The sequence below is a fragment of the Canis lupus genome, chromosome 8 (assembly GCF_048164855.1).
Source record: "Canis lupus baileyi chromosome 8, mCanLup2.hap1, whole genome shotgun sequence".
Classification (NCBI taxonomy): Eukaryota; Metazoa; Chordata; class Mammalia; order Carnivora; family Canidae; genus Canis; species Canis lupus.
The window spans coordinates 22,850,417-22,983,095 of NC_132845.1; the positions used below are offsets into that span (position 1 = coordinate 22,850,417).

At 46.1% G+C, this 132,679-nt stretch overlaps 1 protein-coding gene, 5 long non-coding RNA genes, 1 other non-coding gene and 1 pseudogene across 11 annotated transcripts; 3 read left to right on the plus strand and 5 right to left on the minus strand.

Annotated features, from left to right (window-relative positions):
* Positions 1 to 14,884: 14,884 nt before the first annotated feature.
* F3 (coagulation factor III, tissue factor) lies at positions 14,885 to 25,840 on the minus strand. 3 transcript variants are annotated; one of them, XM_072834589.1, is made up of 6 exons: positions 25,650 to 25,827; positions 24,565 to 24,676; positions 20,142 to 20,332; positions 17,922 to 18,100; positions 17,219 to 17,366; positions 14,885 to 15,872 (listed from the first exon to the last, which is right to left on the minus strand). In XM_072834589.1, exons 1-6 carry the CDS (start codon positions 25,747 to 25,749, stop codon positions 15,736 to 15,738), a joined length of 867 nt encoding a protein of 288 aa, XP_072690690.1. In that variant the 5' UTR covers positions 25,750 to 25,827; the 3' UTR covers positions 14,885 to 15,735. The 3 variants fall into 3 exon arrangements, with proteins under 3 accessions (XP_072690690.1, XP_072690689.1, XP_072690691.1); XM_072834588.1 differs by having other exon boundaries at positions 17,207 to 17,366; positions 25,650 to 25,826; XM_072834590.1 differs by lacking the exon at positions 17,219 to 17,366 and having other exon boundaries at positions 25,650 to 25,840.
* Positions 21,225 to 24,747, plus strand: LOC140637993 (uncharacterized). Its single transcript, XR_012035107.1, has 2 exons — positions 21,225 to 22,011; positions 23,873 to 24,747. It is a non-coding gene; the product is annotated as an uncharacterized lncRNA (long non-coding RNA).
* Positions 25,841 to 25,990: 150 nt separating the features above from the next.
* Positions 25,991 to 44,160, plus strand: LOC140637991 (uncharacterized). Its single transcript, XR_012035105.1, has 4 exons — positions 25,991 to 26,124; positions 33,906 to 33,983; positions 41,150 to 41,226; positions 43,788 to 44,160. It is a non-coding gene; the product is annotated as an uncharacterized lncRNA (long non-coding RNA).
* LOC140639226 (U6 spliceosomal RNA) lies at positions 39,987 to 40,094 on the minus strand. Its single transcript, XR_012036017.1, has one exon. It is a non-coding gene; the product is annotated as a U6 spliceosomal RNA (small nuclear RNA).
* A 9,155-nt stretch (positions 44,161 to 53,315) lies between the features above and the next one.
* LOC140637994 (uncharacterized) lies at positions 53,316 to 67,724 on the minus strand. Of its 2 annotated transcripts, none has more exons than XR_012035109.1 (4): positions 67,570 to 67,724; positions 65,333 to 65,448; positions 63,961 to 64,056; positions 53,316 to 56,476 (listed from the first exon to the last, which is right to left on the minus strand). It is a non-coding gene; the product is annotated as an uncharacterized lncRNA (long non-coding RNA). The 2 variants fall into 2 exon arrangements; XR_012035108.1 differs by having other exon boundaries at positions 61,539 to 64,056.
* Positions 67,725 to 67,782: 58 nt separating this feature from the next.
* LOC140637990 (uncharacterized) lies at positions 67,783 to 98,269 on the plus strand. 2 transcript variants are annotated; one of them, XR_012035104.1, is made up of 5 exons: positions 67,783 to 68,000; positions 94,739 to 94,941; positions 95,341 to 95,424; positions 95,597 to 95,885; positions 97,663 to 98,269. It is a non-coding gene; the product is annotated as an uncharacterized lncRNA (long non-coding RNA). The 2 variants fall into 2 exon arrangements; XR_012035103.1 differs by lacking the exon at positions 94,739 to 94,941 and having other exon boundaries at positions 67,798 to 68,000; positions 97,663 to 98,204.
* A 15-nt stretch (positions 98,270 to 98,284) lies between these two features.
* On the minus strand, positions 98,285 to 105,697 carry LOC140637992 (uncharacterized). The gene is made up of 4 exons (XR_012035106.1): positions 104,820 to 105,697; positions 104,451 to 104,675; positions 104,050 to 104,159; positions 98,285 to 101,180 (listed from the first exon to the last, which is right to left on the minus strand). It is a non-coding gene; the product is annotated as an uncharacterized lncRNA (long non-coding RNA).
* Positions 105,698 to 108,826: 3,129 nt separating this feature from the next.
* On the minus strand, positions 108,827 to 113,725 carry LOC140637558 (KATNB1-like protein 1 pseudogene; annotated as a pseudogene).
* Positions 113,726 to 132,679: the final 18,954 nt, after the last annotated feature.

A 132,679-nucleotide genomic window follows, 5' to 3' on the forward strand; every position in this document is an offset into this window, starting at 1 on the left:
GCATGGTGCTCCCCAGCATCGTGTAGTTCCCCCCCTTTCTGGGGCCCCCAGTGATCCTGCTATTCTTCTTACTTTTTGGAGACTATATACTCCACTGTTTGGTACAGTTTGTGGCCAAGCGTATAGAGGCCGTGAAACCACAGATGGCGGTACCACAAGGGTATGAACAGCGGGGGGTGGAATGTGGTCGCACGCAGGTGTCAGACGAGCTGGGAAAACAGATTGCCCCCCTCTGAATCCCTGTGACGACACGCATGTGTGGCAGGAAGTAGCTGCAGATGGACCTTTGCCCTGTGCCCCTCAAGAATGAGGAGCGGAATAAAACTAGAGGAGGGATTTTGTCACCAACCTGACTGACCTCCTGAACTCAGAAGCTTCTGCCTGTCAACCTTACCTTTTACAAACTAACAAACTGCTAGAACAGAAAAAAAATTTTTTTGAGGAACACACCTGAGCAGATGAATCAAAGTGCCAGAAAGTGCTTCTGCCTCTTTATAATGTTAAGATGACCCTCTGAAAATTCATCCCAAGTCCTAAAAAAAAGGAACCTGTTTTCCCCTGTTCAGGGAGTCACAGCTTTGGGAATTATTCCCTGTGATCTCCTTTTTTGTACAAATAAGGTGACTTTGTGAGGCAACTCTACCTGGTAGAGTCTGTAGCTCACCGAGGAGAGGACCCACTTTAGTCCTGCGATGATATTCCTGCCACATCCTCCACATAGAGTTAAATTATTTAAAAGGAATTTTAGACACTCTATTGAAGTATAATACATATGCAAGAAAGTCCATAAATCGTAAGCTCGATGAGTTTTTAGAAAGTGTGCACACTCATTACTACCCTCCAAATCAAGAAATAGAACATTGTCACACCTCCGAGCCGCCCTCATGCCATCTAACTGTTAGCCTCCAAAAGCCACTCTTCTCTCTTCTATCACATAAATTGCTTTGCCTCTTTTTGAACTTCATATACATTAGATACCCTTTTGTGTATGGCTTTTTCCCTCACCCTTGTGAGACCGATCCATTGTTGATGTGGCAAGAGTTCCCTCATTTTTATTGCTGTATAATATTTAATTATACGAATAGACCATACTTTGTTCATCTTACCATGGATGGGCATTGGTTCTTCTGTGTGAAGCTGTTCCACGTAGTCCTTATAAACATTCTTATGCGGGACGCCTGGGTGGCTCAGTGGTTGAGCGTCTGCCTTTGGCTCAAGGTGTGATCCCGGAGTCCCAGGATCGAGTCCCGCATCGGGCTCCCTGTGTGGACCCTGCTCCTCCCTCTGCCTATGTCTCTGTCTCTCTGTGTCTCTCATGAATAAATAAATAAAATCTTTAAAAAAAAATTCTTATGCAAATCTTTGGGTGCACATATGTACGAGTTTCAGGAATGGAATGTGTCCAGCTTTGTTATGTATTGCAGACTGTTCTCCAAAGTAGTACCATTTTTATGCTCCCAGCATCAAGTGTATGAGAATTCCAGTTTTCCCAGTCCTTGCCAATATTTATATTGCTAGTGGTTTTTTCTTTTTTCTTTTTTCTGTGTACTTTAGCCATCAACAGCAAATTACTGTGGCTTCACTCTGCAGCTCCCTGACCAGTAATGAGGCTGAACTTTTGCGTGTTTATCTCCCATTGGAACATCCTCTTTTTTGAAGTGGCCGTTTAAATCTTTGGGCCCCCTTTTACAAGTTGTCCTAGTGCTATTACAGATTTTTATGTATTCTGGGTATGAGTCTTTTATTGGATAAATGTTCTAATATCAGACAGTGTAGACCTTAGGCTAATGAGCATTTCAAAAAATTCAGAGGCATATTTCATAACGAGAAAAAGATTGAACCAACAATAATAAACAAAACTCCACATAAATACTTGAACGCAATAAACCAACTTGACCCCTCCCCTCTATGTACGTGGCAACTGCAGAATTCTTACAATCCCTGAATATGTTTGATCTGTCCATTTATTTAAGACTTCCTTAGTGTCTGTCGGTAATGTTTGGTAGCTTTCTCTTTCATTAGCTCTATGTCTAGGCATTTGATGTTTGTAGTGTCCTGGTGCAAATTGTATCCATTTAACATTTCTTTTTCTAATTGTTGCTACTGAGTAGAAATGCAGTTGATTTTTGTATATGGATCTTAGTGGACCATAATTTTGTATATGGGCCATCCTTGTATCTTCCAAAGATGGTCCCATGAATAGATCTCCCATCCCATGCGCTCTGGACAGTGTAGTGTCAGCATCCTCCATGGAGAGGTGAGGTCTATATTCCCTCCCCTTGGACCTGGAGACCTTTGTAATTTGTTACAAATAATAAATGATAAGTTGGGAGATTTGAGGGTTGACCAAGAAGGAGATGGGATCAGGAGAGGCAGTAACACACAAACTTCATATGGGTGGCACTTAGATAGTATTGCCTGGGAGGGGAAGTTCCTCCCAGTAACAGGGTCAAAACACATAAAAACTGACCGAACTAAGGAAAAATTAGTTCCAGAGATGGTGGTGTGGGACCACCACCCATGAGTGGAATAGGACAAGGGGACTCCTGGAGGGAAAGCGGAAATCAGGACTCATGTGCGTAGGTAATGGTGTTCAGCAGCAACTGCTCTGAAGGGCAGTGGTTTGGGCCTCATAGCTATAGGCTGGTCTTATCTATGCTTGGCAGATGTTCGAGGCAGTTTCACGGCGCAGGGGGGCTGGGGTTGTACATCAAGTAGGCTCTAGCTGGCTACAGATTTGGGAGGAGGTTTGGACTATATTTAAAACAAATAGATATGTGAGGATTTGAGTTCGGCACTGGTGGGCTTTGGGCTGATGGTCCTGGTCTGCTGTGAAGAAGTAAACAGGCCATTGGAGGCTAATTTAGAGGGACCATCTCGGGCCTGTTTATAGAATATTTCTGTGACCAATAAAATACAGCAGAAGTTCAAGTTAAATCCTTTTAAATTAACAATCGGTGTTTGTTTTCTGATGAATGTATGATATGGTTCATTGCAGAGTCAAGTAGAGAACAGGGCTCCTTTCTTACTGTCTTTTCTCTCTAGTCTGATAGACTTCATTTTTTTTAACCTTGCGCCATCTGCCGTAATGATCATAACAGGTACTCCTTTATTATTTCTAGTTGTGCCACCATATTAATGTCTTCTTACTTTCCAGAAAGTAAGGCTTTCAGAGGCATATTTCAATGGGGTCTTCCTGGGGTCTTCTGTGTTCTTGCTTCCCTCTAGTTTTGGAGGCCGGCCAAGCTGCCAGCCCGACACGGAGCTCTCTTGCACTGGATCCTTCTGTTTTGGATTTATTCCTTTATTTAGTGGAACATGTCCTACAGTGGCTTCCTGGACAGGGTGCATGGGAGGAAAATTCTTTGAAGTCTTGTATATCTGAAAATATCCTTACTCTGTTATACTGGTGGGAAGTCAGCTGGAATGCCAAATTTATTATTTTTAAAAATTTTTTCTGAAGACTTTATTTATTCATTCATGAGAGATACATAGAGAGACACAGGCAGAGGGAGAAGCAGGCTTCCTGCCAGGAGCCCAATGCGGGACTCGATCCCTAGACTCCAGGACCACGTCCTGAGCCAAAAGCAGACAGACGCTCAATCACTGAGCCACCCAGGCATCCCCGGCATGCCAAATTTAAATTTTAGATAATTTTTCCTTAAAATTTTTCTTATAGTCATTGGCCTCTTATATTTATTTTCTGAATATCAGATTTGCTGTGGAGACTTTTTCTCCCACCCCTGTCTCTCTCAGGATTCTCCTCTGCCATATCTGGCAAGTCCTAGAGATCTCTAGAAAGGCAATTAATCTTTCTCCCCTTTCCAATGCACATGCAGATAGAGTATGGCTCCCTCGTCCATGTACAAACATTTTCTAAGCCTTTGTCCATTATTTACTGAAATCATTACTCCATTAATTTCCTCTTGTCTTTTCTCATTGTTCCTATGGATTTAAATCTTTTAAGTTCACTTAGTATGGTGTTAGGGGGGTCTTGGGAAGGAGAGGAGAGACACATGTTTCATTTCTAACTGGAAAACCATGAAGACTTTTTTATGTCCCTCTGTATATACTTTCCCTCCAAAAGCTTATTTTAGCAATAAAGAGAGTAATATATTTAAGAAAACTCAAAGTGAATAATTGGACCATGATTTTAGGATGTTCTCTACAGCACATTATTTCACAGGGATTATGACCAGATTCATGATGCCTCATGGAACTTTCTGTTACTGCAGGTAAAGCTCCATTTGCTTTCCATTCTTGGAATGGAAGAGCAGGCTCCATGATCTGGTCATTCTGGTTTTCTGAAAATGCTTTTTAAAAAAAATTCACAGTCATCCTCAACTTAAAAATACCTTTAACCAATACTTTAAAAGCTGTCTTTTCTTAAAAAGATATGTTTTTAAAGATAAATTAACTCTAGCCATTTTGCCAAATTGCTTTCTCTTTGAGATGTTTGAGGCAACACAAACACCAAACATTGTCAAATACACTTTATTTGGGGTGGTATCTGATGCCCCAGTTGTGGCTTTAGTGATGCGAGCATTCCCTCTTCCTGGAGCGCTCCTCCCAATTACCCCTCCCCATCTCCCCCTTTGACTGATTAACTGTGTCCTTTAGCTGAGATTTTAAATAGCCCTTCTGAGTCTAAGTTAGATGGCCCCATATGAGTTCCCCCAAATACCCTATACTTTCCCTATCGTATTATTATCAATTGTTCTGTTACCATTACCTGTTTGACATTTTACCCTACAAACGTAATGAGCTCTGAAAATGCTGGGATTGTGCTCGTTGTGTTTCGATCAAACCCACAATGCCTGGCACATAGTAGGTGCTTAGTATTAAAATAAATTAATGAATAAGTGAGTGAATTCAAATTCATGGTTTTTTCAAAGGCAGTTATGATCTGGAAAAGGAGCCAAGACGGGTAAAGAACTATTTTGTACAACATTAAGGGTCCTAAGAAGGAGTGTAAGGTTGTACAACGAGGTGGTGGGGAGAGTGCTGGGAATCCAGGAGAGGAAAGCTTCTGGCTGAGACCCAGGGAACACTATGAACTGCCTTGAAGGGGGGAGGGGTAGGTAGAAGCAAGGCATGTGAATCAATGGAATAGAGGCAGGAAAGCTTTTGGGGTTCAGAGAGCTGCAGATAAGGCAGGGGTCCTCGAAGTCTCGTCTCTGGAAAATGGCAAAGTCCATCTTTGGAAAGTGTAATCTTTGCAATATGATCGTGGCTCTGCTTTTACCTTTGGCATGGATTAATAACTTGCAGATATTTAAGTTTAATAAATGACATATTTTATCAAGTCTGTGTAATTCTATCCATCAGTGAGGTGTCTGTCTTCCTTTTTCATCCTGTATCCCCTGCCCTGCATTCGTGAACTCAGGCAGAGGGGACTGAATGGTTAGGAAAGCACATAGAACAGAGCTTCTCAGACTGCGGGGAGTGTACACGTCGCCCGGAAAATGCAGATTCTGATTCAGTAAGTCTGGATTGGGGCCTGAGAATTTCCATCTCTCACTAGCTCTCAAATGGTGCCAAAGCTGCTGAACCCGGAGTCCACGGGAAGGAGCAAGAGCTGGAGTGGAACTCTAGCTCTGGACTCGAGAGACCACCGCAGGTAGAGTTGCAGCAGGTTGGGGAAGGTGCTCTGGTCTAGTGATTCGGGCCCACCCTCCCGCCAGATGCCTTCATTCTTCATCACTTACCGGTGTTGGGTTTGGGGACTCCTTTCTTTTAGAACCCGGTCTAGAAACATTCTAGAAGTTACCAATCCAGAAGATGGCGCCACAATCTTAGTTATAAACCACACTTCCCTCTCCTGCTGTGACGGAAGGGAAAGCACTTCCTGCCTCTCTGAAAGCTACATTTCTAATTCTCTGGCTTGACACATGCTCAGGAAACAGGAGTTGCTTTGCAGATGGAGCATAGTTCTCTTGGTGGTTTCTGAAAATCACGTTGGAGAGAGAATGTCATGTCAAGACCCTTTCCTTAAAGCTTTTTTTCAGAACCCTCCTTAAAGTTTATTACATTTCGCATGTTCAAGATGAGTTGCAATTTCTCAGCTTCAAAATTCTTGGATTTTTTTTTTTTTTTTTTAGTATTTTTATTTCCCCACAGGAAGAGTGTTATTTTTAATTGTTCATTATTGATGCTCTAATAACGTATAATCACGTAATTGAGGCTAAAAGGAACCGAAGAGCTTCAGGCCAATTAGTGCACTTGACAAGAGAGAAGACAGGCTTCCTGATTTCATTTAAGTCCTCTTGAAAGAGTTTCTGTTCCTGGCAAGTGGGAAAATGCTAACAGACTCCTATGTGACAAACGCTCACCTAGGCAGTGCACAGTCTACACATGGAGAATTTTATCTGGGCTTTATATAGTACTTTGATTTTGGCCTCACAGCAAGCTGCATTCTGACCTCTACAAGAGCTGGAAATACCCCATGTAGGGCTATAGCTCTACTCTTACTGCAGTAAAAATTAGATTAAGCCAGTGGTTCTCAAAATTTATTGGGTATTAAAATTACTTGGAGGGCTTCTTGTTACAGCACAGATTGCTGATCCCCCTATCTTATACTGAGTAAGGGACAGGCAGCGCTAGGCAAGTAGAGACAGAGGGCCATGGAATTAGGCTCATAGAAATCCCAAAATGCTGAGATGTAAGGAAACCGGAGATAAGGGATTAGATCAGACCACCTGGCCCTGGATGCTAGGGAGCATTTTCCTTTGAGGGCTACAATATATTTTTATTTATTTAATTATTATTATTTTTTATCAATGAGAGACACAGAGAGGGGCAGAGACACAGGCACAGGGAGAAGCAGGCTCCATGCAAGAGCTTGATGCAGAACTCGATCCCAGGACCCCGGGATCACAACCTGAGCCAAAGGCAGACGCTCAACCACTGAGCCACCCAGATGTCCCTTTTTTTCATTTTTATTTTATTTTATTTTATTTTATTTTATTTTATTTATGTATGTTTATTTTTTGGGGGGGTGGAGTCTACAATATAATCACAGAAAATGACCAGACCACAAAGAAGTAAGTCATTAAGGGTGTTATCAATAGTCCTTGCTCAAACTAAGATGGCATAAGAATTTCAAGGCCATAATTATGCTCCCTGGTCAAGTTTGCAATAAGAGACCAGCCTAAAAGCCTTTGGTAGCAACTCTCTCGGGACCCCTCTCACTACTGAGAGCTCCCTCTGCATCCTTGCTTAGTAAACTTCTATTGCTTTACTCTCCTTCATCCAAGAGATTCATTCTTTGACTCTGACACAGAACCTAGCTCTCCCACTCCAGTACTACTCACAAAAATTACTTCAGGATGCATTAAAAACTTAAATATAAGACCTGTACATGTAATGAAACTCCTAGAAGAAAACATAGGAACAAAGCTCCTTAGTCATGTTTGGAAATCATAGCTAAAGCACAAGCAACGAAATAAAAAATAAATAAGTGGGACTACATTAAAATATAAAGTTTCTCCACAGCAAAGAAAACCACCAACAAAATGAAAAGACAACCTACCAAATGGGAAAAGAAAATATTTGCAAGCCATGTACCAGATGAGGGGTTAATATCCAAAATATATACGGGACTCATATAGTGCAACATCAAAAACAAACCAAAAACCAAAAAATGGACAAAGGACCTGAATAGACATTTTTCCAAAGAAGCTATACAGATGGCCAACAAGTACAAGAAAAGGTGCACAGTGTGGCTAGTCATTAGGGAAATGCAAGTTAAAACCATGATGAGACATCACCTCACACCTGTTAAAATGGCCATTCTCAAGAAGAGAAGAGATAACAAATGCTGGGGTGCAAGTGGAAAAGGAAAGGGAGCCCTTGTGCACTGTTGGTGGAAATATAAATTGGTGCAACCACTGTAGGAAGCAGTATGGAGGATTCTCAAAATATCTAAAAAAATAGAAATATCATCTGATCCAGCAATTCCACTGCTGGGAATGTATCTAAAGGAAAGAAAATCACTAACTCGAGAAAGATGTCTGCACCCCATGTTCATAGCATTATTTACAACAGCCAAGACATGGAAACAACATAAGGACATGGAAACAGCATAAGTGTCCATTGATGGATGGATGAATATAGAGGTTGTGGCACAATGAAATATTTACTCAGCCATAAAAAACCCCCCAAGAACATTCTACCGTTTGCAACAACATGGGTCTACCTTGAAGGCATTATGCTCAGTGGAATAAGTCAGAGAAACACAAATACTGTATGAGCTCATATACACGTGTAATCTCACACCACCGCTGCCGCATCCTAGAGAAAGAGGTCAGACCTGCGGTTGGGTGAGAATTGTTGGCAGGGGAGAGCGGATTGGCAGGAGGTGGCCAAAGGGCACCAAGTCCCAGTGAGGAGACAGACGCAGCCCTGGGGGAGGTGGGACCCTGCACGCCAGGCTGACCAGCTAGCACCGCTGTGAGATGCACAGAAACGCTCTTAGGAGGGTCGGTCCTCAGAGTTCTCAACACAAGGAGAAAACTTTTTTTTATTTTTAAGATTTTATTTATTTATTCATGGGAGACACACACACACAGAGAGAGAGAGAGAGAGGCAGAGACACAGGCAGAGGGAGAAGCAGGCTCGATGCAGGGAGCCCGACGTGGGACTCGATCCCGGGTCTCCAGGATCACTCCCTGGGCCTAAGGCGACGCTAAACCACTGAGCCACCCAGGCTGCCCAGAAATTTTTTTTAATTGCATCAGTATGAGATGATGGATAGTAACTAAACCCATGGCGATAATCATTTCCCAACATAAGAAAATCAAACCAGCATGCTGCACGCCCTAAACTTATACAGCGACGTATATAAATGATTTCTCAATAAAATTGGGTGGTGGGGGGGCAGCCCTGGTGGCCCAGTGGTTTAGCGCGGCCTTCAGCCCAGGGCCTGATCCTGGGGACCCGGGATTGAGTCCTGCGTCGGGCTCCCTGCATGGAGCCTGCTTCTCCCTCTGCCTGCGTCTCTCTCCTTCTCTCTCTCTCTGTCTTTCATGAATAAATAAAATCTTAAAAATAAATTGAGGGGGAAGCAGCACAGATTTCTAATTCAGTAAGCCTGAGGTCAGGGCTATAGATTTGCTTTTCTCACGGGTTCTCAGGTGATGCTAATGCTGCCGGCTTGGGGATCCCCGCCTGTTGAGAGCCATTGGCTTAAGCTAACATTGGAGCAAAGCGAGGGCGGGGGTGGGGGGGGGGTGGGGGTGGTGGGGGGGGCGGGGCACTGGGTGGCTCAGACGGTGGCCTGTCTGCCTTTGGCTCGGGTCACGACCCCGTAGGCTCAGGATGGAGGCCCCGTGGCGGGGAGTCTGCTTCTCCTCGCCCTCTGCCCCTATTCATGTGCTCTCTCACTCACCCTGTGTCTTAAATAAATAAGTTACCTTAAAAAAAAAAAAAAAAAAAGGACAAAGCGCTGGTTTAGAAGTATCCAGCAAGAACACATTTCCCCAGGGGATCAGCTGTGCACACGCGGCTTCCCTTTAGAAGGAAATCGTGGGGCCCGGCTGTTGGGGGGGCGGATCTGGAGAAGGGCAGAGCAAGCGGTATGGGTGGGGCTGGGGCGCCCGGGGAGGCCGGGCCAGCCCTGCGGACCCCGACCTGCTGCGGCCGGACTTAGGGCCGAGCAAGCCCCCTCTGCCTCCGCAGCAGCTGGTGAGGGAAGAGGGGGACTCCTGGTAAAACATTAAGACGCCGCACTGACACTTTGACTAAGTGAGCTTTAGGGTCCTGTTTGCAGCGGGAATGGTGGGATGGTGTCCTCTGGACGAGCCACCTGTGCTGCTTCTGCGGGGTGCCCCCCCCCCCCCGGCCTGCGGTCGTAGCTGATGCCCCGATGCCGGGCAGCGCGCCCTTCCTGGGTGCACAGGGCTGGCGCTCAGACAGCAGGTGCAAGGGGCTCCCTCAGCAACTGGGGGGGGGGGAAGGGCCCGCATCCTCCTCGCCCCCGGCTAGAGAGAGGGGACCTGGGGCCCGGGGGCGGCCCAGGGCATCGCCAGATCGCCCAGGAAGGTTCCTACCGGCCGGTGGAAAGGGAAACTCCATTAAAATGAAATCCAAGTGTTAGATGAAAATCACAACCGCAGCTGCACGGGCTGCGGAGGCCGTTAATGGGGGTGGGGGGGCAGGTGCCCCCGGGAGAAGGCGGCCGCGGGGGAGACCCCCGTGGGCGGAGACAGCGGGTGAGCATCCCCTGCCTCTTCCTTGGAACTTCCGTGGATCCCCACGAAAGACGTGCCATCTCTGTTAGGACTCCCCGAGAGACCCGAGGGAGACCGATGGCACAGAGTCCCCCCTCTGCGGGTGCTTCAGGCCTGCAGCAGGGCAGCCGCCGGGGAGCTGCAGGGGAGCGCGGGGAGGGCAGGCCGGCGGGACCGCGGCACCGACCCCCCCACCCCCACCCCCGCCGTGCACCTGCTCGCTTGCACCCCCGCCGCACCTTCACCTTCTCCCTTAACTCAGCTCGGGAATCATTCTGGGGAAAGTTCTCTGCTAAGCCTGGTTCCGGATTAGCCAAAGTGACACAGTCGCCCTCCGGCCCAGGCCTTCTTGGAGGGTTGAGAACAGTACCCCTAAAAACATAATCTATGTTTTTACAAGGATAGCTATGCCCGCTGTGAGGACCATAGACTGCAGGGACCAGACAGCAAGGCCAGCGGGGAGGCTGCTGAAATAATCCAGTAGGAGATGAGAATGACCAGAATTAGTGCGATAGCCAAAGAGGAGGTAACTTTTGGAACTGGGGTCTTTTCTTAAAGATTTATTTATTTAGTCCAGAGAGAGAGTGAGAGCTAGTGTGAGCTGGAGTGGGCGAGGGTGTGTGTGTATGTGTGTGTGTGTGTGTTTGAGGCAGAGGGAGGGAGAAGTAGACTCCCCGCTGAGCACAGAGCCAGACTCAGGGCTTGATCCCAAGGCCCGGAGGTCAAGACCTGATCTGGATGCTTAACTCTCTGGACCACCCTGGCATCCCTGGAACTGGGGTACTTTAAAGGTAGAGCTGACCCCTTTGCCGATGGATTGAATGGGAGAAAAAGAGAAGTCAGTGATGACACCAAGGGTTTTGGCTTGAGCCAGTGGTGGTTCTACTCACTGAAATGGGAAAGACCAGGGGGTGGGAGAAACAGGTTTTGGGATTGGGAGAAATTATAGATTCTTTTTGGCCAGATTAAGATTGAGATGCCAATTAGACAGCCAGGTGGAGACGTTGTGTAAGTAGTTTGGTCTGCAGTGCAACTCGTTGGGAAGAGGCTGGGGGCTAAGATACACACTGGGAGTCATCTGTATACGGGCGATATGGGCATAGTGCATAATAGAGCGAGATGATTGACAGAGCGAGATGGTAAGAGCCATGGGCCTAGCTATCGTACCTGGGGAGTGATTATTGATAGGTGATAGATTGGGGCACTAAGGTAATCCAATATTTACAAGTTGATGGGGTCTAAGGAGTAGGAAGTGAGGAAGAAATCCAGATGAGGGCTTCTACAAGGTCAAAGGAAGATTATTATTATTTTTAAAGATTTATTTATTTATTTATGATAGACAGAGAGAGAGAGAGAGAGAGAGAGAGTCAGAAACATAGGAGGAGAGAGAAGCAGGCTCCATGCCGGGAGCCTGATGCGGGACTCAATCCCGGGACTCCAGGATCGCGCCCTGGGCCAAAGGCAGGCACCAAACCGTTGAGCCACCCAGGGATCCCCGGAAGATTATTTTTTTAAGATAGAAAATAATACAGTGTGTTTGTGTTGTGATAGGAATAATTGAATAGAAAAGAAAAACTAAACAGTGCCGGCAAGCAGGGATAATTTCAGAGCAAAATCACTTAGTAACTGAGAGAGCACGAATGTGGAAGTTACTTTACGATGGAAGCATTTCCTATTATAAGCTCACATTGCAGGCGCCTTCCTCCTCTATGTTTATATTCCATGGTCAGTGCTTGCACTGCATCCGTGAGGGTACTTTTGACAGCAAGTTGAAAAAGTCAAGAAAGCCTGAGTCAAAGACAATCCAGTGGCTTATATCCTGTGGAAAGTCGATGGGTAGGGAGAACTTCACACAAGGTTTGATCCAGTAGCTTGGTGACTTAGTTTCCTTCCCTCACTCTGCACTGCTCTCCAGTATGTTAGCTCCAGTTGAGGTTGGCTCCATCTGTGGTTTCGAGATAACTGCCGGCAGCTCTGGGGGCCAGATGATCCTTCACTATATTCATCAAGAAAGAGCATCCCAACATTCCCAGAAAGAGCCCTGAGACTCACCTTTCCTAGATGAGGTTAGGTCATGTGCCTAAACCAACTTCTGCAGTCACGAGGAAGGAATGTACTGATTGGCAAAGCCAGAAACACCTAGATTCCCAGGTGAAAAGCAGGGGCTATGGGTAGGGGAACAAGTGTCCACTATAAGCTTCTGAATGAAAGTCACATGGCAACAGTAACAAACCTCAGGCAACCACTGGAGAAGAAAGAACACCTGCTAAATACACATGTTCTGGAACAGGGAAGAATTACATTTGGGAGTGAATTTATTTCCTATTTCGTGGACAGGGATGATTGTGCCTTCGTTTATTTAAGAGGCAGGAACTTAGATTATAAGCCGTCAGCTGTAACTAGGGTAAAACGTCTTTGGATTTCACAAGTATTAATTTCTTGTATGTAAGTCAAAGTGCATCAATAATTTAGGATGGTAAAAACCTATTTTCAAAGCCTGAAAGTTTGTTTACTGACAGTTGGCCTGATGATACTTTAAGGGCCTGGATAAGTAATGAAGTACGACTTGGCCCTCCGGAGGGCAGCCAGCAATTACCAGTAGCCTTTTCTGCTCCCAGTGCCGAGGATGGCATTGGTTTGGGCAGTGGATGTTCTGTTTCAGCGATAAGGACAGGTGGGGAAACCTGGTGGTGGGGGGTGGGGGTGGGGGTGGTGGAGGTGAAGGGGTGGTGTTGAGGGGGTGGGGAGTGGGGGAGGTGGGGGGGTGGTGGTGGGGTCAACATGTGCAGTCCGAAGCCTCCGATGAGTGCACGTGGCCTCATTTGGACCTGCCAGGAATTCCTTGCCCGTGAACCCCCAGATCCCGGCTGCTACCCAGATCAGCTCTCACTTGGCCACTACCGCCTTTAGGGGGTCCCCTCCAATTCCTCCCATTGAGAGGCCCGGAGCCACGAAACCCTGGAATCATTCCCGGCAGGGCAAGAGCAGCCTGGTGGAAGGAAACACGCAGTCAGATGCCCTCCTGGGACCTGTGGCCCCCCTGCCCCAGATCCTGGTCCCCCGGGGGTCAGGGACTGGGGGGAGCCCAGAGCTCACTTAGCGCAGGCTGTGGCCGACTCTGCCGCAGAGGGAAGCCTCCGTTGGGCGCGGCCTCTCGGGCGCCGGTGCAGCTGCCTCGGGCCAGCAACCCAGCAAACTAACCCGGCAAACCTCGGTCTGCTTTCCTTTAGGTCTCCAAAGTTTCTGCCGTTTTTCTCCTTTCTGGCTCCCGTTTTTCCAGGGACGGCAAAGGATTGTTTTCCCTGTTCTTCCAGAGAACGTGATGTTCTATCAAATAAAACATGCTTTAGAGTTTTAGTGGGAATGCTTCGAGTTCTCGGAGCAAAGGAATAGATGGACTTGAAATGTATGAACAGCTGGACAGTGAACTCATTCTTCCCTTATTTTAAGTGCTTGGTCCGTGTGTCCATGGGGTGGGGTGGGGTGGTGAGGGGTGGGGGGCACTTCCAGGTGGCTGAGCTGTCTGGATGCTCTTCCTAGACTGCACGGGCCCAGCCTTTCCCAGTAGGAGGCAAGCACGGTTGTGGCCCGACTAGGTGCCAGGAGCCTCATTTCTCTCTAGTTAGAATCCTCTTTCAATACTTTTGTGAGATCAAGACGGTTCTGCTGTATTTTATTCGTATTTGAATGGTGGACTATGTCTATGCTCTAGAGGGAAGTAATATAGTCAACTGGGACTCGGCCATGAGCAGGAGCCTACTGGTCGGGTCTTCAAAGGGCCATAAACATGAGCCAGACCCAGTCCTACCCATGAGTTGCTCTCAATTTAGTTTGCTTTTTTCATTTTAAAGATGGATAGATTTTTATTTATTTATTTATTTATTTATTTATTTATTTATTTATTTATTTATGAGACACACACACACACACACACACACAGAGGCAGAGACATAGGCAGGGGGAGAATCAGGGCTCCATCCGGGGACTTTGGGATCATGCCCTGAGCTGAGCCTCAACTGCTGAGCCACCCAGGCGTCCCAATCTAGTTTGCTTTTAATGAATTCTAGGGAGCCTCCACTTCTCTCTCTCTCTCTTATATTGCTCTTTTATCTGATTTTCTTTCAAGATGATAGTCCAAAGAATCTTTCCTTTCTCCTTTCCAGTCTTCATCTGCAACTCAAACTAATGCCAATAGGAAATAGTTGCCCCCTCTAAAACTGCAATAGACTGTATAATTTTCTCCCGACCTGGGGTACCATGTAGCCCTGCCATTGCTGTGTGACTGGTGGTGCCTCCCTGTAGGCAGAATATTGTCACGCGTGGTCGGGTGTCTTGCCCAGGACAGTGGCATGTGAGCAGAAGTTTTAAGAGATGTCTCAAAGCTTGAAGGCATGGCTGCCGTTGTGACTAGTTATTTGCTTTTCCCTCTGCCCTGACCCAAAGAGTCTTCCCCTTTGGTTTGGGTCCTAGAATGAGAACATAATTAAGAAGACTTGCAGTCAACTCGCAGTCATCAAACTAATGTAAGTGAGAATTCAAGATAATGTGGTGGGGAGCCACTGAGAGTTTTTGGGTCATTTGTTCCTGCAGCAGGGCCAACTAATACAAAGACCAAACCATAAATAACAAAATGGAAGATATAATAAATACGATAGTCACAATTCCCAGTCACCTTTATTTATATATAAAAGTATATTAAATAAATTATCTCAATATATACAAACAGAACAATATTACTTCTATAAATAGAAAATCCCCACGTATAAAACCTTTTATAAAATTATATAAATATATACAATATGGACCATAAAAGCTTGTAGTACCGTAAATCATCACCTCTATATGGTGTGTGTATAGTAGTCTTATAAAAATAGAGTTAGCTGTCAAGTGCTTAATCCACAGCATCTGAGTCAGTTAAAGTGCTAAACTGTAAGGCACTTTAGGAAATGTGCCTCAAAACAGAAGTCTTCTGCATTGAACACATTCAAAGTTTGCCAATTGTTTTGAACCTCCAAAAGAACTCAAAAAAGAAGAACCTAAATACCATATATCACAAAACAATGTTATATGTTAGAAGAGTCCACCCAATTTCCATTTTACTCTCCCACATGATTTGAAGTCACCTCAAAAGTTTTCCAAACACCTACCCAGGATTTCTTAAACCTTTTGTTCATTTGTTTTTGATTAGACAACCTGGTTTCATTTGGGGTGCAGAATATACATTCTAAAACATGGTATGTGCAAAAAGTACCATAGTGTTAAAATAGAAATTTTAAAAACTTGGACTGGGTTGTACGTTCATTACATTCCAAAGTGTCTAATGCTGCTGCCGAAACCAGAATGCTAATCATGAGAACAGGTCCCATAAAGAGCTTTCTGTGAGCCCAAGCTGTCTCCGGGCTCCAAAATACTCATTTGTGTTTCTATATATTCTATTCTCTAAAAAGTTCTTGGTCACAGTGCAACATAAACTTTGTCGCAGTTGGCAGCTCCAAGGGCACCTTCTTTATGCAGCATTGAGTGGGGTGCTCTCCTTCCCGCTTTGCCTTGCTCGCACCTTCCTGCACTTGTACAGAGACACAGACAGGATGATGGTGAAGATGATGACCACGAGCACCACAATTCCAATGACGAGGAACATTTCTGAAAAACAAAAGGTAGAGTCAACTTCAACTTTGAGAGCTTCCCCTTTATCAGTGGGCAAAACTGAGAGCACAACCCCAAATTACACTAGCCTGCTTTAGCTTAATTTAAAATTTCCCTCCTTCCACTCTTTCCAACACAACAGACTTTGATTAGGAAAGAATTGGCCAAAGCCTAGATGTTTAAGGGCAGTTGACAGTGGTGAAAATCATTTAATGGGCTATTTAATAAACTGGATAATGTTCACAGCCTGGAAATGGTACACGTAAATGGGAGCAGGAACAGCTGTTAGAGCAAGTGGCTAAAAATAATGCTGCGTTTGGTGGCCAGGATGATAATACGGTAGAAGACCAAGGATCAGTGCAAACAGCGAGGCACTGAGTGCTAGCAGGGTTCAGGTGAAGGAGAGATGATGGTTGGTTGGGGTGCCAAGAAGGCTTCCTGGTGGAGGTGGCATTTGAAATGGTTCTCAAGGACACATTTCAGTAGATGGTGAAGAGGCAGGGAGGCAGTGATCTGGGTGTGTGTGGAGACAGGCAGTGGAGCTCCAGTTGGCTTGAGGGAGACGGCTGTGAGGACTGTGGCTCCGATGGCCCAAAGGGGTGCAGGACCAGAAGTAGAGCCATCACAGTCAACCAATAGGAGAGAATTTATCTAAAAGTGTTTTTAAATTTTCAAATCTTGTCTCAGCATGGAGTTATCCGGGGACTCTTTTTTCCCTGGATGTCCTCAGAGTACTTTGCTTATAAAGCCCGGAGGGAGACTCAGGCTTTCAGCTTCACTGGATGAATCTGAGCCCCTGCAGCATTTCCAGGTAGGAATCACTCCTCACAAGGGGCCAGGGCCCCGAGTGTGCACACATGTGGGTGAGGGTATATCTGATACACTCAATCTCTTCCCTTCAGGGGTTAGACTTTCTGTCTTCTGTGACAACAGCCCATGGTGGATCCCCCAAATGTCTATTCGGTGCTGCTACAGCTGGTCCAGAAACTCCCCCATAACTCCCAGGATCAGAATTTAAGTATGAAAAAATATCCAGAGAAATCTGTGATTTAATGCTAAATCCTGAACATGCACCATGTGTCCAGTGCTCAGCTGAGGGCTTGGCCCAGGATAGGTGCTCAAGAAAACACTAGCTAAGACAAGGGAATGACACAGAAACATTTCCAAATGCCTAAAATTGTAAGAGTACCCCCCAACAACACAACACAAACAACAACAACAAAAATAAGGCTGTTTCTCCCTGAACAAAAGTACACCCTGGTTCTGAGGGTGGAGCCAGTGTTCCGGAAGGTATCCATGCCTCCCAGATGAATGATGGTAGAGCCACTCACCTCTGAACATACCTTTCTCGTGGCTGGTGCACTCAATGGGACTTTCTGGACTCTTTTGGTTAGCTTTCCGTGATGGAATCCCTGCTTGAACACTGAAACAGTAGTTTTGTCCTTCATCCACATCAATCAAAAACTCATTAGTGTTTGTCTTGGCTGTTTTCTGTTAAAAGACGAAGAGTTCTTAATTCACCTGGGCTCAGAGTGAATTCCTTCCCCTTTGCTAAGTCATTGTGAAGGTAAAAGCCTGCAGGGACACACCTGACATATAAAGGATTAGAAGTGACTTGGCTGATCTGTTCCCCCTGCTAACTGCTACGGATGCTTCTTCCAAGACCAAAAATATCCAATTTAGGCACATCCAACCCAATTTAGCTCCTAAATTGGAAGAAGATATTTGCAATAAAGGAAAAAAGGAAAGAAACATTTCATCATTGAATGGAAAACCGATTTTTTCTCCAGGACCCTCCAGAGAGGAAGGAATGGGAGAGCCGGCAGGAGCCTTAGAGATGACCCAGTTCAGTCCTTGGCGGAGGAGCCTGAGTATCGGAGGGGCCGCACCCCGTCACAGGTAGTGCCCCCCGCCCCCCGCCCCACCACCACGCTGCCCTCTCACCCACCCCATTCTGGCATTTTTGAATTGAGGGAGGAAGTGGGCTGTAAAGTCAGAGATCCACAATTTAAAACAAGTCATAAAAGCAAATGAAAGAATCCTCACCTTTCCTGTACTTGAAGCTTTCCAGTAATAAAGTGTGTAACTTAAGTCCTTGCCGAAAACATCCCGGAGGCTTAGAAATGTGCCGTTCACCTTGACCAAAGTGCGTGCATCTTGTACGATCACATTCAGTTCTGTGCCAACTTGTTTGAAACTCTGAATTGTTGGCTGTCCGAGCTTTGCTACAACATAGAAAATGAGCTCTGATGGAACCAAAAATTCTATGCCAAGTAGAATTCCATTAGTTCCCGAGACAACCCGGTCATCCCTCGTGAACCTCTGCATCGAATCAGCTCACTTAGCAGTAGTAAGCTAAGTGGCTCCCGAGCCAAACCCCGAGGCTTCCCAGGGCACATAAAACAGAGCCATAGACGGAATTTTAAATTTCCTTGTAGTCACGTTAGAAAATGTAAAGAGGAACAGCTGAAATTACTTTTATATTATTTATTTTATTTTATTTTTATTTTTAAAAATATTTTATTTATTTATTCATGAGAATACACAGAGAGAGAGAGAGAGAGAGAGAGAGGGAGAGAGGCAGAGACAAAGGCAGAGGGAGAAGCAGGCTCCATGCAGGGAGCCCGATGTGGGACTCTAGGATCACACCCTGGGCTGAAGGTGGCGCTAAACCGCTGAGGTACCCAGGCTGCCCTGAAATTACTTTTAATAATACATTTTGTTTAACCTCAAATAGCAAAATATTATCATTTAACATGTAATCCATATAAAAATTTTTGGAGATATTTTTCAAAATCCACTATATATTTTATACGTATATAGCCTCAGCCATAGTTCAAGTGCTCCAGAGCCACATGTGGTTAGTGGCTGTCATATTAAACAATACAGTTGTATGAGATTCCATATTTTAGATACAATAAATTAGGGGATGTGGGAAAGACTGGGCTGTGCCCTTGGTACCTCAAGAACCACTGGGTCTCTGCAATGGCTCAGTCATCTGCTGAGCTTAGGCCGCATGACAGTAGATTAAATCCCAGTAGCTCAACATGAATTACACACAAATGTGTGTGTGTGTGTGTGTGTGATGAGAGCACATGCAAAATTACTATATAAAATATTTTGTCTTACACCACGAAAGGATTTGAAATGGCTTACAAAAACCTCAAGAACTATAAAAGGAACTCCTGAGGATACGACCAAAGCGGGTGTGAGTATCACCAATCCTGCACGGTCCCTGAGGGTGGCTGAGTGCCACGGGAGACACACAAGTGAAGGCCACAGAGGAGTGTGAAGACAGGCTCTGGCCCACAGGGGCTCAGGGAAGGCAGACGGATTTACATGGGGTTAGGCTGCTTCCTATTTCCACCCCTCAAAGTAGACGGTGGAGGGGAAAGGTGGCGGACGGCGCCGGGCCTCTCCCCCCTGCCCGGAGAAAGGTGCTCTCTCAGTGGCCCCCAGAGGGTAAGGACTAAGCACTGATCAAACTTTCATTCACACACTTTCATTCCAACCTTTCGTTCTCTTCTGAAAAGAGCAGCTGATTTCACTCTTCTTAACGTGCTACATTTGTTAAAAATACCTAGTTCAGAACCATTGTCCAGGCCAGAAAAAAACCTCACATTTAAATCCACTTGGCAGGAGTCCTCTGCATTCCCTTTCTAGATGCTAAAGTCAGCTTACTGGGGCGAAGGTTAGGGAGGGAAGCATTCCTCATTTTCAAAGCCAGCATGAAGGAGGCAGGCCGGGGGCTGGCCAGGCAAGTGTGGGCACATCACGGCGTCACGGGACTCCGAGCGTGGTCAGGTGATTTGAAGAGGCCGGCAAGCCTGATCGTGGACTTAGAGGGAGACTGGACCTACCCCACAGATTTGTGACTGTGGAAACCCTAACCTGGGACTTCTGGGCTCACGATGGAAGAGAATATTCAGGAGATTTATGTGCGTCTGTAATACAGAAGCTCCTAGATATCCGTGGGGGCAATGCTGACTCTCCGGCTTTGGTGGATTCCTACCCCCCTGCCCCTCATGCAGCCAGTTCCTGGGAGGGCCTGGGGACAGATGGCTGGAGAAGGTTACTCCGGGTCACCGTTAGCAACTGCACAGTTTACGTTCTGTGAACCTCCTACCATGCAGTAGGAATGAGCCAAGAGGGCTGTGGCATTTACCAATTTCTGAGAAAGAGCATGTGTTTTCTTTATGTAATAGGCCCTAAGAGTCACAAAAATATTCAGACCAAGAATGCAAGGTTATTACAAAGAGTACTTACTCTCTATGTAAGGTATGAACTCTGGGGAGTTTGTAAATGGAGGCTCCCCAGAGTAGTCAGTGGCATCGGCTGGGTAGGAAAAGACCCGTGCCTGGTATGTCTGATGCACGTCATTCACAATTTCATCGGTGAGGTCACACTCCGTGTCTGTGGTGTAGAAGCATTTGCTTTTCCAATTTCCTAGTCTAGGGCTAAAGGAAGGAAGGAAGAGGCATGAAACATCATGATTTGCATCGGAGGCAGATTGCTCTCTGGCTGTGGCACTGTGTTATGCTAACAGCACCCACACGCAGTCTGCACGGGCATTTGCTATGCTGAGCACTCTGGGGGTGTCTGAGTCTTCACAGCAAGCCGGGAATGGCTCTGTAATTACTCGGTTTTCATAGATAAGGCAAGGTGACAATGGGTGACCAGCTCAAAGTCACACAGCAGGACTCTGAGCCAGCCAGCAGTTTGCCTGCTTGGGTCTGTGCTCTCGACCATTTGTTAAATACCTTTTTTTTAAGATGTTACTGATTTCAGAGAGAGAAAGAACAAGCAGGGGAAGGGGCAGAAGGAGAGGGAGAGGTAGCCTCCCTGCTGAGCAGGAAGACCCCAAGACTGTGACCTGAGCCCAAGGCAGAAGCGCAACTGACTGAGCCCCCCAGACCCCCCAGATATCTTTCTTAAAATGTAAACAATTCGTTATGGTTACATGGGAGAGAGAGCAATTTTCCATCAAGACCCAATTATTTGCTATAGTCTACTTATTATAACACTCTTACACACTTATTTTTTTTAAGATTTTACTTAGAGGGACAGAGAGTATGAGTATGATTCGGGGTAGGGGCAGAGGGAAAGGGAGAGAATCCCAAACAGACTCCACACCAAGCGAGGAGCCCGATGTGGGGCACGATCTCATGTCCTGGAGATCATGACCTGAGCTAAAATTAAGCGTTGGATGCTCAACTGACTGAGCCACCCAAGAGCCCCTATTTCAACATGTTTTTATCACATTCTATATTCTATGTGGAACATAGTCAATGTAGTAATAATGGAATCTACATAAATAATACATTCCATATATTACATTTGATAATCGTGATTAGTGATCGTGATTAGTGTGGTTATTTATCACTGAATCTACTATATGCTGGCTACTATACAGAGCCCTTTACACAGGTTACTTCATTTGCTATAATCCTTCCAAGAAGTTATTGGATCTTTTTCACACAGGCTCAGAACCACTAAGTAACTTGTACAAGGTCACGGAGCTAATGAGGTGAGAGCTGAGTCTGTCTGTCTCATTATGCTGCCTGCCTCCCTCACTTCTGCTGGATGCGAATACAGCCCACCAAAGATGATCACGTAACAATACAGGTGGGATCTAACAGTCCGAGAGACAAAGAGGCTAAGGCAGATCTTTCTTTTGAGAGACATCATTGAAGAAGAAACAGTTTAAGGAACCGCTAACCATGAAACTAAAGGACCAAAACGTCTGTAGATGAGTGTCCCTGCCACTGAATCCATACGTTTCTGTCCCACATAAATTGACAGCCACACTGCTCTTTCCTTCAGCATCGCAGACCACCAGAGAGCCCTGCCCATCATTCAAGACCATGCTCCAATCCCACTTTCTCCAGGAATCTCCAGATCTTCTTTCTCAGAATTGGCCTCTCCTTTCCCTGTGCCCATAGCTCCACTGAAGCACTTACTTCGAACTTGGTACCGGGGTCCATCCCTTGTGTGCTCCCCCCTTAAGCAGCAGGGCTTAACAGGGGGCCCACATAGCCAGACCTTGCTGATTGCTGGGTGGTTTGCACTTTCGGGTTGAATTGGGGAAAATGAGCTGCCATATGGATTCAACTGTCTCAGTTCACACGTAAGAGCCGTAAGTACATATTGTAGAAAATCTGAACTAAATTATCGTGGGTGAGGGTGTATAGGCAACTATACTCTTTGTTCTAAAATTCACAAACTGAGACTGATAGAGAAATACCTTGCTTTCTTAGATTTCTCTGACTTTCTGTGATAAGAGAGGCTTTCTTAATCCCAGAATGACCAAAATGCATCTTTAATATTTATATCACTTCTATTCTAAAAAGTGAGTGAGAACATGACGCGTCTTCTCTATCGCTATGGCACACATGTTGTTCAGATTAACAGGGGAAAGCCTGCTGGGCTCTGTGGCCGCATTCCATCTGAGATAGGTATTCGGTTCCTCCCAGCTCACACATAGAAATCACAGCTAACTTTCACAAAGTTAGCACAAGCACCTAGGTCCCCTCAAGTAGTCAAGTCCTGTGAACAGGTAATGAAGGGGGCAGTTCTGTACCAAATTCCTCTAAATGCAATTGTCAGCATCAACATTTTAAAAGGCTTCAAGCTTCCTCTAGGTACTGCAAAACCTCCTAATTTGGAAATAATAAATGTGCCACTTGAATTACTAAGAAATTCCAGCAGAAGCCAGATTCACCAATTTAGGAGCAGGTTGTTTTCTAGAAGCTTTGGAAGTTTACTTAAAGAATTCAGAACATTTCCATAGAATCTGTGTTACAGGTGATGTTTGGGTGCTAAGAGCCAATAGCACTTCCCAACTACCACTGAAAACTTTCCACGGGGGAAAAAGGCAGTTGGCGCTCCAAGCAGGGGCTCCAGGCAGAGCAGTGGCGCCCTGTGGGTGGAGACAGGCTGGTAGTGAGTGTGGATGTGTGAAGAAGAGCAGCAGGTTAAAAAGGTTTCTCTAGGGTCGGAAAACCAGGAGGGAAGAAGCCCACAGAGGAGACGCAGTGGGGATGGCCTTCCTTCCTCCTCCCAGCTTTGGGGCCTCACATCAGACTGGGGCAGACCCACCAAAGCAGGTGATGGGAAGACCCTAGTTCCAGACCTGGCTGGGCACTCACTACCAGGGCAGTCACGAATAAATCCCTCACCTTCCCCGGGCAAGTTTCCTCTTCCCTAATAAGATTGCCATGGTCCTTTTCACCCAAGAATTGTATTTACCCATAGGGAGGCTGAAGAAGAGTGCCAGTTTCCTGCAGGGCAGGGGTGCAGAACTGCCCACAGGTTCTCTAGTGCAGGAGGTAGGAGTGTGGGAGGTCAGGCTCTTGGCAGGAACCCCTCATCCCCATCTGCAGGCCCCTCCAAACTGCAGCTCTGCTAGGATGTGTGCACATCAGGGCACGTGTTCACTGTAATAGCGGCAGCCTTGGAAAGTCTGAGAACTTAGAGTTCACAGAGGCTTATGTTTAAAAATCAGATCGGTCATAAATGTTGCCACGTATTCACCAAACATAAGATTGCGTATATTTAGGAATAAGCATTCCTCCGGAAGTCATATTTTCATTATCCAGAAGGAAGATGTTTTACTAAGGTAAATTTCAGTTCTGCATCAGAGGAATTAATTACTAATTCTCAATTAGTGGAATCTGAATGGACAAGTTTGACAATAAGCATAATTATTACCTGGGGGTTATGAAACTCCTGTGTGAAACTCTATCTATACATGAATGCACACAAACACACAAATTCTCCTCCCCGTTTATCAAGAGTCGTCATGAAGTTCGTTTTGAAAAACAAGGACATGCACCTAAAAGACCCACTCGTACTTAGGAGTTATGTTCCTAATAGTATATAAAAGGCTTGACACAAGCTGAAACAAAACAGCAAAACACCTTGAATTTTTAGCCAGTGACTCTACTGTGCCTTTAATTAGTGTTCATTTCCACAGCAGCTCTTCTCTGTTTTATAAGGTCTCTAGCAAGCCTCCTAGAACATCGCAGAAACCAGAAACTCACCAAGACTATGGGGAAAACCGTCAAGGAAGACAGGTGGCACACGACTGACATTCAGACCGAAAATGCCCAATCACCAGCTCCTGGGAGAGCTGTCAGTCGGAGAGGAGGATGGATGAGGAGTATTTCTTCGGGGCTTAGTGAGTCACAAATTTGATCTCCTCCGAGATCATGTATGCAACTGAATTGGACTCCGGGTCCAAAGATTAGTGAATCAAACACTGCTTTAGGGCAATGTATACATTTGTACTCCTCCCTGCTCCCTCCGCAACATGTTAGATCTGGCTCACTGTCTAGACAGTTAACCAGGAAAAAGACATGGGGTTGGTTAGCATCGATTAAGAACACGATCTTCCAATGCTGCCACAGACTGCTCTAGAAGGTTCACCGACACCCAGCTGGGACTCCACTTACAAATTTTCCCATCACCTCTAAAAACCAAGTAAAACATTCTATCAGTTTGTTGTGGCAATGTTGTAGGCTTCCTAGAGTATGGCTCTGGCCAGCAAATTACCACGAATGCCCTCTTTGTCACCTGTTAAATACTCTCATCTATTAATCCGTTTTAAAGACATTTGTATTCAGCACAGGGAAGTGGAAACATCAAAAACCTGATTTTTCTTTTTTTTTTTTTTTTGTACCTAGCTTACCTTATCTGAACAGTGTAGACATGATTGATGGGTTTGGGTTCCCACTCCAAAATTGTCTTGAAATTAGTTGATTTCCAAGTTAAATTATATGCTACGACTACATCTGCAGTGCCTTTAAACAATAGAGAAACAACTATTATTAAATGAACTCAGCACATGATTACATGTTGATGGTATAAAACATCTCACTCCCCCAACATCACCATAAACCTCATTTTTTTTTCTAACTGCAAAACTACATTTTTCTTAATTTTCGGAATTAAATTCTCTGAATTTCCTCATGGCAAGATCGACCTTGCAATCTAAAAAAAAACCAACAGAAAACAAAACAAACAAAAAACAGGCAAGGATCTCCATCCAAGTCCTTGTTTGAAATCATCCATAGGCGGGAAGCCCTGATGTAATCCGACCTAGAAGCACAGCTCAGGAGCCGGCAGCCTCCGGGAAAGTCTAAGGCCAGCCCAGTGAGTGTGGCCTCACCGGGGAAGGCCGGGGAAGGAGGGCTGGGGTAAGTTCTGGAAAAAGGCAGACCCTACACGTGTGAGAGAGGTTAGGGCTGCAAACCGTAAGCCAGCCAAATCTTGACTTTGTCCATTTTCTTTGTAACACGTCGCTCTACGGAAGCTTTCGGGCAGCCAAGCCGCAGCGAGGCCTGTCGCACGGCCGGCTGGTCCCTGGGTCCCGGTGGGATGCTGTGCGGCTCGGCCCCGCCGGTCACAGTCCCCGCGGTGCCCGCGGGCCGAGCCGGCCTAGGAGCCTGCACCACCTGCGCTGCGCCCCGGCCCGAGCGCGCACTTTTGCAACAGGGGTCGCCTCTAACCCGCTCTAAAACAAAGACGTTCTAGAAGAGCCCACGAGGGCCGCTCCTCATCACGGAAGGTGCACGTGCAGCGAAGGGCCACAGCAGCACGGCGCGCTGCCCCGGGCGGGGCAGGTCTCCGTCCATCACCTCCAAGGTCGCGGTCACCTTCCCCGCCCGTAACGCGAGCCCGGGGGCTGAGAGCGCCGCGGCGGGCACCTGCGGGCACCTGCGGGCACCTGCGGGCAGCTCGCGCGCCCCCTGCCCCGGGCGGGGCGCCACTCACCTGAGGCCCCGGCCACCTGCAGGAGGGCCCAGGCGAGCAGGAGCAGCCGAGCGGCGGCAGCCTCGGCGCGCGGCCCCCGGGGGCGGGCGCGGGTCTTCATGGCCCGGCGGGCGCTCGCTCGCTCGCTGGCAGGACGGCGTCGCGCCCCGAGGCCTGCGGAGGTCGGGCTGGAGCGCCGCGGGGCAGCGGGTGTCGGCGGGAGGGGCGCGGGGAGCCCCGAGTCTGGGGGAGCCCGCGCCCGGCGCGCTTTAAGGAGCCTCGGGCCGCCCGCCGCTCCGCCGGCCCCCGCCCGCCCCGCCCCCGCGCTCCGCCCCGCCCCCGCCCCCCGCCCCCTGCCGGGTCACTGGCCCTCGCGGTGGGCGGCCCCGCCGGTCCCCACCCCGGCCCCGCCCCCGGGGGAAACTCCGAAGGTGATTCACGCGTGATTCAACCGCGCCGCCGAGGCCAGGCTTCCCTTCGGCTCCCGCGGCTCCAGGTGCGGCGGGGAACCCGGTGGTCCCCGGCCCCCAGGTCCCCAGGTATCCCGGCCCCCAGGTCTCCAGGTCCCCGTCCTCCGGCCCCCCGGCCCCCAGGTCTCCAGGTCCCTGTCCTCTGGCCCCCCGGCCCCCCGGCCCCCAGGTCCCCAGGTCCCCAGGTCTCCAGCCCCCAGGTCTCCAGGTCCCCAGGTCTCCAGCCCCCAGGTCCCCAGGTCCCCAGGTCTCCGGCCCCCAGGTCCCCAGGTCCCCAGGTCCTCCGGCCCCCAGGTTCCCCATGGCCCCCCAGGTCCCCCAGCCCCCAGGTCCCCAGGTCTCCAGCCCCCCCGCCCCCCAGGTCCCCCAGGCCGGTGGGAGGGGCGGGAGGGGCGGGTGGGGGGGAAGACAGCAGGGTGCTCTGGGAGGAGTTCCCGAAGAGGAGGGCGGGCATTCTCCTCCCCCAGCGCTGGTTAGGTGCCGTGGGCCGCCCCCCCCCCCCCCCCCCGCCCCCGCACTCCCCAGGGGAAGGGCAGCTGGGGCTCTGGGCTGGCTGCGGCGCGGGGGGGGGGTGGGGGGCATCGTCCTGGCCTCGGAATCTGCAGGCGGGGGCGGGGGCCGGGGCGGGGGGGGGGGGCGGTGAGGTCAGAGGTACTTGGCCTCCCACCTGGCGGGGCCCTCGGCAGGTGTCTGAAGGTCGGTAGCCCAGGCTCAGCCCTGCCCAACTCCAGGTAGTGACCGAGGAAGAGCTGCCCCAGTCTGGGCGGTTTGCCCTTGGGAGATTTCCAGCATGACATCTGCAGCCTTGTGGTTCCAGAAAGGATTGTTCTCACACTGAAGAAGACATTCGTGGGATTTGAGTTAGTTCCGCCCAAATGTAGGGAAACCAAAAATGAAATTTAAAAATGTCATCAGACTTTTTGTTGTTGTTAGTCCTATGCATTGGTTTTTTTGGATCTATTTCTGGCTTCCTCTTCTGGGCTTTCCTGTAAAATTGTCAGGCAAGAGAACGTTAACTCTTTATTCTATTAGGTGGCATTGTACAAGGTCTTGTCAGAGCACTTGCCATCATTCCTTTATTATTACCAGGACAGACTGGAGAGATATGGGGACAGGAGTGGAGTCTCCCACCTTTTTCTAGGGAAGTCAGCCTTGCATTCTGGTGCATACTACATATGCATTTCCATATAGCCTGTTGAGCCATAGCAATACCTCATTTTAAAAGAAATAAAACCCTGCAAAATCTTTGTTTTCTCCCTGTGCCTGAGCTGAAATAGCACATCCAGGTTTAGCTCTTGTCCATCTTTCCTGGAAGCTGAAAACTACACTTGCTGGTTTCCTCTTTGAGCTCTCTCCTGGCTCTAAAACCCACAAAATTTCTATTTGCAAAACGAGACCATGCAAACCTCCTTTTTGTAGGCCCCCTGCCTGAGTCATTTTCCCTAACAGATCTTTAGCCCAGCCTGGGATATGATTCTTTGCCCTGGAGTTGAAGGTATGTAGAGAAAATGTTACACTTGCTCTCCAAGACCCAGGGAATTGATTACTCTGTCTACAGGGTAATTGGTTCTATTTAGAGCCACTGACCCTCCTGAAGTCGCAAAGGGCTTTAAGTGATGTCAAGATAAGCAATTCTGTGAGAAAAATATGTTTAATGTTAGATGGTGATACAAAAAGTGCCTTAAACACTGATAAATTAGATATTTTGCATATTCACTAAAATTATCAGACCAGGAAGAGAGGAATTGGTTGGATTTCTGCATAGGGTTTTTGAGTAAATATAGAATTACATCCTTCAAAGTTTGAAAAATGCCAAAAAACATCACTATTTTCAAGAAGATGAGGAAGCAGACTGGCTAGAATAGATAATATTTCTGTGCTATCACCATCTATCACACTGTGGCCAGATGATTTCTAGATCTCCGCTGCTTGGCACTGTTAAGAGTACATCCTAAAGTTTTACTGTTGATAATTATTGCACAGAAACAAATTGATTGTTAAAATTATTCTCTACCTTTAGCTTTTTTTTTTTTTTTAAACTCCTCCAGTAAACCAAAGCTCCCTCCTACCTGATGTATCTTGAAGAGTCTTAGAAGTGGGAAACATTCCTAAGCCATAATGATAATCAGGCTGGCCTGACCAGTCCCTTTATGGTTAGATCTTAGAGTATCAGAGGGCTGGAGGGAACCTCACAGACATCCTTCTAGGGATGAGGAGCCTCACAATGTAGATCTATGTGGTCTTCTGACCTCAGGGACTTTCCTTCCACAACCATGCTTGCTTTCTTCTACTCCCAGTACATGCAAGTAGGATTGGGTCCTAAACCCCAGCTTACTTGATTAATCTACTCATCTATGGGCACTCGACAATGTTCTGTAGTAGGTGTAGAAAAATGCTTGGAGTTTGGAGAATTCACTGCTCTCCAGTGGAAATATCCAGATGGTCATTCCTTGACGCGTGCATGCCTGGAGACATGTAAGGGAGGTCGCCTTGTTTTTGCACAAGTGGTGATGCACTGTGGTTGTTGAGGAGTCTGGAGATGACTGGGCAGTGTTGCAGCCATTTCTCTCTACCCCCGCCAACTGCACTGACTTGGTTTCATCTAGTACTTCACTTGATTTCAACTGTGTTTGTCATCTGTCTTCCCCCCGCTACAGCACCGTGGGGCAATAAGGACTGGATTTTTTTCTTTACATCTCTCAGTCCTCTGCACAATTACCAGCACATTTGAATGAACACTTTTTTTTTTGGAACTGTGCATGCAGCCAAATATTTTCAGTGGTGTTCAAGAGGTGAAATTTGTCATTGAAATTTTTCTGTCTAGTGGCTGGGCAGTGAGTGTTCCAGAATGCTCAGATTGGTAAGAAAATGCAAATCCATGATGGGTTGCATGGTATTCCTTGACAGCAGGCTCCAGCTGTCTAAGTAGTGACTAATGATTCTTGCTACAGCCAGGAAATCTAAGCAGGAGGAGAGGTAGCTGAATGGAAGAAAACAAATGTGGAAGTTTGGGAACTATTTAGCATTTTTCTTACAGGCTGGGTGCTAGGGTGATTCAGAAAATTGTCGGTCATATGATGAGGCTGTTCTTGCATGGAAAGGCTTCATGACTTTTTAGAATAAATTGTACAAAAATCTATATCTCCCCAGGAACGGGTTAGGTTAAGCTTTATGATAGGTAAGATTGAGAGTAATTTATACAATCCATTTTATGCCAAATTCAGGTAAAAGGCAGCATATGAAAAGAGGCCAGAGGGACTTAGGAGTGGGAACATAGAGTTCTGGAAAAAGAAAATATGACTTAGCAGAACTTAAAAAACATCTGGCAGGGTATAGTTAGTCATGGAAAAATTGGCAGTCATGACTGTGCATTTTATGAAAATAATTATATACTAGTTCAACATTTAACATTTAGAACGAAATTAAATAATAGAGAGCCTGTACAATGAAATCTATTATCCTCGTCATCCAAAAATATTTCTATTAGCTGTCTAAAATAGTTTACAGGAAGCTTTACCATATAAGTTATCACAAAGCGCCAGTATTTTAAAAAGCACAATTTTAGAGAAAAAGTTTCCAGTTCAAACCTTAGGCAGAATTAGTATTTTCAGCTCAAAACTCTCTTTATAAACCTAAGGCTTATCAAACAGTCTATCAACTTCCAATTTGATGGACAGTAAATATTATTCTTATTCTGTACATACAATGTTGACAAAATAGATAATCATAAACATAAGTTGTAGATATTGTTTTGGTAACTAAAAGTCATTTAAAATGAAAACTACTGTATGGTCTCATGAATAGAACACATATAATTTTAAAGTTTTAATTTGGTATCATTTTATGTAAGCATCCCTTAATTCCCAATTTCTATAGCTCTTTATACTTGACATATGCACTAACTTGATGGACAGAAGTCCATTCATTCAGTAAATACTTGAATATCTAGAGTTCTCTCTAGACTTTGGATATACAGGATAAAACAAGGAGTCCCTTTGCTCTTAAATATATCAGCACCCTGACTTACTGTCCTGATTTTAATTGCTTGAATGATTTCCTGTCAGTGTTTTGCAATGTTATTTATTAATAAATTTTGTTCCATGCCCCCAAAAATATATATAAGGTTAGGCATATCATGGTCAGTCCATCAAACAGGTATCTTCAACCCAGAAAATTAAGCTTGTGATACATGCACTGTATCAGTTTGAAAGTAGGGGTGATCTTTCAAAGTTCAGCACATGGGAAAAAAGTGAATCCCAATACAGAAAGTCAACTCGAGGGAAAGGCGAAAGATAACTATGTGTGGGTTTCCTCAGATGAAAAGTAACTGCAAATTAGTGAAATAACCAGTTTAAGAGTACTTATACCTGGAGGCCTTATTTCCATTTTGGATGATTCATTTGTCGACATTTTATAAACCGGCTTGGTTCACAGATGCTCTCACATCGCAGCCCCTAAGCACGCCTTTCCCGGCTGATGCTCCATCCTGTGACGCCCGCGCCTCCTTCCAGCAGAGCCTGCAGGCTGGGGAGTGATTGCTGACTAAGGTGGTTGTGTCTGCCCCGGACGCATGTTTGTAACGTTGGCTGGTGGCGATCGCCACCCTGAACCAGCACGCTCCTCTCTGTACTGCGCTATCTCAGATCTGAATCAGCTGCCAACCGACCACGGAATGCCTCGGATTCCCTGGCGTCAGGAGCGCAGCAGGACACACGCTACAGAGGGGGCTTGTGGGACCCTGCCAGGGACTGGGTTTTCCGAGTTTGGTACGCTTCATAGACAGCTGTTGAAATGTCCAGATCGAATTGGTCTCGAGCCTGGTCTTTGATTTTAAGAATAGCATTTGTCTTACACCTCCTTGATGGATTTGTCACCAAGGTCTTGCCTTATACAGGCTAATAAACACGTCCTGAAGGCCAATGCGCCAGGCACTCTCGTAGGAGTCCTTTTGCTAAGATATCTTGCAGCTAGTCGGAGAGCTGAGCCCAGTGTGTCAGCTTCCACCAGAGGAGGCGGGGGTCAGTGAAGTGGGACATGTTGTCATGCGTCTCACTAGTAGTTTGAGAGCTCTGTGCCAGCAGAGGCTGCTTTATCTTTACTAATATCCCAGCCTGGCCCAGTGCCCGGCGCGTAGTGTGTCCTCCGCATCCACAAAGCTTTGTTTAAAGACAGAGAAGGGGGCAGCCCCGGTGGCACAGCGGTTTGGCGCTGCCTGCAGCCCGGGGTGTGATCCTGGGGACCCGGGATCGAGTCCCACATCGGGCTTCCTGCATGGAGCCTGCTTCTCCCTCTGCCTGTGTCTCTGCCTCTCTCTCGCTCTCTCTGAATGAATAAATAAATAAATCTTAAAAAAAAAATAAAGATAGAGAAGGTATTTGGGACCCCCAAAGGGAGAACTTACTTTCCACGGGGGTGATGAGAGAAGGTTCCCTGGAGGAAAGCACTGTCTGAGCTGGACCACAGGGGAATGGCTGAGGAGAGGAAGGATGAGCCAAGGGCTGAGGCCTGTGTGAGCAGAGTGGAGGGTTTAGGGATCCTGCAGGTGACAAGTGTTGTCAGAAGCTAGAACAGTGGCTCATGAGCAGCTCTGTTGGCTCCACCAAGGAGTCTGGATTTGACTCAGCAGACAGTACCCTCAGAAGCTTATTCTTCTGGTCATGGTTCATCAGAAGAATTGAGTCAGGGGGCGCAACAGGAACCTAGGCCCCTCACCCGCAGAGTGGCTGAGGAATAGAAAGGACAGATGGCTGCGGGGAGCAGCGTGAAGGAAGAAGTTGCAGGACTCAGTGACTGACCGTGGGTGGGGGCAGGAAGGATGCAGAGGGCTGAGGTCTTGGGGGCAGAGAAAGGTGGCAGCCATAATGGAGCCTGGAAGAGAAAGTTGGCCATTCAGAAACTGAATTTTACACATGTTGAAGGTGAGGTGGCCATAGACCTCTAGGAAAAATGCCCAGCATGAAGAGTTGGAAACGAGGCGCCAAGGCTTGCCAAGAGATGAGGCTAGAGCGAGAAATTGGGAGATATTGGCCTTGAGGCTTGGTCAAAGATGTCAAAGTAGACAAGGTCTCCAATGGAAGGTCTAGAGTGATGAGAAATCCATAGTGACCTGGTCAGCCTAGCTCCAGTTGGAGGAGCGTGTATATGTTTATGAGTCTGGGAAGCTTGTAGTCCGGTGGAAGGGCCATAGAAACCAGGGCCTCTGAGACCAGCTGTCTCTCTTGCTCTTGCCTGCTCTTTCTCCCATGTCTCATGAAGCTGGTCTCCACTTGCATCTGTTCCTGGACTCTGTTTGCATTGTTTGGTTACAGCCAATGGCACCGAGTGACATTCCCTAGGCTCCATTGCTTTGGGGTCCAGCCATCATGCCGGAGAAGGACTTTGTCTCTGTTTGGGGCACTTGCCCTCTCGTTAGCCAATCCCCGTTGCCAGAGAAATACCAGGTCTGGCTGTGTGTCCGCTCCTGGGGCCAGGGAGTGCGTCTGCTCTTGGAGGGAGCAGATGGATCAAGTTAGCAGTCAGACAGAAACTGTGGCCACCAGTGGCCCTAGGACTGAGACTGGGACATCACTGGAGGAGGAAGATGATGTAGGGGAAAAAGTAGAGGAAGGTTCAGAGAGATGAGGGAGGACAAATGGGACCCTAACACTAAGGAGGAGAGCTTTAGTAAGAAAGAGAGCTTTAGGTCATGGCAGCCAAGAGTGAGCAGAAAACCAGTGATGCATGTCACTTTAATGGGTGCTACAACACCCAACCCCTAAAATTAACGTGGCTACCAATCTTGACAAGTTTCTCACTTCTTTGGTCGAAGCTAGAAAGATCTGTGCCGTTGAATAGGGAAGAGACACATTAGGTTTTCTCAGTCATGCAGATCAATCGAGCAAACATTTGTTGCTGCTCACTGCCTCCCTATCCCCGAATGTGCGAGGCATGATGTCAGGTGCTGGGAGATGTAGTCTTGCCCCGAAGATTATGAGATAAAGGACAACATGAGATAAACAATAAAGCACCATATGCGCTGTGTCCATTAACCCCATGAGCGTTTATGGTACGTGCTGGGTACCGGGGAGGCCCAGCCTTTCGCCTGGTCAGTGGCCAGAATCCCATCCTCCTCCTCCTACCACAGTCCTTGCCCCGGATTGAAGTGAATTGTGACGTCATTGTCTGCTCTGGTGAAGCATCATGCAGGCAGGAATGTGTCTGCCTTCTTGCCGCTCTGAAGGCCAGTGCCTCCAATGCTTCGATGCTACTGTCAGATATTTGCCAAATGTAGGAACAACCATCCATAGCCCTGACATCATGCCATTTTCTTTTTATTTTTTTAATTTAAATTCAATTAATTAACATAGAGTGTACTATTAGTTTCAGAGGTAGAGGGCAGTGATTCCTCAGTGTTATCTAACACCCAATGCTCATTACATCACATGCCCTCCTCAATGTCCATCACCCAGTTACCCCGTCCCCCCACCCCTCACCCCTATCAATCAGCAGTTTGTTTCCTGTGGTTAAGAGTCTGTTGTGGTTTGTTTCTCTCTCTCTGATTTTGTCTTATTTTATTTTTCTATCCCTTCCCTTAATGATCCTCTGTTTTGTTTCTTACATTCCACATACATGTGAGATCATATGATAATTGTCTTTCTCCGATTTTTTTCCACTTAGCATAATACCCTCTAGCTCCATCCACATCATTGCAAATGGCTAGGTTTTATTCTTTTTTGATGACTGAGTAATATTCCATGGGACATATCTATATATCCCACATCTTCTTTATCCATTCATCTATCAATGGACATCTGGGCTCTTTCCACAGTTTGGATATTGTGGACATTGCTGCTATAAACATTGGAGTACAGAGGTCCCTTCGGATCACTACATTTATGTCTTTGGGGTAAGTACCTAGTAGTGCAATTGCTTCGTCATGGGGTTGCTCTATTTTCCACTTTTTGAGGAACCTCCATACTGAGTGGCTGCCCCCGCTGACATTCCCACCAACAGTATACGAAGGGTTCCCCTTTCTCCAGACATGATGCCATTTTCTGAGAATCTAGGAAATCTGCAAAATAACTTGTTCTTTCTACATTTAGCCTTTTATTTCTTCTTAGCTGATGACATGCTGCCAGTGGAAAAGCGAAAGATCATTTGGGAGCATTCAGCAGCTTTCTGTAGCTATTTCTATTATTTGCAGCCTATAAAAATAAACAGAAAATACTATTCTAGCATTCTCTAGGTATTAACTTATTTCATCCTCACAACAATCCTGGGAGAGGTAGGTAGGATTTTGTGCACCTGTGTTAACCCAAAGCCCAGTGAGGTTAATTAACTCGCCCAGCGTTGCACAACTGGGAGGTGACAAAGCTGGGATTTGAACACAGGCAGTTAGCTCCAGGGTGCCCTCCACAACCACTCTACCACCGTGCCACCTCTCCACAGTGGTAGCGTTAAGGAGGTACATTTCCCACTGCACAGAGTCAAGCCCATTTCCTTTTTCCCCAGTGTTTCCTGCCTTGTGAAGCTGGACCTCTCTAAAGTTCCTGGCTTCGGAATAAGGGGAATTTCCAATAGAAGACCAAGCCAAAACCAGCCCTCAATTGAGAATAAAGGGCTCCTTCTTCTGCTTTGTTTCCAATTCATTAAATCCTTAATGTTATTTGACATCCAGACTTTTTCCTTACCACAGCAGGACAAAAAAAAAAAAGGACACCCTAGCCTACAAATGCCTCCCCCGCCAACATGAAACAAAGGCTCTTCCATATTCCTGTCTTTCACTAAGAAATAGAGGTCTCATAACCTAGAGTTTAGGCTCGGAGGGCCCTTCTGATTCGCTTCTTGCTTATGCCATAACCGAGCTGATGAACTGGTTTAATCTAGAATCACTTCCACTGCTCTGTAACTTTCCATATGCCTTCTCGCACGTGTGAATTTACATCCTATTTGTCGTCATGATACACGTGTCCAGGCTCAAGATGGAACTTGTCATAGAGTCACATTTCCCCTGGTCTGTGTGACGATAATCCTGGATGCCCAGAAGGGATGCTCAGGCAGTTGCGCTCCCTCCCACAGGATTCGGGGGCCACCTCCACCACTGACCCGGCTCCTCTGTGGCCCCTCACTTCCCCAAACCTGCTGCGGGTTGCCCCATGCCAACCTCCGAGCCTGCCTCTGGAAATGGGTCAGGTGGCATCAGTGCCTGGGTAACTGGGGCCTTTCTTAGCTGAACTACTATCTCTGTGCCTGTCCTACGCTACAGGACGTGGTCATCTCCACGCTACCTTTAAAAGCAGCTTGGGGAAAAAAATTTAAAAAAAAATAAAGCAGCTTGGAAAAATGTCAGTGGTATCTGAGGACCCATGACTGAAGCTGATCCCAGAAAAAATCATCACAGACTCTTCTCCCTCCCACTGGGGACATTTGTATCGTTTGACACTCAGGCTCCAGTAATCATTAAGGCGCCCACAGGACAGAAAAGCCACAGGGGCAGCCGGAGTGGAGTGAGACAGCGGGTGTGATGTCAGGAGTTACGTGGGAAGATAAAGAGAACTCTTGTTTTTTGTAAGAGGGAGGGGTCAATCTGACCGTGTGACCTGAACCACGGGGTCCCTGCTGCCACCTCTGACACTCCAGGAGGTACTTCGGGGGACAGGAGCGCCTGGTCCCCTACCCGAGGAAGCCACTTAGCCCCTTTCTACGCAGGAAGAAAGGTCATGTCATAACTGGAGCGGTCGCTCGGATGCTACCAGCAGTACCCACAGACTCTGAGCCCCTGTTGCTGGGCCCAGTGGTGTGGGGACAGTTGCCACCGCGTCGGTGGTGGGTGCCAGGGTCATGGGTGTGGGAAAGGTGCCGTTTCTGGGATTCTGTGGGTCCTTCATAGAGACGCCTGGCCACTCTGAATGACCCAAGAGAAGGGCTTCCTGCAGCCCGGCCTACTTTCTCCCGATAGCATCTGGTGCTTCTCCAGATAGCCTCCATTTATCTCTGCCTCTGCTCGGGTCTCTAACCATGATATGCTGGATCTGACATAGGTTCCACGAAAAAAATCTGGTCCCGGATCTCTGACCAGGAACTTTGTGTCGCTAAAGAAGTGTGCATGCGGGCCCCTTGCTTCCTTCTGAGCCTCTGACCTGTTGGACAGGGCACTAATTCTTTAAGTCAGCATTTCAAAGAGAAGATTAAGAACAAGTTAAGCCTTTAGCTCAAATAGTTCAGTTAATCCAAGAGCAAAGCACACTGGTTTTTGAGGCCATGTGAAAGAACCAAGTCTTAAAATCAACAGTGGTTGTGGAAAAGTGGCGCATGCGCCTTCCACTAAGAGGGAAAAGCTGATATGGTGAGTGTGTGTGTGTGTGCGCGCCCGTGTGCACAAGTCATTTGATTTTTCAGAGTTTTCATTTTCCTATCTGTAGAATGGGCACAATGAATCAGTGATCCAGATCTCAAATTCTTTGTTTTGCTGTCTTAGAGACAGACAGATGGACCAGAGCTTATTTTCATGGCTGCAATATGTTTGTTGTATCAAATACTTACTATTTCTAATTTTTATTTTTTTATTTAATTTTATTTTTAAAAGATTTATTTATTTATTCCTGAGAGACAGAGAGAGAGAGAGAGAGAGGCAGAGACATAGGCAGAGGGAGAAGCAAGCTCCTCGCAGGGAGCCCGATACAGGACTACATCCCTGGTCCTGGGATCACTCCCTGGGCCGAAGGCAGATGCTAAACCACTGAGCCACCCAGGTGTCCCCTATTTCCAGTTTTAAAATAAGTTTTAAATTGACATTTATCTTCTTCTAAGGATTATAATTTATAGTTTCTGTGAATATACCTCTGAAACTGACTTGGTTCAAAGCATCCAATGGTTCCAGACCCAAACTGGTTGTAAGAATTTGAGACCAAATTCAGACCCACCATTTCTTTGTCATTGGCAAGCACTTAGATATTAAGGACCATTTCCCTGTGGGTCTGCATGTTTTATTTTAGCACTGGCACATGTGATATTATGGCCATCACGGTCTTAGTGTTGTTCATTATTTACTGAGACCCAGATGTGCAATTGGTGCACAATGGATGCACAGCTCTTGGAGGAAAAACACTTAACCAGGTACACCGGTAGGGCACATCACTCCCTAGGGGAGGGCTTGGCGGCAGCTGACTGCATGACAAGCTCTGCACCTGCTCCTCAGTGTCCATCTCCTTCCAAGATCAGCGGGGAGGTGCTGAGAACTTGAGAGTGAGACAACAGAGCAATTTTCTGAGATTCTCCTACTTGCCTGCGAGACTGTTCTGGGCAAACTCCCTAGGTTCTCCCTTCAACTAAGAGCTCCTGAAACCCCAATCCTTCAAAGCCTTCTTGATGACACTGGACAAGTCAGTGGTTTCTGCCCAATACCCACTAAACACTCCCATCTTCACCAAGTGCCATCTGAATGAGTGGGTTTTCTTTTGCCTGAACACTTCATAGATAAGCAATTGCTTTACCAGCATTGATGAACTTTCTGCCTAGATCATCATGATTTAGCCACAAAACCTATGTACTAGGGTGATCTAATTTACTTCTGATGAAAATCCTGGAAAGCAGGTACTGTAGTTTCCCCCTTGAGAAAACAGAGGCTCAGCAAGGCTAAAGTAACTGGGTAGGATCACACACTGGGATGTGGCGGGACTGGGGCTCAAACTAGGTTGTTTAGTTCCAGAACCGATACATGACCCCTCCTGTGAGCACCCCATCCTGAGTACTCACTAGGCTCCAGCTCAGGGTCAAGACCTTCCCCCTGCCTTCAAGGGGGCCTAGGGAGGTGTAGGCAGCAATATGTGCTATAAGGTAGGAGACGCTGTGCTAAGTCTGTGACCCAGGAAGAAGAGAAAGTGCTGAGAAAGAGTCCTTGGTTCTCCGTGGGGAACTATTTTATCTTTTCAATCTCACCTGGCTAACTTGACTTCTTGTGTACCAAAAAGGATGACTCAGACTTTGAAAATTAGGAAAAGTACCTTTACTTGAAAACAGAGAAGAAAAAAGAAAGATTTTATGGCTTTAAATAAAATTCCTTCTTATTTGCAGCCCTTGGCGAGAGGCAGGCAGTTATGGATGCCCTTCTGTTTTTTTGTTTGTTTGTTTGATTTTTTGCTTGTATTATCTATTCTGCCCAAGGATGAGTTCAGCTTCCTCCAACAGCTAACATCATTGCTTCCCAAGGCATTAACCTTGATATAAAATGTTCTAATTAACGCTGAGGAGGAAGGACAAGCTCTAAAGCCATCCGTGCCCTCCCAGACCTGTTCAACTACTCCCACAGCTCTCATCAGCAAGCCAGAGAAGCAAAACAGACTGAAAATCCGCCCCAGCCTTCAGGTTTATCCCCAAACAGTTGTGGGATTAATGTATAATGTGGACAGGGTGGCTCTAGCCAATGACAGCAGTGACACGGGTTTGAGCTTACAGACCAAGCCTAAAACTTCAGCCATGTGTCCAGGTGTTGAAAGTAACAAAACCCCTCACTTGAGTGTCATGATTAAGATGCTACTTAGGACCGGGTCTGAGCGAACGAGGCAGCAGGGAGCCGTGGGTGGGGTGGTTGCAGGTCTGCCCTGGGTCAGAACGGAGAAGGGTGCTTCAGGGGCAACCCGGCTGAGGGCCAGACTGCAAGTTCGGGTGAGGGTGGGGGGTAGGCAAGCAGCCCCCCACCCCCACGCCTGTGGCTGGGTCTCCGGCAGCCCTTAACCTTTCTGGAAAACACAAACAGATTGAGGGCGCAGTTCACATTGCTACATAATACCCGACATCCTGTGGTTGACTAAACTCCGCATGGCCAGCTAAGGCCTTGATTATGTTTAAAAAATTAACTTGTCAAGGCAAACACATATTGAGGGAAGCTGAGAACTAAATTAGATCACCCTAGTACATAGGTTTTGTGGCTAAATCATCTTTCCGATGAAACAGAAGCTTTTAAGATAACAACAGTACTGTTCCAGGAGAGCATAAACCCAGGAGAAACGAGAATCTTAAATAACAAATGGAGTCTTTGTTTTTGCTTATCAGTTCAGAGGAACACATTAAAGCAAAACAAAAGATTTTGCAAAGTAAGAAATCTTGTTCATTTATATTTTCCCCCTAATTATTAATAAATCAAAAAAATAAATTATAGTACTGGACTAGTTCAATTACTTAGGTGCATTATTGCCAGGCATTTATATAAAAGGAGGAAATTAGACTCAGATATACTGGCCTCCTTGCTCTGCTCCAGATGGCAAGAGGAGGACTGAGGCTTTCCCAGCCCCTGTCTCCTGTGTGTCTGGCTTGTTCCAGGGAATTTACTCAGCTGCTTTCCTGCCTGAAACTCTTCCTTCTTTTTAGTCATTTTTATTTTTTTAAGAATATATTTATTTATTCATGAGAGACACAGAGAGAGAAAGAGGCAGAGACACAGCAGAGGGAGAAGCAGGCTCCACGCGGGGAGTCCGATGTGGGACTTGATCCTGGGTCTCCAGGATCACGCCCTGGGTTGAAGGCGGCGGTGCTAAACCACTGAGCCACCCGGGCTGCCCCTTTTTAGTCATTTTTTAAAAATGAAGACTATTTTTCTTTAAGAGCAGTTTTAGGTTCACAGCAAAATTGAGCAGAGGGTACAGAAATTTCCCCGGTACCCCGGGCCCCCCACAAAGGCATAGTACTCCCTACCCCCGTCATCAGTCCCCCACGAGGGTGCTACCTTTCTGACAACAGGTGGAGCTCCACTGACACACCATTAGCAGCCAAAGTCCGGAGTTGATGGTACGGTCCACTCCCGGTGCTGTACATCCTCCGGGTTTGGACGACGGTGTGAGGACACCCATCCAGTATCCCGGTTTCGTGAAGGGTATTTCATTCCCTTAATATCCTCTGTGTTCAATCTGGTCACAAAAATAGGAACTGCTTCATGAGTTTGCATGTCATCCTTTGCCCCGGGGCCATGCCAATCTCCTCTGGCTGGTGATAGCTTCACTATATGTGCTGCCGAGGAGAGCACTGAACGTCTCACCAAGCAAAATCCAGAAGGTTCTCCCTGGTGGAGATTCAGCCTCAGTGGCGAGAGGGCTGCACGATGGCTCGGGTCAGCTTTGCGTCGCCCTGACCGTGATCACCACCACTTTGCCACCACTTTGCCCTGGTGGGGAAACCAATCTCCACCCTCTACGTGAATCTGTAGAGGACTACGGTCTCTGGCAGCATTTGATATTGCATGGATTTGCCACTCTTATCATACGGAGGGCAGGGGCAGTGCTTTCTAACAAATGTTGTGTTGAACTGAATAAATTCGAATCCAGGGGGAGATATCACTGTTCTTTAGAGGAAGATCTCTGTTGGTGGGGCTGGTGTGTCCCTACTGCTTATGTCAGTGCCATGAATCTGTCTAGCAGGGCCGGGAGCAGGAGTTTCGGGCTCTCTGTGACCATATCCTGCCAGGACACCCTCCCGTCCCTCTCCTCCGGACGGAGTGGACGGTCCCACTCTGGCCGTGTGGAGGCCCGGGGTGTTCCCTCCGTCTGTGTCCCGTCTAGATCCGGGTGCACTGCAGGTGTCCAGTGAATTTCTACAGACGAATGAATAAATCACGGGGTGCTGGCCCCGGGGTTGGGAGGGCCTTGGCCCTGCAGCCCTGGACGTAGGTAGACCTTGGGGGTCCAGACGTGCTGCTGTCCACCTGTGCTGGAGGGTGTCCGTCCTGTCCCGTTGTTGGCTCCGCAGTCGGCTGCTGCTTTCCATCTCAAGCCTTCTAGACCAGCTTTATTATAATGAGTTTCGTCTACAAGGAGTTGGTTCTGTGCTGTTTCTAAATCTTCTATTTTGCAACACAAGCATGCATTATTCTTCAATAGTCCCTTGGAATTCATGCTTTTAGCCTGTTCATATGGCCCCCTTCCTCACTTGCCTGAAAATGCTTTAATATATTGGATAATCATTCTTGCTGGGAATTGGGGGGGGGAGGGTCCTCATGTGCTCCTAATCCTCTTTATCAGTGACCGGCGGTAATACTCTCAATGTCTCCTTTCCCCACCCATCGCACCCATTGCCCATCTGCAGCCTAGTCACCACCACATTGTTGACTTCCGCATGGATCCCGAAGCCGTCCTTCTCCTTCCAACCCTGTCTGTATGGAGGTATGTTTCCCAGGCTCCCATCTAGCATCTTAGCTCAGTCATCGGGTGCAGCTGGTAGAGGACCGAGGGTGAGAGGAGGGGACGAGCCAGGGTGTTTCTTTCCTTCCCCAGCCCCCACTTTGGTCCGCAGCGTGTGCTCTGCTGGCTGCGCCTCCTCCATGGACTCAGCCAGGCAGTCCTCCCCCTGGGATCTAGTACCACCACCCATTGTCCCTCCATCCCTAGGGATGGTAGCAGATGCCTGCTATTGTTCCTCTTGAGATTGCTTTCCTATGTCCTCTTTGGTTTCTCAGCTCTTCTGTGACCTTTGTAACCAGCTCCCTGTATCAAATCCACTCTGTTCAAGAAACCTAGAGTGGTTTCTGGTCTTGGACTAGACTGGAATAGATAGCAGCATGCCAATACTACTGCTGATTTGTGTGGGCTCCTCACTGTCCGTTCTGTGGAGTGAAGCACACAGCTCACAAGTTATTGTCATAGTAAGTTGTTTGTGGAAGATCTCAGAGATCTCAGAGTGGCTGGTAAATTATAAGTAAGTGCAGCATGTCATTAATTAGCATTCATTCAAATATTTTCTGCTTGCTCAAGAAGGTTAATTTTTATTCTTACTGGAGTAACTTGAAAGGTCCCTGGTTGAAGAGGCTTGAGCATTCCGTTGATAATGGTTTTGCTTGGCTTCTAAGCCTGGAGACAGCTGTGGTACCTGACTTATCACTCACTCAATGCAGGGTCACCTTATACCTGTCCCAAAGGCATTTATCCTCTCAGCTTTGGATGCCAGTGGGCACCCAAACCTGTATTTAGGGTAGCTGTCCCAAGATATCTGGCAAATGACTTGGGGCTACAGGTTTGGGGTTGAACATGGCTTTTAGGACCAGATACACCTGGATTTGAATTCCAGCTTTGCATCCCCTGAGATGTGTAGGTTTAGAAAAATTACATACTTCTTTAACCTAATTTTTTTTCTAATGTCAAATGAAGAGAAGAAAGTTTTACATCAGGCTCTACATTAGATGGTTGTCTCAAAGAAAAAGATCTACCTTAAGGCCCCAACCAAAGTTTATAAATCTTTAGACTTGGCTACTGAGAGCTGACTCTTCTCCTTTCCCATCAAGGCAGTATGTAAAGTACTACATGTTCTGTAGGGTCTACCAAAAACCCAAAGCCTATCCATAACCAGATAGGCTCAGAAGTAACCTAGAACCTAAGCCTTTTTAAAAAATATAATAATTCTGTTTCTTTTAAAACCAGCCTCCTTAATTTATTTCTTTTCTATGTTTATTCGCCTTGCCTATTTATTAAACACATTCCATTGCTTATTCTTTGCAAGTAGTATATGAAAGGAAGAGATAAGGAGTATTTATATAGCTCTGATTTCAGACCCGGTAAATATTGGATGGTGTTGACAGGAATACAGGTCCTGAATGTCTGACCTTGAAAGACTAGACAGGAGTCTTGGGTGATGAGATGTAGTCTAAGCTCTGGCTTGACCAAACTGTAAGCTGGAGGGCATCATCTAAGAGTCATGCTCTTGGGCAGCCCGGGTGGCTCGGCGGTTTAGTGCTGCCTTTGGCCGGGGGTGTGATCCTGGAGACCCCGGATCGAGTGGAGTCCCACCTGGGGTTGAGCTCCCTGCATGGGGAAAAAAAAAAGAGTCATGCTTTTGTCTTGAGCTCTCCTGAAAGGAGTCGATTTCTGTTTCTTGAGAGAATGGGCAAAATACCTCACTAACTTAATTTTCCTTAATAACTCTGTCAAATGTTTTCAGCCAGTGCTTTCGCTATTTAAAAGGGAAAATGTAAGCCAGTCAACTCATGTTATGATCTAAAGAGCAAACTTGGGTAGATGAAGGGGAACGTGGAGGAGGAGGTATGCAGCGTTGCACACCACCCTACCCAGCGCTGATTTGCATAGATTTGTTTTTTTTTTTTTAATTTTTTTTTTAATTTTTATTTATTTATGATAGTCACACACAGATAGAGAGAGAGAGAGGCAGAGACACAGGCAGAGGGAGAAGCAGGCTCCATGCACCGGGAGCCCGATGTGGGATTCGATCCTGGGTCTCCAGGATCGCGCCCTGGGCCAAAGGCAGGCGCCAAACCGCTGCGCCACCCAGGGGTCCCTGATTTGCATAGATTTGAAAGGCTCGGCTGGGAAGGAATCTGGGGCACAGCTTTGTCAATGAGGTATCACGATCTAAGGACTGAGATGTTCTCAGATTAAGAGGTACATAACTTCAGCCTCATCAAAGAGGGGTTTTTGCCATGGGAGGTGATCAAGGGACTTTCGGGGCAGCTAAAGAAGCCTTTCTGTTTTCCTTCCCTTTGAGAAGGGAAGGGAGGGGAGGGTGGGTGAGGGGGTGTGAGGAACTGCTGGTTTGTGAGAAAGCACATTGATAAACAGCAGCAGAGCCAAAGTACTTCTGAGACAATAATTCAATAAGCAGCACATACGTGAGGATGGATCCTAAAGAAGTTCCTAATGAGAATACAGTGAAAACCCAAGTGAAAGTGCCCTTATGTAGGATAGATGTGCTGAATATACTTTGCTTCTCTTTTCAGCTTTCTTCCCTAATCTGTAGGTTTTGCAAGTGAACTTTTGAAGAACGTATGTGGTCACGTGCTCACTCTCATAAGCCTGAACCAGACAGCATCCACTGTTCTGCCTTTTTAGTTCTGCAATCTCCTTTCCCGTTTCGACTGTTATTTTAAAAATGTAAACAATGCTTAATGCTTCCTAAAATACTATATATTTTTAAATTTGTTAATTGATCGTCTTTTTCCTGCCCACCCTCCTGGACTCTAATTTCCTTGGGAATAGATATCTTTGTGTGTGTTATTTGCTGACATACATCCCAGCACTTAGAATGGTTCTTGAAACATAGCAGATCTTCAAATAAATATTTGTTGATTGCCTGAAATGAATAAATCACAATCATGGTTTTATATTTTTAACATATCAAAATACTAATAATAGAGACTTAGACTTGAAAAACATTCAAGAGTTGTCTTGGGGTAAGTAAAAATTCAGCTCAGTGTCTGTTCCGTCTCTAAACCTGTAGTCTACACAGCTGTCCATAATGTGGAGCTATGGTCACCTGCTTGGACCTGCAAATTCCAAGTTGGGCATCTTAGCCAGATTGGAACATGATTCTTTGTGCTTACTGCTGAGGATTGTACTGGAAGGCAGTGGAATTCAGGAACACAGAGAGCTCTCAATAGGAAGGATACACTAGCTGGACTTAGTGAATTTGCCCCTTGAGAAGTCTTATAGATTCAGAAACACAATTCATTTATGTGCTTCATTACATAAATGAACTCCATGCTTAAAAATTCATAAGAGACTACTCTCTCCAATCATAAATTCAATTAACTTACCAGGCTGGAAAAACATAACTCAGGCAGACAAGATAATCCAGCCAAGCTCACTAGCATGGTCTCTCCCATTGGAAAGCTGCCTGGGAAGGCAATGATCAGCTTAGTGATGCTGGATTCAGAATCAGGGAACTTAGTCATAGGACTCAGATGTTGGGTAGCCCACACTCTGATAGCCAATGTGTCTTTCTCCAGAGCTGGACACCCTATGACCCATTGACCTCCTTTCCACCTCCAGTTAGGGTACCTTCTGGTCTCTTCGCTTCGTGTGAATGGGCCAACCAAATTTGTTTCTGAAACTCCCCCTTTTCTGTGCTTCTGTGGGTGATTAACACATTCCTCCATGAAATATGTTAATATTTCAGTCAAGTCTAGATCTGGCCTAGGAATCATTCTGTCTCACGATCTCTAAGATTAAACATGCATGCAGATCATAAATTCATTCCAAGCTAACCAGTCCAAATGGCTTTTCCCTGAACCATTGGGTGATTTGACTTTACAGGTTAACTCTTCAGAGGTTGTCCATCCTGTCATTTCCAAATGTTTGGGATACCCATTTATCTCTCCTATTCACTGTCTTTGCCTATTAAGTAAGCTCCAAATACTGATGGATTTGTCCTCCTGAGCAGCCTCTTCCACAGAGCAAAGCAAAGTGACTCTCTGACCCAAGTGTGTTGATCCTTGATGATTAGTTTCTTCCTATAAATCAGTAATTTATCTATTTTAGAGAGAGAAAGACAGGCGGGGTGGGAGGGGGGCGCAGAGGGAGATGGAGAGAGAGTCTTAAGCAGACTCTGCACTGAGCACAGAGCCCAATATGGGGCTCAATCTCATGAACCTGAAATCACGACCTGAGCTGAAACCAAGAGTCAGACACTTAACTGACTGAGCCACTCAAGTGCCCCCAGTAAGTTGTCTTTTGAGTGTGTATCACCACCAGTGAGGTAGACTCCCTTCTAGCGAGTTCAACTTGCTCCTCTAAAGCTTGATCATTCCGAGGACATTGGTAAGTCACCATAGGATTAAGAGAGATGTGGCCTGAGGATAGTTCACATTAGTGGCTGTCTCCGTGTGGGTTCTCCACCCCATTCCCACACCACAGCCTCTCTTGCATAAATCCACCTACCTTTAGAACCTCTAAGCCCCTTTGCAGTGAATCCACCCTGTAGTTTTCATTGCCCTGCCTGAGTTTGGGGCCCAACCCATGACATATATACCTTTGGGAGCTGAAAAGCTGAATTAGCAAGATGGCAGATAGAATGATCCAGAAAAGCCTGTCCTGGGAAGTCACAGTTCTCATACCAACTCTTGAGAAATGTGTCACTATGATCTCGGCCCAGAAACCTATCAAATTCATGTTCTGAACCTGTGAAGTTAAGGACCCCAAGCCAAGGGCCCCTCCAAGGGCAGAGCCAGTGTGGGAGAACCGTTTTTACCATCTTCATGACCATGGAGCCACTGAGTCATGTTTAGAATAAAGCTTTGATGATGCAGAGTAACTGACACACTCACCACATTAATGAAAGTAAATTTAATAACATTAGTTGTACTTTGCATAATTTTGTTTATTAAAGCTGGAAAACAGACAATACATTTGGAGAAATCAAGTCTCGAAATAACAAAGGATTTCTTTGTATAATTTAGTTTATCATACCATTGCTGTCTAATAGAAATATAATGCGAGCCGCAAATGTGATTGAAAATTTTTTAGTAGGCACATTAAAAAAAAAGTTAACAAATTTCCCTACCTTATTTTGTTGTATGTTGTAGTAAAAAATAAGATATGAAAAAAGTAAAAAGAAATAGGGGAAATTAATTTCAAGAGTATATGTTTCCAGTCCTGAGCAGAACTTTCCTCCTCCCTTTGTGGAGATAAACCTTCGTCTTAATATCTGGATTCCATGGGCCCGACGGCAAGTCTCGTCTACGTTCATAAGTGACAGAAGGGGATATTCAGGCCCCTATCCCAGCAGAAGGAATGGTAAGCAAGCCGTGGAGACCAGAGGTAGCAGAAGGAAAAGAGCCTGCAATCAAAACTTCTGACTTCATTTGGAAAATGTGGTCCTAACTCAAAAGCAAGATTACTTTCCTTTATCATTGCTTTGCCAAATTAACTCCTCTGAGAATAGAGCCACATTATTCTTTTTATTGCAACTTGTCTAGAGGTTGCTGTGGGAATGACCATACATAGTAAGACAAACTGGATCATGATAATTCTAAGAGCAGCTTGCCAACAGCTTGGCATTCATGGCCTTCTTTTGGATATAAGATCAAGCATTTGCAAAGCACATGTTGTGTGACTAACAGCGTGTACTGGGCCCTGTAATGTATAAGGAAAAAAACAGGCCCTTGTCATTTTGAAGCTAGACTTCTGTTAGAAGACAATATAATATCTAACAGAATGCTAGTTGTGTGACATAACGCTATACTGTAATCAGGGTTTCGAGGAGAGAGAAAAAAAGTATGCTTACTTAACCCAATATAAGCAAAACATTATCATTTTAGTGTGTAATGATATAAAAATTATTAATGAGATATCTTACATTCTGGTTTTGAGTTTTTTTTTTTTTTTAATACCAAGTCTTTGAAACTCAGTATAATCTATGCTTATAGAACATCTCCATTCAGACGAGCTGTATTGCAAGTTCGATAGCTGCATGTGGCTGGTGGCTGCTACGTCAGGCAGTGTAGTAATAAGACTATTCCATCCCACAAACTCTCCGATGAGTTGAGATTCCATGGTTTGAATTCCATCTCAAGGAAGGCATTATTAACTCACCTTGGCCTGGGCTTCCTGGTGTGGGTGATGAAGCTCATGTTAACAATGTGCTAATGATCTACTACCCTGGTGTGGTCCCCGGAGCATTCCTGCTTCCACTCTATTTTGCACACACAGCCAGAGTGATCCCTATAAAGGGATCTAAGTTAGATACGATCACTTCTCTGCTCAAAACCTTTCTACCATTTCCCATCTCAGTCTTTCATGGCCTTCAAGGCCCCACACAATCTGGCCCCTGCCTGCATCTCTGTCTCATTTCCTACCAATCTGTTCCTTATTTGCTCAGCCACACAACTTTGTTGCTGGTTCCTTGACCATGCCAATAACACTCCCGCCCCAGAGACTTTGCACTTGCTTCTCTCCTTCTGCTTGGAGTGCTTTCCCCCACATCTTCCCAGGGCTTACCAGGCACTTTCTGTGCAAATGTCACTAATCAGAGGAGCCTTCCTTGACCATTCTATATAATAGCCCTTAAGGAAGGGTTCTCTTGAGGCCCCCTTCTTATCACTCTGCATCCTCACCCACTTATTATTTGCCCTATTGCTTTTCACTGCATTTGATAGTTTCTTAGTTGATTTTCTGTCTTACCTAGCCCCCCCCCTACTAGATAGACTTCTTCCTGTGTTTCCTTTGGAGGCACTGAAGTCCCAGGAGCGATAATATCCAGCATGGAGTAGGCATTTAACAAATACTGGTGAATGAATAAAAGGAGTCCAACTTGATAAGAAATGCTTATAGGAATTACAGGCTCTCACAACAATGATAGATTTATATTTAAGATCCTTATTTGAGTTTAGTCTTGCAACCAAGCGATTGTTTCCTGCAGTGGTAAATAAGTCCTCTGAACGGAAATGCAACAGCCTCTCATCCAGGTCATCTCACCCCAGTTGGGATCTCTCTCCCTGACTCCCTTATTGCTCTTCTTATGGCTTCTCAGCTGTTACAGGTCCAGGCTAGATATACGTTGTTTTTCTTTGCTGGATCATAAATCAGTAGCCACCTAACAGTCCTAGATGTGCTGCTTTGCCAGTGTTGCCGGCTCCTAGCATCTCAGATTGCTTAGCAATAATCTCGGACAAAGGCATCCTGTTCCTTGACTACTGGATTGTCCTTCTCTTAGTATTTACATACATTCCCTCCAGGAATGCAAAGGGCGGGTGTGTGTGTGTGTGTGTGTGTGGTGGGGGATGCTGCACATTTGTTTTTTAGGTCTCTGGAATTCACAGTTATTTTCCTGTCTGGCTTGGATGTGCACAGACACACCACCAGCAGCTCCCTCGTGCTTCTCCAGCTTATGAGTTTCCTTTGTCCTGCTTCTGAGCAGACTGGGGGAGCTGCTTCACAATGAACCATTTAGCTGGCTTTCTAAAAGCCCTCCGGTATTAACACTGTGAGGTTGTGTAATATCTACCCTAATTAGTCTACACTCTCGGGGGGGCCCCTCCCAGAGCCTACAGTGTAGAGCCAGGAAGTTGCTGGTCAGAGGTGGAGTAAACCAGTGACCATGGGACTGACAAGGTCACCGGGATCCAACCTGAGCATCCCCCACATGTGCCACAGACACCATGTTCTAACAACTGTGGAACCTAGTGGGCCTCTGATGTGTGGGCTGTGGGACTGGACCAGTGTGAGCCCACAACGGTCTGCATGCCTGGAACTACCCAGAGGGATCACTATCATTAGGAAACACAGCCACAAGTACTGCCACTCACCCCAGTTGCAATGAAGGACAAAGCATGTGGTCCAGGGAGGTGAAGAAGAGAGCGTCCTCTCCTTGGTAAGCGTTCTTACTTTACATTGACAGCATACAGTAAACACAGTGAATTCTCACTAGTGTAGGGCAACTTAAAAAATCCTTTTTTTTTTTTTTATAAGGACAAAGAAAAGTATAATGGCCACAGGACATTGGAAACAGCCTGTCAGAATTAAGCAAATTATTTAGAATTTATTAGAAGCTGTAAGATCCATTTCTGCTTTGCACAGCTGAGTCACGGTTTAAACGTCAGGCATTCTGTGACCACACTGTGCAAAATTTTCCCTGTTGTTCTCTATCCTGTAGAGATGTTTGTTTGTTTGTTTGTTTCTTGAATAGTAGTAGTTATACATTTATTTGTTTTTTTGTTTCTTACCAGTATCTCTGACAAGACTATAAAGCCCATTAGGGCACGTATGTATTTTATTCACCCCTGTATACCGAGGAACAAGTACTCTACCTACCTAGCACACAGGAGTACGTAAAAATAATATTGACTACTACTAATATTGATTGAATGAAAATCAGTGACAGTCTTTCAACAAAACTCCTAAGTCAAGATAAAACATTTTCTACAGGTCATTGTTACTGGTGTCAACTTCAAAAGCTTAAACTATTTTTGAACGAGATAATCAACTAATTCAATCCAGGAGTTAAACCATGTTAATTCTTGAGAAGTTATTCTAACCAGGCAAACAGTAATTTGTGTTCCAGAATTTTATATTCATGTAATGCAGGTGTCCTCTGCCATTAGAGAGTGGGACGTTCCTATGAAAATTTCATCAGCCCGATGGCATAAAGCCAAGTGTATCTGCCACTAGTAGGGGTCTTTCCTAAAACCGAGTGGTACAATGCAAACTTTCAGAAGGCAGAGGATACCTGTATTGATTTATTAAAGTTCATAAACGTTGTCATATTTTACCCAGAGAACCAGGGCATGAGGACACTGGCTTTACAAGATCCAGGAATGGGAGTTAAGGTTGGACTAGAGCTCAGTAATGAATGGCTTTACGTGCCACATTAGGACTTAAACTCCATTTGCTTCTTGTCCACAGATATTTATCGGTGACGTAGAGTGCTCCAGGTAGCATAATATGAATTATATGTGGTTCTTGTATTCAACGGACCCATAGCCTATCAGAGGGAGACAAACTTGACTATGGTGATAAGCACACAAATAGAAATATGGTCCCTGTGCTTTAATCACTCAGAAGAGAGGCTGCCTGTTTCCCTGGTGTGCTGGGGACTCTTCACATACGAGGTGCCCTAACCCTTCCCCTGAAGGTCCCATGTTAGAGCCCTGGTACCTGCTATTCCCACTCCCAGAAGAGACCCTGGCCCCAGATTCTCCAGACCACCTCAGATAACCCCCTTGGGCACCATTTCTCTGTTTTCTTCTTGGCACTTAACATACTTGAAATTATCTTGGTTTATTGATTTACTTGTTTGGTGTCTGTCTTATCCTTCAAGTACAGAAGCCCTGTGGGAGCAAGAACCTGGCTTTCACTGTACGTTAATGTATGCACGGTGGCTAAAAAAGCCGTCTGAGACATAGTAGAAAGCCAGTAAATGCTTGTGGATGATCCTGAAGAGCTTAGCAGCACCAAGAAGCCATTGGAACATCTTGATTGTGAAGTGACAGTATGACATTATTCTGGAAAAACCATTTTGGCAGTGGGTTTAGAACAAATTGTATGGGACACAGACTTGGGGCAGGAACGACGAGAAGATTCCCGCAGTAAGTTAGATGTGAGCACCACGGGTCAGGACAGGGGTGGTGGCAGGAGGCATGGAAGGGCACAGTGAATCCAAGACATATGTTAAAAGACTCCACTCACACTGGCCTCCCTACTCATCTTGCAGGCCCAGCTCATTCCCACCTCAGCTCTGTAGTCGTCCTCTCTTGTACAACGCTCCTTCCCCAGATCTTTGCATTTTATTTAGGTTTCCATTCATCCGTTAGATGTTCTTTAATTAGAGAGTTCTTTCCTGAACTTACCTAAAAGCATCCCGACCCTATCCCCTGGCACACTCATTCCCTGCCATTACCTTATATATACTACCTGACATTACACATTACATGGAAATTCCTTGAGGCCAGGAGAGCAAAAATTCCTTCTGCCTTATTTACCACTGTATCTCCAATGGATGATGCATAACAGGAGCTCAACACATATTTGCTGAGTGAATAAATAGATTAGATTAAGTATGATGGAGGTTAAAGAGCCGATTAAGAGAGACCTGAGTCATTAGGAAATTAAAGTAACAGAAATAGCTTTTCATTAAGATGGACTCTGCTAAGCCTATCTTTTGCAGCATCAAATAGTACCTGACACGTAATAGTTCCACACAATAGATCGATTTAAAGTGGATGAAAGAACACTTTATTTGTTCTTTTAGTCACAGTGTGTTGAGAAATCAATAAAAATGATGTCCTCAGTGAAGAACTTCCTTTCTTCAGAGATTTTACTAATTCACACTGGTTCGAGCACTGTTTTATAAATACCAGTAAAGCTTTGCTGGATTTTTTTTTTTTTTTCAGCTTTGCTGGATTTAACGAAACCATCTGTACCACTGATTCTTTCAAGTTGTTTTCTTAATGGTTTTCCTGGGAATTACAATGAATATCTTATAACATTCTAGTGTGAATGAATAAACTTACTTTTAAAAGTAAGTAAAAATTTTGCTCCTTTATAGCTTCATTCTCTCCCCACTCTTTCACTATTATTGTCATAAAAATTACATCTTTATACATTGTGTGCCTATCAACACAGACTTATAGTTATTATTTTATGTAGTTGTCTTTTAAATCATGTAGGAGAAGGAGCGCCTGGGAAGCTCAGTTGGTTAAGCATCTGACTCTTGGTTTCAGCTCAGGTCATGATCTTGGGGTCCTGAAATCGATCCCTGCATCAGGCTTGGTGCTGGGTGCTCAGCAGAGAGTCTTCTTGGGATTCTCTCTCTCCCTCTCCCTCTGCCTCTGCCTCTGCCCCCCCCACTCACTCACACACACTCTTTCTCTCAAGTAAATAAAGAAATATTTTAAAAAGATCAAATAGGAGAAAACAAGTTATAAACAAGAAATATATTTATACTGTCTTTCATATTTACGATGTAGTTATCTTTACCAGTGCTTTTTATTTCTCCATATGGATTCAAATTATTGTCTAGAGTACTTTCACTAAAGCCTGAAGGAAGGACTCCCTTTAATATGTTTTGTAGGTCTGGTTTACTAGTGACAAATTCAGTTTTTATCTGGGAATGTCCTATTTCTTAAAGGATAATTTTGTTGGACATAGAATTCTTATGACGGCCTTTCTTTCAGTACCCTGAATATGTCATCCCTGAGTATGGCATCCCTCACTGCCTGCTGGCCTCCATGGTCATCGATGAGTAATCAACTGTTAATCTTATCAAGATTCCCTTGCACACGATGAGTCCCTTTTCTTTTGCTGCCTTCAAGGTTCTCTTTGCTTTAGAGTTTAACAATTTGAGTATGATCTAAGTGTTAATCTCTTTCAGCTTATCCTACTTGGAGGATTTTTGTTCTTTCTTGCTTGTTTGCTTACTTACTTGCTTCTTGGATGTATAGGTGATGCTTATCATGAAATTTAGAAACTTTTCAGTAATGATTTCTTCAAATATTTTCCCCATCCCTCTCTGTTCTCTTCTTCTGGGTCTATCATTATGCATATCTTGGTATGCTAGATGGTGTCCCACAGGTGGCTGAGGGCTCTGTTAATCTTTCTTTATTCTTTTTGTTTTCTCCTTTCCTCTGACTATATAACCTCAGTTGACATATCTTAAACTTCATTGCTTCTTTCTTCTGCCAGCTTAAATATGCTGTTGAATTCCTCTAGTGAATTTTTACATTTCAATTGTTGTGCTTTTTAACTTCAGAGTTCCTATCTGGTTCTTTTCTATGATTTCTATCTATTTGGTGAGACATCCCTTTCATACTTGCCTTTAGTTCCTTGAATATATTTACAATAGCTGGCTTAAAGTCTTTGTCTAGTAAGTCCAGCATAAGTTCTGTGTATTTGGGAGCACATCTTCAACATTCAGGCAGTTTCCAACCTTTTTTTTTTGCAGCGGGAGTGGGTAGAGGGAGAAGGAAAGAATCATAAGCAGGCTCTGCACCCAGCACAGAACCTGACATGGGGTTTGATCTTATGACCCTGAAATCATGACCTGAGCTGAAATCAAGAGCCAGACACTTAACTGACAGAGCCACTCATGCACCCTAGCAGTTTCTAACTCTCAGCCTTCACTTCCTGCTTGTGCAGAGTCTCAAGGTCAGCTAGAGGTGAGAATTTAGGCCCTTCTCAGGTCTTTTGCGAGCATGTTCATGACCCCGGGCATGCATGAAGCCTTCTAGATTCCCAGGAATATATGAAAGCTTTTCAAAGCTCCCTATAGATGTCTCATTCCTCACCTTTTTCTTTTAAGCTTTTTGGTTAGCCTGTTGTTTGACCCAGCTGTTATCTGCCACCCAAGGCAGCTGTAATGTTTCAAGTTATGGTTCTAGGAAAAGGCTCTTCATAGGAGGTAAGTTTCAAGTCAATCCAAGTAAAGACAGCTTTGTGAGCAGGGTCTTTTAAGAACCACCAGATAGATCAAATAATGACAATTCTCTGAGAACAGAGCTTTGAAGGAACCCCAGATCCATTCTGCTCCCTCCAGTGGTTACTATGCTGCTGATTTTGCTGTGCTTGAAGGGGCATTGGTTATCAAGTCTGCTTTTGGGTTGGGGAGGAGAAATGGAGATAGAGCAAGTGAAAATGTCACAAAGCTTGCTGGTCTTCCTGAGATTGAGCTTTTCTTCTTGAATAAACTCTTCTCAGATTGCCATAAACCTTTGCTTAATTTCCAGAGTTCTGAAAAAGTTGATTCTGACAATTTTTGCAAGTGTTCTCACTGCTTTTATGGAGATTTTCTGAGGTCCATTCTCTGCTACTTTTGCTAATGTCCCTCCACAGATTCTTTCCATGGAATTTTGTTCTTTCCTTGACATAAACTATTATTTTTCTAAACATTGATCACCTAAAGTCTCAAATAGTTTAGATTTATTCTGAATTTTCAGGAAATGAGTTTTCTGAGACAAATGTTTGTTATTATAAAACTACCAAGGGAACAAGGCAATTAAAAGATATACAAATAGATAAGCCACAGAGAAAAGATAAACTGTTCATGGCTGTCTACAGCTTTCACCATTATTTATGTCTTCTTACTTTTTGTTTTAGCATGGACTTGCTTACCTTGAAAATACCCAGTTAAGGTTCAACTGTTTTAGTTCCCATCTTCTGCCTGGGCCCGGGTAAGCTTGGAACAGAATGAGACTGAGATAGTCTTCAGCAGCTCCCTCACTTTGGCCATGTTGGTTGTGTTAGGTTGCCCTGCCATAGCAAAATACTAGGTGGCTTAAATAATAGAAATTTATTTTCTCACAGTTCTGGAAGTTTGAAGTTCAAGATCAACATGCCAACATGTTTGGTTTCTCCTGAAGTCTCTCTTCGGCTTGCAGATGGCTACCTTCTTGTCTTATCCTATGGCTTTTCCTCTGTTCACACATGTTCCTGTTGCATCTTCTCCTACTTATAAGGACACTAGCCCTATTGGATTAGGGGCTCATACTTGTGACTCCATTTAATATTAATTACCCCCGCAAGGCCCCATGTCCAAATACAATTACACTAGGGATTAGTGTTTCAACATATGAATGATTACGGGGCGGGGGGGGGGGTGCACCATTCAGTCTATAACAAATGCCTAACACACAATAAGTAGGTTCTCTATAAACATTTCTATTGATGATATGCATCCTCTTTTGTCCCTTGTCCTTTATGCTTGTGCACCATCTTTACTCCTCTGTATTGCCTCTCAAACTAGGCACAGTGGGTTCTGGTCTATTGGGAGAGCAGCATTGAGTGGAGCTTCCAGAGTAATCTCAATGCCAGAGTCCAAATCCCCACTCTGACACCAACTAGTTGTGTGACCTTGAGCAAGTCAGTTAACTCACTGATTTTCTCTAGCCTTTGTTTTCTTTCATTTCTCTCTACCTTCTAAGCTCTGGCTTTGTCACCAACCCCTATGACTAAAACATCCTTACTTCAGCCTCTAGACAGCACATCTAGGAGTCCATTAGTAAAATATATCCCAGTTAACGTACTGACTAAACAGTTGTGAGTAGTCCCTCTCTGCCTGGGTAATATATGTGTTTCCAGAGATGCTGTCCTGCTCTTGCTGCTCAGGCGAGAGTGGCATTAGTATTGTTGGCCAATGTAGTTCAGGAAGGAAGGGAAGGTGCAGTGCCAGACAGGGCTAGCAGGGAGGTAATGAGGGGTAGACCAGAAGCTGAGAGTCCTCTTACACGTATTTACTTAACCAGCTTTTTACCAAGAATCTGCTCTGTCCTGAGCACTGTGCAAAGTGATGGGCCGGAGCTCCTATCAGAGACTTCTGTGGCCAAAGGACTGGACTTGGCATGCACTACAAGGCTGTAGGGGGGAAATGGCCTGAATTTAAGTCTTGGGTTTGTTGTTTATTTCTCTCTGACCATCAACAGGCAACTTAGCTTCTCAGAGTCTTAGTTATTCCATTTTTAAAAGAAAGGACAGGGATGTCTGGGTGACTCAGTGGTTGAACGTCTGCCTTCCATCAGGGCGTGATCCTGGGGTCCTGGGATTGAGTCCCGCATTGGGCTCCCTGCATGGAGCCTGCTTCTCCCTCTGCCTGTGTCTCTGCCTCTCTCTCTGTCTCTCATAAATCAATAAATAAATAAAATCTTTAAAAAAAAGGCTAGATCAGGTGCTCTACATAGTTGTACCATCTTGGCTCTCATCTTCTAGAATTCTTCACTGAGAGTGAAGTATATATTCTGCCTAAGGAAGAATCCTTAGGAGGAATTTTAAATGTTGGTTTTAGCACAAGGCTGCTCTCGTTGTGAAGATGGGAGGAGAGAGATACATACATGGGGTGCACGTTTGGGAGGAAAAACTTGGAAATGAACCTTAAAGGAACCAAATATTTGCATTCTTGCATGTTGTCTTTTGGTGTTATTCATGAATACATCACATACGGTAAGAAAGAACTCACTTTAGCAGTTTAGACAAAGAGGGGTCCATTGTGGGTTTTTAATCCTAAAGAGATTCAGAACAAAAGCAGAGTCAAGGGACACGACCCTCATTTGCCCAGTGGCACAGATGCAGTAGTCCCATGTTAATGTGTTCTGATGCGGGAGCCACATTTTGTTAACTTCTCTATTCCTAGCACCAGACAGCACAGAATAGACATGTGATGGACATAACAGTCCTTATTCTCCAAATGGAAGTTTCTTCATGTTACCTGAAAAAGAAAGACAAAATCAAGACCCTTAAATCATTGGAGAACAAGATTGCATTATTTTCAACAAATTCACTGGAAATCGTCCTCAACTTTGGAGTTAAGCCTTTGTCCCTCCAGAGCCTAGTGTTCAGGCTAACTGCCTTGGTGTCAGCCTTACATGGACAGCTTGTAGGTATGAGGGAGGCAGCAGATAACAAGACAGTGGAGGCCTCTGTCACTTACAATCTTGTAACTTTGGCAAAATGTTAACCTCTTGAAGCCCAGTTTTCTCATCTGTAAAATGGGGATGATACTATTACCCACATCACAGTCATTGTGAAGATCAATTCTTAAAATGCATAAAAGTACACAGTGGTTGGCACAAAAGTTAAAAACACAGAAAATGTTAGTGTGAAGAACTGACAGTTATGGGCAGGAAGAACTTCCTATTTTATTTTTTCATGATATACACACCCTACTACTACTACTACTACTACTACTATTATTATTATTATTATTATTATGTTTTTGTAATTATTTGTAATATTATGACTATTTTTATAATGATTTAAAATATTATTGTCACTTTTATGTACTTTAAGCCTTTGTACTTGAACATAATCAGGAGACTTGGATGCTTATGAAGCATGAGTACTTGAACAACCCAAGAAGTCATTAATTTGTCTTTTAGATGGCCTTTTAGAAAGTCTCATATACCAGCATCTCTCATGATTGGAGGGCTTACAAAGTTTGGGAAAAAAAAAAAACAATTCAAAAGTTGGATGCAGTCAAAGAAGGTCAGGGAAAAATATAATTAAAAGTCATAATTCTTTTTAAAAATATTTGTTCTAGTCTCATACATTTGTGTTTATAAACAGTAGCATTTTCTTTATGAAATGGTGCTTAAAATCCTTGACGATTTACATGTAATTTCTTCAAAGCCTTCCCAAGACATAAACATAAATAAGTTCTCAATACTGATATAAATATTTTAAAAGTCTTTCCAAACTAGTGAATCTAAACACTTGACTTCCTTGTATTTTCCCAGCCTTCCTCCTTCAAATGAGGACTCTTGTTATCTTTAGATCCCAAAGGCACTTTGAATTGATATACTGATGATCAGAGAGTCAAATTTTAAGAGTCTTCTCTCTAAAATATTTAGGAATACAGTCGTCTCCCTTATCTATGGGGAATATGTTCCAAGACCCCCAGTGGATGCCTGAAAGCCCAGATAGTGATAGCACTGAACCCCATATATAGACTATGTTTCTTCCTGTATGTACATACCTATGATAAGGCTTAATTTATATATTAGGCACAGTAAGAGATTAACAATGAAAAGTAATAGTAAAATAGAACAATTATAATAATATAACTGTAATAAAAGTTATGTGAATGTCGGTGTCTCTCTCTCTCAAAATACCTTATTGCATTGCATTCACCTTCTTCTTCTTGAGATAATGAGAGATGATAAAATGCCTATGTGAGGAGATGAAGCGAGGTGAATGACGTCGGTGTTGTAACGCAGTGTTAGGCTACTGCTGATCTGACGATACATCGGGTGGATTATCTAGTTCCAGACCACAGGTAACTGAAACCGCAGGGGAGGGGAGACTAGTGCATTTTAAACCATTGCACCCAGATGAAGAGAGACAGCCTGAAAATACCTAGCTTTGCCTTGAATTATTGGAAACCTAACGAGCAGTTAGTATTTTAGAACCCCCAAAGTAGTCTTAAGCAGGGTAATTGAAATCTTGGAGATGGGATAAAAATCTGAGCTACATGCTAGAGAAGGCTTTTGGTCAGAAGACTTAAAAACTGGAAGGTTAATCTGCCAGGGCCTGACTTAAACCTCCTTGGATCAAATACACAGCTCATAATCTCATTTTTTCTTGAGAACTTCTGGGATAAAAATGGCCTGATACCCACACTTGCTGAGATGCCAGAGACTGAAATCACAATAATCTGGGTTGACTGAGTTATCCTACCTATTCTGAGATATTTATGGAGGATTTTTACAGTGACCAGAGGCTTCTCTGAAGTTGACATACAGGTACAACTTGTGTCCACTCCCTGCAGACCCAAGGCTCTCCCTCGATTTCTGGGACTCCGAATCTTAACCTTTCTGTTAACAATAACACTCACGATTTTTCCTGAGCCAGGGGATGGGGGCAATGAAAGCATTGCAGAACAAAGCCGACGTCTAAGCAAACGAAATGGTCCCCTCTTTTCTTTCCCTGTGCTGGCACAAAATCCCTGGAGTATCTCACTCCAGCATGGCATCGTTTTCTAAAAACTTCCTAAGCCAGACAATAACCTTTGACTCGCAGTGTATGGACCAAATGCCCACCAGTAATAGAATGACTAATCTGAGTCGCAGTCAGCACGGTGGGATGCATCACCTTGGGTTAGAAGGAGCTGCCTGCTGGGGCACCTGGGTGGCTCAGGGGTGAGCAGACGGCCCACGGCGTGATCCTGGGGTCCTGGGATCGAGTCCCACGTCGCGCTCCCTGCAGGGAGCCTGCTTCTCCCTCTACCTGTGTCTCTGCCTCTCTCTGTGTCTCTCATGAATAAATAAGTAGATCTTAAAAAAAAAAAAAAAAAAAAAGGAGCCTCCTGCTGCCCCTGCCACAGTATGGGGACCTCCCATACACACGGTGTCAAGTGAAAGAAGCCAGGCACACAGGGTGTACGCTGTTTACTTTCCCTTATATAAACCACAGAAACAGGCAAACCAATCAGGTAGTCTCCCTCTGGGGAAGGAGGTCTTGGAGGTCTTCTGGGGCTGCTGGTGATACTCTGGGTTTTTGTAGTTGTTGTTGTTATAGTTCTGAGTGCTGGTCGCACAGCTGTGTTCTTTGTGAAAATTCGTTAGCCTCTACGCTAATAGAACGTACCCTTTCTGTTTATTTCATTTCATTAAAAAGCTTTTAAAAATGCTTTATGGAGAGCAAGTGGGTCTCAATCCCTTGGCCAAAATCAATCTTTCTTTCTTTCTTTCTTTCTTTCTTTCTTTCTTTCTTTCTTTCTTTCTTTCTTTCTTTCTTTCTTTCTTCTTTCTTTTTCTTTCTTTCTTTCTTTCTTTCTCTTTTTTTTCTTTCTTCTTTCTTTTTAAAGACATTATTTATTTATTACACACACACACACACACAGAGAATGAGAGAGAGAGAGAGGCAGCGACACAGGCAGAGGGAGAAGCAGGCTCCCTGCAGAGAGCCTGATGTGGGACTTGATCTTGGGGATCGCGACCTGAGCCAAAGGGAGATGCTCAACCACTGAGCCACCAGGTGCCCGGCCAAAATCTTTTCTAATTTCAGTCTGATACCCCTCACTTAGGCTTTGGCCTTTTCTGTATGTAAAACCTCCATCTGGAAAAAGCCCTCCCAGACTTTTTCAAAACCTTCCACGAGGGTGTCCCTGGTAATCACAGCCAGGGTTTGTGATTTCTGGAGACCTAACGGTTTGCAGATTTCTGTATCAGGGATCTTGGACACTGTTGACAGGCAAGTAATTATGAACTTTTGAAGTTACTTTTGCTGGACTCCTGTGAGCTGTCAGCTAAACCCTTTCTTTAGTTCGCAAAGATTTCAGAAAGATGCAGATTATTTTATGGTGAGATTGCAGAGGTGATTATCAGCTAGTGTGGCTTTTGTGTACTCTACTTAGCCACGTGAGGTTTCTCAGAGTCGCCTAATTTTAGAGGGCAGCCAGAGTAGCTCAGATGTGAGGATGCTGGGATGCAGGTCACAAAGAGGCCTTTTGAGCACTGAAATGCTAGTGGTTTTCAAAGTGCTCTGTTTGTTCTTTGTTTTTTTTTTTACTGATTGGTTGATGATCAGTGTTGTCCCCTGATTTTTAATAAGCAAGCACAAAAAGCAAATACATTCACTGACTTTGATGCTTGTTCAATGAAAGAACAATATTGGCTTAAAAATTGTTTTCTGCCAGTAATGATGTGGGAATCTGGACATATCTTGGGTTCATCAGAAGGAAATCTTAAGGCAGTTCTAAAATGCTTGAATCTTTAAAAAATGTGAAAAAGGAAGTTAGCTGTATATTTTTTTCTTGGTTGAAAATTATGTTTAAGCTTGGGTGGCTCAGTTGGTTAAGCATCTAACTCTTGATTTTGGCTCAGGTCATGATCTCAGGGTCGTGAGACTGAGCTCCATCATCAAGCTCCATGCATGAAGTCTGCTTAAGATTTACTCTCTCCTCCTCCCACTTTTCCTCTCCCTGCCCTCCCTGCTCACACGTGCTCTTTCTCTGTCTCAAAAAAAAAATTATGTTTAAAGAAAAAAATGAATCCCCCTGTGTTTTTTTTTTTTACTGATGTTGAAAGTTACTGAAACATAATTTGAGACACTCATAAACATCCAAGCAACTTAGTAAAGCTTTAAAGAATGCCTTTTCAAAATCCCTTCAAAAAAAACCAACAACTATATTTTGACAAGAAGGCATTTGTGTATAATCTTAAATTCTTAAACAGATGCCTGTGGTACAGATTCTTCATATGTCAGATCTCATGTTCCGAAGTATAGGAGCTAAGAAGCGGCTTGATGCCAGTCTCTCTCTGGCCTCATTTAATGATGGGTTAGCAGCCCAAACAGGTAATCCTTCCTCCTATATTTTAATACAACTGTTATCTGCTTTACCTTTAGCTTCAGCTTCTGTAATGTGCTATTAGACACTGTGTGTAATAGGGATAGGAGAATTCAGTTGCATAGCCCTGGACTTTAAATCCAGATTCAAATACTAATTCTACTCTGGACTAGATATGAGATAGTTGGGGTTCAGTACATGCCACACCCCAATACAATACCTTTGGGTACCAGATACAATAACATATGCCAGGGCACATTGAGTAGTTTAAGCTGAAGGAGTATTGAGTAGTTTAAGCAGATGTGGGAAGGTCTCTGTGACTTTCCTCTGCTTTTCTCCTCTGAAGCAGGTCATGAAAACCCTCGTGGGAGACGTGCCGTCCCTACACCCAGAGGATAACATCCTTATCCTCAAGATGGAGGGACACCAAGAAAAACCCGGACAAACAGGCCTTGCTACGTTTCCCCCAGTTTGCCACACTTACCCTTTGTCTTATCATATTTCTCTCCACGATCGTCTGCTCTTCATCAAACCTAGCAGAGAAAGAAAGCTCTCGGCTGGAACAGTTTCTTCAGGTTCTCATTGCCATGTGGAGGCCCCCATGTCACACCAAACTTACGTTAAATAGAGCTGTATGCTTTGCTCCTGTGCATCTGTCTCTGCCAGTTTAATGTTCAGACCTCGCCAGGGACCCTGAGAGAGTTAGGAAAACATTTTTTTCTGCCCCCTCTGGTCTCTCTGAGCCTCTATTTCCAAATCTGCAAAAACAGATGAAGAATTCTTGCTCTGGAAAAATCACAGGGCTATGGTATCTCCTAATGTACTGTGAACTATGAATAGTTTGAAAAGTATTTTTTTTTGACATTTAGGTTTGAAAGTTGTTACTGATTATTTAAGACAACAGAAACAATAAGACAATCATAAAATAATAAAACCTCTAAATGAAAGGCCCTTAGGTTTCAGAAAGAGTTGGCTTTTCAAAGTGGTGGACCTTCTGGTTATTGAGCTTCGCCAGGCAGAGGCAAGCTCCTCTCTTGAGCCAGCTTGCGTGCCACGCCGCTGCCTCTTCCCCATGCAGGACGGTCCCTGTGGCATCAGGGACTCTCAGTCCCTCCGACAGTGATGGTCCATTACAATGGCCTCATCTCTCTCTTTTGCTAAGAAGCATGCGATACTGTGATTTATAATAAGAAATTTATATTTTGGTCTTCACCTGCACTTTCTGGCTCGCAGTTCCCAAATCTTCTGTATTGCCTAACTGATTAGAGCAGGAGAGGCAACTTCTGTTAAAATATTTGGCTTTTGTCCTCAGTTCTTGTAAATAGCTTCAGAGCGACAAATGTGATAAATACATCTCTTCTGTTATTCATAACAAACCCGTTAACCACTTCTGAGTTTATGTTAATAGAATGACTTTTGGAAAGCCCCCAGGTCACCACTGGATGGGGGCTGGTTGCCAAGAGGATCAGTCATGATTTAGGGTTAAAACTTCAAGTCTCTCCCCTCCCACTTGTGGGAAGGGGTGCGGAATGGAGGTCGAATTAATCACCGATGGCTAATGATTTAATCAATCATGCCTAGGGAAGGAAGCCTCCACAATAATCCCAGAGGACATGGTTTGGAGAGCTTCTGTTGGTGAACATCCGGAGGTGCTAGGAGGGTGGTGCGCTGGGAGAGAGCATGGAAACTCCGAGCCCTTTCCCACCCACTTCGACCTGTGCATCTCTTCCATCTGGCTTTCCTGAGTTCTAGCCTTGTACAATAGATTGGCAAAATCGTAAGTAAAATGTTTTCCTGAGTTCTGGGAGCTGCTCTAGCAAATGATTGAACCCAAGGAGAGGGCTGTGGGAAACTGATTTACAGCCAGTTTGCCAGAAGCATGGTGTGAGATAATAGAAAAAAAATTATTTATTGGTCTCTGCTATGAGTTCATGGCACAGAGCTCCTACTAAAACCCTTGTAATTTCTTCCTAAGTGATAAGAAGACAGGAAATACCTTTTGTTCAAATATTTGGTCTTTGACCTGGGTTCTGACTGACATAGAGCACCTACATTTTATGGAATTTCCTCAGTAGTAGGGGTGTCCTTTTAGTCTAATGAGGTGACTCTAAGTGGGCCCCAGGTGGGAGCTGGTCACTGGAAGGACCACATCACGATTGGAACTTGGGAGTTTCCGCCCCACATCCCACCTCCACCCCATTCTCCACAGAGGAGGGAGGGCTGGAAATACAGTTAATGACTGATCAGGCCTACGTGATGAAGCCCCTATAAACACCCCCAGAGTTTGGAGAGCTTCCAGGTTGGCGAAGAGGTGGAGGTGTTGGGTGTGTGGTGAGCTCAGAGAGGGCATGGAAGCTCCTCGCACCTTCCCACATACCTTGTCCTTCCCGTGTCTTCCATCTGGGTGTTCATCTTTATCCTGTCTTTTCATAATAAACCATTAGATTGTAACTAAACTCTTCTCCTGAGTTCTGTGAACTACTCTAGCAAATGGATTGAACCCAAGAAGAGAGTCGTGGTGGCCTCTGATTTAGAGCCTATTGGTCAGAAGATGAGGTCAGAACCTGGACTCAGGACTGACGTCTGAAGAGGCCGACCCTTCACCTGAGGGAGCTGATGCTATCTCCGGGTGCAGGAAGTCAGAACTGGGGTAAACCGTAGGACCCCCAGCTGGTGTCTGAGAAGATCTTGGTGCGGAAAACCCACGCGCATTTGGTGACCAGAAGCCAAGTGTTCTGAGAGTCGAAGTGAGGTACGGAGAGCGGAGCGCTGACAGGACAAACGCAGGGTTTCTCTCTTACGAGGCACAAAGCTCCTCTTTCTGGGGTCCGGCTGAGGATGGGGGGAGGGCCGGGACCGTTCCTATTCCTAAAAGCAAATAGTCGCGGGCCTGCCTTCAGGCTCACCTGCCTCTGCCGTCATTCATGGTCTTCTGCCTCCAGAAGCCTTTGAAGCTACTCAGTGAGGAAGTGCCGGTTTCTTCAGACGTTCATTCCTTCGGCCTTAGGGAAAATTGGACTGTTAGGGCCTCACTGCTTGGGGCTTCCGACCTACCGAAGCGATGGGAATCTGGGCCAGGGCTGGGGGAGTCCGCGGTGCGGCCCCCCAACGTGCAGGCGCCCAGACGGCTCTGCGAGGCCTGCGCCTGCCCACAGTCCCCGGGTCCTGGGCGGAGGCTCTGACTCCCCTGTCACCCCCACCCCTGAGAGGCGCAGGAACCCCCTTCCGTCCTGGGGGCAGCACGGCCTGAGACTTAGAAAGGCTTAAAAGGAGAAAAAAAAAAAAAGAAAGAGTCCTGCGCTTTCCCTGCCAAGCACGGACAGAGGCCCGCCTGTGCAGCCTGCCTTGGGTGGCCCTGCCTCTGTTCCAGAATAATTCGGCCCACGAAGAGCGGGCAGGGGGCCCCAAGCTGCAGCTCCCCTCTCCCCGGCCCCACAGCTGTCCTTCCATCCCGGTGGCAACTCCCATCAGAGGAGTGTCCCCGGTTCACCTCCGAATAAAACCCCTTTCCGGAAGAAGTGTCCAGAACAATAGTCCTGATGAGCGAGGTGGCATTGCTGGTGGGAAGGGGGATGGTCCCAAAGATGAATTCCCGCTGTCGCTTGCCAACCCTCTCCAGCCCCGCCGGAAAGGCCCGGCCAGGCTCCCGGTCTCTGCGGTTACCAGCCCCGGCTCTGGGTGTCCCCGGCCTGCTCTAGGGCAGTGCGGCTGCGGCGCCGGCGACAAGCCAGCGGGGCCGATCCTGGGCGCAGCAGCTCGCGGTGAATCTCCACAGGGGCACACCGGGATGAGCTGGGTCTTCGCGGGGGTGAGGGCCCCCCTCCTGCGCCCCTCCCCAGTCCGCTGGGCAGCAGCAACCCCCAGGCCCCTGCAGCTCAAATCCCTACCCGGCCTCGGCCTGAAGGCGCTGCTCATCCTCCCAGGCCCTCCCCGGGGAGCCCGGTCTCGAGCGCTCGGGGGGCTGTGGTGGGCGCCACAGGCCCGGCCCAGGTCCCCCAATCAGAGGTCTGCCCGGCTGCCCAAGTCACAGCCCACCCTGGGGGCCCCAACCAAAGATTAATGGGTGCAGAGTGTGACTTTCTCTCAGCCTGACTGAGAGGCCTAGAAAGCCACCAGCGCTTACTGTGGGGGTGGAGACTGTCACCAGCCCCCGGTGGCCGCTGGACACCTCCCCTACCCCTCCTGCATCCTCCCCCGCCTCTCCCAAGGGCACCCCGCATGCTCAGCCCTGTCTCAGAGTCTGCCCCCCGGGGGGTCAACCGCCACATTCTCCCTTACCTTCTCCGGATGTGACCGTCCTGCCCTTGGGACTGAGCTCCTCTAGGGCGCGAGCTGAGTTGGTTTCCAAGCCCACCGAGCCCAGGTCCAGCGTACAGCAGGGCCTCAGGAGATGTCTGAGGAATGAATAAATATAGTCACTTACAAAGTACTGTGACATGAGGGGACATGAAAGGCAGGATGCCTGCGGAGAGGGCACCTCCCTCGGTGCCTTTTGGTGACCACTGCCTTCCCAGAAGAGTACGGGTTTCTTTTATTCTCCACCCACCCCCCACCTTCCCACAGGCAACTCCACTCTCCATCTGGGACTTGGCTGGACTCCTTCCTCTTCCCCCCAAACTCCATCTATCTTTCGGGACTAAAAACTGGGCTCTGGGATGCGGTCTCTCTGGAGCTACAGAAGAGAAGTCAGGAGCAGAAGCTGAGTCCGCAGCGGAGCCAGTGTGTGGCTGGAGGCTGCTTATTCCAGAATAACAACCCTGTGCTCTGCAGCTCCTTCCACATGTAGAAATTTTTCTTTTAGTTGATTGCTAGTGATTTTTAACCTTTGAACTTTTCACTAAATGGCCTGTTTCCAGTGAGGTCAATGTGCTGCCCACACCAGGTCAGTCCCAGGGCCTATATGGCGATGGCAGCCATAGCACTGGCCCAGAGGGAGGAATGGCATCTCGAGTTGGGACACAGTTAGCTATCAAGGTGGGGAGCTTGGGAAGAGCAGCAATTTCTTCCATGTTCCTTGGAGGTGGTTCAGAGGCAGGGGTTCCCATCTCCATCACACCCATGGAAGAGGGGAATGGCCATTCCTCTGAGAGGGAAAGCTCTGATAATCTGGACATGAGGGACCCCAGTGGGCACACCCCAGCTTCATGGGTCTCATGTCATAACCCCTGCGGACCTTGGGACTACGACGTTAGGGGCTTTAGTGTTATTGCCCGGGTCTATTTTTGAATAGTCTGGGCCCAGCCACCACTGGCTCTAGAGGCTCCTTGCTGGGCCTCCTTGAGGACTGGAAGAAAATTGGCCGACAGGAAAAATCGACAGAGAGTCTTGGCCCCTTATGAAGGACTTGCCTCCTCTCCTAAGCAGGCCAGGCCCATTCCCTGTGTCATCTCAAGCCCAAAGTGGCTCCCTCTGATGTGACACTGGGGGCTCTCCTGAGGGAGGACATGCCTCTGATTTGTGGCCATGCGACTATGTGTGTGGACATCAACCCATAAACCAGGGCTGCCTGTGCTGGCCAACAGATGCGTAAGGCAATCAGAATGCAATTTTATGTGTAGTCTCTCTGCATTCCTGATGATCTCTAATATTGCTGATCCTTCCCTGCCCCTGCAAGAGCTCCAGTGGGCCTCCAAGATGTTCTTGCTTATTTTAGGTAACAGATGATCCTAGAGTCATTTCAGGCTCCAAGTGCTGACTCCACCTGGCAATGAGCCTGTTGAGTCCCCAGGAGCAGTCAACATTCTGAACCCGATAAGGGGCCCGACTCCGTCTCCTTCCCCAGTGGCCGCTGTGGACCAGAAACCAGCATTTGGGAACTGGGTGGCGGTCCAGTTGACCTCTCAGTCTCTCTGGGGCTGGCCCCCAGGTGGTGGGGCACGGGGGGAGGAAGAGGAAGAAGGTGTGGAAAAGCCTCGCTTCATAGATGGGATCGTCATAAACTGGCCTCACCTCTCAGGGCCAGCCAGTCATCTAAAGGCAGCTCTCCATCTCTTGGGGTGCTTTCATGAGCAAGCTGAGGTTCTCTCAAGCTCCCCTCCCTGACAGTGCCCGTGGGCCCCCACGCCAGGGCATTTCTCTTTGGACGGATTACTGACACTCCTTCTTCAGCTTTCAGCTGTTTACTTCCATTTTAGGGACATCTGGGTGGCTCTGTCCGTTAAGTGTTTGACTCCTGACTTGGGCTCAGGCCATGATCTCAGGGTCCAAGTCGGGCTCACGCTCTGCATGGAATCTGCTGGATATTCTCTCTCCCTCTGCGCCGCCCCACCCCGCTCGCTCTCTTTAAATAAATAATGTTTTTAAAAAGAACATTTTTAAAAGTGCTTTCTCATTTAGCATTCCAAGTAATTCTGTGACTTTGGTAGTTTTTATACAAAGCAAGCAAGGCTCAGAAATGTCTCAGATAGACTTAGATTTAGATGCAAGTGACAGAAAAATCCAAAATAATGACTTAAATAGGATAGATGTGTATTTCTCGCTCATCTGAAAGAAGTCCGCAGATAGACAATCCAGACCTTACAAGGTTAGTGTTAGAACCCGCGCTTCCTCTATCTTGTTGCTTTGCCATCCTCAGCATTAGCTTCCGCTTTATGGCGTAATATGGCTGCTCAAAGCTTCAGCCAGCAGAAAGCAAGAAAGGCCAAAGAGGTACACCCTCTTCCTTTAAAGACATTTTCTGGAATTTGCACACGTGCTACTTTGCCTTACAGTTCATTGGCTAAAGCTTAGTCACATGGCTAGACCTAGCCACAAAGGAGACTGGGAAATGCAGTCTTTATTCTAGGGAACCATTTAAAAATCAGAGCTTCTGTTACCAAGGGAGTAAAGAATGGATATTGGGCTAAACAATGAGCAATTTCTGCTATGGATATTAAATAATTTGCCCAGCGTTTTCCAGTTGAACTCTGTCTACAGAAGATGTTGGTGACACCAGAGGGGAGAGGAGGTAAGGGCACGGGAATGTGATGAGGTGGGAGCTTAGGGTGATGTCTGCCCTGCGTCCTGGGAGATGGCTCCAGGGGCTCCTGTCTGCTCTGCTGAAAGTCTGGTGGCTTTGCCGTGAGTCTGGTGGACTAGCTAGCCACCTGAGTCTTCACTGCCGCGTGGCTCTGGCCATTGGGCCCGGGGGCTAAGGCTGGCAAGGCAGAGCAGAGAGGAAGAGTGCCAAAGTCAGTGTTGAAAGGGTGGGAAGGGGGAAAGAGTAGAGCAGGTTTCATTTCCTTCCAGCTTCCTGCACTCTCGATTCTCTTCAAGTTGGGTGGACTCGTGGCTCCATTCCACTTGAGCTAATACCTGGCGAGCTTTTACCCCATGGAAGATCGCAGACAGGCCCTGGGGAGATTGTTGGGGAAGGTCATTGCAAAGATGTGACTGCCGGTTGACCTGTGAACTGAACCTGGGCAATCTGAGGCTGAGTAGCAAGAAGACCTGGAATCTGAATCCTGATATTTTGACTCCACATCACAAACAATCAAGATGAATGAAAACAAACCTAAGCAAACCCAGCTCTCTCCAGGGTAGAGACCCCTAATGCCAACACCAGACGTGGGTACCACACCTTACAGTTTACAGAATATCCTCAGTCTCTTTTCCAGGCAATGATCCAGGGCCACTAATGGCTAACGGAGGCATCTCAACCACCAGACCCACTGAGGGCAGGGGCAAACAGCCAGCATGCTTCGGGTAACCCCAGGGGGCAAGGCAGAGCTCAGAATGGTCTCATAGCAAAGGTTTTCATACCAATGGCCTTAAGTTGGCAAGGCGAAAAGGATCTGACCCTCATTGCTCTCTAGGGTACACAAGATTTTGAGGAAATAAAAAATGTTTAACATAGGGATGCCTGGATGACTGTGGTTGAACGTCTGCCTTCGGCTCGGGTTGTGATCCCGGGGTCCTGGGATCGAGTCCCACATCAGGCTACCCATGGGGAGCCTGCTTCTCCTTCTGCCTATGTCTCTGCTTCTCTCTCTGTGTCTCCTATGAATAAATAAAATCCATAAAAACAACATTTAACACAGATATTTAAGCAAGAGTAAATCATTTAGAGCACTTGTAAGTTTTCAGTAACGTGAAGGGTCATTGACTCTGGCAGGTGGGGCAGGCAGGTTCTAAGGAGAAGGGATCCCCCAGAATGTCCTACCACGAAGTTAAGTGCCCGGAACGCTGTGGTGGGCGAGCACTGGGGTTTAGTAGCGTATGCCAATTCCCATACCTTTCATCAGGACAGGAAGAAGGGAATGAGTTTCCAGAAGCCCTCTCAGAAGCTACACTGATGTACCATTTCCATTCTTTTTGACAGGATTGTTAAGCATCTCTGGGCAGGGCTGTGCTACTGTTTCAGCATTAACAGCCCTTGAAGGGCTCCTGACACCTCTGGGGAGCGGCTGTGGGCTACATCAGCACTATGTGGGTCTGAGCTCTAAAAGGGTGTCTTCTGACCCTAATCCCAACCCCCATCTGGATTTATGGGCTCCCACCTCTGCACAGGGGGCAGGTGGAGGGGTTACTCAGGTTCATCAGCGGGATGATCAGCCTCTGGCTGGAGCTGCTGTTACATAAGTTGGGACTCTGCTTAAAGCCCCAGGTCTGTGAGAGTCCCCCGTTTTGCACAACCCTAGGGCAGAAGCCACATCCTCATTGTGTAAATTCGGTTTTGACCGCAGACCAACCAACCAGCCAGTGCTTTGCTAGACAAGGAGGCAAGGAGGGGCCTGACCCACTGAGGAGTGCTTTCTTTTAATAAAGAGGGAGTTTTTTTTTTTTTTTTTTTTTTTGAGAGTGGGGATCAAGGGCCTCAGGATTTCAGATTAGAACACTGTGTGAGAGATTTCGTCTTGCAAGCTGTTAGGTCACTGTTTCAACAGGTGATGAAAATGAACAACTGGTTAAAATGCTGGTGCAATGCTATTATAAACATTTTAGTTTGGACACATCCTTAGAAAAACTCATCCTTAGAAAAATTGGCAAAACAATTTATGGAAACAACTCACGGTTGGCCAGTGAATTGAATTAATACACATAAAACCTGGGGGGGAAATTCTAAGAGCTGAGTTGAGAGAACAGTGGATGGTAGAAATAAACCTTTTTTTTTTTTTAATCTTGAAGCTATAATAAAAGTGAATTCAATAAATAGGCTACAGGATTCATGGAATTGAGTCATAAGAAAAACAAACACAAAATCCTGTGGTTCAGGCTACATAAAGATAAGCAATTCAGAGTCTGTTTCTTTAATTACAGGCTCTTTCCTGTTTATACAAAGAGTATGTCAAGGAATTGATGCAAATATGCTTCTGCCCACTATTCTCTTATTTCCCCTTTCTCGCTAAAATTACTTGCTGCAGCAGTTGTACGAATTGAATGAGATTCTTTAAAAAAAAGGTGGGGGGGACACCTGGGTGGCTCAGTGGTTGAGTGTCTGCCTTTGGCTCAGGTCGCAATCCTGGGGTCCTGGGATTGAGTTCTCCATTCAGGCTCCCTACGGGGAGCCTGCTTCTCTGCCTATGTCTCTGTCTTTCTCTGTGTCTCTCATGAATAAATAAATAAAATCTTTTTAAAAAAAGAAGAATGAGATACTATGTGTCACTAAGCTTCATGGGAAAGAAAAACTAAATAAATGCAGTTAAATTGAAATGAATAGCACATTTTTGTTCTTTCTTCTCCTTTTTCCATCCTCCTCTGCCTTGTTGGTTCTTCTTGAGAACTACATCCCTGGGCCAGTGCTCTTGTAGCCCTGCTTTCCAGGAACTTTGCTCATTTGTATACTCAGTCAATATTTATTCAGTTCCTATGATGTATCAGGCTCTCTCCAGGGCCCTGGAGACTCCATGTTTAAGGATGACAAAGTCCCTGCTTACATTTGAGGGTAATAATCGAACAGATGAATAATTCTGTGGTATAATTTCAAGTCCTGTAAAGTGCTATGAAGAAAGAAGAGGAGAGTAATGGGATAGAGACCAGCAGGTGGGGGATATTTTATGTGGAAAGACCAGGGTACCCTCTCTAGACAAGACAGAGCAGTGTCCTGAATGAGGTAAGGAGTAAATCCACAGGAGGATCTGGGCAAAGTACATGGCAGAGGCAAAAGAAATAGCAGGTGCAAAGGCCCGGAGGTGGGACACAAAATTGGTGTGATCTTACGAAAAAAAAAAGGCCAGTGTGGCTGGAGTGGAGTAAGCTGGGGAGAAGGTTGTTGGTGAGGAGCCTAGAGGCATGGCCAGGGGCCAGGCCACATAGGGCCTCGTGGGGCATGCTAAGGAGTTTGTTCAGAGTGTGTTTTAGGGGACTAAAGGTTATTGTAGGGTTTGAGTCACAATACTGTTTATATGTTTTAAAAGGATCAGTCTGTCTACTAGAGAATACAAAAGGGCAAAATAGAAGCAGAAAGGCCACTTAGGGTGTTAATGAAGAGAAGGAGAAGCAATGTAACATAGTGGTAAGACTCTGGAGCCAGACTGCTGGGGTTTGAGGCATGCCTATGCCATTAAGGAGCAGTGTGAACATAGCCAAGTTAAATAACTCCTCTGTGCCTCAGTTTCCTGATATGTAAAATGGAGATGATAATAGTAAGGTGTGCTACCTTGCGCAACTCCAGGTGGAATCAGCCCCTGGAGCCCAGTGAACACATTGTGAATGTTACCACTTGGAGTTGTGCAACACAGTGGTCTTAGTAATGATTTCTATCTTGGGTTAAATAGTCAAACACAGAAAAAGTGCCTAGGACAATGCCTGGCACCCCAGAAGAGCTTATTAGCTACTATTTGTGGTCGTGGTGAGAGACAATGGTAGCGTGAATGTAAGTGGCAACAGCAGTGGTGCTAAGTGCTCAAGTTTGAAATAAAATGTAAGGAAGAGCCTGTGCTAGGTCCCAGGGGCACACCGGCCCTGATGATGACACTCAGGGGTACATCTTTGCCAAGACTTCTAGGTGGGTTTTTTCAGTCTGATTCATTTTGGAGCTGGGGTTTTTTTAGCATCTTCCCCACCAGTATGTTTCCCACCTAAATTGATGAATGTATGCAATATGTAATTGATAGAGTGAATGTGAGAGTTAAGCAAGACACTGCATGTAAGTCCCCCACCATAGTGCCCAGTGTATTTTATGTTGCTTTTTTTAAAAAAAAAAAAAATTTATTTATTCATGAAAGACACAGAGAGAGAGAGAGAGAGGCAGAGACATAGGCAGAGGGAGGGAGCAGGCTTCCTGCAAGGAGCCCAATGTGAGACTCGATCCCAGCTTCTGGGATCACACCCTGAGCGGAAGGCAGATGCTCAACTGCTGAGCCACCCAGGTATCCCACATTTTACGTTTTAATCAATGTAAGCTGTCATCATCACCATCATCACCACATCGCCATCTGAGTGCTCAGTGTTCCTACAGAACCCACATACATACACCTCTATCTCCACAGGAGAGACTTCAGTGGTTTTCCCCTGTTGTGACGATAGTTAAAGAGTGCAGAGCCTTCAGGAATTACTGTCTTGAGGCCACAGTGTCTCTGAGGTCTTTTCGGTAGTTCCTGAGATGCCTGTCCTTGTCCTGATGCCTTGACCTTTCATGGCCCCCAAAGGGCTCAAATAAGAACCAGTCCAACCAGGAAAAGAAGCACCAGAACACGTAGAAAAGCATATGATATGATTCATTTTTATTTCATGGATCTCACCAATCCTGGAACCCAAGTCAACCATTTGAGAATAAGAAATTTGTTTAGGTTCTATTCTTTTTTCTCACCCACTTGGCCCCAGTGAATCTCAGACACGAGTGTTGGAGGTGGCAGGGGCAGCCAGCAGGCCCTAGAGCGCAGACGCCTAACTCCTCCAGGTGTCCCTCAGCCCCCAGCACGGCGGCCTTGGGGTAGGGAGCGTGGGCAGCTCTAGGTGGCCGCTCTTCCCCTTCAGCCCTTAGGTTCCAGTCATATTGCTGTCTGATTGCTCACGCATGAGGTAATCTCCCCATTTTATTTGTTCTTGGAGGTGTGAGCTATATTAATTCCTTCTCAAAAGTCATAAAGATGAGGCCCCAGCTAATAACTCAACATAAAAAGAGGCACCATTCTGTCGTTCTCGGGCTTGCCGTGGGCCGCTCATCATGGGAATGACGCAGCCTCTGGCTCCTGTGTTAGTCAGCTTTGACTGTCCTTGGTCTTGACTCAACACTGGCTGGGACAACGCAGGAGTGATAGGGGCTGTATCCAAATGTGTTAGCGGGTAACCGTTTCCTTGACCTACCCGGGTACTCTGCGCACTCTCGGCGTCCTCCCCGGCCCTTCCTGTCCTCTCTCTCTCCCTCTTTCTCTGGGTGTGTCTGTCCCTTCCTGTCCTAGTCCCTTCCTGCTCACCTGCCTGCTTCTCTCCGCTCTCTTTTGGATCCCTTTCCTAATCCCTCTCTTCCTCTTGCTCCCCTTCTCTCCTGCCTCAGCCCCTATGGTGGTTCACCGAGAGTGTGCAGGGTCAGGTGAGAGCTCCAGCGGTGACGGGACTGAGCCAACCAACTTCATGTCCGTATCTGCCGGGTCAGGATGATTCTAGTGACTTTGGCCATGCATTTGGCCAGGCGCTCCTTGAATGTTAAAGGTTCACTTGAAATTGGCCAAGAGGGTATTTGGAAAACAGTAAGTGCTCACTAAGCCTTGCCCAAAGCAGGATGCTGAGAGCTGGGGAGGAAACGGGAACTGGATGTGGCCCTTCCAGGAGCTTCCAGTCTAGGTAGCCAGGGAGTTGAGGGACCACATGTGGTCTCCCGGGAAATAGGAGACTAAAGACAGGCAGACAGTGCCAGACAAGCATATGATATGATAAGACAGTGCAGGTGGTGCCAGCTGGTGCATTCCAGAAGGCATCAGCTGCTGTTACCTTTGGAGTTTGGCCTGGATGGAACTCTGGCAGCCAGACAGAAGAGGAGACCAGGGATCCAGCTGCAGAAGGGGGAACATCTGCCCATGGCCATGAGGTTCCTCGGGCCGCTTGGGCTGGAGCTTAATGAGGAGCCCCTTCTTTTGTTGAACCCCTGCACTGGCACCCCTCTCTGCCCCCTCTCCAAGACTGAGGAAGGGACCCCAAATCAATGCGTGCAGATTTCCTGAGGCACGGAGTTAGCACTGATGAGCCGGACCTTCTGCTGCAAAGCCTCATGAAGCCACAGTGTCCTACAGCTGGGTGACCCACTCTCCATCCTCAACAGGGACAGTGACTCAGTAAAGTCGGTCCTGCTAGTTTCTTTCTTTTTAAAGAAACACACAGAGAGAGACAGAGACACAGGCAGAAGGAGAAGCAGGCGCCCTGCGGGGAGCCTGATGCGGGACTCGATCTCAGGACCCCGGGATCACACCCTGGGTCAAAGGCAGAGGCTCAACCACTGAGCCATCCAGGCGCCCCTCTCTCTCTAGTTCTTAATACTTATCAGCTGAATTGGCTTAGCTGCTCAGAAGCCGATTACTGAAACCTGCAGCATCAGCCCCTTTCCCCCCAGGCTGAGGACATCACACACGTTAGCGTCCGATGCTCCGGGGGCACGAGGTGAGGTGGCCGGCTGGAGGCAAGTGGAGAAGGAAGGGGGTTGGTCCGTGCCTGTGTGTCCACCCCAGGCAGGTGGCGATCCACCCAGATGAACACTGTTTATGCTGCGTGGACATGGAATTCCTTGTGTCACTGCTTTTATGAGAAGGATGGGCCAGGATCTTTCTGGGGAATGGCTGGGAGACTCCCGTGGGCTCCTAAGTTGGGTCCTTGTGGTTCTGCAAGTTGGTGAAGGCAGAGGACGGAGACAGTCTTTCCTGAGCCCTGGCATTTCTAGATGTTCTTCGGGGAAGGAAAGCAAGGAGGGTGGCAGTCCTGAGGAGAGCCAGTCCGCTTCCCCCAGGAGGCCAACTGTTGGTGCACAGAGGGGAGGACCAAGGGGTTGGCAGAAAGGACTTAGTGTGGCATTTGCCGAAGCAACTCTCGACTTCCTTCAGGAAGAAAGCCCCCATGTTATAATCTTGATGACTTCCGTCCCCTCCCCCCAACAACTTTGCACAAAGTATCCCCCGAAAATATGCTCACGGAGGCTTGTTCGCTTAGTCACGTCTTCCTTATGGGTGATGGTCTCCCTATTTCGTTTCACTTCCTTTGATGACTCACAGGTTGCCTTGAAAGTTGCACTTTTGCACCTTGGAAGATAATTTTATAACACCACAGCTGTTCCCCGGCCTGTGTGCTGTGTGACTTAGTGTTATAAGTGTGATAACAATGTCTGAAACCAAAGTTCATGGCCCAGATTAGTGGATATTTAGGACGAAGTTCCTGGTTCCATTTCCAGATTTCCCTCTCCCTCAATTGGGTATTTAGAAAATGTCTAAATAGCAATGTAATCATAATCATAATCATAATCATAATCATAATCATAATCGGGATGCCTGGGTGGCTCAGTGGTTGAGCGTCTGCCTTCGGCCCAGGGCATGATCCTGGAGTCCTGGGATCAAGTCCCATATAGGGCCCCCTGCATGGAGCCTGCTTCTCCCTCTACCTGTGTCTCTGCCTCTGTCTCTCATGAATAAATAAATAAAATCCTAAAAAAAATAATTAATAATACTAATAAGACTAACTTGATTTACTTCTGTTTCTACTACTAAAAAAAAAAAAAGAGAGAGAGAGAGAGATTTTCCAGGTTCCACATTTCAATAGCAATAAAGTAACACAATGAGTCCTGGAAGCAAGGGAGAGAGGGGGGTAAGTGTTTCTAATATTTAATGACTATCTGTGATGTGCCAGGCACCATGAAGGCTTTGCATACATTTTAACCCTCACAGGAATGGGGTGTTAAAAAGTGTGATGGGTCTCATTTCACAGTTGAAGAAAGTAGGGCTCAGAAAGATTAAGTGCTATGTACAAGTTCTCACGGGCAACAGAAGATGCAGCCAAGACCATGGTCTGCATCTGCATGGCCAGGCTCCTTCCCAGCACAACAGACTGTCCACAAAACCCAGCATGACTTCCTCTGCCACTGGAGTCTCCCTTGACCTTCTAGCTATACGGGCAATGGCCACTGCCTTTCTTGTAGTGTCGATGCAACCTATCTCTATTCTTGTCTGTGGAAAAGCAGAATTATCTACTTAATGATAAAAAAACTTTTTAGATATAATGGTTTTATGATTTATAGACTTTTGAATCCATGTGACTTACTTTTTACCACAACCCTGTATGATAGGTATCATCGTTTGGGATTATGGTAAACACCTGTGGTATTTGACGGCTGGTGTCCATTTTTTTTTTTTTTCTTTTTTCTGGCATCTCTCTTCTTTCACCAAAGTCCATGTGTTTTGTCTGAGGCTGCACCACCCACTGGTCTAGACCCCAACCTAGCCAATGAGGGCACATCATCTCTGATTGGTTTAGAGGTGAGCACATCAGATGAGCACACTGGGCCAATCAGAGCAAATGGGAGTCAGCTCCAGAACTTTGGTGAGGCCCATGCTCAAGTGGTACTCTTTTTGTGGTGGTGCCGCTGATTGTCTTTGCCTGATTTGGGAAAGCCTGGGCTGAGAATGGAACTGAGACAGGGGAAAGTAGAGCTGAAGAAGAGGCAGGGAACAGGTTTTGATGACAGTATTTGGGCCCCCAGGTCCAGTGGTGCTCTAAGTCCCAGGAACCTGGACTTTTCAATGTATTATGCTGAGAAATTTGCTTTTGCTTAATCTACTTTGGATTGGATTGGTTTTCTTTTTTAAGATTTTATTTATTTATTCATGAAAGACACACACAGAGAGGCAGAGACATAAGCAGAGGGAGAAGCAGGCTCCCTGAAGGGAGCCCGATGTGGGACTCGATCCCGGGACTCCAGGATCACACCCTGAGCTGAAGGCAGACGTGTAACTGCTGAGCCACCCACCCAGGTGTCCTTGGATTGGGTTTTTATCATTTTATTATATATTATTCAAGCTCTTGTTCCCCATCATCAAAGGAAATTTGATTGAGGTCATTGTCTTCATCATCGTCAACCTTATTGACTGCTGTGGAATCTGGGAACAAAAGCATCTAGCCTCAGAGATTTCATATCTGTTATGGGGTGACAGGGTGTGGAGAGGGAGTGGGTGCTGATAATAGCATAAGGTATTACGGACTACAGATTGCACTTAAATCCACCCTCCCATTATGCTGAGTGAAGTAAGTCAATCGGAGAAGGACAAACATTATATGGTCTCCTTCATTCAGGGAATATAAAAAATAGTGAAAGGGATTAAAGGGGAAAGGAGAGAAAATGAGTGGGAAATATCAGAGAGGGAGACAGAACATGAGAGACTCCCAACTCTGGGAAATGAATAAAGGGTAGTGGAAGGGGAGATGGGCCGGGGGATGGGGTGACTGGGTGATGGGCACTGAGGAGGGCATTTGACGGGATGAGCACTGGGTGATATGCTATCTGTTGGCAAATTGAACTCCAATAAAAAAATATACCCCCTCCTACAAAAAAAAAAAAGGAAGGGAGAAAAAAATAAATCCACCCTCCCTCTTTCCCTTCCTTCTTCCTTCTCCTTGATTTCTCCCTCATTGGAAAGGATAAGAAGGAGCCCAGAGAACTGACAGAACAGGAGAGGTAGAAGGGAGAAGTGGTGTTTGGGGACATTGTTGAAAAGGAAATAGGACCTCCATGTGAAATGCACATTAGGCAATATCAGATGTAACACAAAATAGTTGGTGAGAGATCGGATATGAAAACACACCTTTCGGTGGCATGCACAGAGGTGAAAGATGTCCAAAGCCTATGCAAGGAAGGTAACGCAGGGCACTAGCACTGAGACATAGAAAACACGATGAGTTAGCACCAGGATCATTCAAGGGAAAGCTCCCGTAGACAAGTTTACTTTAGAACACAGAGTAGGTGTGTCTTCAAATACATATATCGATTTTCAGAAAATGCAGACTCTTGCTAAGGTAATAAAATGTAGTATTTCCTGCATCACTCATTAATTTCTTTGGCAGCTGAAGAACATGTGAGTATTTAGGACAAAATGCCTTCAGCAATTTTGAAAATAATTTCAGAATGTCAGAGAATTACTCTACTTTTCATATGTAATTTTGTATGGACTAAATTTGGAATGAAAACAAAACAAAATGCCCACTCAAGTGATAAGACTGTGGTATTATTGTAGAGCAGAGCCTCGTGTAAATCAAGAGTCTTTTAATTATTACTTAATTAGTTGATTATTTTGAGAAGCCTGTAGCCTTGAAAGTATATCACATGAGAAGATAGTACACTGACTAGAACTGTTACTGGAAATTTGTATGTATGGATTTTGTTTTTTCCTGGTTTCATGGAGCCAACCCTTATTTATCTAGAAAAAGAGAGAGAAGAAACAGGGGGGCATATCACATTCCTAAATTTATAAATTAATTTATAAAATTAATTTATTTAATTTATAAATTAAATGCTGGTCTCCTGGACAATTGTAGTAGAGCAAGAGTCATGTTTTCAAGGCCACTTGATTTTCACTGCATTTCCCTACTTTCCCCTGGGTAAACGCCCTGCCTCCGTGTCACAGGCTCTCTGTACACATTTATTGAGGATGAGGCTGATGATGGCATCAGTCCTTTTCCAACAAAGTCCCCTGAAGATAAAACTCAGGTTGGCTGTGCAGAGTTCCAGCCTGGATCCAGAGCGGAGCACAACTCTGAGGGCCGGGACCCACACAGGAGTGCACTTGACATCTGAGATGCTACTTTTCTCACAGTGCAGAGCTGTCCCCTCACTGCAGGATGTTTAGCATCCCTGGCCCATTCACTAAATGCTGGCAATACTCCCCCACCCCCATCACTCTATCACCACCATATCACCACCGCATTTCCAAGGGCCCTCCAAGAAGTACTATTCCTCTTTCTTAGTTGATAACTGCCAGGGGATCACCTCTTTGGATCTGAAGATGTTAGCTCTGGGGAACTCAGAGGGTTAAGTGTTAAAAGATAAACTGAGGCATAGATCAAAATTTTAAAGAGTTTATTTGAGCAAAAATTGATTTCCAAGAGGCAGCGCCAAACCAGAAGTTGTCAAAAGTGCTTCGAGGACAGGAACTGAGGGTATATGTACTTGGGGAGACTTATATAAAAAAGTAGAGGAGCAAAGATAGGAAATTACGTGTTTGTAGCTTAAAGTCTAGTTGGCTGTTTGTGGTTGGTTGTCCTTAGGGTTTGATTTCATAATCTTGAGGCACTTTCAGGCTTAGATTTGGGTAGCTCTCCATAGGCTGTCATGACATTAGAGCCTCCCCCCAGTCTAACGGCCTCCTCCTTTAATTAACCTAAGAGACCTACATGCCTAACCCAACCTTAGGCCACCATCCATTTCTGCTATGGACATGTTCCTTTCATCTCTTTGGTTGTCAGGCAGAAATAGCAGGTATATTAGGATCTCATTCAAGACCACTGTCCATCTGACTTTCCTTCTACATTATATACAAATACTGTAGACCTTCTGCATTAGAATTAAGACTTTGGAGTTATTCCCCGAGATGGAAAAGTTCCAGAGATGCAGAAGCCTAGGAAGTGGTATGGAGCTAAAAAGATATAGGGAGCAGTAGCCCTTTCTTGGAGCAACACACAGCTTATGAAACCCTTCTTGCAGTGGAGGTGTGCTGAGATGCACCCACTTTGCACTTACCCTGACTCTGCGACTTTCCAGGCGTGCTGCTTTATTTCCTGGTGATCCTGAGGTCTGGGGCCCGTAAAGTGCAGAAACTGTCATTAGCTATGCTATTGTATTACTGAGAAAAGATATTTGAAGGATTTTTTTTGGGGGGTGGGGGTAACAGAACTTGGCTTTAGTGGTGGGATACATGGGATGTCCAGGTCTGCTATCCTAAGAGTATTAAGCTGTGGTTTCCACAATCTTTGCAAGGCCACAAGGCTGGCCATCCCACTGTCAAGTATACTGGATCAAAATGCCAATCTGGGCAGTTGCTTTAAGGTGCCTTATAACTGCTTCCTTAGATATAATAATTTATCTTAAAAGATATAATAACTTATTTAGAATGGAGCAACCACTCGGCCCCCAGGAATATAATTATTTGGACCACCAAAAGCAGTGTAGAGGATTGTTGATGGTCTCTAGAAACTTGGAGAATGTAATGTAATGATAAAGAGGAGAACAGTCATTGGCATTCTGGATTCAAGTCGTAGGTTTACCCTCCCGGCTGTGTGACCTTGGGAAAGTTATTTAACCTCTCCTATCCTACCATTCTCAGGTGTAAAATAAGAACGGTAATAATACAATGAGGATTAGGACAGGGCGTTGTTGAGAGGATTACGTGAAATAAAGTACATGAAGAATTTTGTCCATTCCTGGCATGTATTTATTAGTCAATACTTTGCAGTTATTACGATATTCCCTACAGAAAGAAGAATGGGCACTTGAGAAAGTAAAGCTTTTGTGGGAGAGAGAAAGTAAGGGGAAAAGGGAGGTGAGGCCAAAGAAGTAAAAACCCTTTCTATACATTACATTACAAATGTATTTTATTAATGTTAACAAAATATTGTTACATTTTGTCATACAGTTTCAGAGAAAAATAGGAGCATAGGAAAAAAGCAAAAACTTGTGGTGATGTGTATGGAGTTATTCAAAGAACTAGCTTTAAGAAGCAAGAATTCGAAAGCCTTTGAGTTAAGATGCTAGTATTTATAGCAGGTCAACTTGCCCATCAAGAAGCCCCATTAATCCAGATTCTTTAGAGATCTGAGGGATTTCTTACATTCCTCTAGGGGCGGCTGCATGAGCCCCACTTAAGGGCAGAGACTCCAAGGCCCCAGATTGCATTGAGGATAACAAAGCCACCTTCTGGACAGCCACAAGGAGATCAGAGATTGCGTCTCTCAAAAAGCAGGAGATGGGTGCTCACGGGGCAGCGCTGTGTAGGGTTAATACCCAAAGAAATACATGTGGGCTGAACTTGATTTTAACTTGAAAACAAGAAAAACCTGCTGACAGTTGTATTTCCGATTAGAAAGCCCTGTGGGAGGGTGGGTCTAAGGAGTTTCTAGGAATGAATGACAGACAAGAGATATGCCACATGTCTGGCAGTAAGGAAGGAAGGTCTCAGATTGGCACTTACCTACCATCCACTGAGACCCATTTCTCCTTCAGGGCCCTTGCCAGTCTCCTCTCTTCCGAGAAGCATTTATTAATGCTGCCCATGCTGAAAATGATGATGAGAGCATATTAATAGTAACTAGTCATTACCATTCATTTCAAACCCACCAGGTGCTAGGCACCATGCTAGGAGCTTACCACATAATATCTATTTCTTAACAATCCAATCCTAGAAACAGTCTAACATGCTTTACACGTATCCTCTCTAATTCTTACAACAAGCAAAATAAGTTTATCATCTTTTGCAGACGAAGAGGTGTACGTAGAGAGGCTGTAGTATGCCTAGGGCCCCACGGCCTGCTGCAGCTGGAGCTGGCATGTGGACCCTGGCCTTCCCGAGGGCAAGGGTGTATTATATCCACACAACATGACCCCATAGCCCATTGTTCTGCAGGAGATCCTCCGCAAATGTTGATTTATTAAATGATTCAAATTAATATTTGCCATCTATACCCAGGGATAGTACTCTATGACGTGCCTTTGTGGGTACCTCCTGGGAGTGGCAAAAAAAAGAATGTGGACGTGGTCTTTGAGAGTGCTCCGGGCACCAGCACCCATTTGCCCTGTGCTGCCAGCAGCCGACCCTCTCTCACATCTCAGAGGATGCCAGGATTTAGAGCTGGAACTGTCCTCACAGACTATCTGGCCCTACCCTCCTCATTTTATAGATGTAGCCATCCATTAATCTATAGGTCTATGGCCTTTATGAGTGAGGCCCAAAGAGGCTGAGTGAGTCGACTAAGGTCACACAGCTAGTGAGTGGCCAGGAGGGACCATGAATGTAGGTCACCTCCCAGACCCACATCTAGGCCCTTTTCCATTATACAACAGCAAGATAGGGTGTGAGGGAACGTTAGAGCAGAAGGGGTCTGGTCTTTCCTAGCTGATGACAGTGAGGCTGTGTGTCCTGCCGTGGAGCTGAGCTAGAGTAACACAGAGCACTTACTTGCCCACCACGGTCTGCCCAGGAAGCACTTAGCAGCAGCCCAAGGTGCATCTTTGGGGCAGGGAGATGCCTGTCTGGACCATTTTGTCTGCCAAGAGTCAGGCCTCAGGCAAAGGTTTATTTTCTGAAAGTATAATTGTGCATGCTTTCCTAAAGACCTGTTGTGATGTTCACCCAAACAGGCTAGATTATTTCTGGCTTGCTTTGCTTATTTCAGCTTTCAACTATTATCCTCGTTTAAACATTCCAGGACAAACCATAGTTGTGGACATCTAGGTTAATTATTTTATTTTTCAAATTTAAAAAAAAATTTTATTGGAGTTTTATTTGCCAACATATAGCATAACACCCAGTGCTCATCCCGCCAAGTGCCCCCCTCAGTGCCTGTCACCCAATCACCCCTCCCCTTCCATTACCCCTTGTTTGTTTCCCAGAGTTAAGTGTCTCTCATGTCCTGTCACCCTCTCTGATATTTCCCATTCATTTTCTCTCCTTTCCCCTTTAATCCCTTTCACTATTTTTTATATTCCCCCGAATGAATGAGACCATATAATGTTTGTCCTTCTCCGATTGAGTTGCTTCACTCAGCATAATACCCTCCAGTTCTATCCATGTCGAAGCAAATGGTGGGTATTTGTCTTTTCTAATGGCTGAGTAATATTCCATCGTGTATATAAGACGATATCTTCTTTATTCATTCATCTGTCGATGGACACCGAGGCTCCTTTCACAGTTTGGCTACTGTGGACATTGCTGCTATAAACCCTGGGGTGCAGGTGTCCTGCTGTTTCACTGCATCTGTATCTTTGGGGAAAATCCCCAGCAGTGCAATTGCTGGGTCATAGGGCAGATCTGTTTAACTCTTTGAAGAACCTCCACAGTTTTCCAGAGTGGCTGCACCAGTTCACATTCCCACCAACAGTGCAGGAGGGTTCCCCTTTCTCCACATCCTCTCCAACATTTGTTGGTTCCTGTCTTGTTAATTTTCCCCATTCTCACTGGTGTGAGGTGGGATCTCATTGTGGTTTTGATTTCTATTTCCCTGATGGCCAGTGATGCGGAGCATTTTCTCATGTGCTTTTTGGCCATGTCTAGGTCTTCCTCTGTGAAATTTCTGTTCATGTCTTCTGCCCATTTCATGTTAGATTGTTTGTTTCTTTGCTGTTAAGTTTAGTAAGTTCTTCATAGATCTTGGATACTAGCCCTTTATCTGATATGTCATTTGCAAATATCTTCTCCCATTCTGTAGGTTGTCTTTTACTTTTGTTGATGGTTTCTTTTGCTGTGCAGAAGCTTTTTATCTTGATTAAGTCCCAATAGTTAATTTTTGCTTTTGTTTCTCTTGCCTTCATAGATGTATCTTGCAAGAAGTTGCTGTGGCCAAGTTCCCAAAAAGGGTGTTGCCTGTGTTCTCCTCTAGGATTTTGATGGATTCTTGTCTCACAGTTAGATCTTTCATCCATTTTGATGAAAAGTTTATCTTTGAGTTTATCTTTGTGTATGCTGTAAGAGAATGGTCTAGTTTCATTCTTCTGCACCTGGCTGTCCAATTTTCCTAGCACCACATATTGAAGAGACTGTCCTTTTTCCAGTGGATAGGTTAATTATTTTAAAATATGAAACTGAAAATCATTTTATTGGACAAAGTGTCTTTTTCACAACCTGTACCAAGTTTCATGGCTTTTTCTTTCCAGAAGGAAATGGTCCTATACAATAGAAGATCAAAGATCAACACATTCAAGGCTGTGTGTTATTTGCAAGGCGTGTGGAAAACAGCTAAGGCTGTGAGAATGAGCTTCTGCCCTCAAGGGATGTACAGTTTAGTTGGGGAAAAATAACAGTGGCTGGCAGTATTGAATACTTCACAGGGGCCAAGTCCAGAGGGGACTGGGTCCCTCCTGGGGCAAATCATCTGTGACATTTAATTTTTTTTTTTAAATTTTTATTTATTTATGATAGTCACAGAGAGAGAGAGAGAGGCAGAGACACAGGCAGAGGGAGAAGCAGGCTCCATGCACCGGGAGCCCGACGTGGGATTCGATCCCTGGTCTCCAGGATCGTGCCCCGGGCCAAAGGCAGGCGCCAAACCGCTGCGCCACCCAGGGATCCCCATCTGTGACATTTAAAGCCATTTCCTAGCAAACTTTTCGTGCCTGGGCAGAGGGGCCTGATTAACCTCCTCCCCTCTCCCATTCCATTTGGTGCTTCCTTTTCCAAAAACACAAGGGTGCTACCTGTGTGAGTTGGCCAGGCTGCTCTGGGGAGAGAATCTGGCCAGAAAATCTGGAGCCTGGCTAGATCCCAACAACACCACACCCAGGTCTGGGCACCTTCCCCATTTCTCCACATTGCTCGGGGAGGAGAGGTGAGCTTGCCTGATGTGACTCAGGCCAAGGAAGTGAAAGGCCCAGACACAGTGGTTCATCAGTTTCTCCCAGGTCTTAACCCATGCTTACTAACCTGGGAGCATGGATAGACTCTGAGACCTCGAGGCAGTGACTGGGAGTCTCTGGGGACCAGGAGTCTGAGACCTGTGGGTGACAAATATCACTTGATTTCATTTCAAGTGCCAGCACTTTTTTTTCTCTTCTTTTTCCTTCTTTTACTATTTAGGAATTATTCAGTTAGGGTTATAAGAAACAGCACTCCTCGAGCTTATTCCCAAGCTTAGCTCTACCCAAGATGTTTCAACATCTTCCTGGTTCCCTGCCCTCTAATTATGTGCGATAAATAAATGCCATGACCAAATATTATCACATTGTGGGAGCCGTGCCGCGGGTGGGCTCTGTAGAAACAGCATGTGAAGAGCCCCGTCCATCCTGTTTGGTTAGAGGGTCAGGGCAATGTGCAGTCTACGGCCCTGCCTTCTACCCTGGAGTGCAGGCCCAGCTCCCCGCTTCTCCCCTGGATATTGCCTCACCATTCTTACATAAGGGAGGAGTCCTGTGTCAGCTCGGGAGCCCTGCAGTGAAAGTTGACTCCTCCAGTGCCAGAGAAAAATGGGATGGCGCGACGCCCAACTGTTGCTCCTTAGTGGCTTCAGAAGGATAGAAAGTCAAAGAGACATTCTCTTTCATGGGGTGGGGGAGTCTTTGAAGAGCCCCTTTCCACGGAGCTTCCCTGGGGTGATCTCTGCCTTGTTCAGCGTTTACTGAGAACCTGTAAGTGTCATACCTGTGCCAGGCACCACAGAAAGAAGGATGAGGGTGCCACAGTTGTGTCCCCAGTGGCCCCAAGCCCTGTGGTTGCTGAGACTGATGTAATTACTAACCCAAGAAGAGCCCACTTCGTCAGGGACTGCTTTTCTCGTGGATTTAGCCTTGATGGAATCCTAAAGGAGGCACTGTCTCTTGGATGTTCCCTCTTTCTAATGCTGCTCAGCCACCATGGTTTAAGGGCGCTGATAAGGGAAGGAAGGAAGGAAGGAAGGAAGGAAGGAAGGAAGGAAGGAAAAGAAGGAAGCACATTCAAAATGCATTGAGCGAGTAGGTCAATGTCCCCAGGCTGAGGATGTCCGGGAGATGGTGTGGAGGTTGCCTGGATCCCCCCACCCCCCCACATCCACAGGGCCAGGAGGCTGGGGAGGTGTGCCTGCCAATTCCCTCCATCACTGGTGGAGGGCACGAACTCCCAGCAAATGTGGGCTGGCCTGCTGGGGGCCGAGCACCTCGCTGCAGACAGAGAAACCCCCGGGCAGAGTCACAGAGCACGCAGGCCCGAGGAAGGGGTACGCAGCTGGGGGGGGGGGGGCGGTGCATCACCATGACCGCCTCCTTCACCCAGGCCGGGGCCTGGGGACACCGCACAGAGACAAGGCAGAGGCAGAGATGGAGGCCCGACATTCCAAGGACCAGAGGAATCCCAGCAGGTTGCGTGGGAATGGGACAATGAATTCCCAGCCCCAGGAAGAGGAACGCGGCCCCACTGGTGTTGGCCTCTGGGCCTCTTCCCAGCAGGGGCAGGGGCAGGGGCAGGGGTGCGGGCAGGGCTGCTGCTCCCTACAGCTCTCTCTCCATGAGCGGGGAAGTGCTCAGGCAAATGGGCTCCAAGGAGCCTCACACATCCCCAGTGGTCTTCTCCGGGCACCAGTGGCCTGAGTACGAGCTCAGAGCGTCACCTGTGCACGTCTCCCGCCAACTTAGCGCCCGGCTCTGGGGGCGCGGGTGCAGGGCCGGGCAGGGATGTCAGCGTGCGGCCTGCTTTCATCATCACGCAAGCGTTCTCGGAGCCTGGGGCTGATCTTGGACCTTCTGGAAGCTGCCGCATATCTGAGTGTCAGGGAGGGCGCCTTGCTCCTGCGCGTCTGTCAGGGGGAAGTGTCCGTGACTGAGGTATATGACTGCGGGGTGGCCCCGTGGCCCCCCTGAGCCAGCCTTCTGCCGTCTCAGGCCACCGCGCTCCACGGTGGCTCCACCCTGACTCGGCCGGGGCCTAGCCTTGGCCCACGTTCACTCCCGAAGTCACTCTGCCCGCTTCCAGGTGCCACGGAGCGTATTTGTGTTTAGGAGCTGCTCATTAGCATTGAAGGCAAGAGCCCAGACCCTGGCGGGAAGGGAGGCCTGGGAGGGTGGCCGTCCCCTCCCAGGGCACCAGCTCTTGTTTGTCTCCAAGGCTGGGGCCGGGCCAGCCTCCTCCCGGGGCTGGGGTGCCCGGGCGCGCCCCCACCCAGGTTCGGAATGCGGGGGAGGGAACCTGCAGGGCTGGGCCCCCTTCATCCTCACACTGAGGGTAGATTGAAACCACCTGGTGTCTTTTCAACTCTTGTCTTCAATTGCATCACACCTGAGTTTTTTAATCAGGTGCACTTACGGGGCAAAGGCAAGGTGGGTCTTCCCTGCGGAGCACGCCGTCCCCTGTGGCTGGGCCACCATTCCCGGGGCGGGTGGAGGAGCCCAGGGTCCTTTCTCGGCTCAGAGATCACTAGCGGTTACTTCCAGCCCGGCCTGCAGAGCCTGTGATGCTCCTACTTGCTCTTCATCAGGCCACCAGAGCCTCTTGGGTTGAGAAGGGAGTAGCCGCTGGCGGGGAGAAATGGTCACTCTCTAAAGATCCTGGCTCAGGGGTGCCTGGGTGGCTCAGTCGGTTAAGCATCTACCTTGGGCCCAGGTCATAATCCTAGAGTCCTGGGATGGAGCCCTGCACCAGGCTCCCTGCTCAGTGGGGAGTCTGTCCCTCCCCCCGTTTGTGGGCTCTCTCTCTCAAATAAATAAAATCTTTAAAAAAAAATTAAAAGATCCTGCCTGAGAGGAAAGCAGTCAGAGCTAGACCCTAAATTCTGTATCAGATCAAGGAGACCACTCCCAGCAGAGCCAAAGCTTTCTCCTCCTCTGCTGGGAATTCGGGCCCCTCTGGTGCTGTCTGGGCTGCCGGATAGTGGTCTATCTTTAAGGGGGTATAGGGACCTTCTGGAGAACTCATTCCAGGGAGACAGCCGGGCACAGTGAGCCACGCTGAGCAGAGCGTCAGGTGTTCAGGGCTAGGAACGCTTCTGACTTCAGCCTGCATCTGTCCTCAGCCTGGCTCCTCAGTCACGTCACTGGGCCACAGGGAGAAGAGCTGGGAGTAAAACATACGAATAAAATCACATTAAAAAAAAAAAAAATTCCAGCTCTGTCCCACCACTCACTGAGTGACTTTGGGTGGCTTTCAAGGCTGCTCCCCCTATCAAGTAGCCATCCATGTGTGGTTCCTAGCTCAGAGGGTTGCTATGAGGTCATGTGGGTTAATGTTTGGAAACCGCTTAGAATATTAGAAGTGCAGGGATCCCTGGGTGGCGCAGCGGTTTAGCGCCTGCCTTTGGCCCAGGGCACGATCCTGGAGACCCGGGATCGAACCCCACGTCGGGCTCCCGGTGCATGGAGCCTGCTTCTCCCTCTGCCTGTGTCTCTGCCTCTCTCTCTCTCTCTGTGTGTGTGACTATCATAAATAAATAAAAATTAAAAAAAAAAAGAATATTAGAAGTGCAAAGCGTTGGTTAAATGAAACCCAGAGCACCTGTAAGACTTAAGGACACAAGTGCATGACTCTGAGACCCTTTATGGGTGCTCCCCTTTCCGCAGACCACTCCCGTCTCCAGGGCGTTAGAGAGCTGCACTTGTAACAGTAACTGCACATCCAGGCATACCCTCCCAGGGGAGCACCCTCAGCTACTTGGGACTCAGAGGTGGTTACTGGGAGAAAGCCCGGTAGGAGCAGGTGAGAGGGTACAAGTGGGTACACATTACTGCTCATTGGCCTCACCTACACCGGGTACGCAGGGAGGCCTGAGGAGCTGGGTCACAGGCAGAGGCCCTAGTGTGGCTCTGCCCAGAGCCAAAATCAGTCCCTGAGCAGCTGGAGGCTCAGAGAATGGGAAGGGCTGTTTCCTGAGAAGTGCCTCAGTCTCATAGGCTTTGCTTCTGTCCACCCAGATACTAATTTACTGTATTTAGTAAAACTCTTGGATTCTTTTCTATTTCTACTTCTGCAGGGCTGAAATCTAACTCTTAGAGTCCTCACCCAGAGAGCCGTGTTTCAGGTCCTCCGTCTTAATAGGGTGGTGGTTGTTAGAACCAACCAAGAAGATTTCTAGAGAAGGCATCATCAAAAGATGGGATTTTTGGAAGGCAGCTGGAATGGGAAGCTACATGGACAAGTGGAGGCCCCTGCTGTACCAGACAACAGAGCGTTAGGAGCCCCTCATTCTATAGAAGGGCCAGACCACGACTGCCTGCAGCCTTCCCCCCACTCCGTTCTGCAATAGCAGCAGAGCCCCGGGAAGGGGGGGAAGAGGATGAATTCTGACCAGGCGGTGGTCACAGGGGCAGGTGACTTCCTCCCCAGAGTGAGGTGGAGAGCTGGCTGTGCCCTACGACGGAGGGGGCCAGCTGAATGGAGCAGAATGTGGCAGGACTGGGAAAGTTCTTGGGGGGCACAAGTTGTGTTCCTGTCGTTCAGAGGCACCCATGAAACTTTGAGGCCCAGACCTGGAGATATCTGAAGGCAGGAAGCCTGTGGGAACTGCCTGGGCCGAGGCCTGAGAGGCTGCTCCATAGTTGCTGGCAACAAGCCAACTGGCCAGGTGAGGCAAGACCCACCCAGGGGAGAGGTTAAGGGCGCAGGCTAATGCTGACCAGAGAGCTACGACTGCCTCAGCACCCCCCCCCCCCCCTTTCAGGGATTTCTCAGGGACAGAGGGAAGGTGAGATTTAAACTGGACCTGAGATTGGAATTTGACCCAGACTGGGCTGGATGGGCAAGGGTGGGGACTGGGGAAAGTGCACTTTATTATACCGGTTGCCCTCATAGTTGAGACTCCTCAAACTGGTTTTGCAGCCATGAGTTCTAGGAGCTTTATTTTTCCCCTTGAGACGCAAGATCTGGAGAAACCAGAAAATGAAGCAAGAGTCATTGTCTTTTTGAAGCAGAGTTTGAAGACTCTGGAACATTTGTCAATACCCAGAGGGCTGTTTCTTGAATGGTTAATACTAGTGCATTCATTCCTTAGGGCCGCGGTAACGAATTACCACAGACTCGGCTTCTATGACGCCACTTCATCATGTTACAGAGCCGGAGGCCGCAAGTCCAACATGGGTCTCATGGGGCGAAAATCAGGATGTCCACAGGGTTACGCTGGGTCTTCCCAGTGCATCACTTCAACCTCTGGCCTTGCCTCCCTCTTCCCTGTTAGGCACCCTTGGTATTTATGAGGCTCACCTGGAGAATCCAGGCTAAACTCCCAGTCTTAAGGCCAGTTGGTCAGCAACTTAATTTCATCTGGAATCTTGATTCCCCTTTGCCATGCAACCTAACATAGTCGCAGTTTAGGGGATGAGGACATGGACACCTTGAGGGGGGGTGGGTGGGTGGTGGTGGTGATGGTGGTGGTGGTGGTGGAGGGATGATTCCCCTAACACACATGGCTTATATGTCATCAAATTCAATTTAATTAGACAAAAATGCATGTGATCCTCAGGATACCCAAGCCAAGGTTCAGACTTGCCTCCCGGGGGTAGTGGGAGGCTTGCTGTGATTGGAGAGACGGTAGCCAAGAGACTGTTGGACTTGCATCATGTCTGCGAGGTCACATACAAGCCATCCGATCCCACTTAGGCCCCAAGCAGGGGCGACTGGAGGAACATGTGCCCCACACTCACCCCCAGTGGTGAGGGGGCCCTGAATCCCCGAGCTGCCACTCGTGGGCACTCACTGCTCTGCTGACACCAGGACTTATTCTTTCCACTCATAGGCATCTTCTGCTGCAAAGGCCCAAATTTCAAAATCCCAGGCAGCTTTTCATGGTGCCTGAGATGCTGCTGACTTTGGGGACAAGGAAGGTGGTGAATGCTGTCACCAGCGTTCCTGAGCGCTGAGGCCCATCATTCTCAGAGGGTGGAATTTTCTGGTTAAAAGCTGCATTTGTACAGCTGCCACAGCCTGCGGACGGGGAGAGAGAGCTGGAGCCAACCCCTCCAGATCTGGAAGGGCTCCGCAGAGATTGGGGTGCTTGTGGGGACGGGGAAGCATGCAGGATTTGCATAACATTTCTGTGTACCGTGACACTGGTGTCTTGTTCATCCTCCACCTCTCAGCCTGGGAGGCACCAGCAGTTCTTGTCCACTCACTAGACACAGAAACAGGAATCGGCCCTGGGCTAGGACTAGGCTCCTGGGGCCCTGCAGGTGTCCTGGGGGTACAGAGAAGTGCGAAAAGGAAGGTGCAGCTTCACTTCCTCGCACTTGCCACACTTGCCGGGTCCCTGGGGTACCTGCCCTCACTAGGGGCCCCCACAGCTTAAGTGGGCCCTGGGGCAGGGGGGCGGGCACAGGTCCAGCCATGCCCCTCGGACAACAGAACGTTTCCACCAGTGCTCTCTCCCCAGCCCTGTCCCATCCCATCTCTCCGCACTTTGAGGCCAGCAAACCTCCCTTCAGATCACCTCAGTGTCAGGGTGTCAGGGTCGGGTGAGCCCCTCTGCCTGGAGCGCTGCCCCCACCCCAGCTCTTGGGCACAATGACTCTCATTGTCTTCCGTGTCTCTTATGCAATAAGGCTTAACAGCTTGTTGGAAAGGACAGGATGGCCTGTTAAACTGAAAAATCAAGCCCTTAGGAACATAAAAACTTATTTACTCTCCTGGAGAGTGAAAAGAACCCCGTCCTCTCTTAGAAACATAGAGACATAAAACCGCTGGGACCTTGACACACAGCTCTTTTCCAGGAGCATTCATTCCTTTAAGATGAGGTCACTCTTTCTCAAGAAAGGACCAAAGCCTTTTCTTCACAAACACAAAAATCCAAGAATCGACTCTCAAAACACATTTTCTGGGATGAGCATTATTACTCTCATAATGGAAAAAAGAATCACTCGTATTTCTGAATGTTTGAGTAGCAAGGCCTTGCAGATCGAAGCCACGGGCGACCACGTTTCCAGGTTGGTAGGAGCAGTTTCTCGTGTTTGGATGTGAAGCCCTAGCCTGACACAATGATTCTATCACAATTATTTGCAGGATGAAAAATAGGACATTTCTTACCCCAGAAAGAGCTCTGGGCGGAGTCCGAAGACCTGGTTGATGATTCCGGCTCTTTTGCTGACTTGAACTGGAGCCTCTATTTCTTTTGTCAGGAAACGAAACCTGCCTGCCTGCCTGCCTGCCTGCGAGGAGCCAGGCCGCGGGCGGCGGAGGTTCCACCTGCCAGGCATCAGCGCTAGGTGGCCTCGGAGAGGAAGTGGTGGCCAGTCCCTGCGATTTTGGTGATTCTATAGGCAAGGGTAGCAGAACGAGTCCTGCTTGAAACTCCTGCCATCCCCCAGCCCAGCGTGGGAAGGGCGCCTTCCGAAGGGAGTAAGACCGCAGCCACAGGGCGCCCGGGCGGCTCAGTGGCTGAGCACTTGCCTTGGGCCCAGGGCTTGATCCTGGGGTCCCGGGATCGAGGCCCGCATCGGGCTCCCTGCAGGGAACCTGCTTCTCCCTCTGCCCGTGTCTCTGCCTCTCTCTCTGTGTCTCTCATGAATAAATAAATAAAATCTTAAAGGGGCGGGGGGGAGCAGCCAGAATGAGTCCTCTATGAAGCAGGGGCCGGGGGGGGGGGGGGGGGGCGCTGACGGAGGTCAGATTTGCTGTAACTTCCTTTTTTTAAAAAAATTTTTTTATTTATTTATGATAGTCACACACACACCCACACACACACAGAGAGAGAGAGAGAGAGGCAGAGACAGAAGCAGGCTCCATGCACCGGGAGCCCGATGTGGGATTCGATCCCGGGTCTCCAGGATCGCGCCCTGGGCCAAAGGCAGGCGCTAAACCGCTGCGCCACCCAGGGATCCCCCTGCTGTAACTTCCTTTGTGGCATCCGTGGGAGAGCTGCCCACCTGGCAGTGAGGCCAGGAGGAGTGATTTAAGAAACCTCACAGCTCGGATTCTCCCCCTTCTCAGCATGTCCCCAGGCCCGTGGGAGACATGTTCCACCGCCAGCCACAGAAGCTGTCATATCCCTTTACTCTAGGACTTCCCCTCTAATCCTGCTCCTTTAAAAAAAAAAAAAAAAAAAGATTTTATTTTTTAGGTAATCTCTATAGCCAATGTGGGGCTTGAACTTACAACCCAAGATCAAGAGTCACATGCTCTACCAACTGAGCCAGCAGGTGCTCCTAAGGCTGCTCCTTAAAGATGAGAAGTGTGTGTCTTTCCCCCTCTTCAGTAAGGCTTACTGGGGTCTGGGTGGCAGATTGTTGCTGTCCTAAAGAGCTGCTTTCACTGGATTCTGTCTTAGTGTGTGATGTCGTAGGCTCCTGTCGAAAGTGCCAGGAGAAACTATTTGTGCCCACACAACTTTCTGCAACATAAGCATTTTCCTATATCAGAAAACATTTATCGAGAAGATTAAAGTTGCAAATAACTGCTCACCACAGGAACTTCCTCCTCAAAACCATTTAAACATTTAAACAAATACTTGATGGTTCAACCGGTCAATAATTAACACCAAACAATTGTTTACTTCCCATGACTCCCTGCAACCTTCACCTCAGTGAGAACCCTCTCCTGTGTTCACCAGTCTTTATTATACTGTATGCCTTACTCAATTCTAATCAAGGGCCTGCAGAGAAAATCTTGCCTTATACTGGACCTCAAAACCCCCAAACCCCTCACCTACTGAGACTCTGTCAAGTTTGTGACCTCATTTATCATGATAAAGCTGGCAACTCAGTTTTCCCTTTCCAAAAAATAGTTTTGGAGGTATTTTTGGAGATCTAGTGTTTGACAAAGGATAGAAAAAAGCATCCGTTGTCTGCATTGATTAGAAGGATATTCTTCGCCTTAGCAGAAAGACTTCTATTCATTTACCTTGACCTAATTCATGGCATTATTATACGTTTTTTTTTGTTTGTTTGTTTGTTTGTTTTTTAATTTTTTTTAAAAATTTATTTATGATAGTCACAGAGAGAGAGAGAGAGGCAGAGACACAGGCAGAGGGAGAAGCAGGCTCCATGCACCGGGAGCCCGACGTGGGATTCGATCCCGGGTCTCCAGGATCGCGCCCTGGGCCAAAGGCAGGCGCCAAACCGCTGCGCCACCCAGGGATCCCTATTATACGTTTTGTACACCATCTCCAGTGTGTGGAAGGAGGAAGGTATTTTTTTAAATCTTTTTTTTTTTTTTTTTTTTTCCTGAGAGAGAGAGGGATAGAGAGAGCATGGAGGTGGTAAGTGTTTGCACTTCCTGAAAAAACTGTTTCCACTGAATCTTTGTCTCAGGATCTGTTTCTGGGAGAGCCCAAACTAAAAGAGGTACAAGCAAACAAAAATGAATAGAAACCAATAAAGTGCCTGACATATTATAAATATTCAAATACATGTTGGTTATATTACAGAGACAACCATGGCACAAAGTATATTCTCAATGTTTAGCCCAGAGCTGAGCACATAGTAGATACTCAGCAAATGCTTGGAGAGGGAGAAAACAGCCTAGTCAAGCACAGGTTGGGTAATCACCTAGTGGGGATCCCACTGAGAGGTTGAAGAATCATCAGGTAAGATAGCCTTTGAATATCCACAGATTCAGAGTTCTATGGGTGTGACTGTTGCCACAGTTGTGGGGAGACTTCTAGGTGCTAAGAGTGGGGTTAGCCTGGGATTTTCACTTAACCTCTCATTTTCCATTGAATTTCCCACAAGATTTATCTTAAATAGCTTTGTTAAGGTGTAATTATATATCATAATTTTTACCACCTTCAGAGTTGTACGACTATTACTACTATTCAGTTCCAGAATATTTGCATCACTAACCATTTCCTCAAAAACTTGTAGCATGAATCAGCACTTCATTCTTTTTGATTGCCAAATAATATTTCATTGCGTGGATATACCATATTTTGTTATCCATTCCTTAGTTGATGAGTATTGGGCTATTTCCACTTCCTGGCTATTATGAATAATACTGCTAACAACAGTCATGTACATGTTTTTGTGCATTCAAATGTTTTCATACATGTATGTACACACACACCCCCTAGGAGTAGAAATGCTAGATCATGTGGTAACTCTGTGTTGAACTTTTTGAACACTATTTTGCATACCTACCAGTAATGAAGGAGGGTTCCAATTTCTCCTTATCCTCACTATTCTTGTTATTACCTCTTTTTTTTTTAAAGACTTTATTTATTTATTCATGAGAGACACAAAGTGAGAGTGAGAGAGGCAGAGACACAGGCAGAGGGAGAAGCAGGCTCCATGCCGGGATCCTGATGTGCAACTAGATCTTGGTACTCCAGGATCATGCTGAGCTGAAGGCGGACGTGCTTAACCACTGAGCCACCCAGACATCCCACCTCCCGCTTTTTTTATAGCCATCCTAGTGAGTATAAAGTGGCATCTTATAGTTTTGATTTATAATTTCCTAATGACCAATGATGTTGAACATATTTTCATGTGCTTATTAAACATTTGTATATCTTTTTATGAGAAATGTTGATTCAAATCCTTTACCATTTTTAAATTGTGTTTTTTGGTCTTTATTTGGTATAGTTTAATATATTTTAATAGCAAACTTACAGTAACAGCACAGAAGACAGACAACTTTAAAAACATGTACTTGCATGTAGGACAACTCAGAAAAGTATAAAGAATGTGTTGTCTCTTTATTCTTGGCTTGTTAAGTGATCTTTATATATTCTGGATATTGAACCTGTATCAGATACATAATTTGCAAATGTTTTCTCCCATTCTGTGGCTTGTCTTTTTACTTTCTTCATAGAGTCTTTGAAGCACAAAATTTTTCAATTTTGATGAAATCCAACCTATATTTTGCCTTTGGTCACCTGCGCTTTTGGTGGCACAGGTAAGAAACTGTTGCCCGTCTAAAGGTCATGAAGATTAACACCTCTATTTTCTTCTAAGAGTTTTATAGTGTTAGTTCTTATATTTAGGTCTTTGATCCATTTGAGTTAATTTTGGTACATGGTGTGAGCTAGTAGTCCAACTTCATTTTTTTGTTTCGTTTTGTTTTAAAGGTTTTATATATTTATTCATGAGAGAGAGAGACAGAGAGAGAGGCAGAGACACAGGCAGAGGGAGAAGCAGGCTCCATGCAGGGAGCCCGACGTGGGACTCCATCCTGGGACTCCAGGATCTCACCCTGAGCCAAAGGCAGGCACTAAACTGCTGAGACACCCAGGGATCCCCCAACTTCATCCTTTTGTATGTGGATATCCACTTGTCCCAGAACCATCTGTTACGAAGACTACTCTTTCCCTCATCAGATTGTCTGAATACCCTTGTCAAAATCAATTGACCATAAATGTAAGACTTTCTTTCTGCACTCTCAATTCTACTCTACTTATCTGTATATCTATCATTATCTCAGTGTTACAATGTTTTGATTACTACACTTTGCAATTTTGAAATCAGGGTGAATACGTCTTCTAACTTTATTCTTTTTCAATATCATTTTAGCTATTCTGGGTCCCTTGCATTTCCACATACATTTTAATATCAGTTTGTCAATTTCTGTAGAAAAAAACAGCCAGGATGTTGATAGGGATTGTGTGTGATCTGTGAATCAATTTAGGGAGTGTGGCTATCTTAACAATATTAAGTCCTTCAGTCTACAAAAATGGGCCATCTCTCCATGTATTTTTTTTCTTAGGTTGTCTACAATGTTTTTTTTTTTTTTTTTTTTTTTTTAATTTTCAGGGTACCAGTATTGCACTTCTTTTGTTAAATTTGTTCTGAAATATTTTCTTCCTTTTGATGCTATTGTAAATGAAATTCTTAATTTCATTTTTGATTTTTCATGGTTAGTATATAAAAATGCAGTTTTATGATCCCACAAAATTGTAAAAATCTGTATCTTTCCTTTTAAAATCGAGAGTTGTCATTTCCAAGGAATATTTTGTCCATCTTAAGGCATGGGATTCTTTGAAGCCTGCCACGGAGCACCAAAAGCTGGCTGCTGTCCTTGAGAAATTCTTGGCATGGGGAAGTAAAGTGTGTGATTTACATAGTCCAGATAAGGCAGGTTTACACAGACATGCACTTTAAGAAATGAGAAGTCCCTGAGCAAAGAATACAGATCTAGGGGTACTACAAACAGCTTACAAAATGAAATATTAAACTCAAAGAGCTGAAGTATGATGGGAACAGGAGAAGTGCCTCTTAAGAAAAAAACTCATGAGAACCCACCCAGGGAAAATAGGGTATGCATGCTAGTACCAACTTTGGACATTGGCTACAAAATTTAGAGCTTTAAGGGATCATGGGATCATCTAGGCTGCTCCCCCGAATTTACAGATGAGAACACTAGGTCTAGAAAGGGAAGTGGTAGGATGTGCTACACAGGAGAAAAAGCAAAGGATTTAAAAAACAAATGCCTGGGTCATCACTACCAGGAGACTTTGGGAGAGGGTCCTTAGTTGCTGGCAGCCTCAGTTCTTTCTCTGTAAAAGGAGAAAAATGCTGTGTGCCTTGTAGGGTGGTCATTAAGGAATCAGTGATTCAATGAGTCACCAGTCTTTCTTGGCACCATGTGCCAGGCACTGTGCTCAGTGCTGGGGACAGAGTGGGGAACAAAAGCGACACAGTGCATGACCACAGAAGAGTGGATTTAGGGCAAAGCTTAAATGACACAGGCTCAACTCTGTGTTTCTCGGGCTCAATTTAAGTTTCAATTAAATTTCCTGTGGGCAGGGACCTATTGCATTTACTTCTAAGCCTTGAGTGCCTGACACATGCCTGGCACCTTTTAGATACTCAAAATAAGTCCATTGAACTAGACAAATTTTCTTTTCTTACCCCAAGACAAAGGAGCACTTTAGACCCTGAAGGGAAGAACAGGGTTTGTCCCGCAAGAATAGAACATTTCAGGAGGAGGTGATGACCAGTGTGGGACCTGGCAGGAGACCAGGTTTGGGCCAAAGGAAAAGGCACATCATCAGTTGAGCTAGGATTTATTTTATTTTATTTTATTTTATTATTTTATTTTATTTTATTTTATTTTATTTTATTTTATTTTTAAAAGAAAGATATCCTATGATAAATTTAAAACAAACAAACCTTTCTGGTCCCTTTTCCCTTCCAGTGACATCTACATATGAATGTATTTTCTCATCAAAGGAGTCAGTTATTCATAGCCATGTAAGCTAAGTTTTAAAAAAGTTAAAAATAGACCTGCCCTACGACCCAGCAATTGCACTGTTGGGGATTTACCCCAAAGATACAGATGCAATGAAACGCCGGGACACCTGCACCCCGATGTTTCTAGCAGCAATGTCCACAATAGCCAAGCTGTGGAAGGAGCCTCGGTGTCCATCGAAAGATGAATGGGTAAAGAAGATGTGGTTTATGTATACAATGGAATATTACTCAACCGTTAGAAACGACAAACACCCACCATTTGCTTCAACGTGGATGGAACTGGAGGGTATTATGCTGAGTGAAGTAAGTCAGTCGAAGGACAAACATTATATGGTCTCATTCATTTGGGGAATATAAATAATAGTGAAAGGCAATAGAAGGGAAGGGAGAAGAAAAGGGTAGGAAATATCAGAAAGGGAGACAGAACTTAAAGACTCCTAACTCTGGGAAACGAACTAGGGGTGGTGGAAGGGGAGGAGGGCGGGAGGTAGGGGTGAATGGGTGACGGGCACTGAGGGGGGCACTTGACGGGATGAGCCCTGGGTGTTATTCTGTATGTTGGCAAATTGAACACCAATAAAAATAAATTTATTATTAAAAAAAAAGAAGAAGTAAATGTAATGTGTGTCAGCATCACTCTGAGAAAAACATAAAAGCAGTTCTGTGCATATTCTCACAAGCCTGAGCCCATCCAAACTGGGATAATAAGAATTCTGAAGGTAACATGACTATGGCGAAAAGGGAATAACATCAGGATCTGGGTCAGGAGTCCAGGCCTCTGTGAATCACTGTAGATTTCTTCATGGGCAGGACCCTCACCCTCCTTGCTGGGTTCACAATAGCTTGAGGCAAGCAGTCCTGTTGGGAGGGCGCAGAGGGAGCAAGAGCCAGGCTGGGAGCCCTGGACAGCAGATTACCAGGGGCCACATGGCAAGCATTACACAGCGCCAGCCAGGTTCCCTGGCCCTCCTGGCCTCATGAAATCAGCCCTCTGTAGACGTTATGAATGAGAGCAGAAAAGAGTGGATTTCGACAGCAATTCTCAGGTGAGAATCTAGATGCTTGGGTTCGAGGTCTGGCTGTTTCTCAGTGGCAGTGTGACCTTGATGGAGTCACCCCAATTCCCTGAGTATCAGCTCCCTCACTTGTAAGATGAGAAGCTGGAACTGGGTCAGACATAACAACATAACATCCAAGGGGCATGCCTGGCTCCTGTGTCTCGTCCACGGTGGACATCAGTAGTCTGTCATCCTTTGCTTCCGTCCCACTTGGCTGCCCGAGGGACCCCTTTACATACCGGAGCCACATGGAGCCAGCACCAGGCACATGGGACAGGAGCCCAAGATACAACCTACCTGCCACCCTTTGCCGGGTTTCTAAAGCCTTTTTACCCTCACACGATGTGATTCTCAATCTGTTTCCGTATAGATTTGTCCGGGCTTCCTACAAAAGTGGTCATGAGGCAGAAAACGGATGATTCCATAGTCAAGAAATAGCCTGAGGTGGCTCAGTGTAAATAAATGCAAGCTGTATGATTATTTAGGCAGAGGGTTCTCAGCGCTGCTGTCACACAGTTAGGGCTTGCCTGGTGCTACAGAGAGAACCACCTGTTGGACTTGGTCAAAGATGGTGCATGCGGGTGGAGATTGAGTAGTAGGGCAGACATATAGGAAGAATTTTGAAAGGTCTTTTGTTTTTCCTGCAGTATAAACTTCCAGTTCTGTGCTAGAATTAATTCCATTCCATGCCAGAACTGTTAGGGCAGGGTTGCTAGGAAATTAGTGGCTGTTAGTCTGGGTGAGTTTAGATAGGAATGTGTCATTCATACAATGCAGACAGGGAAGGGCTTTGAAGTGTATGAAACTGGTTTCTGTCCGGTGCTATTTAAGGAAGCACAGTGCAGGCCTTTTTTACTCAGAGCCAAGGTGGAGAGTCTTTCCCAAGGTGATCTAATTCCCAGGGTTGGGTGGCGTGCAGCGCTGGCCAGTCTCCTTGCATTTGGCCTGACATTGCCCTCGGCTGAGCCCAGCTGCTGCACGCTTGGGAGCAGAGTGTCAGCTGCCCTGGAAGGAAGGTGAGGTCTCTTTAGAAATGAGCCCCAGAAACCTAACTCACCTCCAAAGAATTCACCCCTTAGAACTGCGAATTGGCATCCTTAGCAACAGGCACCCATCTCCAGCCTCATCTTCCCCGCCTCGTTTCTCTCCAGAGCACTCCCCACCAGTTCACCCCCAGCGCACTCTGGTGATCGATCTGTTCGGAGTCTTTCTAGTCTCTCTAGCTAGTGTGGAAGCTCCACGAGGGCATGGGTTTTTGTCTGTCTTGTTCACAGCTGTTTCTCTGGTACCTAACACAGTCTCTGGAGCATAAGAGGCACCAACAAGTATTTGTTAAATGACCAAATCCATTTATCTCTTTGATATTCTGTTCATCCGGACACCTGGGTTTGTCTCCTCTAAGACAACTTCTGCTGAGTAACTTCTGAAGGTCTGGCATTATTCCTGGGGTTGGGGTTTGGCACCTAGGAGGGAGGTTGAAAAGGAAAGGAAAGAGAGTTCCTACTGAGGGTTTGGGGGAAAGATGACATACCAGTAGTGTCCTTCATGTAGCACTTCTTAGCAGGCTGGGTGGGTGCTCCCTCGCTCACTGTTGATTTGTGCCCCAAATCAGCCTTTTTAAGTAAGTAAACTGAGCTGCGTTTTTTCAGAGGAAGAGATGGAGGTTTATGGAAAGTCAGCAATTTGCCTGAAACCACATGGCTGGGAAGTGGTAGGCCTGGGCCTTTATGAGATACCAGTGCTGCCTTCAGCAGCCGGCTGCCCACCTTCTGTTTCCTCTTTCACCCTCTGTCGGGCTAGCTGCTTTCCAGAAGATCCAAGCTGTTTGACCCGTCAGCATCTCACGGAAGTCCCATCAGAGAATAGACTAGCGTGCGGATGATGGCGAACTTGTGTGTTTGTTTAATCGGCCTTGGTTTGAGGTTGCTACCATTATGAGCTCTAAAAAGCAGAGTGATTTCATCATGACACTCGTAGGCTGAAAGCATACGTATGGAAGAAGATTCAAGTTTGGAATCAGATTAGATAATAAAATTTTCTTCTAATCAAGTTTTTCTTCTATCTTATTCATCGTAGTTTTCCCCCCCTTTGCTCATTAAGTTTGTGAAATAATTTTAAAACTTACAACGTTAATGTCCTTTGCCGGGCTCTCAGGCAAAAAACCACATCTGTTTTTAGAAAAGGCCTCGATGTTTGCTCACACTCTGATGAAACATGCTCCTGCTTAGATCTGATGGGAAGGTCAACAGCATGTTCTAAATACAGCCATGCCCCGGCATCCCGGCCTGGGACCCAAAACCCTGCAGGCCAGAAACTGACAGATGAAAAGATATCCCACGTCATCAGATTAGGAAAATGTGAATCAAGGCCTCAGCGAGGTATCATCTCACACACACTCAGATGGCTAAAATAAAAAAGATAACAGAATAACAAGTGCTGGTGAGGATGTGGAGAAATTGAAACTCTGAAACATGGCTGGTGGGAGTGTGACGCCGAATGAACAGTGAATGTAGGACTTTGTCGATAACACAAAGAATTGCAAAATGACCAGCATGCATCTCAGTGCAATTTTAGCACAGCTGGACAGGAGCTCTTTATTTTTCAGGGAAACCCGCCCCTTTTCCTGTTTGCCAGGTCTCTCGTCCACGGAATGACATCCATCTAGTTGCTCAAGCCGAAACCCAGGGTCATCGAAGACTTCTCTCTGCCTTCATTCCATCCATGGGCAAGGCCTCGCACTCTCCCCCACTTGCACTGCGCCTGTCCTAGTCCAGCCCCCGGTGGCCGGGCCCTCATCCACCGTGACACCCTCCATGCCAGTCTCTCTGCTCCTTACAGCCCGTGCTACACTCACTCCACAGCTAGGGTAAGTCCCATCCCATCGCTGCCCCGGCTGAGAATCTGCAGTGACTTCCCAGCGCACTTAAAATGAAACCCAAAGTTTCATTGAATGAAACCCATGCTGGCAAGACTCAGCACAAGTGGCCCCTGTCCCCTCTCTGGCTCTGCCTCCTACACCGCTCTCCCCTTCACTGTGTCCCAGCTGCACCAGCCAGCCTACTTTCTGTCACCCGACAAGCCAAGCTCCTATCTCGGGCCTTTGCACTGGCTGCTCCCTCTGCCCAGAATGTTCTTCCTCCAGAACATTGCATGGCTCTACCTCTTCACTCTGGTTCAGTTCAGATAAAATGTCCTCAGTGAAGCCACAGCTCCTGTCCTGAGTTACCCTCTATTTATCTGTTCTACTTCCTTTATAGCTCCTGCTATGATCTGAAACTGTCTTGTGTGTTTATTTACATGTCAAGTACTGTCCTTGTCCTCAGCTGGAACACAAGCTTCAGGAGGCCAGAGACTTTGGCTGGTCATCCACAGCTCCTAATACCTGACATGTCATTGGCTCGGAGTAAACATTTCTTACGTGAATGACACGATGTCAGTGCTACAGCCCTGGTTTCCACTATGTTTGCCTTGTTCTAAGCACAATATAAGGAGGTTTATGAAACTGAAAATAATACAATTTATTGAATACCAGCCTTTAAAAAATGAGAATAGGATGCTTAGGTGAGCTCTTAGCTTTGCAGTACCCCAGGACCCTGTTCTTGGGGTACCTACCTCCTCTCTATCCACACTCACCCTGTGATCTTCCCTCCAGTGTCATGGTGCCAAGCACCCCCGGTTGGTTACACCCAGCCCAGATATCTGCCTGAAAATCCAGCTCGCTCATCCTCACTTGGTGTCTAGCCAGCCCCTCATCCTTAGCACGTCCGAATCTGCTATGCCCCTATTCTGCTACCACATTCGAGGGTCGACTGTACACCCACAATATAACTCATTCTTACCTGCCCCTGCTACCAAGAGACTCAGGCCCCATCACCTCTGAACTCCTACAACTGTCTCCTAACTGGGCTCCGGGGTGTGCCTTTGTCTCCTCTGACTTCAGTTCATTAGCTAGAGTCACCCTTGAGAATTATGTCACTCCTCCACTCAGAACCCTCAGATGCTTTCCATCTTAGCGCAGGATCCAAGCACACCAGAGCCCTCCCAGGCCTTCTTCCGGCTACTGTCCTGGTTCCTCCCTCACCGCTCTGCGGCCACGCCGGCCCCCTTGCTGTTTCTTCAACGTGCCCAGTACACTCCTGCCTCAGGAATTTTGAATTAGCTGGTCCCTCTGTCTGGAATGTTCTTCCCCAGGGAGCCACATAGCCCACTCCCTCACCTCCTCAGGCTTTGCTCAAATGGCATCTTCTCAGAACGTTTTTCTCAGATGTCCACTCTATTTAAAATTCACCTCTCCCACCGTCTTCCCCTTCCTTGATTTATTTTCTACTTTATTTTTTTCTAAAGATTTTGAGTAGTCATTCATGAGAGACCCAGAGAGAGAGGCAGAGACATAGGCAGAGGGAGAAGCAGGCTCCCTGTGGGGATCCCAATACAGGACTCGATTCCAGGGCCCCAGGATCACATCCTGAGCCAAAGGCAGATGCTCAACCACTGAGCCACCTAGGCACCCCTGTTTTCTACTTCTTTACCACACTAATACTACACATACGCATATATAATATTTATAATATTACATATATGTGTATGTATAGATAACTTTATAATACATATATAACGTTGCTTATGCACATATGTAGTATTACATATACACATAGGCATGTCTAGGTAATTATATATATAATACATAGACAATATTACCAATATGCCTATGTCATTTGTTTACCATGTACCCCCCACTAGAATGTACGCTTCTTCATGGGAACGTCTGTCTAAGCTCAGGGTAGGATCTAGAAGAGCACTTGGCACGTAGTGGGCACTCAATAGCTTTCATTAAATTTATTAAAGTTGATGAAGCTAGGAATGAGGCAAGGACATGAAACACATGCTATGAGGTCTTTATAAGAGTTAGTACGGGCCACCAACTTGCCTCTCAGCTTTCCAACAGTCAATACCACACATGGAAATGGTCTACTTACACGTGGACCATTACAGTTGGAATGCTTGTCTCTCAGATCAAACTCTTCAGAAAAATCATCTTCCTGATACTAGGACCAGAGAGAAATTTCTCCCATAAGCCCTTCTGAAGAGGTTGTATATCGTGAGCAGGCTCCTCCACCAGAACGTTTAGAGAACTATGGTAAGGCTCATAATGTTTCTTATTACATTCTCCAGTGTGGTTGATGCCTTATGCCAGAGTGTAATTAAGTAAAAGCAAGTGCATGCAGAGTCAGAACAATGTGGTCCACAGCTTTTTATTTACCTGGGTTGTTTACCTTTTATAACCTTCAGTGCCCAGGAGCAGACATACTTCATGGCTCTTGGGGCTGCTTATCTCAATCAAGCTTCAGTTGAACACCAAATAGCAGAGAGTTCAAGCATACATCTGCGGAGAAATTTGCAGGTAATCTATGAGACAAGGCTTTCCTGGAAAATAAAGAGGTTACACCAAGATAGCTTTGGAGGTGCCATCATGGTCCACGTAAATAGCACATCTTGGAGCTTTGCAGTGCACAACCTGCATGACTGTATAAGGCATTCCTATTTATGAGGCTGGATAAGCGTAAAGACATAGGCTTTAACCAGTAACCAAAGCAGATATATTTATAAAAGTATAAAAAGTACACATATTTATAAAAGTTCCAGTGCCAAAAAAGAACACATAATATTCACTTACTAGAGAAATGGGCTAAAAGGGGCAGTAGTGGGCAGGACCAAGATGCTCCATTAGAAATAACTTGAAGTCGGATCCAACACAGAGAATGGCCACAAGAATGTTTGTCTGAAGATTTTCAAAGCCGGTAAAACAAACTGTGTCCTTCCCCACATGCTAGCTATAAAATACCTCAGTAGAACTTCCATTGGTTCCCGTCGGGAGTGTGGTTTGCCTTTAAGTGCACAACTGTGAAGTAAACGTTGAGGTAGATGAGTGAGTTACAGTGGTCTTTGGGATGGCTAGCTATAAGCTGCTCAGATCGGGGCGGTTACCAAATCTAACAACTATGGTAAGTTTATCCACTAAAAAATTCAATTATATAAGACTTACGGTTAGTAGTATAGACATTCACTCCGCTGGGCATCCGTCACCTCTTCCACCCAGAGGTTCTTATCTTGCATATTTACAGGAAAATTGATACTTCCCTGTGTCTGTATGCGAGAAGCACATTTCTTGAATTTTTGTGATGAATCAAGGAATTAATTTTACACATCCTCCCTTCCCCAAAGATATGCAATTTTTGCCTTTCATCTATGGGAGGATATGAGGAAATTGCACGGTAATTAAGCTAAAAAATATGTAAGATGGTGATGACTAAGCAAACACCTCAGCTTTCATAATTGTGGCTAGCTCAAGTCTCCAGGAATGCATTCATAGGGGTGGGGGCAGGGAGTTCTCAAACCCTCCTGGAGAGCCTGCCGCGTGCCAAGCACTAAGCTAAACACTTTGCTGAAGTTGAATTGAGATGGGGGTGGGGGTGGCGGTGGGGGGCATGACCCTGGACAGCAAGGAGCTCCCAGCCTGGTGGTGCAAAGTTATCTGGCACTGTGAGGCAGTGCACGCTGAGCCCACTGGGAGGAGCTGACCACGTGGGATCCCGGTGGATGAGAGGGCTCCAGGAACTCCAAGGGAGGTGGGCTCTGAGTTAGTTGATCTTGAAGTGGTGGCAAGTTGAGGTCCCATAGAGGAGAGGGGCTCACCAACCTCCTACCTCTGACTATCTTATGACCTCCATTCGTAAGAGGGAAGTTAGACACGTTAAGGCCACTGTATCTGTGGGTCTCTTTGCTCTGGCAGCTTCACCTCTAGCCTAACTGATACACCTGTGGGGTTGTTCTTTGGCTTCTCTCTTCTTGACCCATCCAGTCTAGTATGACTCAGCAAGAAGGAAGGAAGGGAGCCGATGACAAGAGGATCCTTGTGATGAGCCAGGCATTATCCTAAACAAACAAACAGATAAACAACTGTAACTTCCCACTGACTCTGCCAGGCAGGATGTATCACTCACATCTAGAGATAAAGATCCAGAGGTGCAAAGATTTTCCAGAATCACTCACAGCTAGTAAGCAGGAAAGACCAAGAACCCACATAGATCTGACTCTTCCTGTGACTCGTGTAATTGAGTGGAGACAGGTAGAGTGTCAGAGCACTGTGTCAGGTGTCCCCTGGGTCTGTCTTCACTCCAGGAGGGCAAGAGGTAAAATCCTTGATGTTCTACTGAATTCAGACAGGAGCAGGTGACCTGGGGAACATAGGGGCAGCATTCTTTTAGGACTAGATAGGCACTTGGAAATTTCTAGTTGAACCACTTCATTTTATGGATGAGAAAACTGATGATTAGAAAGATGAAGTGATTTGTCCAAAGCTCAGTGGTGCCTAGATAGCTCATGGCTCTCTTCAGCACAGCACGCTATGGACCTTACCTCCATGGCCTTCATGGACAAAAGCAAATAAGGCTGCATGTTTCCTTGTAGACCTTTCTCCTGTGTCTCTGGGTTCAAGAAGCAGGTAATGAAGGAGGGTGCTGTATGTTGATGGAGAAGCCAAAGACAGAAATGTGCTTAATTACTGACCATTGACCACATATATTTATTTAGGCTGTCTCTCTGACTAACAATGGGAAACTTTGTCCTCATCAAAGAGACTCCAGGCCCAGGCAGTAAGTAGAGAGGGATTTGAGGGAAGGGGCAGGGGTTTGGGTGAGGATGGGAGGGAGGAGGGCCACTGGGACAATCTGAGATACGTAATAGGGAGGCCATCACCACAAGTTGTCTGGGATCCTGAGGATTACAGCCAAGCTGGTTTGCATGTTGGAGCTCAGCACTGCCTTCCAGAAAAGATATTTCAGTGATGAAATAAGAGCTTTTGTATCTGTTTAGGGAGCTCACTACATTCCCTCAAGGCTCCTGACATAAGCAAGCTGAATCAGGAGCTGGCCCATTTGTTAAAGAGATGCAGAGATTTATTGGTTTCTCAAGGCTTCATTAACCGATTCTGTATGGGCGTATTTCCCTTCCTTAAATGGATCATTAGGAAATATTGGACACAAATCTGGAATTCAATTTCTAAATAAACACATTTCTACCCACACAGATAACTTGACTCATTCTAATACAGGCAACTTCTAATAAATAAAAGATTTTTTTCACCTCGGAGGCTGACTTCTCACCGGAACCTAGGTGAGGATCTAGAGGGGTCTTTCCAGAGTCCCTGCATGGGCTGCTGTAACCCGACATGTTAGAGATAAAAAGCACCATAGACCTGAAAGTTTTAAATCTTCTATGTTTTCATTTTCTGGTCACTTGGGATGATATCTGTGGATCATATTATTCTTCCCACTTGATAGATAGGCAAACTGAGGCTTCAAGTGACCAAGGACTGGCCCAAATCCACACAGTGAGAAACCATCCCCTTCCAGTGCCTTTTCCCACTTTCCCACAGCACCTGCTTTCTTGGCAGGTAAGTGAAATGCCACATATTAAAAGACTGGATGAGGGATCCCTGGGTGGCTCGGCGGTTTGGTGCCTGCCTTTGGTCCAGGGCATGATCCTGGAGTCCCAGGATCGAGTCCCACATCGGGCTCCCTGCATGGAGCCTGTTTCTCCCTCTGCCTGTGTCTCTGCCTTTCTCTCTGTGTCTCTCATGAATAAATAAACAAAATCTTAAAAAAAAAAAAAAAGACTGGATGAGCCACCAAGGACACTTTATTCATTCATTTAAACAATTTTTACTGAGTGCCAACTGTGTGTCAGGTACCATTCGAGATGGCAGGAATTCAGCAGTAAATAAAGCAGAGAAGAAACCCATGGCTGGCTATTCTGGTCCTTTGATTCCTGTCCCTTTCTAGCTGGTCACACCTGATGTTCATGTAGAGCTTACTGGTTGACAATATGCTTTCCCGTGTGTGGTCTCCTGGACCCTAGGCCGCCGTCCTCAGAAAGGCTGGGTGTGTTGCCCACAGGCACATAGAGCTGTAGGCACGTTCCTACTGACCTTTCCTGACAGCATCCTCTCTGGTGGCCCTGAGGCTCATTGGCACTTTCTCCACAACCAGCCAAGGGTCAGAGCTACTGGTGGGAGCACCCAAGAAGGAGCCCTTGGGGCTGTTCCACCACCACTCCCAGCCCCCCTGGCCCACACAGTTTGATGGGTTTCCTGAGAGCTGAGTGGTAGGGAAGAGAGTCCCCCCAGCAATGGTAAGTTCAAAACCATCAAAGCCAAAGGATGTGACCACAGGCAGAGAAAAGACATAGGTGGTGGTGCCCTTCTCTTGTGACCTGTGTGTCACTTGGAGAGAGATCAGGTTGGGCCAAGGGTACACAGGAGCTAGAGATACAGGCTATGCAGCGTTAGACTGGGGCCTGGGCACACCTGAGATTCATATGTATTTGTTCTAAAGGCAGCTTTGGCCCTCCTGCTGGCAGTGAGCTTCTGGGGAGGCAGGGTCCCTCTGAGATCAGGGTGGGTTCAGCCTGTAGGAGGCAGGGAGTGGGGAGTGAGCACCCGACTATACACGGGAGGTAAGCAGGTTGTGTCTGAGATGTGCTGATGAGACAGATACACTGTTAGATCCTGGTCCACCCATGAGAGCTGTGGGACCTTGGACAAGATACGTAACCCCCTGAGCCTTGGAATCTCCTAGATCTAGAAAACAGGGACACTAACACCCACCCTGGCCCCATTGTAAGCACACACACGATACTTGAGATGCATATAAGGCAACTGCACACAGTAAGCCCTCTGTTTTGTGCTTTCAATTGTAATATGAGGGTTTTTCCCAAGTATGCTTTTCTCTTTTTCAATAAAGTTGTTTCCTGATCATGTAGAAAATTATGGCGATAGCTATTTTGGAAAACACAGAAAAACATAAAAAGAAAAACATTGCCTAAGTTCCCAGCACTTATACCTGAATGTAAACCCCTGGTTTAATTTCATGATTTATCATGGCAGCAGCATGGCTGGTTTTAATTTTATAAAACAGATATTGGTGTCATAATACATTGGCTTACTAATAACGAAAGCATTTTGCATTCACGGTATCAGTGTAGACAAAAAAAAATTTTAATATGATTTGCTGTGACATTTTTAAACTTTCAAAATCGTCTCAACATGAGAAAATCTCTGCACACGTTTCAGTGACTTCTGAAGCACAATCTTGAATCAGTCTTTGTGGTTCCTAGTAACACCCCCTGTCTTATTCTTTTTCAGACAGTATAACTTACATTCTTTTTTTTTTTTTTTAAGTTTTTTTTATTTATTTACTTATGATAGTCACAGAGAGAGAGAGAGAGGCAGAGACACAGGCAGAGGGAGAAGCAGGCTCCATGCACCGGGAGCCTGATATGGGATTCGATCCCGGGTCTCCAGGATCGCGCCCCGGGCCAAAGGCAGGCGCCAAACCGCTGCGCCACCCAGGGATCCCCTATAACTTACATTCTTATGCAATATGCAGTATGGTATTAAGACCCAGTAGTTCTTAAACAGCATTACCAAATAACCAAATGAATCAACCTCAAATGCCATAAAAATAACCATCTTCATAGGGCACTTTCCCTTCATGGAATCTGAAGCTATCCCTTTTGGATGTTTCTACTTCGATGTGAAATAGGCTGTTAAGATTTCATTAGTGACTTCTCTATGTGGCTTTTTTATACAAGAAAAAAAGATGGTTTTGATTTCTTCCATAGTTCAAAATTTTCAGTTAAGACATGTTTCTGGAAGTCATAGGGTCCTGGGATGTTTCAAATAACAAAAATGAAGTCTCTGAATGCAGCTGTAATACATCCTTAGCCATACGACCAGTATATCTTGAAACCAAAAGTAAAATGATTGTCTAGTTCCCATAATCTACTTAATTCTTGTTTTAAAATCTAAATATTTCTATCATTTATAATTTCTGGTTTGGATGATTATTCTGGCCACTACCTTTATGATGTTTGAAGCCAGGTTAAACCAATCATCACATATTTTTCTAATTTGCTTCTAAGTTGTGACTCTCCTAGAGGCAACAAGTCTACCCAGTAGTCCGGTGAGATGCTTTTTCTTTCCCATAAATTCTCAGTGAGTACAGGAAGGCTCCTATCCTCACCAAGCAAGCTGCAAGTTCACCTGTACTTCTCATTCTTTGGAAAGTTAAAGCTATATTCAGTCCCAAATTCCTGCTGAGCTAAATTTGTTTCCTTGTCTCACAGTTCTGAGGAACCTCAGGGGAAATCACTCACTATATTTTGATATTGAGCTTCCTGTCCCTGAAGAATCACTGGAATCAACGAAATCTGTTGGACTCTCATAGGGTAACTGTACAGGCAGGTGGCTGGCACAAGCCAGTTCCTCTTCTCGGCCTTGTCACAGCCCCCACGTCTAGGAGACTGTTTTCTGGGACACAGATTTGGAAAAGAATGAACTTTTTTTTTTTTTTTTTTTTTTTTTTCCTGCCGTAGATGACCTTATGTAGTTTATTTGGGCATTTTGTAGCTTGTCCTAACTGTTCTGTTTAGCTAAGCAGCTAACCATTTTGGAGGTCTCTTAACTTTCATCATGTTCCTATTGGAGAGATTAGACATTGTTTTTTGTTTCTGTTTCTGTTTTATTTTTTTCGTAACATCAATGAAGCAATCCTCAGTATTACTGCAAAAGTTTCTGTTTTTAACATTTTGGGTTCAGATGCCATAATTTCTTAAGTACTGGTGGTGCCTCGACCCAGTCCTGGACCTGATGAACTCAGGAGCAATCCTTTGCTCCCAGTCAGGTCCCACTTCGGGGCAGCTAGCTGCAGGCAGGGACAGCCACTGGCTGGTAGAGGCCCCTCGGCTGGCCCTGCCCGTCTCAGGTAAAGGGGAAAAGCTAAAGCAGATGAATTTCTCTATGACTGTTTCCTTTGCTGTGCAGAAGTTTTTATCTTGATGACGTCCCAATAGTTCATTTTTGCCTTTATCTTCCTGGCCTTTGGAGTAGTGTCTAGCAAGAAGTTGCTGTGGCTGAGTTCACAGAGGTTGCTACCGGTGTTCTCCTCTAGGATTTTGATGGATTCCTTTATCACATTTAGGTCTTCATCCATTTTGAGTTTATCCCTGTATACAGTGTAAGAGAATGGCCTATTTCATTCTTCTGCATGTGGTTGTCCAATTTTCCCAACACTATTGAAGAGATTGTTCTTTTTTCTTTCCTGCTTTGTTGAAGATTAGTTGACTATAATTTTTTTTTTTAATTTTTATTTATTTATGATAGTCACAGAGAGAGAGAGAGGCAGAATCACAGGCAGAGGGAGAAGCAGGCTCCATGCACCGGGAGCCCGATGTGGGATTCGATCCCGGGTCTCCAGGATCGCGCCCTGGGCCAAAGGCAGGCGCCAAACCGCTGCGCCACCCAGGGATCCCCGATTAGTTGACTATAGAGTTCTTGGTTCTCTATATATTTTTTAAGATTTTACTTATTTATTCATGAGAGACACAGAGCAAGAGAGAGGCAGAGACACAAGCAGAGGGAGAAGCAGGCTCCAGCCTGATGTAGGACTCAATCCCAGGTCTCCAGGATCACAACCTGGGCCAAAGGCGGCGCTAAACCGTTGAGCCACCCAGGCTGCCCCTTGGTTCTCTATTCTGTTTCATTCATCTGTGTGTCCGTTATTGTGCCAGTACCACACTGTCTTGATGATCACAGCTTTGTAATACAGCTTGAAGTCAGACATTGTGATGTCCCCAGCTTTGGTTTTCTTTTTCAACATTCCTTTGGCTATTCTGGGGTCTTTTCTGGTTCCATACAAATTTTAGGATTATTTGTTCCAGCTCTATGAAAAACGTTGGTGATATTTTGATAGGGATTGTATTGAATGTGTAGATTGCTCTGGATAGCATAGATATTTTTACAATATTTATTCTTCCAGTCTATGAGCATAGAAGGTTTTTCCATTTTTTTGTGTCTTTCTCAATTTCCTAATACATATTCTGTAGTTTTTAGAGTAGATCCTTTACCTCTTTGGTTAGGTTTATTCCTAGGTATCTTACAGTTTTGGATGCAATTAAAAATGGGGTCAATTCCTTAATTCCTCTTTCTTCTGTCTCATTGTTAGTATACAGAAATGCAACTGATTTCTGTGCATTGATTTTATATCCTGCCACTTTGCTGAATTCCTGTATGAGTTCTAGCAATTTTGTGGTGGAGTTTTTTGGGTTTTCACATGAAGTATCATGTCCTCTGCAAAGAGTGAGAGTTTGACTTCTCCGTTGCCAACTTGAACGCCTTTTATTTCTTTTTGTTGTCAAAAATAAAAGGCAACCTATAGAATGGGAGAAGGCATTTGCAAATGACATATCAGATAAAAGGCTAGCATCCAATATCTATTAAGAACTTATCAAATTAAAAAAAAAGAACTTATCAAACTTAATACCCCAAAACAAAAAATCCAATCAAGAAATGGGAAGAAGATATGAACAAACATTTCTCCAAAGAAGACATACAAATGGCCAACAGACACATGAAAAAATGCTCCATATCCACTGGCATCAGAGAAATAGAAATCAAAACCACAATGAGATACTACCTCACACCTGTTAGAATGAGTAAAATTAACAAGTCAGGAAATGACAAATGGCAAGAATGAGGAGAAAGGGGAGCCCTCTTACACTGCTGGTGGGAATGCAAGCTGGTGCAGCCACTGTGGAAAACAGTATGAAGTTTTCTCAAAAAGTAAAATGGAGCGACCCTACGACCCAGCAATTGCACTACTGGGTATTTACCTAGTGACTTTCTCATTCCTGTTCTTACTTGCTGTTATAGCGATTAACAGTAAAACCCATAAAAGACAAGAAGGTCTTTAAACGATGTCAGAGAACCATGAAGGGGACATTGAGAAGTTGGTCTGAGTTCCCAGGCTCTGGATAGTGACAGGAGGAAATTGATAAGTTAAAAGCTTTAAAAAAAATCTCAAGGGATAGAAGAAAGGTCAATGCGGGAAGGGCACCGATGGAGGTACTCCCGGTGTGGGTTTTCACTCCTGAACTACACAGAAGGCTCCTGGGGGCAGGGGGCAGCTCTGCCTCCCTTGCACCGATGTCTGAGTACAGCACTGGGCACACAGCAGGGCTCTCTCACAGGGACTGGGGGAGAATCTGAAAGTGGATTTAAATGTGGCCACTCGCCAGAGGAAGGGACAGGGGAATGCTGGGCCCCGGTCAGCTCCAGGCATAACTAGGAGCAAGGGTCAGGTGGAAAAGACCTAAATGCCTTCAGATAACCAGCTCTCAGCAACCTCGGACTCATTCTCCCAGAAAGGAGGGGATCATCCAGGCCTTTTGGGCCATGTGGCCTAATCAACTTTCCATCAAGCCATCAACAAGCTTTCCCCCAGCACCTATTTTAGGCCTAGCTCTTGGGCTGGTCCCTGCAGGGTGACAGATGAGGTGCAAGCTGTACATCTGCTTAGGAAGGACCTGTGGTGTTGGCAGGGAGGCCAGACCAGTGTGCCGAGGAGAGCACCACGGTCCACACCAGACTGTGGGATGTCAGACTATGCCGTGGGTGTGAGTTGGTGCAGTGCAGCCCCGAGAATAGGAGTCAGATGGATGGGTCGGAGGACGCAGCAGGAGAAGTGAGGCTCAGGCCTTGGAGATTTCAGGGTGGCCACCCCAGGTCCTACTTCTGAGAGGGGTGAAGAGCTGACCCTCTGAGAGGTGGGAAAGCCTCACCTGCCATATTCTGGGCTCCCTCTCCTCCCAGCAGCCACCAGCTTCACACATCAGTGTTCCAGGGCTACTGGTGATGGGAAAAGGCAGGCAGGAGTGAAGGGCATAGACACAGCTCCAGATCCAGCTCCTCAACCAGGCCAACTTTTGCTGTTGGCTCTCTGGCTGCAAAAGTGGATCTTCAGGCTCATTTGCCCCCGTCAGGGAGGGGCTGGGGACGCATCCAAGGATGTCTTCTGAGACTCCCCGAATCAGACAAAAACCCAAACAGCCAGCTCTGCTGCAAGGGTCTGTCAACATCCTCATAACTGGTTACACGAAGTGCAGCATATTTATCCTGCTTAATCACCGCCTCACCCCTCTGAGGAAAACTGATTTCAGGCACTTGAGGAGAGAGAAATAGCAGTGACCTTTCTGTGGGCCTGATGATAACTGGTTCCTTATAAGGAGCAGACAAGAGCCTCATGCTCATGGCCCAGGAATGTGTGTCTCTGTGTGTGTTCTTTCTAACATTACCTAGTGTAGGGTCTCCACACCTGAGCCCAGCATTTCCAGGGCAGCGGAATGGAGTGGCCTTTCCTTCTCCCTAAGCCAAGAGAGTATTGATCGCTGCTGGTAATCCTAACTGTAAAGTTTCCCAAACAGCACTGTAATTGGATTACATGTGAACAATGAGCTGTTAAAAGGGGGAAAAATGTTTCCTCTTATTTGAAAAACAAACTCACCGCACTATACACTCCTGCCTTACAGTGGATCATTATATAACCCCTAAAAAAAAAAAAAAAAAAAAAAAGAAGGGTCAAAATTCACAGTGGGATCAAAGCTGAACATCCCTCCAGGAGCTAACAGTAATAAGCCATCAGCGATCGCAGCTCTTCTTTACTTACAGTGCCTCCCCTGCATCAGACTCTGCACCTAACGATCTGTTCTTTCCTGCAGTTACACAGTAATTATGCCCATTTGACAGATAAGGCTATTGAAGTTCAAGGAGAGGTGTAGTCCCTTGCCTGAGTTCACATAGCTAGCAAGCGGAAACAGAGATCTGAACCCAAGTATTTCTGACTCCAAAGCCCCAGAGTTTTTTCCGTGGGAGCCACAATCACCTGCATGACTTTCCTACTCCCACAGACGACCCGGGTCACTTCTGGGCCACTCAGGGTGACAAATAAATACAGCCGCTCAAACTTGTCCTATTCTTCATGAAGACTTTCAGACTTTCAAGAATAAAAGAATGTTGTGTTTCCTCCTAAACTGTTTTTCCTTCCAATCTCGTGCTGCTCGGAAAAACTTGGAACCAGAGAGACAAATGTCTGAGTGCCCTCCCTGCTCAACAGTGGAGGAGCTCAGCCAGCAGGGAAGCCTGAGGTCTTCTTACAAAATACTTCATGGCTGAGCTGCCCTGTGCCTGTCCCCTGGCTGCCTCTGCCACCCACCCAGGCTGCGTGCCTCTGACTCCTGGAGCTAGTCAGCTGGGTCAAACACTCCCCTGTACTCTGCGGCTGCCCAGTCTGATACCTTGATCCATTATTCATTCAAACAGATATTCATTCAAAAAAATATTTTGTACTCATTATATGTGCAAGGCACAGTCCTAAGGTCTTGGGGATAAGACAGATAAGCCCTCTGGGAGCTGATATCCTGGACTGTGAAATAACTAACCAATCAATTAATTGCTTGACTGCATTAATGTAAGTCCTGCAAGGGTTGCTGAGTTGTTACGAGAGTGCAGAATTGGGGCAGGGATGGAGGTCCTGCTAGGATTGAAGGATCTTGCGAAATCTCCCCAGGAAGAAAACAAGATGGTTGGATGCACAGAAAGAGGGGTCAGTGGTACAGTGTGAGGCCATAGGGGTAAGCAAGGTCCCCTAATAGATCTGGACTTGATCTTTGAAACAGTGAGACTCCTTTGTAGGGTTTAGGTGGTGACTTATATGCGTGTATAAATCAGGGAAGAAAAGAATGATGTCTATACCAACAAATTCTAGATCATGCTGAGAATTAACAACTGCCTTTTGGCTTTGGTCCTTCTGAATCAGCAAATTTGTAGTGACTTAAAGGCTGTCACTCAGAGGGTGTCAGAATAAATGTTTGTTCTCGACAGTGGTGATTTAAGCTCAGGAAGTGGAAGTGTTTCCCCCACCCCTGCCAGCAGTCTGAACCTGGAATGGTCTTCCCACATAAGCCACACTCAGAGGTAGGCCCCTTGAGGCCCATTCACAGAGGTGGTTTTGGGGACAGAGAGTTGAGGCAAGGGGTAAGGCAAAGAGTAGAGTGGTGCTGGGACCTGGTCCCTTTTGTCAGGATTGTCTTGTCCCAGGCCCTGGGAAAGCATCAAGGGAACTCCAAACAGCATTTTCACGGTCTACCCTGACACATCTCCACCGAAGACTGAGACCTTTGGTTCTTGAGCCTTTTCCCATGGTGGCAATGAAGGCCTTGCCCCAGGGGACCCACTGAGTCCCCCTCTCACCTACTCTCCTGGGACCCAAGTGCTGAGAAGGAGGTATGCCATTCCCAACTGATTTCCTAGGAAGAATATTTATGGGAAACCTCAGAGCTAGCTGGGGCCTCACAAGGGGATGGAAAGGAAAAGTTGGGATATCAAAAAGGACATTTTGATCAATCACACTGGGAAGGCAGTGGGAAGGCAGCAAGGCAAAAAACCTCTTATGAGTGCAGCATGGCCCCACCAAGGGACAGTCTTGTCCCTTTGAAAGCTTGGCTTGTCCAGAACTGAGGAGGAATGAAACGCACAGACACACTCTCCATACGCTTCTGATTTAGGAGAATGTTAATGTTTCTGTAAAGTGCTGTTCTTACAATCATATTGGGAGACCACAGTTCTTTTTTTAACTTGTGAGAATATGTCTCCACATCTTAATAAAATGTGATTAAAAGAAAAAACTTCCTCCAAACATGACTAAATTCAGTGTCAGTGACCAACACACAGGCCAACTTGAAGCATTAGCAACCTAGCTGCAATGCGTGTTCCACCAAGCCCTTTTCCTAGTATTTTGTACATTATTGCACATCTGACAATTTTCCATGGAACTTATCCCCTCCAAAAAAGTGCTGGGAGTGAGTTCCCAGGAGGTGCTGCTCACATGAGTACACGGGCAGTGTGCAGTGCTGCTATCACGCGATGAAAAGAATGTGACAGAAAAGAGATAACGTCCGAAATGGCAAAAAAAAAAAAAAAAAAAAAAAAAAAAGTGGGAATCTAAATCAAACGTTGTCAGTTCTGCTTCACAACATTCATGAATTGATAACCAATTAGCAAAAGGCCAAATATATGTGTGTGGCATTGCCTGGGCGGTGGCCAGATCCAAGAGTATCATGTCTCCACGGCCTCCTGCTCTGTGGCGAACAGGCCAAGCCATTGTAGTCTTTGCCCAGGGCTGGGGCTCTGATCCCAGTGGAGGAGGAAACGTTTCCATGCTCTCCAGCTTGATATACTGGCTTGTGCCTTGGCTGGAGTGTCAGGAAACTGTTCTAGAAGCAGCCAACTCTGCCTGTTATCTGTTGTGTGCTTTGGCCCAGTCTTCTATCCCTCGGAGTCTTGATTTCTGTATCTCCAAAATGACAGCAGCAGCTCAACAACGTTTGACTGATGACAGACTGTGTTTTGGGCTAAAATGCGTATGAGTTAGGGTCTTGCCATCCCTTCAATGACAGTGAGGTTATGGATAGAAGACATTGAGTAAGTACTGCATGTGAGGCGACCTGAATATGAGAGCAGCCCCATTTACCCAATGAGAGTTTAAGAGAGGATTTCGTTGGGGGCGCCTGGGTGGCTCAGTCAGTTAAGCATCTGCCATCAGCTCAGGTCATGATCCTGGGGTCCTGGGATGAACCTCTGCGTTGGGCTTCCTGCTCAGTGGAGAGTCTGCTCCTCCCTCTCTCTGCCTCTCCCCTCTGCTTGTGCAGTCTCTGTCTCTCTCTCTCTCTCTCAAATAAATAAGTAAAATCTTAAAAAAAAAAGGATTTGATTTATTGATGTGAATATAAAAATGTATCAGGATAGAAATGAAAGAGACAAATATCTACATATAATAATTAATATCTTTTAATTATTTATACATACTTAAAATCACATACACTGTTAATCTATAAACACTGATTAATAGTTAATAATCATGTTTATAATGCAGACATACGGCTTTACCCATTCCCAATGCAAAGCTTTTAATGGAATGTTTCCAATGTGCCTTATGCTTTCCAGAGCATCTCATCTGCATATCCATCCAGGTTGCCTTCGACATTCAGCACTTTTTAAAACCTAGGTGTGATATTGTTGGAAAATTTACCCCAAGTTCAATAATCCTTTCTTTATTTGTGACTTCATAAGACAACCACTTATTTTTAAGACAGTGTGCAGTAGTGTTGATTTTTAACATGATCTTTATATGATTTGTTCATGTGGCCTCCAACATTCAACAGTTGAGGAGTCAGATTCCCAGAAGTAAGTACCAAATGTGTGTCAGATTTCTCTTTCCCCTACTTCCCTGTATTGCCAGAAATCTTCCATAGGATCCTACATCAGCATTGCTTTAGATGGCTTAAGACTAATAGGTACTCATTTTGTTGTTCCAGATAAATTGATTGAAGAAGTACCCTGTAAAGTTCCCAACGTCGGATGACTCCGAAGTATAATTTCAGAGGGAAAAGTCATGATCACATCTGACAATGCAATTAAAGTTAGAAGGTATTCAAAGTCCCAACTGCCATCATCCTGACAAGACAATCACAAAATATCCTTGCCTTTTGTTCAGTGGAGACAGATTAGAGTTTTCCCAAAGGAATCTTCCCAAGAACCAAAAGAAATGTAAGAACTAACTAAAGACACAGACTGTGGTTGCACAGCCCCGCTCGGGGTCTCAGTGTTACCGCTCCTTCCTGCATTCTGCAGACTGCAGGCATTTCCCTGTGCTTTCTGTAGCTTTGCTCCCCTCTACATCACTGTGGGATGAGGGTGGGTGGGGACGATAGTAGAAAGCCACCGCAATTTGGAGGAAGGCGAATGGAATGCAAACCCACATCTACCTCTCGCTGGCTTTAAGACTTAGGGTACATCGCTTCACCTGTCCAAGTGATGGTTTCCTCATCCATATAATGGAGATAAATCTCTTAGAGAATCTCTGAAGATTCTCTCTGGAGATTAACTGGGATTACATATCCAAGATACCCAACCTGGGACCAGTCTGTGCTGAGGTAAGGGTTGTTGGACCTGTCGACAACTATCAAGTCCCTTCTGTTCCCTGTGTATTTCCCCGGGTGGACAGTGAATGCACAGGGGAGAGATGGCTCATTTCCCCTTTTCTAGGGACAGCATAGCAAGACAGTGCTCATAGGAACCACTCGGAACCACTCCATTACCTTTTTTCCAGTGAGGTTAAAGTTTGGTTCAATTTTTACTAAAAGAAATAGCTTCGTCATCAGTGACCTCAGGTTGGCTTCTTTGACGAGCATCTGATCTGGAAAGAGCACCCGCCACCACAGTCCAAAGTTATTCCTTGATCTTTGGAGATGAAGCAAGCATGTGATTCTTCCCACCTGCACAGAGAATGTTTTTCCCAGGCAGAGGAACGAGGAGGCCTTGTCGGGCTACCTCTGCGTCCTGAGCCAGCCACACACATTTCACAGGGCCTAACAAGGCTTAGTTCTTCCAGGGCCTAAAGAGAAGCAACATCCCTCTCCTTCTGTGGTCTACCTTCAGTCAGGCTCAGCAAAGCACAACAAAAAATCAGTTTAACTCTCTCCTAGAGGGGCCTCTCCCTGTTGAAGAACAGACCTTGATAAAAATCTAGAGATAGAAGGTGAGATCCTGAATCATGCCTTAGCTGAAGACAAGCACATCAAAAATTAAATTGATTTAATTAATAATTGAATCTTTCTGAATTAGTGTATAACAGAAACTTGGGGGGTGGGTGGAGGAGAGCAGAAAAAGATGAGTTGTGGAGGGGTTGGCAAGAAAAGATGACAAGGCACACGGTTGGGAGGACAACAAACTGCCAAGAACAAGGTGGTCAGCTTGACCATCTACAATCGTTTGCTCTGCGGTGATGTGACCCTGTCACAGCCTCCTCGCTCCTCCAGGGAAACCTGTTTCACAGGCATTCACACAGATTTGGTGGAAATCCAAGGAAAGGGCTGAGCTCCATAAATGGGTTTCCCTGGCATGAAACTAGGCCAGCATCTACAGAACAGGAAGCAGAATTAGAAACTGAATTCAGGGGACGCCTGGGTGGCTCAGTGGTTGGGTGTCTGCCTGTGGCTGGGAGCATGATCCCAGGATCCGGGATCGAGTCTCACATCGGGCTCCTTGCAGGGAGCCTGCTTCTCACTGCCTGTGTCTCTGCCTCTCTCTCTGTGTCTCCCGTGAATAAAGAAATAAAAATCTTAAAAAAAAAAAAAAAAAAAAAGAAACTGAATTCAGTAGAAACAGAAATTTAGAACCAAGACTGACCACAAACAAGCCTCCTTAGTTTTGCAGATATCTGGAGGGGTGATTCGTATTCTTATGAGTCTGTGAATGGCCTTTGAGCCCAGCCTGGTGTGTCTCAAGGGACAAGGTGGGATTCTCTGGGTGTCATGCTCATGGCACATCCTGGATCAACTCAGCCAGTTTGTCTCAGCGTCTTTGGAGCAGCCTTGCCAGGATCTCAGGGGTGTGTGCCCCTAAAGCAGTGGGCTCTGTATTGCATAATCTTGGACTTAACCACCATCTTCCTAGCCCGTCTCCTAGAGTAGATTCAGGATCAGCAGGCAAGATTCTTCAGCAATCCCTCCTTCCTTTGTTCTGGGTCCCCAGCCTTCATCAGGCTTACATCTATCATGTCCCTCTGATAAGGAGGTGGGCAGGTGGTGGCCCTCACTGCCACCTGCAAGGGGTGCCCAGACACCTCCCTTCCCCCTTCAAGATATATAGAAAGAGTCCCAGAGAGTTTAATTGTAGGACACAGCATTAGGGGGAGGCTCTTCCCATGAATCACAGCATCCTCCCCATCCCAACCCTGACTCCTGTGTTCCTGAGACAAACTAGCCAAAAGAAGGCTAGTTTGGGACATCTTTTGGGTGTTTACTTCTCTCCTCTGCCAGGCCCAGCATTATCTGGTCTCTCTATATCACCCAGATGTTTGATTCCTAGCCAGGGTCTCTCCCTTTCCCAGACATTCTAGATGGGTTTGTAGAAGCTGCCATGTTGACCATGAACCCCTCAGCCTTAGACCTGACATTTCTTTCCCCTCCAACTTCTCATCCTTATCAGCTGCTTCCTTGCATAACATTTAATAGTGAAAAGCCAGGGCCCCACAGGCCCACATTTCTCTTGTCTCCCCAAGCCTCAGCAGACTCCCTGGCTGATGGTTTGCCCTTATCAGGATCCTGCAAGATCTCTGCCACCTACATCTTCTGACCTGCCCGCCCTGTTCTTTCTGGGGACATTTCCCCATTTCCTGGCTCTCCCTGCCAGGATGCTTTGTGGCAGAACCAATGGCTTGAAGTGTTGCTGGACCTCTGGGAACATAAAGACAAACATATCGAGAAAACCCTACATTTTAACTTACCACTCTCCCCACCAACCAACCTGCTCCTTACTTGCCCAGGGCATTTGTAAAGTGTCCCCAGAGCTTGGTCATGGCCTCCAGTACATCTTTCTGCCCCTTAGGAAACTCCGCCTTCCCAATACCTTTTAGACTCTGCAGAATTCACTGTGGTCTTCCTGTTTTGAATAATACGAGCTAAAATTTATTAAGCACTTTGTATATGCTTATGTGCACTGTACTTACATGCACACTGTACTAACAGCCACTTTACATTAATTGTCCCATTCAGTTCTTACAGCAAGCTGTAGGATAAGAGCTATTATGATTCCCTCATCCTACAGAAGAGGGAATTGAGGCACCGAAAGGCTAAGTAACTTTCCCACATGCCCAGAAAGGGCCAGAATCATGGGTAACACACAGCTAACTCTACAGTCTGTGCTCTTTATGTCTATGTTATACAGCATCTTACTGGGCCTTATAATGTCTGTCAGTTATTTCCTTAAAGAGAAGAACTACCGACTTCCTGCCCACCCGGTGAGTATATGAGTATATGTGGCCAATTGTCCTTAGCCTGGCTCATGTAATGGGTATCAAGTAGTGTTTGGTGGATGGATGGATGGATGGATGGATGGGTTAGTTGATGATGGCTAGATGGTTGGATGGATGAGTGGGTAGATGATGGGTAGATAGGTGCATGGATGGGAAGACTGCCACGTGATCTAAGATCTTTTTGTGCAGAAGAACATTTTGGAACACGAGAAATGCGGATAACCCAGAGCTGCACCTTCTCGGGGTGTTCTGTTGCTTTTTTTCTCCAAATCCTAGATGCTGTTCTCTTTGCAGGAGGAGGGCTTTCTCCAGGTACCTTACCCCACAGAACAAATAGAGCAGCTGTATTCCTCCTAACAGTTATTTCCGCCTTGTATTTATTTTCTTAGATGCTTCATGCTAGCTTTGGAATTCAAAACAGATTTGCTCAAGGAGGCTCAGCTTTTAGTAGGGCTAGCTGTTCTCTGATCCTAGTGGGGGCCCGTGGCCCACGCCTGACTCAGGAGTTCAGGCTGTGGGATTTTTGTTTATGTCTGGAAGTCTAAGGCACCCCTGTTGTGCAGAAACTGGGAAATACATGTGTCCCGACACAGTGCCACAAAACAGAGGCTAGCACCGGGTATGGCCCTTCCTTTTAACCCAGAACAAGCCCATGGAAAAGGTGAGCCTGCAGGATGAGAACAAACTTGCCTTCAGGCCCTCTTCCTCCTTCGCTTCCAGGTTCCCACCTATCTTCATTCCAATCTTGCTACAACATTCAGACCTCTCTTCTTGTTCTGTTGGTTCCACATGACAAACTCACTCTTGCTAATATATTAGTCAGTTACTACTTTCCTTTCCTGTTAGAAAGAAGCGCCTCAGTAAAAGCCAAGTTAAACTCAAAGGAACCATTGCTCACATTACCCCAAGAAGTGCTATCCACTGAGCTTGTCATTCAGGCTAGCCTATTCTTTTGAGATTTCATTTTGTGTATTCCCTTATTAACCTGAAGTCAAATGGGTCTGGAGAACAACTCAAGGCCATATCTTTCTTTCATTGATTCTGATTATCTCTAGAGAGGCTCCCTCTCCTACTCAGAACCAGGATTTGGGGCACAAATATGCTGATTGCTCTCACCAACCAGGACCCGCAGCCCATGTCTCACTGCCAGGACTGTAACTTCCCAGAATTGGACTGCCCTGCCCCTTACCTGGGGCCGGTCTGCCCCTTCAAAGTGACCAACAGGTCTGGCCATGAGGTCTGGGCTGCCAGGTGCCTCTGGCAGGACCTGATATTCATCTTCATGTACTTGTGGTACAGAAAGGTAGAGTTACCTCCACAGGAAAGTTTTCAAGATATTGATATTACCTGCATTTTGGCCTGGGCATTAAAAAAAAAAAAAAAAGGAAAATTGTATTTGCCCATCTTTCGTCTCACTCTAAAGCTTTTCAAAAAACCCGACGTGCCCAGCTCTGATCTTTTTGTCTGATTATGAGCTAAGATTATAAGTAAACCCTGTGAAGTCTCTGCAGGAAAGGTTTTATCTCTGAAAGAATAAATAAAGCAAGTTCTTTCCCAATGCTCCAAATCGTTTTTGTCATTGAAATGACAATGAGGGATTTAGCTGTCATATCCAATGTGAAATTTAATGTGAAAAGTGAGTTAAGTCTTTATGCCCCATGAGCTGTGAACAAACCTGACCAGTATAGGTGTGTCCCAGTTCCTGGCAATCTTTCATGCTGGGGCCCCAAGCTTCTTTTTAATTGAGGTGGGAAAATGATTAGGAGGGAAGATGTACTCCTGGCAGGGAGAAACTCCTAAGTGCAGTGCCTATGTGAAGACTGGACAAAGGCATCCTGTCTTCTGGGAGGATACGGTGTCTCCTGGTCCCAGGGTTCAACAAAGCAGAGGACAGGCTGGTATCAGCCTTGACTCCACCCCTTGGCCCATGGTGTGTGAAGTAGCCCCAGCCCTTGGCTGCTCAGTTTTGTGAGAGGGTTTCTGTCTTGCTCCAGAGAAGGTTATTAGTGCCTCAGCCCTTGAAATGCCTGCTTTAGATTTGCCCACCAGAGACTGGAGGACAGGAATGATGGGGCAATGAAGTGACTGGGTTCCCAGGCTGGCTGAAGGCTGCATCAACTCTGCTCATCCAGAGGCATTCATTGTCCATGTCCGCTCAGCAAAAAAGGGCATTGAATCTCAACCCATGCAAACTGCAGATCTCTCTGAAATCATCTACCAAGATAGCTCTTGGATATGTAAGGCATAATTGAAAGAATTTCAAAGCTGGACACATCTGTAAGAGGCTATCTGGACACTCCTAGCCTTTAGGCAAAACCACCTCTATGTTACGCTAGCATTCCTGGTAGCTGATGGAAAGGTTGCTGGTTTGCGGCTTCCTTGGAAAAAGGTTTTGGAGACTCTCAGGACTTCCTGAATGCTTGTATTTATAATTATACTTTGTAATAGAAGAAAAATTCTCTATAAAATCAAATATCCCCACTCCATCCTCATCCTCCTCTTCTTCCTCTCTGGTCTGTTTCCTGGGAGACCACTCCGAGAAAGTGGTTAACAAACAGCAAGATCTTCGAGTGAGTGCTCAGCACCACATCTGTGAGGGAGTAAAGGAAGCAGTCCTGGGTAGGGATAGAGGCTGCACTGCAGTGCCATTGTCACAGTGGCCACCATGGCCCCAGCTCAACCCAATAGAACATGCTCCTTACTCCCAGCATCAAAGGAATCTGTCCCAGGAAAGGACGGATTGGAGCAGGTGCCTATGCCCACTCCTTGGTTCATTAAGTTTTGGCTGGGGGGGATGAGCAATTACGATTGGGCCAGCCCCTGGTCATATGGCCACCAATACCAGAGTGACAGGAAGGCTTGACAACAAAAATACCCACCACATGCCTCTAAGGCTATCTACCTCTGCAAATATGAGTGCCTAATAGAGTACCTAATAGGAGACACTCAATTGATGGTCATTAATTCCTCCATTGGCAACATCAGAACTAATGCAAACTACCTTTTTCCTAAAGTCTTGGGGCAAATGGGTGCTGATAAAATCAACATCGGCTCAAACCTCAGTCCCAAATTTGAACTGAGCCTGAACTTCTCTGAAAAACTGAGAATGTTTAGCAAACATGTTCCTCCAACAAATTTGATCTTTGAGTGTCCTTATACTTTCTGAGCCAGAATGGGCCTGGATCCTGGGAAGCATCATGAGGATGCTTATCTCCCTAACAACTTCAGTGATCTGAAATATTTCCCAAAAACAGACAGTCATCAATGTTTTTCTGACCTTTTCATAGAGCCAAAGCACTTGGATGAAGTGTAGAAAATTCCTGTCTCTGAACTGAGTATCAGCTTCTTGTAGGGTCTCATTCCTAAGAATGAGTCTTATATGTCTTTCCCCACCTCAAAACCTGATGCCTCTCCAGAACCTCATAAAAGAATTAGGGACAGAGAATTCTGGGCCCTCAATGACAATCCTACCACTCTTATTTCCCTGCCCCAGCACTACCCTGTGGCCAACTGGGTGTCCAGATTTCCCTAAACTCCAGGCCCTCTGCCCTCTGCATCTATAACATGCCATCCACTCTGCGGAGAACATTCTCCTTGTACTTCCCACCCACCCCTCAAAAATCCCATTCATTTTCAAGGTCTTCCTCAAAGCTCTCTCCTCCTGGAAGCTTTTCCTACCCTTTTAACCAGCTGTGGTCTTAGAATACCTTTTAATTTTTGTATGGAATATACATTGTGCCTTATGCCATGTTAGCTTGAATGATAAGCTTTATAATTCAACTCAAGGACATTTATCGAGAGATTACTACATGTTGGAGATAGAGATGCATGGGATAAAATTAACCCAAGCAATAGGGGGGCTGTTAGTAGATCTTACATATTTCAGTTGATAGATTTCCATTATTTAAAAAAAATATTTACTTCTTCTAGCCCAGATAATTCTTTTGCTACCTGCTCAGAGCCTTGCTGTCCTCAACTATAAAATAAAAGCTTTGGGCTACATGGTCACTGATGATCCTTTCTCACTCTGCAGTGGGTCTTTCTTACATTCTATAGTCACCTTGTCAGTACTTCCAATGATTACTCTGTTCCTCTATCATCCAGTGATACAGTGTCCCTCTGAGCTTCAGAGAATTTGGGGCAAAAGTTTGAAATTAGTATGTAATCAGCATATCTATGTTTGCTGAACATGGTCTGCCTGGTGGTCAAGGCAGTGATAAGCCACTACCTCTATCTAGACCTTCATCACCTCATCTGTAAAATGGGATATTTGCAGTAGAGGCCACTATGGCCCCTTCCAACTCTGATGTTCCTTGATTGATTATAATTCTTTCTCTGCTCCCACAAAGAGCTCATTGTGTTCTATAAGGACATGTCTGCCAAGCATGGAAACATATACTGAACCACTCCCAACCTCACCGAGGGAGATGAGTTGACCTTTAAGGTGTCTGCAACTTGCTCTAGAAAACTTGAAATTTAGTCACGAGCCCCCATTCTCAGTACTTTGCTGTGGAATCAGTGGATCAAATTTAACCTCTGGAGAGGAAAGAGCAGTAGCCAACACTACTGGATTGAAAATTTACCTTCTTTACTTCCTCTCCCACCTCCCTTTGTCCTGTTTGCTGCCTTTAGTCGTGGCCCTGTTCCTGAATGGGAATGAAGCACTGCCTGTGGCACCATGTTGACTCCTCACCAGACTCAGCAAGCTTGTTGGCCAGCTATCCATCACTCAAAAAACATGATGTTCAATGACAAATTTGGTCAATTAATTCAAATTTTTCTGAGTAGAAAAGAATCTTTTTTTTAAAACTGACTTCCTTTTAGCCTACCATATTAACCATGTATTCCATCTTCCCGTAAACCATGCTGGTGGATGCCCCACAGTAGAGGGCTGCACATGCCCTTGGCTCCCACCAGCTGAGCTCTGTGCTTACTGAGAGTCAGGTGAGCTTGTCTCCCAACCTACTTACAGTAGTCCTTGTCATGGTGGTAATGTAATTTACCTGTATGTTATATAAGTCAATTAAGTATGAGTGCAAAGAAGAAAGTTGTTTGTTATATAAAAACCAATGTAAATGCTCAGTAGGAATAACCAAAACTAAATTCCTAAAAAGATTTGCAGTTGAGTTTGCTGTATGGAATAAATGCTGGTGTTTGGTAGCAAATAATAAAAATATAGAAACATTCTACACTCAGATTGCTGTGTACTGTCTATATCTTCTTGTTCCACTTTGAAGAAGCCATAATTAAAAATTATAGATGACACATTCTGACTCTAGTCTATATAAAAGAAACAGCACAATTGTCAATCAAAAGGACCCATACTCAAAAAAAAGAAAAAAGAAAAAAAAAAAGAAAAGCCTTAGCCTGATATCAAAACTTTGGCTAACATAGTAGGTTTTAAAATATAATACATAAGATATGTTTGAATCAATTGTTGCTTTTCATGTATTAGATGTAAGAAGATTCCTTTTTTCTTTTTTAAGATTTTATTTATTTATTCGTGAGAGACAGAAAGAGGCAGAGCCCTAGGCTGAGGGGGAAGCAGGCTCCCTGTAGGACTTGATCCCAGGATCTTGGGATCATGCCCTGAGCCAAAGGCAGACACTCAACCACTGAACCATCCAGGCATCCTTGATCTAAGAAGATTTCAACTGGTCATAGATGACAGGGTTCTACAGCCTAGGACCCAAGTATTTTATAGAGTTTTTCTGTTCACAGTTTACATTAAGATCTTGGAGTGCCTCCATAATTTTTAGTATTATTATAAAAATTTCAAGCACATATAAAAGTCAAGAGAAAAGTAGAATGAGCCTCCATATCCCATCATCCAAAATTGCCATCCATGTTTCCTTTATTTCTTTTTTTTTCCTTTCTGATATTTTAAAGCAAATTTCAGATACTATGTCATTTTTATCCATACTTACTTTAGTAGATACCTCTAAAAACTATAAAAATAAACATTTTCTTATTTAACCGCAGCACCATCATCATGCCTGACATAATTAGCAACAATTCCATGATGTCAAAATATACGTTGTGCACACTCAGTTTCCTCCAAATGTCCCCCAAAATGTCTTTTTATTGTTGTTTGGTTCAAATCATGATACAAATACAATGTACACATTAGATTTGGTTATGTCTCTTGTGTTTTTCTTTTTAATTTTTATTTTGTTTTGAGAGAGAGAGTATATGCACACAAGTGGCCGGAAGGGGCAGAAGGAGAGAGAGAGAGAGAGAATCTTAAGCGGCTCCACCGTCAGCATAGAGCCCAACTCAGAACAATATTCCCTCATTTTTTTCTTTTTGCTATAGACTGTTGAAGAATTCTTACTTTTCTAAAGAGAGATGTGAGAAATTCCAAAGAATAGTAATTGACAAGGGGTTAATGGTAAGGAATCTCAGAAAATGTTGGAATGAACTCAAATTTTTTCAAGGTGGTCAGTGAGCTGATGTTCTCATGGCCCAGAGAAAAGTCTTTACTCTCTAAATGACAGAATTAGCAAGGATCTGGAGTCTGGATTGAAAGACGAAAGGTTTAAAGTTCTGAAATAGGTTTATTTTATCAAGAACAAAGGTTCAAGCCATCAAGGGAATGTAAATCAAGACCACAGTGAGATATAACTTCACACCCACTAGACTGGCGATAACACATATATAATATATAATGATATATAACCCACTAGATATGCAAAATGGTGCACTGAAATGGTGCATTGGAAAACGTTCTGGCAATTTCTCAAAAGGTTAAACACAGAGCTTACCACATGACCTAGCAGTTCCACTGCAAGTTTATACCCAACAGAACATATCCACACAAAAGCTTGTACATAAATGTTCATAGCAGATTATTTGTAATAGCTTAAAAGTGGAAACAACTCCAGCTCCCAGATGAATGGCTAAATTAACATGTGACAACCATACGACGGAATATTACTCAACCTAAGGAGGAATGCAGTATGATAGATGCTATAACTTGGATGAACCCTAAAAGTAGACTAAGTGAAAGAAAACAGTCCCAAAAGACACACATATGAGTCCATTCATGTGAAATGTTTAGAATCGCCAAGTCTGAGAGGCAGAAAGAAGACACGAGGTTGCCTAGAACAGGGAGACGGGGGAGTATTAGAAGCCGTGGTGGCTGAGGGGTGTGGGGTTTCTTCTAGGGGTGACGAAAATGTTTGGAATGGGTGGTGATAGTCGGATGCCCCTGTGACTATACCACAAGTCATGGACTTACATACTCTAAAGGGTGAAGCGTGTGGTATGACGTCTATCTCAGCAACTCGTTAGCGCATCTGCACACACACAAAGGTTCAGGAGTCCGTTTTTAGCCACCTTTGAGCACGCAGAGGGACCCTGCCCAGGAGGGTCCACCTCCCCAGGAGGCCTGCCTTGCTGTTTCTGGAAAGGATGAGTCAGCACCAGTGCGGGCCTCCAAGGCAGAGCACGTGGGCTCCTGCTCCCTCCAGCCTTCTGGAGCGGGTGGGTCCTGGGTTATGACCTGTCCAACCTCTTGACCCTGGTTTCAGTACCATGAAAGGAAACCCAACAGGGTCATAAGGGAAAATTCATTTTCGTTTTCCCCCACCTGATTCCCTGCCGGGCTGACCACACTTCCCCTCAGGCCCGCGCTAACCCTTGTTTCCTGCCTGCTTTTCTGGAAGCCGGTGCAATGGAGGGCCAGAGGCCTCACTGTTAGGGAAGTGGGGGGGGGGGGGGCTGTTGGTCAGCCTCCTCACCCCCTGAGCATGTGGGAAACACCCAGAAGGGAGGCCGGAGGTGGGCTTTCGCAAGCAAAGGGTTAAGGTAAGACTCTGTTTCCACTTGGGTTCAGGCCGGGCTCTGCGTGTCTGGTGGGCTTGTTGGGCAATTCTCAGCAGGAGATGCCAGCCGAGGAAGAGGGAGATGCTGGGGCAGACGCTGCCTTGCCTGATTTTGAAATCTTCTCCAGGCTGTTCAAACCGCTGCTCTTGTCAGAAATGGAATCTGCCCGGCCCACGCATCTCCAATTATCCCTCTGGCCGCAGGATCCTGTGTCCATCTGGCAGAGGCACAGGCCTCAGGAGAAGCATGTGGACCCGCTGAGGTGGCACAGCAAGTGGGTCTGCAGAGAGCCTCTGGGTCTAGGGAAGGCTCCATTTACGGGAGGGTGGCTGTGGGTGGGCCAGGCTCCCATGAGGCTTTGAGGGCTCCCCTGGGAGGGCAGCAGGCCTTACAAGCTCCCTCCGTCCTTGCTCCCATTGCTCCCCTTCCTTGTCTCACTCAGAGGAAAAGTAGCCACAGGCCACAGCCCTTCCTCGTGGCTCCAAGGAAACAGGTAAATAAACAGAAGACAAACATCAGGAAGGAAGAGGCCAACTTACAAAACACATGCATCCAGAGAGGAGAATCCAGAAAAAAGGTGACGTGGTTGTTTGGAGCCCCCACTCTAGATGCTAAAGAAGTGCGTTCTCTAACCCCAGAGCAACTGCCACCCCATCCCCCTATTCTTGTCCCCAGCCCTGACCCCCATCCTGGGCACCTCACCTTCTACATGTCCTCTGTCCCCTAACCTCACGTCTGTCCTTCCCACCAGCACCCAGGCCCTGCGGTCGGGCAGGTGGGAGTTAGAATCCTCGCTGGGTGACTGTGGGTGGGTCTCTTAGCCACATGCTTCCCATTTAGGCCCTGCGGGTCCCTGGGAGTCCTAACAGCGCTCACCTCATGGTGCTGTGGTGAGGGATAAATGAGAAGTGCGTGCGCCATGCCCATAGTTAAGTGCAGAAGGTTGTTGTTTTTTTTAACTCTCTTTTCTCTCTCGTTTTCCACTCTTTTCACCCTTTCCACAGTTTTTCCTTCCTTCTCCCGAAGTTAAACTTTGTCAGGCCCAAACCTCCACCTCAGCTTCAGCTGTGAGCTGGGGGTGCCTCATTCCCAGCTGGCTTCCAGGGTGCTCTGTAACATCCCTCTGCCCCCCTCTGCCCAGCTCTGGAGTGCCCTCCACTGCTCCCTGGGCCGTGCCTCATGCACGGGAAAGGGGTCCCAGCAAGGGTCGTCGGTGGCAGCCCCACACTGTGACTTGCAGTAATTCTGTGTACGATGACCTTCAACCCCGTGTCAGATGTGGAAACCAGGGGCTCTTAACTGTGGCCTTTGGAGGGCCTGAGCATGGTCCTCCAGAGGTGGCAGGCTCCTTGGGGGGGCGCAGCTCCAGTTGGCTTCCTTTTTTGACTTTGTCAGCCCCTTGGTGCAAAAACACTGCACATGTGCTGTCACTGCTATCTGGACCCATTTCAGCCCCTCGGAAGCACCCAAGCAAGCAGGAAGGGGCTGAGGCTGGGGGGAGTGGGGTGGTCTTTGGTCAGTTCTAGAACTCCATAAATAAGAATCCAACCTTTCACTCTGGGGCCCACATATCACACTGTCACATCCAAGCCTTGTAACTCCCTCCCTTCCAGTGGGAGCACAGTCCCTTGGGGCGGGGGTGATCAACCCTTCCCAGGTACCTAGAGAAAGCTTAGGCTCTGGAAGGCAGCACTCACCAGGAAGGTTTTATGTCCTGAGACTCCTGTCTGTCACTGTGAGGTCTCCTGACTATATGGCAATATCTGTCCAGCTGCTGAGAGGCAGCCTGCCCTGCCCTGGCCTCACTCTTATAGCAAGGGCCTCCGTGGTTGACGGAGGTCACCAGTATTAGGGTTCTCCAGAGAAACAGAACCAACAGGATGGATAGAAAGGTGACAGAGACATAGATGAGGGAGAAGAACTTTCTTTCTACCCTTCTAAATTCTCAGCTGAAGTCTATATAACAAGACAGATTAATAAGAGAAAAATAAACAGCTTATTAACATGTACATCTCATGTATACATGGGAGAAATTCGGCGATGAGTAATTCAGAGACATGGCTAGAATTCAGGCTTAAATACCATCTTCAGCTAACCCAGAGGAAGAAGGGTGTGGGGAGGCCAGCTATGGAATGGCCAGGAAAAGGACAATGAACAAATGTAATTTGTTAGGCAGATTTAAGTTGGTGCTTTAACCTCTCTTTAGTCTCTACTGACTTAGTCACATTTCTCTTTCTGGTACAGAGAAGAGAAGGAGACACCCTTAGAAATGAAGATCTCCTTTTTAATGTAAATTTCCTTTACAAAAGGGTAACTTCTGTTTTCAGAGCTTCTCTTGGGTGCACTGTTTTTGAAAATTCCTAACCTCAAAAAATTCCAACCTCAAAAAGGCATATTTTGGGGTGGCATATTCTGGTCTCCAAAATAGATTGAAAGAGATTTATTATAAGCAACTGGCTCATGAAATTATGAAGACTGATAAATCCCAAGATCTGTAGAATGAGTTGACAAACTTGAGACCCAAGAGAACCAATGGTGTAGTTCCAATCTGAAGGCCAACAGGCTCAAGACCTGAGAAGAGCTGATATTTCGATTCAAGGCTGAAGGCAAGAGAAAGGCTGGTGCCCCAGTTAGAAGGCAGTGGCCCAGAAGGGAGCTGGGGGGATTAAAAACCCCACCTGTCTTCCAGCCTTCCAGTCTCTTGTTAGAGCCTCTTTGGCAAACCCAACCAGAGGTCAGAGGACAAAGGAGCCTGTTGATATAAATCTTCAGCCTTCTGGGGCACAGAGCATGGTGGGAAGAGAGGAAAATCCATTTGAAGGGGCAAGTGAAGAATATCCAGTGCACCAGCCCTTGGTTAAAAGTAAAAATTGTATTCTTTTGTTTTTTTGAAGATTTCATTTAATTAATTAATTTAGAGAACGAGAGTGGGGGAGGGGGTGGAAAGGAGGGAGAAAGACCCTCAAGCTGACTCCACATTGAGTGTGGAACCTGATGTGGAACTTGATCTCATGATCCTGAAATCATGACTTTAGCCGAAATCAAGTTGGACACCTAACCAGCCAAGCCACCCAGGCATCCCCAGAATCACATTCTTTTATTTAATGTCTAAGTCACAGCAATTCTGAGCCCCTACCTCCCCAAACTTTAATCTGTTCTCCTCAACCTCTAAAGAGGGTATGTGCACCCAAGTTTTCCTAACAATAGTACAGTAACATGCGTGCTACTGGCTTTGGCATGATCCATGTTATTTTATTCTATTTGCTCTTTTTAAGTGCTAAGTCACATGGGCTAAGAGAGGTTAATTTAG

What these genes read in the sequence shown, in the direction of transcription:
- F3 (XM_072834588.1), bottom strand. Translation starts at nt 25,749, where the DNA reads ATGAAGACCCGCGCCCGCCCCCGGGGGCCGCGCGCCGAGGCTGCCGCC. An exon ending in AAGCTTCAAGTACAGGAAAG is followed by an intron (nt 17,367 to 17,921) that starts GTGAGGATTCTT and finishes GTCTTTTAACAG; the next exon opens with AAAACAGCCAAGACAAACAC. An exon ending in CGAGAAAGGTATGTTCAGAG is followed by an intron (nt 15,873 to 17,206) that starts GTGAGTGGCTCT and finishes TTTGTTTTTCAG; the next exon opens with AAATGTTCCTCGTCATTGGA.